The sequence below is a fragment of the Ovis canadensis genome, chromosome 14 (assembly GCF_042477335.2).
Source record: "Ovis canadensis isolate MfBH-ARS-UI-01 breed Bighorn chromosome 14, ARS-UI_OviCan_v2, whole genome shotgun sequence".
Classification (NCBI taxonomy): domain Eukaryota; kingdom Metazoa; phylum Chordata; class Mammalia; order Artiodactyla; family Bovidae; genus Ovis; species Ovis canadensis.
This window is the reverse complement of record NC_091258.1, coordinates 47,307,659-47,423,602: the sequence shown is the minus strand read 5'-3', so window position 1 is coordinate 47,423,602 and position 115,944 is coordinate 47,307,659. Positions and strand designations below refer to the sequence as shown.

General features: G+C 49.6%; 2 protein-coding genes across 2 annotated transcripts; both read right to left on the bottom strand.

The window, feature by feature from the left end:
- Positions 1–4,072: 4,072 nt before the first annotated feature.
- On the bottom strand, positions 4,073–42,717 carry BEAN1 (brain expressed associated with NEDD4 1). Its single transcript, XM_069550023.1, has 5 exons — positions 42,585–42,717; positions 33,912–34,018; positions 12,068–12,331; positions 7,340–7,490; positions 4,073–5,867 (listed from the first exon to the last, which is right to left on the bottom strand). The coding sequence occupies exons 2-5, from the start codon at positions 33,934–33,936 to the stop codon at positions 5,528–5,530; spliced, it is 780 nt and encodes a 259-aa protein (XP_069406124.1). The 5' UTR covers positions 33,937–34,018; positions 42,585–42,717; the 3' UTR covers positions 4,073–5,527.
- Positions 42,718–78,080: 35,363 nt separating this feature from the next.
- CDH5 (cadherin 5) lies at positions 78,081–115,578 on the bottom strand. Its single transcript, XM_069550016.1, has 12 exons — positions 115,405–115,578; positions 103,141–103,367; positions 95,891–96,179; positions 94,360–94,476; positions 93,332–93,496; positions 92,341–92,528; positions 90,834–91,084; positions 86,752–86,894; positions 85,103–85,227; positions 84,634–84,742; positions 82,265–82,510; positions 78,081–80,190 (listed from the first exon to the last, which is right to left on the bottom strand). The coding sequence occupies exons 2-12, from the start codon at positions 103,342–103,344 to the stop codon at positions 79,676–79,678; spliced, it is 2,352 nt and encodes a 783-aa protein (XP_069406117.1). The 5' UTR covers positions 103,345–103,367; positions 115,405–115,578; the 3' UTR covers positions 78,081–79,675.
- Between the last annotated feature and the right edge of the window lie 366 nt (positions 115,579–115,944).

The window sequence follows — 115,944 nt, the reverse complement described above, 5'->3', positions numbered from 1 at the left end:
GTGCTGTTTCCTGACTTCTCAGGCCCTGGGTTCTTTCAAGGCTCTCTCCTGGTGCTTGGGGTAGTTCCACTGGAGGCCCATGTCCTTCCACACTTCCGAGGCAGATGGGAGTCTGGCCTCAGTGGCTCGCTGTCTGGAGAGCCTGTTGGAAGGTACGGTGGCTATGCACGAGCTGGCTGTGACCTGGCAGTCACACAGCCGAGGTAGATCTGGTTCTTGACCATCATTGGCTTTCTAGGAGGCTCTGCTGGCCTCCTGCCCCTCCAGTCACCAGGAAGGGCATCTGATCTGCCAGGTGCTTGGCCTCGGAGCAGCCTCAGACCTGGGCTGGCCGCACCCAGGGTCTCATTGCTCCCAGCCCCTGACTCTCCTGCCACCTTTTCTGAGCTCAGTGGCCAGAGCGTTCCTACCCCTCCCATTGGGAACTTACTTCCCAGTGGGAGGGCTGCTTGGGAATGGGTCTCGCGGCTAGTCTGAATCCATCATCTGAGGTCCACTGGTAGGGATGCTAGTCTCTGACACACATTAGTTCACCTGATCCTGAACCTTGGCAAGATTAGGTAACTGGCCCAGGCCACATCTGATCACCCTTCTGGGTAGGAGACTTGGGTCAGCATGGATGGGAGAGTGCTGGTGGACATTTGGCATCCTGCTTTGACTTAGGGTAGGCTGGTGGGGCATGGGCCCTGAGACCGAGAGAGGGATGGGGACTGGCTCAAGGTCCCAGGAGGCAGGCTGGATGGATGCCTTGTTGTGGTCTGGCTGAGGCTGTGACCTCGGGGCCTCAGGCCTGCAGACCTGGGAGTCCTTGAAGAGACACTGAACAGGCATATGTGGGCTGCAACCCTTGTGCCCAGCCCCCCCGCCCAAAAACACCAGGCCTGCCCCAGGCAATTGGTCCCAGTTGAGAGAGCTGACCTGGGCTTGGAGAGGAGCGCTATGAGGTCAGCAGAGCCAAACCCCGGATGGGGCATTTGCTGTCTCGGGTGATGACGCTGTGGGTCCTTCCACCGCTTGTGCCCCAAGCCTGGTCAGTCTTTGGGGGACACTGACGATGATACCTGAGCATGAGTGTGGGTGGCCTTGGGGTGGGACCTCTGGGTGTGTGAGCTCTGAGTGTGAGGGGCGCAGTGTGTGTGTGTGTGTGTGTGTGTGAGCTGTGTGTGCTGCAGGTAGTGTGAACTGAGTGATGCTGCACACGAGTATGTGGCTGAGAGTCTCTAGGAAGTTGATATGAGAGACCCCTGTGTGTGCATACATGGGTGGTCTTGGCTTGTGCAAGCCAGCGGTGTCCCAAGGGGCTGCTGTGGTCAGCCGTGCTTGGTATCCACCCTGTTCCTCCCTCTCTCGAGGGATTCCTGCTGCTCCCGGAGGCCATGGAGGGCACTGTGCCCATGCTTACTGGCCCGGTGGCAGCCCACACAGACCAGGGTGATGGCCTCAGCTGAGGTCTCCGGTCTGAAGACCTGAGCCAGAGGAGCTGCTCAGCTGCACAAGGTGGAGCAGCTTGGCTGAAGGGCAGCCTCAGACAATGATCCTTGAGAATCTGAGAGCCGTGTGTGATTAATCCACCTCTCTCCCCATTGGCTGACTAACCCTGAGGCAAGCTCCACTCTGGCTCTCGGAGTTGCCAGGGGGACGGAGTGCAGTTGCCCACAGCGGCGACCAGCTCGACAACACCCTGCCTGGACTCCACCCTTCCCAGTTTCACTTCCCACTCCCTGGTGCTGTTTCTGGGGTCACCTTCCTCATCAACCCCTTGCACCCCCGTCCTGTCCCAGGGCTGGTCCTGCCCTTCTTCCTGTCCCCACCGTCCTGGGAATTTAGCTTCACTTCCATCTTCTTGGGGCCCCGATGAACCCCACTGCCCAGTGCTCATGTGGGCCCAACCCCTCAGGGCCCCCTGGCAGAGAGAGGCATCCAGTCTCCTCCTAGGAGTGTGAGGAACTTGGATGTGGTGCCATAGTGTGTCAGAGTGGACACAAGGCATGCTGTGAATGGAGGAGGTGGAGAACACTGAGCTTGATAGCCCCTGGGGGGCTGTGGGATCCTGAGTTTGTTTGCTTTTGGAACTGCGTGTGGGTGTGGGGTTGTTCCGGTTGGGATTGCCATGGGTACCAGGTGAGCTGGGCAGCACCACCATGAAAGCTGCCACATTCATTCCCAGAAGGGGCCTCAGGGTACAGAGGTGGCACCTGAGCTGTGCAGCATGGTGTTTAGGACAGGGGAGTGGTTATTTTGCACACCGTGAGAGGTGCTGAGCTATCTGGCTGTGCCTAGAGAGATGCTGACGGAGGAGCCTGGTAGGCTGCAGTCCATGGGGTCTCGAAGAGTTGGACACGACTGAGCGACTTCACTTTCACTTTTGTGCATTGGAGAAGGAAATGGCAACCTACTCCAGCATTCTTGCCTGGAGAATCCCAGGGACGGCAGAGCCCGGTGGGCTGCCCTCTATGGGGTTGCACAGAGTTGGACACGACTGAAGCGACTTAGCAGCAGCCGCAGCAGCAGCAGCAGAGAGATGCTGCAGGGTGGGGGTGGGGGAGCTGGCAGGAATGATTCCTGTAAATGGAATGCTTGAACGGTTTAAACCTATGGAATATCCCGAGGGTGGAGGAAAAGCCCAGGACCAAAACAAGTTCTGTTACAACTACCTACGAGTGTCCGAGTGTCCGCAGGCAGTGGGTTAGAAACTGGGAGAAGGGAATTTGCGTCTTTCAGGGGCTGGCTCACTGGCTTTGAACAGTGGCGGCAGGCAGCCAGCAGGTGGCAGTGTGGGCTTGCAGTGGGACCCAGGACAGGGCTGTACCGTCCTTCAGGATCGCACCCCACTTTCAGGGCACTTGAGGGTTTAGGACTATGCTAATGGACTCTACCTGAATTCGAGTAGGAGGGAAGAGTGACAGAGAAAGGGAACCTGTCAGACAAGGGATCAACAACCAAGAGCAAAGTCTTATAGAAAGCAGAGACAAAATTTCTGAGAGGGGGAGAAAATGACTTATTTCAGTCATTTCAGCCTAATTTCCTCCCCCACACCTTCCCCACCGCTTCCTGATAGTCAAAGCTGTCAGAGTGTGGAGTGAAATGCCAGTCTTCTGGTGTTCCTGGAGCCAAGTCCTGCAAGTTTATGGCTTGTCTTGGCGGCAGTTACACTGGCCAAGTCTTGGAGAATCGATGCCATGTTTTAGAGAGGTTTAAAAGAAATGACGGCTTTTTAAAGAATCCACTAAGAATCCACTTGCCAAGCAGGAAACGTGGATTCAATCCTTGGTTCAGGGAAGTTCCCCTGGAGGAAGACATGGCAACCCACTCCAGGATTCCTTTCTGGAAAATCCCACTGACAGAGGGGCTTGGCAGGCTGCTGGTCCACTGGGTCGCCAGGAGTCAGATACAACTTAACCACTAAACAACAACAAATTAACTGGTGTAAATCACCGACTACCCAAGTATCGCTGTCCTAGAAGAATAAAAAGGTTTCAGTGACTGCTGATTTTGAGAAAAGTAACATATTTTCAGTGTGCTGATTTAACCCTTTCCTTACAAGTGTCAGATGGTGCCAACCCCACCATGGGCTCCTTATTCAGGTTACTTCTTACAACATTTTTTATTGATATATTTATTTTGAACACAGAAAAGATACACTGTTGCTTATTTAGCGCTTAATCCAGGGACAAGAAAAGCTGCTGGGCTCCATCCCTTCAACACTGACGAGCATGTGGGGGTTTTTGTCTCCCCCGCAACACTGGCACTCTCTAGGGTTGCAGAAGCAAGGTGTGTTTCTTAAAAGAACCTCAGCCCTGGAGTGCATTTTAAAGGCTATACAGTACAACAGACAAGAGATTATTTTTTTGCCTAGAAAACAGTACACCACAAAGGTGGACAGAACAGTACACCACAAAGGTGGCGTGTAAACAAGGTCCCTTCCCCGGGCAGAGTTAGGGGTGCCAGGAGGCTACAGAACCTCTGGTGGGTTCCTTTCAGTTCTGCACCAGAAGCAACGCTATTTCTACAGAAAGTAAGATTCACGATTGCCTTCCTCGCCACCTCTCTTCTTAAGAAAGGGATTACTAAATTGTCTTAGCCCTTTATTGGAGGAATGGAAATGTGGGGGGGAGGCTGGTTGGGGGTGCTGCAGTGTCAGGAGCGGGTGGGGCGGGAGGTGGAGCGGGTTGGGGGGCTGCCGCTGGTGGTGCCGGCGGGGACACTCTTCACGGGCACAGGGCTGCCACCCTCGTGCAGGCTGGGTCTGCAGGCATCGGCTCTGTTACCTGCGCGGTCTCTGATGGAAATTGCTGGGATTCAGGGGCCAAGGTCTAAGTCTGTTTACAACCAGGCCCATGTACTCTTTTCTGCGGTAGCCCCAGCAGCAAGGCTGAGATGCAACCACTGGTCCTCTCGCGGTGGCACAGTGGGGCCCACATCCCCTTGATTTTATTTGCGCCAGCACTGTGAAGGGCAGACCAGAAGGTGCTGGCTCCCAACTCCCAACCCTGAGCCCCCACCCAGAGAGCCAGCACTGCTCCTGGGGTCCGTCTCCAGCCCACTTGAGCTTAGGCCATGAATGGTCGGCAGGGCATGCACCTAGCGAGGGGCTGCTCCTCTGCCTCAGCGCCTGTCCCCAGGCAGGCCCCACCCCATCTTCTTTGAAGACCCTCAGTCCCGGGCAGTGGTTGGATGGACATGGACAGAGCCGTGACCCACTACCACCACCCCCCCACCATCGCATGCCCGCTGAGGGCCCTGTCCATCACTTGTGGCTTGGAGTGGGGGCTTTGGAGATAACTCCGCTAGCACCACCAGACGGAGGGTGCTGGGCTAGGGATGGGGCAGGGTGAGGCGAGGGTCTCCAGGTTGTGCCTGGGCCCCCAGTCCCGTGTCCCTCACCCTATAAGTGGCAGGTGTTGTGGCTCTTCTGGCCTGGGGTGGGGACATAGAGACAGCGTGGAGCTGAGCCTCACTGAGGCCTGTCCTGCCAACTGGGAGGACCAGCTGCCTCCTGGGGGCGGGGGCGGGGGCGGGGGGGGGGGTGGTGAGTTTGGGCAGGCAGCTGACCTGGGATGGCTGAGCAGCTTCTGGGGGGGCAGAGTCAGTGTTGGGGCCCAGCCTGCCCAGCGAGGGCAGGGCAGACGGCCTGGGGAGAAGGCAGAGTGAACCCCAGCCTCTTCTCTGCCCCCCTTCTCTCAGCACTGGCTCCAGGGGCGTCACTGGCAGGCTGGGGAGGAGACTGGAGGTCAGGAGAGCTTCATCTGCAATGAAACCTTCACAGGTGGGATTGTGTATCTGGCGGGGGAGACCTGTGTGTGTGTGTGCACGCCTGCACACGTGAGGGACATGTCTGGATGTGTGCGTGCACATGGGTGTGTCAGTGTGCATCTGTCCAAGTCGTGTGTATATGTGTGCATGTGGGGGTGCAATGTGAGCATCCGTGTGTGTGTGTGTATGTGTGTGTGTGTATATACACGCCTCTGTGTGCCTGAAAGATGTGACTCAGCCCTGAGGGGCCGGCAGGACCTGACCACCAGGTTGCTCACATGATCCGCTCTGGGCCCAAGGCCGGGGTCTGGGTTGGGGCAGGCGAACCCTGGGAGCTCTGCAGGCCTGGTTGTGGTCCAGGCAGTGGCAGCCGGCCTGATGGGGGGCTGGCCCCACACACAGCCTCGTAAGGGGGCAGGGTGTCCATGGAGACAGTGCGGAGGCCACTCTGGCCCTGCAGCCTCTGCGCCTGCTGGTGTCGGCCAGGGCTGTGGCCACTGCCCGCATCCAGGGCGCCGTCCAGCTCGGGGCAGGAGTCGGTCAGTGAGTAGGGGGGCGGGGCATCCGTGGGGACGTACAGCTGAGTGGCGCCTGGTCCCACACACTCCTCGTAACTGCAAGAGAAGAAGCTCCCTCAGGCCCTGTGTGAGCTGGCATCAGTGGCAGGTAGTGGGTTCTCTCCCCCCAGGGCTAGAGGCCTAGCCACAGTGACAGGCTGCCCTGGAGTGAAGCAGGCCAGGCCTTGGTCCCACTGACTCCAGTGAGACCCCTCCACACCCTGGGGAGGGGCACCAAGCACATTGAGACCTGGATTCTGGCCCTGACTCAGGCCTGGTGTCCCTGTGAACACAAGTGAGTGAGTCACCAAATGCTGGGTCCCAGATCTCTTAAAACAGCAGCTGCCACTGCCGAGGCATCTCCAGGTGGGGCTCCCAGTGTGGGGAGTGCTGGTGGGGGTAGCCAGACACTCCTTGGTCTCAGGTCACCCCAAAGTGCTCCTTCAAGGGTTAGGGAGGACTTCCTGGGGGCCCTCTGAACCTGAAGCTGCAGGGCAGAAAATCACCCATCCTCCAGGAAAGTCCATCCCTCCCAGTGACCCTGGGGTGGGGGTGGGGGGGCAGTGGTGGTAAAGAGTAAAAAGGTGATGGGGAGGACGGGGCTGTGTGCAGGGCGCAAGGGGGTCCCCTGGATGGGAAGTGCTCTTTCCAGGTCCTAAGTGGTGGGTGGCAATCGCATCCCACTCCAGTACTCTTGCCTGGAAAATCCCATGGACGGAGGAGCCTGGTAGGCTGCAGTCCATGGGGTCACAAAGAGTCAGACACGACTGAGCGACTTCACTTTCGCTTTTCACTTTCATGCATTGGAGAAGGCAATGGCATCCCACTCCAGTATTCTTGCCTGGAGAATCCCAGGGATGGGGGAGCCGGGTGGGGTGCTGTCTATGGGGTCGCACAAAGTCGGACACGACTGAAGCGACTTAGCAGCAGTAAGTGGTGGGTGAGGTGCCTGAGAGTGGCTGCCAGGACAGGACCCAGAAGGGAATCCCCCCAGGACAGGGCCACCTGGTGGGCCATGAGCGCAACTGGAGACAGTGACACCTGTCCCAGTGGGTGTGATCAGGACTTCAGGGGCTCATACTGAGGGTGACAGAGGATGAGATGGCTGGATGGTGTCGCCAGTGCAGTGCACATGAATTTCAGCAAACTCTGGGAGATGGTGAAAGACAGGGAAGCTTGGTGCGCTGTAGGGTGTGCTGTAGTCCACGGGGTCGCAAAGAATCAGACAGGACTGGGCAACTGAGCAGCAACCAAGGGGCTTGGGCTGGACCCTCCACCTTAGCTCCTCACCCATCCTGGAGCAACTGAACTTTCCTTCTTCTCGCCTTTTGGAGTGGCCCTCGGTGACATCTGCTGAGTCACGCCCCACCTCACTTGCTCAGGAGGGTGAGGAGATGGCCACGCCCACTGAGCCGATGTGTTCCGCATTTGTACCATCTGGGGTGTTGCCAGTCCCCGTGGGGGCGGGGCTTCCTGTCCGGAGCCCCGCCCTCTCAGGCCCTCCTGCCGCCCCTGCGTGGCCTCCTTACCCGGGTGGAGAGTCTGGGTACAGCTCTCGGAGCACCATGGCATCCACGTCCCCATCAGAGCTAAGGTCCAAAGGCGGAGGCCAGTCCTCGGCGGGGCTGCAGGCGTAGCGCATCCTGTGGCTCGGGCGGCCGTATGTGTGCCCGTCGGACACTGCAGGGAATGGACGGACATTCGGCCTGGGTCTCAGGCCGGCGCCAGAGAGTCTGCCTGCGGCCACTGAGATTCTGTTCTCTCCAGCTCACTATCCTGCCCCTCCCTCACCATGAACAGCTGCCTTCATCCCCTCAGTGAGCCCCAGAATATGAATGCCAGTGCTCTGCTGGGTGTGTGTTGGCAGTGGTCAGAGAGGAAGCAGAGCTGGCCCGGGCCTGGTGGGGCTCCCAGGGTGCCCAGCAGCCTGTCCTCGGGACAGCCACGTCGTGAGCAAGCACATCATGAGCTTTGATAGGTGTTGTACTAGGGCTGTGGGAGCAGAGAAGGGCCCGACCCAGCCTGGAGGTCAGGGAGGGCTTCCTGGAGGAAAGGCTCTCCGAACTGAATCTTGTCTAGAAATTAGCCAGGGGGACGGGGCAAGCCTGGCAGAGGGAACAGAACAGCTCAGGTCAAGGGCAGTGGGGGTGCGGGGAGATGAGAAAGAAGACTGTAGTGTGAACAGGATGCTTTGAGCTGTGGAGAAGGGCTGGGGCATGACAAACGGGGAGGAAGTGTCGGGGAATGAGTACTGCAGAGGTCTCTGGGGTTAGGTCTCCCTCCCTTTAGGTTTCCCAGGGAGAAAACGGGGCTTCTATGATGAATCCTGGCGACTTGACAGACGACACTGTCTTCTGTTGTTGTTTTTATCGCGCAAGTACATCAAAGACTCTTGAAATGTCCTGAAGCTGAGAAACAGATTTAACTGTGCTTGTGCAGCAGCTACCAACAGAATCTTATTTTCCTAGACCTAGTAACGCTGCTTAGGAAATGCCAACGGAGTACAGTCTTCTCATTCTACAGCTGGGGTTCAGAGAGGATCAGTGACTTGACAGAGGCCACACAGCAAATTATTGGTAGGGCCAGAGGGTGACTGGATGTCCTGGCTTCTAACCCTAGAAGCTCTCCACCTCCCAGTTTCCAATAGGTCTGGCAGAGGCTGGAGGACAGTGGGAGCTGCAAAGATGGCTGAGCTGTGAGGTCTCCAGACCGCCCTGGCCTCCCAGGTAGCTCCTCCCCTCAGAGGGTGGGGCCTGAAGTAGGCGGGGCTTGTCTCCTTTGGGAGGGAGTTGCGACCTTTCTTTGAGGTCAACACCGCTGTTTGGTTCCCCTTCCCATTCTATAGCCAAGAGCTCAGGGTCCCGTGGCTGGTAGAGTGTGCAGCTGGAATTCACGCATAGTCTGTACAACCCCAAAGACTGCTCCTTGCATTCTGCAAACTCTCTTTCCACTCTTGACACAATGGTGAGTGGAAAAATCTGGATACAAAACTCCATCTGCGGGTACAATCCCAGGATTATCTACAGACACCACGAAAGCTCTCAGAAGAAAACTTTCCAAACAGTGGCTCTGTTTGGAGGACAGGAACAGAACCCTTAATTTTTTATGTTTGCTGTATTTTAAAGGTTTTCCGCAGTGATCACACATTACGCTTCTGCTAGGAGAAAGGACTCCAATAACATGCTGAGAAGATGCTGAAATGAGATTTGTTTCCTTTCAGGTCACAAGCTGAAGAATGAGAATTTGGGGAAGGAGTTGGGGAAGAAACTGAGGAGAGAGGAGAGCATGAAATAACTGGGTGAGAAGAGAAGCGGCACAGTGGCTGGCCACTGGGCTCCGGTGCTGGGTCCCAGTCCCACCAGAGTTGGCGGGCAGGGCCCTATCCACTGTGTGCTGGGGCGGGGGGCAGCCAGAGCTGTCTGGACCTCGGGAAAGCTGAGGCTGTTTCCTGGTGGGCACGCCTGAGGGCCGACGGGGTTGAACCACGCTGCTCTTAACCTCTGTCTCCCTGGGGTAACTTTCCTTGGGCCCCCCACAGGCTGAGTATCTTAGGGAAACTGAGGTCACCCTGAGGCATTCACTTAGCCCAGACCCCAGTCCTGCGATGACCCAGGTCAGCCCCAGACATCCAGGTGGGCAGAGCTCTCAAGGAACAGCTGGAAAGAAACTCCACTCCCCCAACCTGAACTCCCCAAATTTCTTTCTCCTTTACCCTCCTTTGTGTTCTCCTCATCAGCACGCACCCAGATAGTCCAGGGAGACCCAAATCTCTCTCTCCCCTTATTTACCCAAGTTAAGGTATACCTCTGTTCATTATTCAGCCCCAGTCCAAGGTTAGCAACCTTACACAGGCTCCAGAGAGCAGGGAGGAGGAACTTGCATCCATAAGCTTCATTGTGCAGTAGCCTCAGGATCTTATTCACCCTCACAGGGATTTGAGAGAGGGACACAGTGGGTGCCTCCTTGCAGATGAAGAAACAGAGACGTGAAGTCACTTGCTCTAAACCTCCAGCAAGTGAGAGAGGGCCAGATCCATCTCCTAAAGCTCAAACTCAGGATCTTTCTTACGGAAAGAGAACAAATTTCTTTCTCTCTTCCTCTCCCTCTTCTTCCTTTTTTCCTCCCGCCTTTCTTCCCCAGTCTCTCTGCCTCATTCCTTCATTCACTCACTCCTTCATTCATTCTCAGACATTCACTGGCGCCTCTCTCTGCACCTGGCCAGCCTGCAGAAGGGCCCTGTGGGCAGGCAGGGGAGGACTGACTTTGCCCCGAGGGCAACAGGGAGCCACTGCATGGCACTGAGCAGAGGTCACAGTTCAATCATGGTGCTCGTCCCATGGAGAAGGCCTTGCAGGCACCAGGCCACCTGCTGGCAGCTGTGGGGGCTGCAGCATTAGTGACCCCAAAGCAGGTTGTCTCAAGGGGGAGAGATAATGAAAATAGTTAACATGAACTGGGCACGTACTCATAAACCAGGTGCTGTGCTATTTTAGACCTGACAATAACTTTGGGGCGGGTCCCCATGTACCCATTGTATAGATGACTCACAGAGCTGAGTGACTTTCCTGAGGCTGCTTGGTAAGAAGTGGAGATGAAGGCTGCTGTGGACCCTGGGTCTGAGGTGCCTCTGAGACGTAAGAGCCTTGGGGCATCGGGTGAGGAGGATGGGTGGGGCCTGGAGCTGGAGGGTGTGTGAGATGGAGCAGGGGTGGGTCCTCTCTCAGGACCCAGGGCCCAGGGTGGGGCTCTGAGGAACCTCGAGATTCCTCTTCTCAGGAATCTACCAGCAAGTCTGAGAAGAAGCCACCAGAGCGATGGGAGGCTGAGTCACTGGAGCAAGGGAGGGCATCTGAAGGACAGAGGGTCCCCCATGGCCAGGAGGCTGCTGCTCATCAGAGCGTCATGGGTCTTGTGTCCCCTCCCCCTGGCTTCTTTCCAAGCCTCCTGGCAGTCCCTGGTGTACCCCCTGAAGGCCAGGGGATGCCATCAGGGCATCAGCATCTCCAGGCCTCCTGCTGAGGCCCCAAGGAGATGCCAAAGCCAGAGCTGAGAACAGAGGAGAGGGCAGGGAGGCGGGAACCCCGCAGCAGGGTCTCCACGGCGACAGGGCCATGGGGCTGCAGTGAGTCAGCATCAGGCAGCAAAGGCCTGAGCCCAGAGCAGCCTGGCGGTGGCCTGCAGTCACCCCACCTGCTCTGAAGTCAGGGCCGGGGACTTGCTCATGTGGCACTGGCCCCATGGCCCCACCACGCACTCAGGACGGACTAGCCTGCCCCGAGGCCTCTCTCTCTCAAGGCCAAGGTCGACCTCTCCACTCAGTCTTGGAAATTCCCCTGGCCCTCTCTCCTGAGTTCTAAGTCCCAGGCTCAGGCTCAGGCACATTCGAGCCACTCAACAAGTCCCTCTAGCTCTTGGTCTTTAAAATGGGCTACCACAAATTTTGCTGGGAAAATGCGATGGGGAGGTGACTTCCTCTGCTGCGGAGTAGGTCCCTCTGGGCTAGGCCCGTGCTGGGCTGTGAGCTCAGTGCGAGGAGAGCTACAGCTGCCCAGCGTCAGGGCACTGCTGGGGGGTGGGTGCAGTGCTCAGGAAGTCCTGGGAGTGGGGACCACCCCTGCCTGAGGGGAGGGCGTGAGGAGGGGCAGAGAGGCTCTAAAAGGAGGAGGCATTTGTGCCAGCTCTGGAAGGACAAGCAGGCTTCTGTCAGATGGGGAGGTGGCGGGGAATGGCATTCTAGGCACAGGGAAGAGCGCATGCAGAGGCAGGAGGGAGCAGGAAGGAGGCGTCTTGGGTGGGTGAGCAGGAAGAGTGGAGGGCAAGGGTCGGGCTCTGTGAGGTGGGCAGGCTGGCCACCCTGAGCCTGGCTGGCTCCGTCCGGGGGTAGGCGAGGCCGAGGGTGGTACTGGGCTCCTTGTTGGAGGTGGGCACGCTCTGGGCAGGAGCCTTGTGCTCCTCAAGGGTCAGGCTGGTGCTTCAAGGGCGGGAACAGGCAGGCCTGGTCTCACGGTGGCCAGGGCTGAGGAGAAGCCCTATACCGCCCTTTGACCTCCAGCCTCACCCTTGGCAGACAGCTGGGCTCCCCCCGCCACTGAGGCATTGTGGTGAGTGCCTCTGGGCTCTTCTTGATCACTCAGGACCTCTAGGATGCAGCCTGACCACCCTGTCCCGCCCATGGCAGAGCCGCCACCTCCCTGCTGCCACCTGGGCGACAATCGGGCAGGGGGCCTGGGGGTGCCCGGGGACGGGCAGCAGCTCACCGTAGCCCTGCTCGTACTCTCGATGGCGCCGACGGCGGCGGCGGTGGTGGCGATGGTGGTGGCGGCGGTGGCGGTGGTGGCGGCGCTGGAGCCGGGCTTGCCTGTCCCTGCGGATGCTGCCCACGATGATGGTGATGCAGGAGAGGATGATGACCACGCCTATGACTGCGCTCGCCACCAGCACGGGGGACACGAGCAGGTGGCTGTGCTCGGAGCTCTCCGAGAACGTGGGGTAGAAGTAACTGGTGCGGTTGTACCGAGCTACTGTGAACAGAGAGAGACACTGAACAAACATCCTGCCCCATACCTGCCTCCTGCCTCCCTGCTGCCCTGCGAGTTATCCCTCCCTCGGTGTGCGTGTTAAGTGACTCCAGTCGTGTCCAACGCTTTGCGACCCTATGGACCATAGCCCACCAGGCTCCTCTGTCTGTGGGATTCTCCAGGCAGGAAAGTGGAGTGGGTGGCTGTGCCCACCTCCACGAGAGCTTCCTGACCCAGGGACCAAACCTGTGTCTCTTGAGTCTCCTGCATTGGCAGGCAGGCTTTTTACCTCTAGTGCCGCCTGGGAAGCCCTCATCCCTAGGTAAATGGAGGCTACCGTGGCCCATGGACTTTATCCTGACTGCTTCTGCCAGGGAGGAAGGGAGCAGCACCTTGCCCACATCCTGCCCCTCTACATCTACAGGAGCCTCTACTAGTGAGAGCTGACCTCTTCTCCTCTCCCCTGAAGCCTCTGCCCTGGGAGCTCAGCCAACTCACAGATAGGAAAAAGGAAGCTCAGAGAGGGCAGTGGACTTGCTCAAGGTCACACAGCAAATTAGTGGCAGAGCTGAGGCTTGAACCCAAGATCCAGTGCTAGACCAGGACTCTCCTCCAACAAGGCACAAGGTTGGAAGGTCACTGTGACTTTGCCAAGGTCTTGGGAAGGGATGGAGGATACTCAGGCATTGGAGTTTGAGGACAAACCATACTGGTCGCCTGCTTTGGGGGTGAATCCTACCCATGGGACACCAGGGAAATCAGGCGGGCCTGGGCCTGTGGGCAGTAACTGACCCAGACAAGTCAGGGGGCTGGATCTGATCAGGGAGGACTTCTTGGAGAAGTTTGGAGGTATTCCAGGCAGGGGAAGAGCAAGGGCAAAGGAGCAGAGAGGTAAGAAGGGGCTTCTAGGAAGGGGTGTGACATGGCAGGAGTATAGACGATGAAAGAACCTTCTCTAGGGCCAACAGCTGGGTCCCTGAGAGCGCTACTAGAGGGGGCTTCTGGGAGCCATGATGGCGTTGTCCTCCCGCTGGATAAGATGATGGAGCCCCGAGGGTTGGAGCTCCAGGGAGGGGCTAGAGTCAGCCAAGAGCACCCACGGGCCTCTGCCCAGGGAGAAACAAGCACCTCATTAGTGAGTCTCTGAGACTGCCCGTTAATTCCCTCCCACTCAGCTGGGTTGGGGTGTGGATTTCCTGTTTTACAGATGTGTGGACTGATGCTCAGGACTGGTAAGTGACCAGCCCACAGTCATTCTGTTACTCTGTGGTCAAGTCAAGCAAGAACTCAGGCCCCAACTTCGAAGTCCAGAGCTCACTGCCCTCTGTGTCCCTGTCCCTGGCATGCTGGTCCCACCTCCCCAGGGGGAGTGAGCTGCAGACACTCGGTGAGCCACAGGGGCAGGGCAAGCATTCCTGGGCCCTGTTCTGAAAGGGGTCCTTCTGTCTGCCCTCCCAGAGCTAAGGTCCCAGGCCCTGTTCTGCATCTGTCATGTATGATCATGCATGTATGATCATGCACGGTTACCACGGCTTGTGTCTGAGTGCCCTCTGTATCCTCAAGCTCAGCCCTGGGTCCAAGTTTACCAAAGGTGCCCAAGGCATGTATTGAATGGGTGGCTCCAGCCTTGAGACCAGACAAAGAAGTGGCAGGGAGGCCCTGAGCTCCCTCGGGGGAATGAGGTCTCTGTCTTGGGTGTTTGAGGATACTGTACTGAGGATGCTGTTAGGAGGGCTTTGTTCCCAGGTGAGAGCCTGGACTTAGGCAAATCAGAAGCTGGAAGTTCAGCTGTGGCCATCTGTCCCTTCTTATCCCTTTCTAGCACCATTTCCAAAAGGCTCTCCTACATTCAGCCCATGGCAGGGACAGGTAGGTGAAACAGGAACTCGGGGTTGCTGCCTGTGCTGTGAAGATGCCCGGCCAGCAGTTCTGCCCATGCTGGTAGCTCTTGAAACCTACTGACATTCATTAGGAGGGGCTGGCTTGAAAGCCTTACTTTCAGCAGCCTTTGCCTGCTGAAGTTCATTGTAAGCTGCTCCCCTGCAGGTGCATTCACTGGGGAGAGGGAGAGACCCTTGGCTTTGGCTGGGCATGTGTGCTTCTTGACCCCGTGATATGAGAATGTCAGGGTATGTCAATTTCTGGGATTCTCTGGGGGCCAAACACACACCACTGTTTTGAGAGCCCCTGCTATGTGTAGGGTCTGTTTAAAGAGCTTACTTCATCCCTGAAGCTATGTTCTCCCCATTTTGGAGGTGAGGATCCTGAGGCTCAAAAATATTAAATGACCCACTGCAATCATATAGCCAGTATAGGGCTAATTAATAACCATTCTCTTTTTGTTTGGCCCAGGAGCCAGCCTCAGCATCCTTTCCTTTTTTAAAACATCCTTTCCAACATAGCACTTCACACAGTGATTACCCTGGTCATGAAGCGAAGCTTGTGGCCACCTCTCATCTAGTCCACAGTGCTGCCACTGCTGAGTCAATGATCAGGCTTTGGCTTGGACTCGGTCTGAACCAGTGGCCACTCTGTTACCATATTCTCTCTAATAAAGCACAAGCCAATTGGCCATCCAACCAATGTCACCATCTTCCCATCTACCATGTGGCCTCTCCCCCTTAGAAGCCAATGGCAGGACTTGGGAATGTCAGACAGGCAGTCCTCCTTGGGGAGCATAGGAGCGTATGGAGTCCACGCTCGACTGGTTCAGTATGTCCCAGCTGCTTCGATGGCTTGGGACATGCTGGCCACCCCATGATCCAAGGCAGATGGGCTACTAGAAAGCTGGCCAAGGCAAGGTTGTGGGTGCCCAGAATAAAAACCTAGGGCAGGATGTGTGTGCGTGCATGCCTGCCCTGCTCAGCATGCAGTGCCTTCTGCCAATGTGCCAGTCCCATGGGGTCACCTTGAAGACGACTTGCTGCCACCTGCTTCAGCTGCTAAGGGGAGCCTCACCCTCCTGGCAGTGCTGGGCTCATTACCAGCCAGGCGTGGAGATGGCAACCCCTGCACCTGCATGAAGCCAGTTTGGGCAGGCATCCGCCTGTATGGCTGGTGAGAAATTAATCTTCCAGTCACTGTGACCGGCAGAGGTAGGCGCTGCTTTAAATTATGAGGGAAATTCTTCCAATTTCCAAACGCAGGGTCCACTTCATCAATGAGATAAAAATGACTGCAGAAAAATGACATGATGCTAACACCCCTTCCCACCCCTCTGCCTCTCTGTCCCCCATACCAACTGCAACAGGACAGAGAATGAGGCAAGCTTTGCCTCTAGCCTAGATTTTCTTCCCAAGTAGCCTCTACAAAGGTGCTGATGACCAAGAGGAAATTGTACCCTGAGATGTGGCCCTTCCTCCACACACCAGCATGACTAGCTAACTTCTGCTGAACACTTACTGTGTGTCCTGCACCATGCTTGGTACTTTTCATGTACTAGTTCATTTAATTCTTATGATGGCCCATGATGGGAACTCCAATTAACAGGTAGAGAAATTGGACCTCAGAGAGGTTAAGTGATTTGTCCAGTGTCACACAGCCCACACAGAGGGACCCAAGTCAGTGGGCAGCCAAAGCCCTGTGCTCTTAGGCAAGATGCTAGTCTGTGGCTAACAGGCACTGTGAGACAGAACTCATGTTTTTGGGGTTTTGCTAAAGTGAAAATTTCCTCTCCCTAGAATTGAGCTTTGCTTCCTCCTGGCCACCTTATATGTAGCAACGTAGACCATAACCTAGGTCTTATTCAGGGTGAAAGTATATCAACAGCTAAACACTGAATGTCATGGTTAGCTAAACTAAGCCTTTAAATAGCTAAACATCCCTGGGTCAGGAAGATTCCCTGGAGAAGGAAATGGCAACCCACTCCAGTATTCTTGCCTGGAAAATCCATGGACAGGGAAGCCTGGCAGGCTATAGTTCATGGTGCCGCAGAGTCAGACACGACTGAGCACAAATATTGCTAAGTTTTGAGGGGCTGGCAGGGGTCCACTATTAGAGGATCTAGAAAGTCAAAAGACCATTCTTGGGTTTTCCCTGGTGTCCAGTAGTTAAGACTCCATGCTCCCAGTGCGGGGGCCCAGAATCCATCCCTGGTCAGGAACTAGATAACACAGCTGGAGAATCCATGTGCGGCAACTAAGACCAGGTGGAACTAAATTAGGGGAAAAGGCTGTCCTTTATCTCCAGGGCAAAGAGGAGACGTCCAGGGCCTAGGTCCAAGTGTTTTAGGGGCGCCCTCTGGCTGAAGAAAGGGATAGTGTATGTGTATGTTTGTCGCTCAATCGTGGCTCTTTGCCACCTCTGTCCATGGAATTCTCCAGGAAAGAGCACTGGAGTGGGTTGCCATTTCCTTCTCCAAGGAATCTTCCCAAGAAAGGGATATGTCATAAACACACGAAGGCTGCTGCCAGGCTCCAAGTGAGCGTGGAGAGAGGGTGGAGCGGTGTGTAGAGCAAAGGGCATGCGTGGAGCATGGAACGTGAGTGGGCGAGCGTGGGGCGTGCGTGGAGCGTGGGGCGTGCGTGGAGCGTGGGGCGTGCGTGGAGCGTGGGGCGTGCGTGGAGCGTGGGGCGTGCGTGGAGCGTGGGGCGTGCGTGGAGCGTGGGGCGTGCGTGGAGGAGGTTGAAGCCCAGGCTCCCGGGCTCTGAGTGGAGCCAGGCTCAACTGAAAGCTCTTGACGGTGAGCTGTTCCTGAGAGAGTTCCTCCGCCGCGCCAAGCTGAAGTACTGTGAGCACGCCGCAGAAACAGCCCTGGTGCTCTCCCGACTCTGCGCATGGGGTCCTGAGGCTCCTGTCGGGGCTGGGATGGTGCCTGGGTCCGTGGGCCACCGCCGGGCCAGGCAGAAGCCAGCGCTTGCGCCTCCGGACTTCTGCTCCAGGCTGCGACTGGGAACCACTGGTGAGTCAGGCCCTCAGTGACCCCAGCCTGGGGTTGGGGCCGAGTCTGGCGCTTGCCTCCTCTCTGTGTGAAATCATGGCCACTCCCATTTACAGGACACTGAATCTTGGTGGGCTGAAGTTTGTCCACCTGCTTTTGTGGCAGAGCTGGGAGAACTGGGCTACATTCCTGGTTCTGCCAGTTACCCTCTCTGTGACCTTGGGCATGTTCTCTGCTCTCTCTCTGGACCTGCTCACTGTTTGTCTGAAAGATGTTTATTCTTGGATCTTGAATTGTTCTTCCTGAAGGGTGGGTAAAGGGGTAGGGAGGAGGTGGGAGCCCAGTGAACGCGATGGGGGAGGCAGTGAGATCAGAAGATTGCTCTTGCAGTCTGAAGCCACCTAGGACCACTGGCAAAGGAAGGGCACCGAGGCACCGAAGGTGCTGAGCCACCGTCTTTAGTTCTCCAGTCCTGCCCATATCTTCGGAGATGCTGGCTGGAGGAAGAAGGGGGCTGCAGACAGAGTTCTGACTGATAGTCCCCGTCACAGAAAATTCTGAACACATTTGTCATGGGTCCACTTCCCTAAGTCTGGCCTCAGAAGTGCACTTCTTCTCCACTGCTGAAGCCACCAGGGTGAGGCTGTGAAGTCATTGGAGAAAATCTGGGGAAGAGGATTCAGGCGCTGTCTTTTCTTTGCTCACCAATGGCTGGTCCCAGCCTCCCAGCTAGGGTAGGGGGACACGGCAGGGCAGGCTCACTACACGTGGGCGCTTCTGAGTCCTATCCCCTTCTTTTTTTGGGCAACTTCTCAGCCCACTTGGCGATACCTATCCTCTTGTCACCAGGAGACTGTGATGGAGAGAGATTAGGGCACTGGGGGCAGGTCAGGAACATCCACACGGGGGCTGGGTCTTGCAGGATGAACCAGCAGAACGAGAGCAGGGGAGGGAGGAAGGGGCCTGGGCAGGAGTACGAAGGGTGAGGTCGCAGAAGAGCTCAGGGGAGGAGGAGGTGCTCCTGGGGTGAGGCTGTGGGCTGCCACATGAACACTGGCATTATGAGGCTGGGGAAATGGCTGCTTGGCGTTCAGGATTCTTCTTACAACGGAAATGTATCTCTGCAAGATGTCAAGGCCCTGACATGTTTCACTTGGCTGTTTGAGGCATTACAAGTGGGGCAGGTTATAGTGGAAACTGAGGATTAGAATGTGAAGTCATCCACCCCTCCATTAATTCACTCAACCATCCGTTTATCCACCCTCCCATGTATTTATGTATCTAGGCCTCTACTCAGGATCCACTTGATCATCCATGCATCCATCCATAGATTCAATCATCCATCCACCCGTCCATCCATCCACCCACCAGTACTCACTAAGTGCTTCTCTGCTTGGATACACGCTAGGCACTGGGAACATTATGTGAATCAGCTAAAATGAACCTCTCAGACTGTAAAAAGCACAAATAACCCCAGTGCTCAGGGGGAAAGTCTTGGTAGATCATGGAGTTCTCTGCTCTCATGTTATGCGGAGTAGCCCTGGCCCTGCCTCCCTCTGCTTATACATCAGAGTTCATAGGAGAGTGCTCCACTGCCAAGCAGAGGATTGTTAGCCACTGCATTAAAATATAACTGGAAAAATAAAAGTGACCACCCACAGGCCGTTCATGATTCTACAAATATAAGATGAAAATGATTTATTCCACTATTAAGATAGATTCTGCCACTTCAATAAACTCACCAAAATTAACTCACATGTACTTCTACGTATCCAAACTCCATAGCTTACCATCCTGCCATCATTCACTAAAGTTTTATCTCCAGTTTGATGAACAATTTATTTGTTGGCTGGAAAACTCACTGAAACAGTATCACAGACCACTTTTCCCTGTTTCTGCAGAGGAAGTGGTGAACTGGCTGACATTACAAATTCACACCACAGCAGAATGAGACTTTCAACTTGAACCCACACCACCAGTCTCCCATTTTCTTGCTAGAGTCATCAGTGGCCTTGAACTCATTCTCTCTACTCTTCCATCATCACCTACAGTTGGCTTTTCGGCTGTTTTCCATGGAGGACACAGGCTTTAATAACACTGGCAGTCACTGTGCTTGCTTGATGTGTAGGAAATAGGGGAACTGTGTGGAGAAGCAGCTGGATGGGAGCTGGGGGCTGGCGTGGCCCACCCATCAGCTAGGGAATTAGCTGTCACATCCCCATTTGCATCGTACTGTGCTCAGTCGTGTCCGACTCTTTGCGACCCCATGGACTGTAGCCCACCAGGCTCCTCTCTCCGTGGGAGTCTCCAGGCAAGAATACTGGAGTAGGTTGCCATTTTCCTCTCCCTCATTTGCATTATGAGCCTCAAAATTGTGGCTTCAGAAAATGACCATTTACTACAATGTGGTCTTTCCAGAAAGTTCATGAATAATTGATATATAAATGTTAAATTCATGAATGCTTCAAATTATCATCAACTGTCCCCCAGGCTGGGCCAACCTAGAGAAGTGTTCTTGGGCCAAAATGGCTGAGCCCCCACTCCAAGTACTATCATCCTTGGTTTTGTTCTGGCCTTTTGTGGGTTCTGATTCTGGAACATATCACAGGACTTTGTCCCCTGCTCCGCAGTAGTTCCCTTAACTCCTAGAATTTACAAGGGCATGTGGGAAGCCACCAGGGCAGCGGTGTACTAAAAATAATACATTATGAGGAGAAAGGACCTATTCCAGGAATGCAAGAATGGTTTAAGACCACGAAATCTATTAATGTAACATGTCACTTAAGTGGGTAGAATGAGAAAAACTACTAGACCAGGCAAAGATACATACTTCTTGGCCACAGTAGATACGAATGATCTCAAATGGCTGACAGCATCACACTGAACTGTAGAGCTTTGGAGTAGTTTCTCAGCGTGTGGCTCATGGAACGTAGATTTCTAAAAACATGGAGTGTTTGTGGAGAAGTCCTGAATCCCCCCGGTCCCCAAGGTTGCTTTGCAGCCCTGAACTGGGGCACCCCAGCCCCGGTCCTAATGCCTTTTATTCACCAGCATTCACTGTCTGAGGTGAATGGCCTTAGTGTCCTCTGGGAGAAGGGTCACTCCTCAGCCTTCTTCCTCAGGGCAGTGGTGGTGTGGGGGGAACCCCAGAGCTCCGCCACCAAAGCTGACATGCATCTGGTCCTTGGATCTTGCCAAGTCACAGAGTCCTGGGTTCAGATCTTGGCCCTCTCTCTTGCAGGTGATCTCTGGGCAGTTTACCCCTCTGAGGTTCTAGCACTTCAATTGCCAAATGGGAACAGAATTTCTTTGAGCTAATTAAAGCACACTGCTTAGCAGGATGCTTGGAACACAGTAGGTGCTCAATATATGACAATTAAACCTAAAAATCTTAAACAAAACATTCCCTAGACATAGTGCTAAATATGAAAGGCAAAACAGTAAAGCTTCAATAGGAAGACACTGTAGAACATCTTTATGACCTTGGATTTCTTAAACAGGATACAAAGGTATTAATATTGACTGTGAAACAATGGGTAAATTGTACTATATTAAAATAAAGATCTTTGGTGGGAGTTTGGGCTTCAAGGTGGGCAAGGGGCATGGGGACTGAGATGTGAACAGGATCAAGGACATAGCTAGAGCAAGGGGAAGATTTTGAGAGTTTCTAAATAATTTGTAACCTGCCCTGGGACACTGGTGAATGCTTCTCAGGGAGGAACCTGTCTGTACAGGTGCCTGGAACCAGATAATAGATCCCAAGACACTGAAAGCTCCTCCTTCACATTCTTATGGGATCCTCCATTTTTGCACAATTAGCTCTTTCACTCTAATAGTTCTTTGTGGCATACTCAAGAGAGTAGCCACACTGTCACTTACAGGAGTTCAATGTCAAACAGTAGTAACTGAGTATAATGCATCTTGTGATGATAGAGGAAAACTCATTTGGAAACCTTGGTCTCATGTTCAATGAGGGGACCTAAAACAAAACAGCCTTTCTTCAAGTCAGTGAGAAGTAAAAAGCCCCACAGGATTCCTTTTCAGTTCGAAAAATGCAAGTCTTCGCAGCAGCTGACAGGAAATGTGCGATATTTACCCGGGCTGTCTTTTGATGGTGACTCATGTCGCCAGAGCCTGTGCTACCTCTGATTACCTATGTTTCAGTATTAGTGTCACTTTAGTACTTTCAATCCTGTAAAGATTTTTGCAGCGGAAGTATAACTCTTGATTACCTACTAAACTTGGAAACAGTTTAGTTTCTTACCTACTAAACATGATCTTCATTCAGTTTTTATGATATGTTTTTGCATTCTCCTCTCCTCTAAATCAAAGCCAGTGTTGAACAAAGGGATGATGGTGGGCATGTCTTTCTCCTCTTGTGTGTGCTCCATGGGCACGCCCTCCCTGTGGCTCTTGTAATAAGACTATGGTATATAGCTGGGCCTTTCATTCTTGAGCAATTAAACATAAATACCACTGCAGGAGAAGTGCTGGCTGTGGTAGGATTGGGCAGAAATTGATTTTGAAATGGTAGGTAAACATTTGTTAAATCAGACACTGAATTTCAGCCACTGTGGTGGTTGGACTATTTAGTTCAGTGTTTTTAATGCTCAGTATAATTCCTATTTTACAAGAATTTAAGGAAGACGCCATAGGTTTCTGAATATATGGACTCAGAAGTTCCATACTGGCTGGGAATTTGATAGTCGTGTTGTCCTAGATAATTGGATTTTACGCTTGGTAGATATGGCAGTGTGCTATCATCGCTCAGGTGTAATTGATCATTGTGCTTTCTGGCAAGGAAAATGTGAGAGCCGTGCCCCAGCGTGACTGTTCTTATTGTTTAGAGAGTGTTGGTGACTTGCTGTGCAAGTATATAGCCGCGTGCACTGTAATTGTCCTTAAACTGTTGGGCTCACCATCATTATTTTAGTGTTAGAGGTACTTTTGTATCTTGGAAAAAATAAGGAAAAATTTTAAAAGTTTAAGTTATTTCACAAGCAGTCTCTTTAAATTTCATTTAACCTAACACCTAAAATTTCAATAATAGACAAAAACTCATTATTACTATCTGCCATCCAACTTAAAAGGTGCCCACCTTGGCTTTCACATTTATAAAGATGTATTCTTTGAAGTGCATCAGCAGGATCCTCTGCTCCTAAGAAGTCCAAGAGGGTATCCCCTAACTGTATGCTCTATATCATTTTATTTTCTATAAATTTTAAAGTTATATATGAATAAAGCAAACAGTTGTATTTAAGACTTGATAAATACTCTCTATATAAAAATTTGAGGATATCTTTGAATGCAAAGACATGGTTATAAGAGTCAAAAAATCTTCCAGGGACGTCCCTGGCAGTCCAGTGGACTTTGCCTTCCAATGCTGGGGGTGCGGGTTTGATCCCTGTTTGGGCAGCTAAGATCCCACGTGCTTCTCAGCCAAAAACACTAAACATAAAACAGAAGTAATATAGGAACAGATTCAAAAAAATCTTAAAATAAAAAAGCAGTCCACAAAGAGGAAGAAGATTTTTGCAATAATATATCCAACACAGGTCTGGTATTCAGAATATATAAAGACCACCTAAAAATTAATACTAAAAAGACCCAATTAAAAAAAAGTGGGCAAAAGGCTTAAATAATCAGTTCACAAAAGAGGATATCCAGGGTGCTAGTACACTGTACTTAATAACTAGAGAAATTCAAAGGAAAACCACAAGGTGATATTTCTACTATTTTCCAGAATGGCTGAAGTGAAAAAATTCAGAGCAAGCACTGGTGACGATGGAGGGCAACTAGAACTCATATATTGATGACAGGAGAGTGGACTGGTACTGCCCTTTTGGAAAAGTGTTTAGCCCTATCTATTAAAGCCAAACATATGGATGTCCCATAACGCAGAAATTCCATTCCTGGGCAGAATGAATCCTCCAACAGAAATGCATCAATATGTTCACATACTAGAACAGTGCTGTCCAATATGGTAGTCACTAACCACATGTAGCTGCTTAAATTAATGAAAATTAAATTAAAAATTCAATTCCTCAAAATTGGAGATGATTCAAAGAAACTGAAAGATGTCCCATGCTCCTAGACTGGAATAAATAATATTATTAAAATGCTGTAGTATCCAAAGCAATCTACAGATTTAGTGTATTCCACACCAAAATAGCCATGATACTGTTTTTAGAACTAGAACAAATAATCCTAATATTTATATGGAACCACAAAAGACCCTAAATTGCCAAAACAGTCCTGAGGAAAAAGAACAAAGCTGGCAGTACACACAGATAAGACAGATAACTGACAAGGACCTTCTGTATAGCACAGGGAACTCTACTGAGCATTCTGGGATAATCCAGATGAGAAAAGAATCTGAAAAAGAATGAATGTGTATGTATAATTGAATCACTTTACTGTACACCTGAAACTAACAGAACATTGTAAATCAACTATACTCCAATAAATAAAAAAAGAACAAAGCTGGAAGTATAACTCTGCCAAATTCAGACTATCCTACAAAGTTACAGTAAGCAAAGTAGTATGGTATTGGGACAAAAACAGATACATAGATCCATGAAACAGAATAGAGAACCTGGAAATAAACCCCCACACCTATGGTCAGTTAATCTACGACAAAGGAGGCAAGAGTATACAAAGGAGAAGAGACAGTCTCTTCAACAAGTGGTGCTGGGAAAACTGGACAGTTTCTTGTAAAACAATGAGATTAGAACATTCCTTCACACTATATACAAAAATAAACTTTAAAAGAGTTTAAAGATCTAAAGGTAAGACCCGAAACCATAAAACTCCTGGAAGAGAACATAGGCAGAACACTTTTTGACATAAATTGTAGCAATATTTCCTTGGCTTAGTCTCCTAAAACAAAATAAATAAAAGCAAAAATAAACAAATGGGACCTAATTAAACTTAAAAGCTTTTGTACAGCAAAAGGAACCATCAACAAAACGAAAAAACAGCCTACAGAATGGGAGAAAACATTTGCAAATGATGAGCCCCAAAAGAGATTAATGTTCAAAATATATAAACAGCTCATACTGTTCAATTAAAAAAACAATAGAAAAATGGTCAGAAGACTTGAATAGACATTTATCCAAAGAAGACATACAGATGGCTAACAGTCACATGAAGAGATGCTCCACATTGCTAATTATTAGAGAAATGTAAATCAAAACCACAATGAGGTATCACTTCATACTTGTCAGAATGGCTGTCATCAAAAGGAAACTCAAATAACTAATGTTGGAGAGGATTTGGAGAAAAGGGAACTCTAGTTCAGTGCTGGTGGGCATGTCAATTGGTGCAGGCACTGTGGAAAAGAGTATGGAGAGTCCTTAAGAAACTACGAATGAAACTACCATATGATTCCACTTCTAGGTATTTATCTGACGAAAATGAAAACACTAATTATAAGAGATACGTGCACCACAAAGACCCCATGGACTATACACTCCATGGATTTCTCTAGGCCAGAATAGCCTTTCCCTTCTCCAGGGGATCTTCCCAACCCAGGTATTGAACCCAGGTCTCCCAGATTGCAGGCAGATTCTTTACCAGCTGAGCCACAAGGGAAGCCCAAGAGTACTGGGGTGGGTAGCCTAACCTTTCTCCAGTGGATCTTCCCAACTCAGGGGTCTCGAACTGGGGTCTCCTGCATTGCAAGCAGCTTCTTTACCAAATGAGCTATCACGGAAGCTCCCCAATGTTCATAGCAGCACTATTCACTATTACCAAGATTTGGAAGCAACGCAAGTGTCCATCAACAGACAACTGGATTAAAAAGGGTATGGAATGGAATACTGTTCTGCTATAAAAAGGAATGAAATAATGCCACTTGTAGCAACATGGGTGGGACCTAGAGAATATTATTCTCAGTGAAATAAGACAAGGAAGGCAAATACTATATGAAGTCACTTATATGTAGAATCTTAAAAATGATACAAATGAATGTATATACAAAATAGCAATAGACTCACAGATATAGAGAATAAACTTGTGGTTACCAAAGGGGAGGAGGAAGGAACTAATTAGGGATGTGGGATTAATAGATACAAACTACCATACACAAGATAGATCAGCAACAAGAATATACTGTATAACACAGGCAGTTGTACCCATTATCTTGTAATAACCTACAATGGAGTATAAACCGCAAAAATGCTGAATCAGTAAGCTGTACACCTGAAACTACCTGTATTGTAAATCAGCTGTACTTCAGTTAAAAAATTTAGTCTTCAGTTGCACTAGTCACATTTCTAGGGTTCAGTGGCTGCAAGTGGCTAGTGGCTATCATACTGGGCAGTGAAGATATAGAACATTTTCATTATTGCAGAAAACTCTGTTGGGCAGCATTCTACTAGAACGTTCACTATTCATCGCCTCAACCTGAAGAGTACTCAGATGTCCACTAAAGTAGAATGGATAAGTTATTTGTGGTGTATTGACACAACAGAGTAGTATACATTCCATTGTGTCAATATACACAATGTGATGAGCATAAGTGATCGACACTTATACACAATAGTGTCATTGAATCTCATGACAGAATATTGAGCAAAAAAAGCCAGACCAAAAGAGAATATCCTGTATGATTCCAAACATATAAAGGTCAAAACCTAGAAAATTTATAGTGACAGGTGTCAAGACAGTGGTTGAGCTGGGCATGGCGCAGGGGCTGGGAGAGCACATGGCCGGAGCTGTGGGCTGCAGCTCATGATGTATTTCTCGATCTGAGTGTGCTGCATTTGTGAAGAGTCAGCTGCACACTGATGATCTGTGCATATTTCTGTATGTGTGTTTTATACAGTGGTGTGCTGGCAAACCAGCTTTTCAGGAAAAAAAAAGAAAAAAATTCCTGATTTGTAGTGTTGTTTGCCAATTCTACAGTGTAGAACTCCCATCATGATGGATTTCAGGCTGGCTACCAATGATTAAATGGGTCATTAATCTCCTGAATATTTAGCTACTCACTCTTGTGAGCTGGTATTTCTCTACTACACAAACAAACAAAACTAACCCTAGAGAATCCCCATAAAAGGGACTCCTCAGTTCAGTTCAGTTCTTACTTCAGATATTTAGAGGTCCTCCTGAAGACTTGAGGCCCAGAGAACAAGGACTGAGCAGGCCAAAGGGGAAGGTTTTGTAGGCCTGACTGTCCATTGCCTCCATTTTAGACTGAGGGGGGACCAGGTTCTAACAACCTTTGTCCTTTTAAAGACTAGCTTGGTAAGCCAGTCCTGGTATTACCATTCCCTGATGGACAGGGAGGCCTGGTGTGCTGCAATTCATGGGGTTGCAAAGAGTCGGACATGACTGAGCGACTGAACTGAACTGAACTGTGGTTGGCTTGGGGTGGACATGCAACTAAATTCTGGCCAGTAAGACATGAGGGTGGTCTCCTGGGAACTTCATGCTGGGGAACTTCTGGGAAAAGTTGTGTCACTGCCTGGGCTGGTGTTGGCCATCTTACAATGCAGCAGTCTTACAGTGGAGCCATCTTACAATGGCCGTTTTACAGTGGAGCAAGAAGATGGAAAGAACCTGGGTCCTCAGTGATGTTCATTTCTGACCACTGAAACTAAAGCCCTACAGCTGCTCCATCTCAGGATTTCCCTCCCCATGTAGAAATAAGGTCTTAATTTTTTTTTTTTTTAAAGACATGGCTTGGATCATAGTTACGCTGTTTGTCTTCCCTGGGAACAGAGGAGAGCAGGCTCCTCATGGAAAGAGCGCTTCATGTGGAGTCATGCTGGGAGCATCAGTGTTTCAGCTGCAAACACACTAGGCGACCTGGTCCAGTCCCCAGTATGCATCTCAGTTTCTGCATCTCTGGTGAGAGGCAGTTGGGGTAGAGTCCCTGGGTAAGTCCCATACGGTCAGCAGAGGATCTCTTACAGCCAGTCTAGAAGGTCGGGAGAACCCATTTTCTTGCATTGCCTTGTTATGTGCCTGTGATGGGGTCTGATGAAAGGCTGGCACCTGGCTAGCCCCTGATGAGAGCCTGTCAGATGAAGTACGGCCCAGTATGCCATGCTGCATCTGCATGCCCGGCTGGGAACGGAGAGGGAAGATGTGATCTCCCCTTGGGACAGTCTTGGGAGGACCCTGCAGGAAGATCTCCTCTCACTGTGGATAGAGGAGCCAGCGGAGAAGGATAGAACACAGCCTTCCTGACTGACTGTGTGCTCACTACGCTCTCAGTCACCCTGGAAAGCGGGTCTCATGATCCCATTTCATAGCTGAATAGCAGAGGCTTGGATGATTTAAATACATTTGCTTCAATGGTTTTTGAACCTGTGTCATTCAGCTCTTGCTGTTTTTACTGTAATTGGCTATATCTCTAGCCCTAGCCCCATTCCTAGGGGAGACAAGTATTATTCGGGGGCTGAAGGGCCTGGTGGATGGGCAGAGGAAAGCTCTGGAATGACTCTTTTTTCAAACAAGGCCTGGAGGTCACCTACAGATATGGAGTCCAGGTGGGAAGAGGGAGCCGCCCTTAGAAGTTGATGAAACCAGAGCTAATAGAGGACATGGTACTTCAAATGCAGAGAGGAGCAGATAGAAGGAACTCTAGGAGGTGAAAATGTATCAGGCTCTCAGAGGGACTAGTGTGGCCAGTGCCCTGAGTTTGGGCCTGGAAGTTTCTGCTTTTAGATGCTGCCACCTCCTCTAGTGGTCCCTGGGCCCACAGGGCATGTGACTTCGCTCCTGGGGCTTCTCTCTCCTGACTGGGAAGCATGCGGTCCTGCACACTTCTGTGGTGATGTCACAGACGACGACCAGCCTTTCCTAATCACCCTAGGCACGGTTCCAGGTACAGGAGGATAGCTAATGTAGTATAGTCCTTGGCAGAGAAATGGCAGTGTCCTTACTCATTCCTGTTTGCAGGTAATCCTCCCCAGTGTACTTGGCTTTGGGGCGCCTTGGGTGACAACTCCAGGGATCATGCTTGCTTGGCAAGATTTCTAGATACAGAAACCAACTGAAGGCTGTCTCTAGATCTTTCCCTTTCCCACACTCCCAGGGTTGTGGCAGAATAGGCTGGAGTCGGGCAAGAGGGTGGCAGAGAGGTCAGTAAGGAGGCCAGAACAGTGGTGCAGGTAATGACAATGGTGTCCTTGGTCCTGGGGCTTAGTGGTGGAGATGGCAAGATGGAGTCAGATTTCAAAGTGAAACTGTTAGGATTTTCAGATTAATTGGTTTGGGGTAGATGAGAAAGGAGAGCAGTAGAGATTCAGAAAGTTTGGGGCTTGAGTACATGGAAGAACTGAGCTGCCATTTGCTGAGATGGGGAAGATGATGGGTAGCTTGGGTGGGGGACTAGAAGTCAAGATTTAAGGTTTTGACTTGTTCCATCTGAGATGCTCTGTAGACACCGGAGTGGACATCTGAGTGAAGATACGGGGTGGACAGTTGAATGTATGAGTCTGGAGTTCAGGGAGAGTCTGGAGCTGGAGACGTAAATTTGGGGACTGACAGTGTATGGAAACGTCTCAGTACCATGAGGTGGATGAGGTCACCCTGAGAACCCACTGCCAGGGGAGGGGGAGACACAAAAACTCTGCCAGCTGGGAGTGCTCGGCAAAAGCTGGGGTACTGCTGCTGTTACCAGTACTACATTAAGCGCTCAAGCTGAGGCTGATGCCCTCTTGTCAAGTGAAGTGAAGTCGCTCAGTCGTGTCTGACTCTTTGTGACCCCATGGACGGTAGCCTACCAGGCTCCTCCCTCCATGGGATTCTCCAGGCAAGAGAATCGGCACTGGAGTGGGGTGCCGTTTCCTTCTCCAGGGGGTCTTCCCAACCCAGGGACCGAACCTGGGTCTCCCTCATTCCAGGCAGATGCTTTAACCTCTGAACCACCAGGGAAGCCCACTCTAATATTAATATAAAAGGATTATGCACTTAAAACTGAGATTAGCTGTCAGATGCTGAGCACTTGCTACAGTCAGACTCTGGGATTAACCAGAGAACTGAGAGGAGGGGTAGCCAGGATGTTCATGGGGCCACAGAGTGGACTCTCCATTCAAGGGCTGGGGGTTCAGGAGCTAGCTCTCAAGTTCTTCATTCTGTTGACAGTGAAGTCTCTTCAGAGGTAATACCGTAAGCAGAGCAGAAAACAATAGTATCTGGTCCACACCCCAGGTTCATCTCCAGAGTCCCAATCTCTCTCCATTTTCGCCAATCTGTTGCCAAAGACTTGGGTCATGTTAAACATTGTAGAGAGAGGGTGGTCAAAAGGCTATGACTGTCAAGTTCTCAAGCATCTTCTCAGTGTCTGGCACCAACCTAGATTCTCCTTGTGGCATGTCAAATCTGGGCATCAAACCAAAAGGCTATTATGACTGCTTACATTTTATAGATGAGCAGATTGAGGTTTCTAGATGTGAAGAAGCTTGCTCTAGATCTCACAGCTGACAAGTGTCAATGCTGTGTTGTCCTTGAACCCCAGCATTGTTGACCACATCACACCACTCTGAGGGAGGCCCAAGCCCAGAGGCTTTTCCAGGCTATGAGTCCTTCTGGCCTGCTGGCAGCCTGTGCACTTAGCAGAGACAAGCCCCATCCAGTTCCTTTGTGGACCAGTGGTTGCTGCCCTCTACTCTTAGCCCTGCTTCGCTGCATCCTCAGTCTCCCCTGGAGCCCCAAAGCCCTTCCTCCCCCAGGTCTGTCCCTTGAGGCCACCCCCGCTTCACAGCAGAGGAAGCTCTGTGGAGCTGCCATGTGCTCGTGGTGAAGTAGTTACGAAGCATCTGTTCTTGAAGCCTGGATCCTGGGGGAATCCTGGGCTGCCCTGCCCAGCTGGGGCCAGATGGAGGAGGCTCCCACGCGTCCAGCCTCTCTGAGGAGCCGGGCTGGTCCTTCTTGCTCAGTGCTTAAGGCTGGAAATGGCTCACAGGTCTGCACTTGCAGGGAGGAGACCAGATTTCCCTCTTGCAGCCTTGTAACCAAATCCCTCAGGGCTTCCCCTCTCCTGTTCTTGCCTCCTCTCCCTGCCTTAGTTTTTTCATCTGCCTAACTGAGAGGGAGGGACATGGAGGTTTACTGGGGCTGTCTCTGTGAGAGGCTGAGATGAGCTAAGGTCCTTGCGATGTAACAGGGGTTGGGGGAGCCCAGGAAGTGGGCAGGGCCTGGGAGAAGTCGGCCCAGCCTGGTCTGATCCATGGCTGCCCAGCTCCTGAGAGGCCAGTGGATGGTCCCACTTCACCCGGTATCCAGAGCTGTGGATGCCAGCCAGACCTGTGCCCACTGCCCTGCCCCAGGTTCACATTCCCTGTTGACTCACCCTGACTTCCCTGAACTCTTAACTCCTAGCAGCCAGGTCTTGCTAGGGAAACTTTGGTGTTTGTTTTTCCCTCTGGGGACTTTCCTCTTTGCCCCTCTCAATTGGCAGGATGTAGGGGTGTGGAAACCCAAACAGGAACAAGCTATGGTTCCTGTCCTAAGTTTTCCAGATTTTAATGCGCTTTGGTATCTTCACATGTACCAAGCAAGATAACTTTGTGAGCCAAGACAGTTCAAGTGATTCCCTGTTAGGTGCCTAAATTCACAGAGCAGGAGAGGAGGTGCTAAAAAAGGGTGTGTGTCTGTGGCTGGATGATGAAGCCTGAGACGTCCGGCTTTGCCCCTCAGAGTTCCCCGGCCAGGTGAATCAGGGCATCAGGGGCTCTTGCGGTTCTGCATCCCTCCTAGAAAACCACCTGAGGGCCTCTGGTCTGTGAGCCCAGGAGGCCAACCACGAGGAGTCCGCTTCACTCTGTTTGTTCACTTGTCTGGTTCCATGAATATCTACTGAGGCAGTGATTTCCAGGATGGGGTCTGAGGAGGGGGTTGGACTGCGGGGGAAGTCAGGAGAGAGATCTGTTGACCTACTTTTGAGACCCTAGGGTCTCCCTGGGCATCTGGTAGTGATGCAGGTGTTGGAGGGAAACTGAGGGTCACTTGTAGATTTCTGCCCTGTGGGACTGGATGGTGGTGATGGTGGTACCCTAAAGCAAGACAGCAAAATCAAGCAAGCTGGCATGGAGGAGAGGGTAAGGAGTTCAGTACCTGAGCAGTGGGCTGCACTTGAGCAGTGGAGGTGGGGCTGCCCAGGGAGTGGGCAGTGGAAGGCAGTGGAAGGCAGAAGGAATCAGCTCAGGCAGAAACGGGTGGAAGAGAGTCATGGGAACTGCTGTCCTATAGGTTGCAGTTGAAAGAAGAGTGAGGATGAAATGGTCTGGGGTGTACAGGGCAGGAAGGCCAGTGGGGTTGGAGTCCTGGGGGACCCGGCATCCCCGGGCGGGTGTGGGAAGAACGCACCCTCCTCTTGCACTAAAGGAGACCATGAATGGATGATCAGAGCCCAGAGAGCCAGAAAGGCTGGAGGAAAACCCCAGGGTTCAGAGTCCAGAACCCGGTGGAGGAGCCACCAGCAGGGTTGATGTGACCAACAGGGTCAGATGCAGCTGAGAACTGAAAACTCTGGGATGGACTTGGTGACACAGCCACTGATGTCATATCAGGGTGAGGGTGCAGGAGCCAGGTTGAAGCAGACTAGGGGTGCTGGAAGGGAGGATGGTGAGCACTTCTTAGCTCAGAAAAAAGGTAAAGAGTCTGACTGGACACTGTGAGGAGTAGAGAAGAATCCTGCAGAGAAGAGACGAGATGATAGAGGAAGAAGTGGGTCTGGATACCCTCATGGGACCTGGCCTACCATTGCCTGGGACGTCTTTCTTTAAGCGAAATCTGAACAGAGCCCCAACCCAGAGATGTAAACAGAGCTGCTCTGGCTGAAGCAGAGGGTGGTGGGGCATCTGGGTTCTGCCCAGCTGGTCTCCCCTCACCCTCCAAGGAGCCTCACAGCTGCTCTGAGCTCCTGGAATGCACTGGCCTCAGATAACCGCTTCATTTCAGAGATGAGGATATGGGCTGGCCAGAGCCACGGAGAGAGTCTGGTGGCAGAGTCAGGAGCTTCGGCTTCTCCACCTCCAGGGCCTCATCCACAGTGGGCTGCATTTATTCATTCAGCAAACATTTATTGAGTGCCTACTGCATGCCAGGCGCTGAGCCTATGTGGGGAGAGGGGGATTCAGACAAGCTCAGTAACTGCTCCTGACCAGCCCAGGATACCTGTGACCACACCCTGGAGTCCTCACACAGGAGCTGCTCGCACAGAGCCTGTCCTGGGGTGATGGCCCCTGTTAGTGCAGACGGCAGGGCTCCAAAGGGCCTGGCTCAACCCTGGAAGGTTCTGGAAAACCCTCGACACTCAGCAGCCCCAGCCGTCTGCACTGCCAGCTCCTCCTGGGGGTGACAACACAACCACCCTGACCCTCTGTGGGGCAGGTGTCCCTGGGCTGACCTGCTCCCATGGTAGCCTTCTCCCCAGGCCTGAGGCTTTGACAGCTGATCAGTCCACAACAGCAGACATGGTGGTAACAGTAGCAGTAATTTACTGAGCTTGTCCTATGTATCAGAAAGCTCATTGTTCTTGACCTGTGCCCTCCTCGGTACCCATGGCAGCCAGCAGCCAGGCTGTGCTCCCCTACCTCCTGAAAACCAATCCCTGCACAATGAATGCACTGCCACCTTACTCCCCCGGCATGCCTGGTGATGGTCGCTCCCGGACAGGATAGGCCAGCTCTCCTTACCTCCGCTACAGCAGCCCCTTGATGCTCGCAGAGTTGACAGTTGGCGATCTGACTCTCTGCAGGAGAGGTTCCCCAACCCCAGGATGTAGAGCATTAACCAGTGGTACAGATTTGAACAGACACTGGTGAGCAGGGTGAGGGGAGTTGACAGGTAGACAGGGAGCCTCAGCTGGGGGCCCCGATCTCACACAGACTCACAGTCCCAACCTCACCAGGGAGAAGGGATGGGGAGGTTATGCACCTCCTTCCAAAATGCAGCAAATGATGGTGGCTTGGAGGGGGCTCAGGGGACATCATGGGAGGAAGCAGGTGGCTGCCAGGGAGAGAGGCAACTCTGGGGTCAGGGTGACAGGGTGAAGGCAGGGTTGACGATGAGTAGGGGAATAAGCCACAGGGGCTGCAGCCTTGAGCCCCAGGGTATACCTGATTGAGTTCATTGTCTAGATGCGTGGGCAGTCAGGGAGCCATGAGAAGAATGTTACGGGCAAAATCATCTAGTGGCTTCATTAGATGAAAAAATGAATTATTAATAGCAAACAAGGGACTGCCTGGTGAGGCTGCTCTAGGAAGTGTTTCCTCAGACACTGAACCCCAAGGAGTGTGTTCTATGAAGCACCCATCTCAGGAGACATTCTTTGTTGTCAGCTAAGTTTGGGTAGAGCCCTGGGCTTTCTCTTTCCTATGGAGCCTCACTACACAGCACCACCTTAACGGCTCTGAAGAGTCCAGCAAAACTGACTTGACTTGTGTCACTCCGCATTTCCCACACTCATTTGACTATGGAATTAAAAAAAAAAAAGTAACCTCATTAATATCCCTTGGAAGAACCCTGACCTACAGTCTGGGAAGTACTGAAATGGAGGGGTTGGCAAGGTGAGACATCTCCTGCAGATGGTCAGGGGTCTTCTGTGTTGCCCTCCCCCATCCGTCATATCACATCGAACCCCAGTCAGACCCCTGGAACTCTTTGGCCAAACACCCTAAAAACATTCTCTGCATCCTGACTCTGCCATGCTGGCCCCGGTCCATGGGAGGAGGTGGGGAGGAGACTTACAGGGGCAGGGGCGTTTGAAGGACATGTAATCCTTGGAGCAGAACAGTGGAGCCAGCCTGCCCACTTGTAGAGCTCTGACTTCTCGCAGGGAAGGACCCTCCGCTCACCTGCAGAGACACAAACAGGCAGGTGATGGGGGCGCCCGCGTGGCACCTGCTGACCCTGCTGGCTGGGGGCTTGTGTACCCGGGGCTGTCAACCTCTGGGGAGAGGACTGTGACTTTGACGGCATGTGCCTAGTCCATGGGGAGGGAGTGCTGGGGGCCTCTGGCCTGTGGAATATGAGGGTTCCAGGGCAGAGGTGGCACAAATGTGTGCTGGCATCTCAGTGGTCAGTGGAAGGGGGCGAATATCTCTCCTGGGTTGACCTCTGAGAATCCTGTAACTGTTAGGGCTGAAAAGACCCTTACAGATCAGCTCAATGTCCTCATTTCACAGAAGGGGAAACTGAGACCTGGAGAAAGTGAGAAGCTAGTTCAGGGTTCCACAGCTGGCTCTGGAAGGGTATTCATAGATGCCTAGCTCAAACATTATTATTATCATCATTATCATCACAACAGTTTTAAGAGAAAGATGCTTTTTTCATTCTCATTTTATAAATAAGGCAGTTGAGGTTCAGAGAGGTTATGAAGTTTTCCAGGGTCACACAACTTCTAATTACAGGCTGGGACTGGAACCCAGGTTTGTGTGACTCCAAAGCCCACACTGTCAGCCAGTACACTTCCTTAGAAGGTACCTACTAGATTAAGTTACCAATTCAGAAATAAAGAGCTAGAGAATACAATTGTCTCTTTACCAACACCCCCCAACACACACACACCCCTATGTGAATATCAAGGTATCAAGATGTCTGTGCAGTAAAGGACTGCCACATCACTCTAGTACCTGTTTGCGATGGAGGAAACATTTTCAGAAAGTAATTCATCCTCTCATGCTGCTGGAGATCAGAGCTGATTCAGGCTCTCCTGGTAGGTCCCCAAGTGATAGGAGGACATGGGAATATTAGGGAGTTAGAGTTCTTATTTCCTAGGGAGTGTGGTCACGCGACTTGGGAGAAACCAAACCGTGCCTTTGGATGGATGTGGAGCCCAGCAGGCACTTGCAGGGGAAGCTGCCAGTCGCAAGCCAGTGGGCAGAGCGCCTGGCCTCTCTACATCCCAGGGGGAGCAGGCTTCCTTGATCCCGGGGATGATATCATTGTGGACAGAGCTTTTCCGTAAGAGGCAGTTCCAAGGTTCCCACTTTTGTCTTCTCCAGGGATCCTTTTTATTATATATATGTATATATCCTCTAAATGGGTTCTATGTTTTGATGGAGCCAATTGGCTAAACTATACTAAGGATTCATTTTTTTTACTTCGTAAATAAACACCTATCTTTGGAGAGCCCAAGCTCAGAAATCCAGTTCCTGAGTGCTAATATTGACTCTCCCACTTCCTGGCAGTGTAGCTTTGGGCAAAGCACTTCACCTCTCTGAACTTCAGTGTCTTCCTGGGGAAAGCAGAGTAAGAACACTTTACCTGCCATGAGGACTGGGGTTATGTACAGACAGTCCCTGGCATGAGGTATGTGGCTGCAAAATGTTCATTCTGCTGCCTGAGGTAGGTGGGAGGGAGGGGCCATCACTGCTGCTGACCTCGGAATCCCTCTCCAGGTGACTTCTTCCAGCTCAGCCTGTCCTGGTGTGAACCCCATGCTGGCCTGACACCCACTCCCAGTCCCCATAGAAACCAAGTCAAGAGTTCTGATGGGGGAAGTGAAGGTAGATGTGATCTCCCCAGGCCTCTAGAACTGGCATGGCAGGCTGCTTGGGGAACTGTGATTTCACACCAGAAAATTCACAGAGCATCTCAGGGCCTGGGATCTGTGCTTTCTAAAAATACATGTGTGTACGTGTGTCTGTGTTCGTTTCTGCGGGTGTGCAGTGTGGCTGCGTGTGAGTTGGGAGGAGGATACAGTGCTCTGACAGGCCATCTCTTGTGCCACTTCCAGAGAGGCAGAATGGATCAGGGCATCTGCTGAAATGTCTTTGGTAGCTCCCAGTACCCTCAGGAAAATGCCCAAGCTTCTGCCCCAACCTCCACAGGTCCAGCCTCCATTTCCTTTTCTAGTGAGCTGGCATAGAGTAGGCAGTTAGTAAATGCACAATGAATGTATACATCCTATATGGGTACCCTATATGATGCCACAAAGGGTGCTGGCCACCCCCAATGCTTCAAGGAATCGTCCCCAAGGTCACACTATGAGAGGTCCCCTGTACCCCCTCTTTCCTCTCACTGGGCATTGTGACTCTGAGATTAAGATGGGTTTTCGCAGGGCACGGGGAGGTGGGAGGTGAACTCCCGGGCAGGGGCCACAGAGAATCCCTGCATTACATATGGTTTTCCACGGTCAGTTTGGGTGGGTAGTGGAGATTGTGTAAGTTCCCAGGTGGCTAGGAGCTTGGCAAGGGGCTGGCAGGTTTGGCCACCGGTCAAGTAGACATTTCTGTAAATGGAGATAATTTGGGCACTCCAGCTTTCAGGGTGGCTCATGTTCACCAGGCACCTCCATGTGCCAGTTAATATCACCGAAATTAAAGCAACAGGTCTCCTGAAGTAGGTAACATTTTCATATTGCAAATAAGAAAAACTCATAGGCTCATGACATAACCCACCCAAAGTCCCAGAGAAGAGATGGAGAGAGAGAAATGCAGAGAGGGACCTTGTTACCTCGCGGTTACTGCCAGGGATACCCCACACCACAGATCTGACACCCAGGTCACGTCTTCCCTCACGCCCGTCTCACTCAGCGCCCAGCATCTGAGGCGAGGCGCATCCCTCCCTGTGACTCATCTCCGACTGGATCGCGGGCAGACGGGCGGCCGGCAGACTGCAGTTTTCCAGGTTCTGAAGTGGCTGAATGGTGGGCGGTAAGTCCACGTCACTCCCACTTCGCTTCGCGTCCCTGCTCCCAGAATCCCTCCGCTCCGTGGCTCACCGTGACACTCCGATCTCGATCAGTGAGCTTGTGGTTAAGGGGACCGGCTCCGTATCCCGGGCAGAAGCAGCCGGGTAACTGCGCGAGACGGGATGGTTCGCGCATGCGCAGCAGAGGCAGCCATACTGGAGGGTTGCGCTTCACCAGGGTCCGTGGCGAACTGGGCAGGGCCGCACAGTGGCTGGCCTGGGGGATGGGCCACGTATTTGCGATGCGTGCTCAAACCACGGCATCTCAAAACAAATCCCCATTTTACACAGAAGGGAGCCTCAGAAATGAGGGAGGCTGGTCTTGAAATGTGAGAACCAGCTGATGGTCCTTCTAATGGAGAAAAAAATCCCATGGCAAGTGCAGATAGATGTCATTACAGGTAATACCTCAGAGATAACTGTGGTTTGGTGGTCCGTGATATTCCAGACCACCACGGTAAAGCGAGTCATTCAATTTTTTTGGTGTTCTAGTGCATATCAAAATTAGGTTTACATTATCCTGCACTCTATGAAGTCTGCAGTAGCCGTTTGTGTAAAATGCAGTGTACATACCTTACTTTAAAAATACCTTATTGCTAAGCGGCGGTAGCCATCCATTGAGCCTTCAGTGAGTAGTAATCTCACTGTGATGTGTGCTCACTTACTCAGTGATGTCTGTCTGTTTGCAACAGGGATTGTAGCTCGCCAGGCTCCTTTGTCTATGGAATCTTCCAGGCAAGAATACTGGAGTGGGTTGCCATTTCCTCCTCCAGGGCATCTTCCCCACCCAGAGATCGAATCCATGTCCCTTGTGTTTCCTGCGTTGGTCGACAGATTCTTTACCACTGCGCCACCTGGGAAGCCCCTTATTGCAATAGCAACATCAAAAATCACTGATCACAGGTCACTATAGCAAATATAACAATAAGAAAAAAAATTTGAAATGTGAGAATTACCATAATGTGACACAAGAAACATGAAGTGAGCAAATGCAGTTGGAAAAATGGCGCTGATAGACTTGCTTGGTTCAAGACTGTCCCAAACCTTCAGTTGATAAAAATAAGCAATATCTGTGAAGAGCCATAAAACAAGGTGTGCCTGTAAACATTTGTCGTGTGATCAAATGAAGACACAGATGAACTCATGAGCGGAGGACAGAAAGAGTGAGAGGATGATAGCAGAGAGGCTGGTAGAGGACACATAGATTTGCAAGCAAGTAACTTGGTACTGATTTTAGAAAAGGAATCCAGGTTGTTTGGCAGCCCCGGCAGCAAAGAGGCCTTCTGCCCCCATGCAGCATCTGGCCACATGTGTGCTATCCTGGGTTGGTCAGGAAATGCCTGAAGCTTACTGGGTCTCCAAGTTGCCTTAGTTTACTTGGAAGCAGCGCTCTGTTAGATCAGCTGCTGTCCCCACTGCCACCAGCACCCAACCTCTAAGAATGGATTTACTAACTACATAAACCAGTCCATTTGCAAACCAGCAAGTAGGTCATGACTGAGGATGTAGAGAAGACTCATTCAAGGCCTAGACAACACCAGTAAGGATATAGATAACATTACATCAGAGATCCCAGTGTCCAATAAGAGAGGACAGGCTGAGAAAATGTTGGCATATGCTTATAATGGAATATTATATAGCCATGGAGTCATGTTTTAAAGAAATTTTAATAATATAAAGACTTTCACTTTAGTGTCAATGGTGGGGGGATGTCACCAAGTAAGCTGGTTATATAAGTCTGCTGACAACATGATCCCTTATTTTCTAAGGAAAAAAATGAGAGAAAATATTCACACACAGAAAAAGATGAAAAGGCAATAGACTGAAGTATCCAGGCATGTGGGTATCCACACTCTGGGCAGTGGTGGGATTGAGGAGGCTTGTTATGTTCTTTTGTTTTTTGACAAATTTTCTGTAACAAAATAAAGAGTAAGTGAATAAATCAATGATAGTTAACTCATTGGAAATTTTAAATGCTAATTTAATTGCTTTTGAGCATGCCATTTGTTGTTGCAAAAATTAAAAAAAATTAACTTGTCTTTCAACTTAACTGATAAGGAGCTTTATTAACATGTTAGGAAAGTAATCTCCAACTGGTTTTAACCTTCATCACATTTTCCCTGGCACTTGAGCAGGTCCTATTTGCCAGAATTTTGAGGGAAGTTTCTGCCATGAACCTTAAGGTTTTATTTTCAGGCAAGCTATACACTTGGCAAAAATAATAACAATAACAGACCTTATGTTTGTAAAACACTTTACAATTTGCAAAGCATATGAAGTGCTGGTTGTTTTTGTCTCTGGGGATACAAGAGTAAGCAAAATGGTTAAAAGTCCCTGCCTTTGGGGAGTTTACATTATATGGATGAGGGCAGACAATAAACAGATGAATAAGATATATAAATGTTGGGGGTGATAGGGCTATGGAGAAAAATGGAGAGGAAGGATAGGGAATAAATGGGGAAAGCTGCTCTCTTAAATCAGTTTGATACTGTTTGAATAGAAAAACATGAAGGTGTCTCAAAAAATTGCCCATGAGCAATTAACACAGATGTCCAATGATTGGAGATACCCATGGAGGAAACATTCCAGTAACTAATTACATATCATCTAAAATACAGTGTGCTAATTACCAATTTTACAAACTCATAAAATTATGATGAGTCACAGTGATGTTTGAAGTTTCCTTAAGCTAGCAAAGTTAGTCTTTAACCTTTCTAAGCCTCAGTGTTCTCATCTATAAAATAGGGACAATTATAGTACCTAGATCAGAGGGCTATTGTCAGAATCCAGAGAGAAAATACTTATGCTTGGGAAACAGCATGTGTTCAATGCATGTTCTTAATGCAGACATAGCAAGGCCATTGCAAGGGGTCTATTCGACACTGCTGTGTGATTCCTATATATTTTTCTTCAGTCCTCACAACTATACTAGGAGGTGTGGAGTATTTGTTCCCATTTTCAAGAGGAAATGGAGGCTCTAAAGGGTGAATCTCCTGCCTAGAATCACATGCCATAAACCCAGGTAGTCCAGCTGCAAGAAGCTGTGCTCTCAGACACAGCTCTGAAGCCCCTTGACACAGCTCCTTTGGTTTCCAGGAAGCTTCAGGAGGGTGAAAGCCCTCTCCCTTTAGGAGGCTGAGAGCCAACTGCCACCTTCCCACACCTTGTGCTCTGAGCACTTCCAGGGCACAGGCTTCAGGTAACAGGCATCTGAATGTGTCTAACTAACGATTCCCCAAGACTGAAGGAGGTGCCTGTATCCCCATCACATTGATGCCTGGCTGTGCTCCAAATACTGTGTGAACTAGGAGACACAAACCTCCTAATGAGTTTCTGATTAACTCCTTTGGGAAGAAGAGGTGAGAGTTATGGAAGATGCAAGGGTGTGACACCCTGGTGGGTGAATGGGGGAGGGAAGTAGGCTGCAGAGGAAGAAGAGGACAGAGGGGGTTTCTGTGTAGAAAGAGCTTCGAGGAGGCAGCCCATTCTGTGTGTCCCACCAGGCAACATGTGGACAGACTGCCCCCCAACCCCCAACATTCCCTTCTGTTGTGGCAGCTGGGGCACAGGTGAGTAGGACTAATACAGGTGTCCACAAGTGGTGGAATTTGTTTTCTTCCCAACACCTGGGACACCTTCAAGCTGCCATGCCACCCCAGGGATTCCAACATCCTCCCCTAGCTCCTGGCCCTCCTGGGTTCTGCTCTGGGTCTGAAGCCTCCACTGCACAGACTGGGCAGATCTCTTCCTGGGGAACCTTCCAGCTCTGAACTTCTAGCCGCTCAAAGTCATTCACAGGCCCCACTTCCTCCCCAAGACTCATCATTTCTGGTGCCTCGTGGCTCAGTCGCCTGGATGAACATACAGTCCACATAGCTTCAGGGTTGGGACCCCCTCCAACTTTCCGCTATCTCCTTGCCCTAGTAGCTGCTCCCTCTGCTGCTCTTCGATGCCTGTCTGAACTGTCACCACTGGAACATCCAAGCCACCTGACTGTCTGATTGCTCCTTAGGGAAAGCAATCTTCCCTAGGGCCAAACCCAGGAGTGGAGGGAGGTGTGAATTCCCTTGCACAGAGTGTGAGAAGGATGTGGGGAGCCCTCTGCCTGGGGAACAGACATCAATCTAGGGCCAAAGAAAGAGTGGGTTAGATAGTCTTTCTCAACGGGGATGGAGATGATAGGTAGGGGGAGGCCAGCGCTGCTGGGAAGCAGAATGCCCAGGGAGGAGGGAACAGAGAGAAAGGGCTGGCCCTAAGGAGAGGGTTCAGCCATTGCAGTATGTGTCAAGACCTTAGGGGATTCAAGACTTCCTCAGAGTGGGGTTTAGAAGGGGTGGCGTCCCTCCCACCTCAGAGGACCTTGCTTTGCCTTAGCTTCCACTGGTGCTGGACACTTCACAGAATGTCACCTGTAGTCAGCCTGAACTGAGTGCTACCTGTGTGCCAAGCACCAGGCTAGCCCTGCCCCCGTCCCCAGGCATCACCTCATTTATTCCCTCCAACCCATCCACCTTTCCCATGTTTCAGATAGGGAAACAGGCTCAGAGTTGTTAAGTATCTTGCCTAACGCCGCACAGCTAGAAAGTCAGCCAAGCCCACCCTCTGGTTGGAAGCCCTTTAACACGTTGCTCACAACAGAATCCTACCTACGTGTCAGTAGAGCAACTGAGGCACAAAGAAGTGAAGCCACTTGTTCCAGTGAGCAGTCAGGATGTTTGAGGAGAGTCAGGAGGGGCTTCCTCAAATGCAGGCGCCTGTGGGACTGTGTGAAATCAAGACCAAGGACCAAGCTCCTGGAGCGCCCGCGGCTGACACCTGTCACTCGTGCCCTCCCCCTCCCCTTCCCAGCCTGGGCCTGGCTATCCCCACCCCCACCCACCTCGGCACGGCGCGTGGAATCAGGAGGGCAGCCCTGGATCCTCTTCGAGCCAGCCTCAGGACCCCCTGGCCGATGGGGAAAGGGGAAGGGCTGTGCGAGTCAGCCGTGGAGCAGGTGGGCACTAACCAACTTCCGATGGCGCGTGGGGAGGGGCGGCTATACCGCTCGGCGCTGCGCAGTCGGCCAGAGCAGCCGCCTCGGACTCAGCCTCACTTACCGCGCCAGGGAAAGTCTGACCCAGAGCTGGAGAAGGTGCAGTGTGGACACCTCCTCTCCCACCGACGGTACTGAGATAGACCAGCGCGGCAGGCGGGCACTGAAGCGGGGGCATGGCCCAGGTGACCCGCCCGTTGGAGGGTCAAACTTCCCTGCTCGAGGGTCGAGGGTGGCTTCTAGCTTCAAACTCTTCAAGTCCGGGGCCCCTTTCCTCTTCCACCCCAGCGATAAGTGCGTCCTGGTTCCCCCTTCTTGCGTGGGTTGTTTAGGGGTCCGGGAAACCAAGAGCGCGGGGTCGTGGACATGCCCCCCTACATAGGGTGGATATTCGTGTGGGACTCCTGTCAGGCAAGAATCGGGGAGTGCTCTCCATCCCGGGGCCCGATGGCATGTTTAGGGGCAGCCACGGTCCGCGCGGGTCCCGGTGGCCCGCCCGGGGGCGCGGGGGTCGGGGCAGGGATCCGCGGGAGAGCGGGGATCCCGTTCGAAGCGCGCTGCGGTTCCGCCCCGGGACAGCGTTGAGCGCCCCCGGGGTGTGTGCGTGCGCTGGGGCCGCCGCAGAGCGCGGGGGAAGGGGCCGGGACCCCCTCCCCGCCCCTCCCCAGCGCCGCCCCCAGCCCCACGCCCCTTACTCGGCTTGGCTGCCTCGCTCCACTCCGTGCGCCGCACTGCCGGCTCCAGTTTCGGCTCCAGCTCGGGTTCCCGCTCTGGCTCCGCTCCCGCTCGCGTTCCGGTTCCCGCTCGGATGCCGCTGCGCTCTGGCTCGGGCGTCGCGGGGGGCGCTCCTTTCCGCCACGGCCTGCTCGGCGTGCAGGGGCGGGGCGGGGCGGGGCCCGGCCGAGCCGACCCGGGGCCCGCGATCCCCGGCCGAGGCGGCGGCGGCGGCAGCGGCTTCCCGGTGCCGGCCCTGCCCTGCCGCAGCCCCGCCCGGCCCTCCGCCGGCCCCGCGCAGCCGCCCACGCCACGGCCGCCCGCTCCCGCCGCCCTGCGCCGCGACTCCGGGGCCTCAACAGCGCCTGGCCGCCGCCCGGGTCATTCCTGAGCTGGCGGGAAGCGGCGGAGGGGGAGGGCCGAGCCGCGCCCCTCTGCGCACTGCCAGCCCGACACCCACACAGCGGCAGGCGGGGCGCACGGCCGGGAGGCCGAGAGAAGCTGGGAGGCCACGCGCCAGCCAGACGTGTGAGGACAGACGGACAGGCGTGTGTAGAGTGTGACATACAGACAGGCGGGAGCAGAGGCGCAGACATACAAACCTGCAGAAGAGAGCAGACAACCAATATGAGCAGAGAACATCAGACAGGCTTCTCAGAGGCCGGCCTGGGCACCGGGCAAGGGGACCCCTGTCGTGGCCGCTGGGCGAAGCAGGCAAGCCTGGCAGAGCCTCCTGCTCCCAACTGCCCGCCGGTGATTCTTGGGTGTTCTGGAATGTCGGCTAGGCCTGGCTGAAGCGTTTCTCTCATTAGCGACCAGCTTGCCTATTTCCTATTCCCCTCGCCCAGCCCTGTGCCCTCTCACTCCGCCACACCTTGGCATAGAACTTGACCCCGGCCCTGGTGCTTGACTCAGGGAGGGGCTCCTGGCTTTCCTGCTCTGTCCCAACTCTACTTAGGGGCCGTGGACCAGCCGTGGTCTGGCCGTGGTCCGCCAGACCTCCCTTTCTTTATTGCAATAGATCTCCTGATTATTGCACCCCTGCTAGCCTTGGTGCTTCCCAGTTATTTGTGGAATCATTTAATCTCCTCTGCTTAGCTGGGAGGGGGTGGTTCAGTGGGTAAAGAACCTGCTTGTAGTGCAGGAGATGCAAGAGATACGGGTTCGATCCTTGGGTCAGGAAGATCCCCTGGAGGAGGGCATGGCAACCCAGTATTCTTGCCTGTAGAATCCCATGGACAGAAAAGTCTGGTGGGCTACAGTCCATGGGGTCGCAAAGTCCTGGACATGACTGCAGTGACAGCACTCATACAGTTAACTGGGAGCCTCAGGAGGGAGACCCTTGGGGCCTGCCCAGAGCATGTACTCTAGATTTGATGAATTAATTGAGGAAATACTTTATTGACAGTTCTCCTAACCCCCATTTCCTTGATGGTCATGTTACCAAAAATAAAACGTGACGATAAGGAGCTGCACATGTTGATGATAAAATGTGGGGAAGGAGAGGAGCCAGAGGGATGGAGTGGAGGAGAGGCCAGGCAGCCACTGGCACTGAGTGGAGGGTAGGGGCAGAGCAGGCTCTGGTTGAGAAAACAAACCTCCGTCCACCCAGCTCTGCCAGTCACCATATCTTGGGCTTCCCTGGGTGGAGGCAGAGGGACCTGCGTGGTCTACAGCCTTGGTGAGTGAGGCTCTTCCCAGCTCTCTTTGCTAGCTGTTTATTCTGGGCTCTGCCTCCTGCACTGTCTACCTTTTCGCCCAAGACTGAAGGAGATGAAGGGACCCCAGCTGGAGGATTCCACCTCCATCCAGAACTGTTGGGGAGGTGGGGCACATGAACTATGTCGGGGATGGGGCCAGAATATAGGGAAACATCTCCCAGTCCTAAGAAATGGAACCTGAGAGGTCTTTTGTCCAACCTCACACATTTATTTTATGGATGAACAATTAAAGGACTAGAGAAAGGAGGGGACAGAGCAGCTAGGGTTGGTTTTTCTAGGGTTCCCAGGCCAGGGCTCTGCCCCCTGTACCACCCTGCTAAAGGTGACCTTGACCTTCTTCAGCAGACACCTGCTGATCCGTGCAGGATGGATATTTTGGTTGTTGAGTGGTTTTACCTTTAATCTGTCGCCTTTGGCGAGACTGTGCTGCTGCTGCTGCTAAGTCGCTTCAGTCGTGTCCGATTCTGTGCGACCTCATAGACGGCAGCCCACCAGGCTCCTCTGTCCCTGGGATTCTCCAGGCAAGAATACTGGAGTGGGTTGCCATTTCCTTCTCCAATGCATGCATGCATGCATGCATGCTAAGTCACTTCAGTTGTTTCTGACTTTGTGCGACCCTATGGACAGCAGCCCACCAGGCTCCTCTGTCCACGGATTCTCTAGGCAAGAATACTGGGGTGGGTTGTCATTTCTTTCTCCCGTTGGCAAGACTGTGTCTATGTGTATTTTGTGGGGTCCTTGTGGAAGGCCCTAGCTGAAAAAGAGTTCACCCCCTTCCACCCAATTTGAACGTTGCTGAGCTGACAGATCTGACTTGTTCTTTGCACTGGAACGCAGAATGGTTTCCACTGGGCATGTGGTGTTGGGGTTTAGATTCAGGCTTATGTTTATCTGCCTGTGTATCTATCCACACGCATATTAGTCGAAAAAGTAAAAAAAGAACACAAATACTGATCACTATTAATGTTGAGGTTTCTTTTTCTTCCTTTTTAATCTCACAACTCTACAGGTGTCCTTAATGGAGTGAGCTTGCTCACCCTCTTCTCCGACATCACGGTTTTCATGGCTGCCTAGCACTGTGTCAGATGGCTTTACTGTATTTTATTGGGTTGTCCAAAAGGTTCACTTGGGTTTTCCTATAAGATGTTACGGAAGTACCAATCCAGTATTTAATCAGTTCTCTCCTGCTGGTGTTCAGTTTTGAGATTTTCACACTTCCACGCAACACCGCAGTGAAGATCCTCGTGGGTAAGTTTGTGCGGGTCTGTGATTATTCTTGACTTCAGTGGGTATGTCCATATATTCTTGAGGCTTTCTTCTGTATGGGGTCAGAGTCATAGGAGGGACATCTTCTGGACACCAGGGAAGCACACTGATGTTCAGTGTCTGTTACACCAAAGGCGGAGTAGCGAGGCTGGAGGAAGGAGCTGGGAGGGGTCATGCAGTTCCATCTCAGGACAGTGAGGTGCCCCGAGAGTCCAGTGCCAGGCTGTGGGGACCTGCCTTAGGGTGTGCTCTCTTATCCCTGTCACTCCTAGGTTTGGTCAACTTATCAATTCTAATGTTGGGAGGAGTCTTCTGATATTTAATACTAAGGGTCAGTTCAGTTCAGCCCCTCAGTCACGTCGAACTCTTTGCAACCCCATGGACTGCAGCACACTAGGCCTCCCTGTCCATCACCAACTCCCGAAGTCACAGGCTCAGTAGTTGTGGCACACAGGCTTAGTTGCTTCGAGGCATGTGGGATCTTGCTGGATCATGGATGGAACCCGTGTCTCTTGCATTGGCAGGCAGATTCTTTACTACTGAGCCACTAGGGAAGCAGCCTCCTCCCCTGCCGCCCCTGCCACCAGCTTTAAAAAGACCTTTTTCTCTCTCTCTGATTTTGCTAATAGTCTCCTTGAACATGTTAAGGGAGATGAAGGAAAAGGAGAGGGCTTGGTTCTTGCTTGGGGGGGTATGGGACCCAGGAGTGCAGCGCCCCCAAGGATGACTAGCTCAGAAGTGCTAAAGCAGAGGGTGGAAGCTGGGGCGGGGCAGACGGGCACAGAAACACCTGTGGAGCCCTAGGCAGTGCTCCCTGGAGCTGCTCTCTGCTGAGAATGTGGAGGATTTTGTGCTCACACCGCACTTCACCGGTGAGGAGACTGAGAACCACCAAATGTAAGTGATTTTCCAGAGGTGCACACTTGGTTAAGCCGTGCCAGGTAAGATGATGAGACACTTTGAAACAGCAGAAAAGATCACCAGGTGTCCTTCTAATTGACTCTTAGGTGTTACCTGGCGCATGATTGTTTCTCTAGGGCTTCCCTGGCGGCTCAGCGGTGAAGAATCCGCCAGCTGAGGGGGAAACGTGGGTTTGACCCTGGCTTGGGAAGGTCCCCTGGAGAAGGAAATGGCAACCTGCTCCTGTATTCTTGCCTGGAAAATCCCATGGACAGAGGAGCCTGGTGGGCTAGTCCATGGGATCACAAAGACTTAGCGACTAAACAACAACAAACAGCAATAGGAATTTGTAGCTTTCATGGTCTCTGAGCTGTTTAATTACTTGGAAGTTGTAGGAACCTGACTCTGATGGGAAACTGTTCCTGTCTCTTGAGATGCAAATACATTTTATCAGGTGAGGTCAATGGAGATCTTGTGAGAGGAGGCTAAGAGAGATGCTTGTGGCTGTGCTTCAGATTTTCCTTTAAATTGTGTAAAATGTCTTATTTTTCCCTCATTAATTAATGAGTTAAAAATGAAATCTTTGACATGTGCAGTTCATTTTATATTTGTATAACAGTCGTGATTTTATTTTTTAAGAAATGCAAACAGTAGTAAGCTTGCAACTGTATCCAGATGGGTCTGTTTTACATCAGAGCTTAGCCTTTCTATGGAGATTTCAGACCCAAGGCCCTCAGAAGAGAAGGAGGTTAGTGTAGGCTGGGTGAATCCTAGAGGGCTTTCTGGAAGACGGAGGAGGGGAGTATAGGGGTAGGCAAGGATTTAGAGAGGAACACCCAAAGACTGAAGGCTTTCCAGAATGGGGGGCAGCAGGGCCTGCAGTTGGGAAGGGGTACGGAGTCTTGGTGAGGAGGCCTTTCTGGATGAAGGGTGGGCTCTGGGGAGCCAGGTGCCTGATGGAGAATGGAGATGCGATTCCGGGTAAAGGAGGCTGCCTCTGATGCTCTAGGCAGCAGGGAGCCACTGTAACTCTTGAGGGAGGAGGGGACTTGATGAAATGGACCTATTAAGAGGGCCGGCCTCAGGGGTCCTAAACCCTTCCGGCCCCCACACCCTTTCTCCCAGGTGGAGGGCTGGGGCCAGCTGCCCCTCACTGGCCCCTGTTAGCAGGGAGCCCACCCTTTCAGGACCCTGGGAGAGGTCCCTAGAGGCCTATCTCGGGGAGCCTACTTCTGGGCCTGCTTGAAGATCTGTATTTGGGACAGGGCTTATTTCAGGGTCAGCTGGTTGAGAGGTGAGCAGGGTCTGTATGCAAACCTTTCTGCCGCTGTTTCCAACCAGTCATGGCATGTCCTCCCAGCGACCAGAGCCTCTGTCAACCACTTACGTGCATTGTTTATTTCCATCCTCATGGCATCCTGTAGAGGGGGTGATACTTTCTCCATTTTCCTTTGTGCAGCAAGGAGTTTATGGAGGCTGAAAAACTTGCTCATTGTCACATGGCTAATTAGAGGCAGAACCCAGATTTACACATGGTCCTGCTTGATGCCAAGACAAAGCCAGAATAGTCATGGTCTCTCCTTTGTGGGGCTCACTGTGTAGAGGAGGTGTCAGACATTAACCAAGGAGTGGCAGATAAATGTAAACTTGCCATGATGAGACATGCCGCAAGTTTGGGAAGCATGTGAGTGAGTGTTATAGGAGGTCTGACCTTGTCAGGAGACAGGAGAAGTGGGCTGGGGCCAGGACTGCTTTTGATCTTGAGAACTGTGGAGGGCATAAGAGTGTTTTAAACAACATTGGACTTGTTGTGGTTGTTCAGTCGCTAAATCGTGTCTGACTCTTCGCGACCCTGTGGACTGTAGCATGCCAGGCTTCCCTTCTCTGTCCTTCCCTGCATTCTGGAGTTTGCTAAAACTCATGTCCATTGAGTTGGTGATGCCATCTAACCATCTCATTCTATGTTGGGCCTTTCTGCTCCTGCCCTCAGTCTTTTCTAGCATTAAGATCTTTTCCAGTGAGTTGGCTCTTTGCATCAGGTGGGCAAAGTATTGAAGCTTCAGCTTCAGCGTCAGTCCTTTAATGAATACTTAATGATTTCCTTTAAGACTGACTGTTTTGATCTCCTTGCAGTCTGAGGGGCTCTCAAGATTCTTCTCTAGTGCCACAATTCAAAAAGGTCAATCTTTGGCACTCAGGGTTTTTTATGGTCCAGCTTTCTCACATCTGTACATGACTACCGGAAAAAGCATAGCCTTTATTAGGCAGACCTTTGTCAGCAAAGTGATGTCTCTGCTTGGATGAGTGGTGGTAGCATAATCAGACCTGCGTTTTGAAAAGAGTTTTGCTGGTAGTGCTGAGATGGTTGAGGGCAAGCCAGAATGGAGGCAAGGAGGCTGAGAAGTGGTGGTCGCACTATCCCAGGAGAGGAGTGATGGTGCCCCGGGAGGTGGAGAGAGATAGATGTGGAAGGTAAAATCAGTAAGGCTTGGTGCTGTCTTGGGTGTGGGGGTTGAGGGAGCAGGTGGAGTCAGGATGATGCCTAGATTTCTGTTTGGTGCAGCAGGGTAGATAGATTCACTAGGAGTGGAACACTGGAAGGGAATCAAGTCTGGGGAAGAATAACATGAGTTTGATTTTATACATGTTGAATTTCAGGAGTTGCTGGCATGCAGCAGAACTCTGAGGGGAGTCCAGATGGAAAGATACCCTAAGGACTTAGATGTGCAGGCATTAGAATTGATTGATTCATCCATCTATCCATCCACTCATCTATCCTCCCGTGAGTTCATGTGTTCTTTCTCCCATCCTGCGGTCATCTGTTGATGCACTCATTTGCCCATCTGCCCTCTCACTGTTCCACCTCTCCTGACTCCTGTCTTCCAGTCCATCTACCCATCCATCCCCTGAACATGTCTTGGTAATGTTAAGGAGAGATGAAGAAAGCGGCCTTGGTTCATGCTTGTTGAGGTGTGGGGACAGTGGCAGGGCCCTCCTAAGGCCAACAGGCTCAGAGGCGGTGCTGAAGTAGAGGGAGGAAGCTCAGAAGGTGGAGAAATATCTATTAAACCTACAGCAAGACCTTCTGAAGCTTTTCTCTGCTAAAAGCATGGAGGGGTTTGTGCTTTCATCCCACTTTGCTGATGAGGAGACTGAGGCCCTCTGAAATGAAGTGGTTTTCCAGAGATGCACACCTGGTTAAGCCATGCCAGGTAAGATGATGAGACACTTTGAAATAGGCAGAAAAGATTACCAGATGTCCTTCTCGTTGACTGTTGGGTGTTAACCCATCACATGTTTATCTGTTTCTGTAGGAGTTTGTAGCTTTCGTGGTCTCTGAGCTGTTTTGTTATTTTGGAAATAGTAGAAAACTGATTGTGATGAAAACTATTGTGGTCCCTGTGATGCAAGTGAATTTCTTTAGGTGAGGCCAGTTGGTATCTTGTTGGGAGTGGGTGGGCTAAAAGCTGTAGTTGTGGCTGCACTTTGGATTGGACTTTAAATTGTGTATAATGTCTTACTGGTTCCCTCATTAGTTAATGAGTTAAATCATTGACATGTATTCATGAGTTAAATGAAATCTTTGACATCTGTCCGTCCACCTAACCTTCCTGTCATTGATCCACCTCCCACACACGCACTTATTTTTCCTCATGTCCATTTACCCATCCTTTTGTTCTTACAGACTCCATTTATTTACCCATCTATTCATCTGTTTACCCCATTTGCACCCATCCATCCATACTTACTGTTGCCTCCTCCAGGCCCAACATGTTGAAACAAAATAATATAGGAAACCAGTTCCCTGCTCTTAAGGAGCCTACAGTCCATCAGGAAAGGCAGGACAGTGGTCGCAGAACAATATATTTTCTGTGCCAGATGTGCCCAGAGAAAGGGCATTTAACCCAATGTGAGGAACTTAGAAATGCCTGCACTGTGCTCTTTGAATTGAGCTTAAAGTTTAATTAAGATTTTGCAAGATGGACAGGATTGGTTGATGTTCCAGGAGAGAGAGTAGCTTGCGTGTACAATGGTGGTATAGCTGTCAAGAGACCAAGGTAATTTCAGAAACACAGGTAATTTGGAATATTGGGAGCGCAGTTGAGTGTGAATGACTCATGTACTATTTGAGAAGATTGGAATGCAGGTCTGGAGTGTTTCCCACACTAAAAATTGATTCTCCAACTCTCCACACATCAAGTGGTTATCCAACAACTTGGTTCAATTCTTCAACTCCCCAGAGTTAGCACAGATCCCACAGCTTAAAGGCACAGCACAGCAAGACTGCTCCCCACATTAGTTATCAGTTGCAAAACTACCCTTTGATTATAAAGAGAAAGTTCCCATGGTCCTTTCCTTGGGTTCAGTAGTTTGCTAGAATAGCTTGAAGAACTCAGGGAAACACTTTACTTAAGTTTATCAGTTTCTTACAGAATATACAACTCAGGAACAGCCAGAGGGGAGAGATGTATAGGGAAAGGTGTGAAGGTGTGGAGTGGTGTGTGAAACCTCTGTAACCTCTCTGGGGGCACCACCTCCCTGCACCTCTATTTGTTTGCCCACCAGGAAGTTCATCAAGTCTCATTGTTATTCAGCTGAATCTCCAACCCCCATCCACTCCATCCCCTTCCTATAGGACAGTGAGTATGGCTGGAAGTTCCATCCCTGTAATCACTTGGTATTTCTGGTGACCCTAACCATCCTGAGCTGTGTTAGGGCCCTACTCGAAGTCACCCTACTAGCAAAAACTCAGGTGTGATCGAAGGGCTTGGTATGATTAATAAAAGACACTCCTATCACTTAGGAAATTTCAAGAGTCTTAGGGGTTCTATATAAAAACCAAGTATTATAACAAAAGATGCTCATATCACCCTTCACATTCAAGAAATTTTGTGGTTTTCACTTGCTCTGTGCCAGGAAGCCAGGATAGAGACCAAATATATTTCTCATTATACTGCAGCAGGTCGTAAAGGCCTTGGATGACAGACTAATGCCTTGAATAACAGGCTGAGGTCCTTGGGGGGCATCTAAGAGCTTTATGGAGGGAGTGACATTGTCAGGTATGCATTTTAAAAAGATCTTTTTGGCTGCCTTGTAGAAGATGGGGTTGGGTGTGTGTGTGTGCTTAGGAGATCAGATGGTCCAGTCTGATCTGTAGAATGAGGACTTTGCCCATGATGGCTCTTGATCCAGCCCTCGAGGTTGGCCTAACCACCATGTTTGGCCTGGCCCCAAACCTGATTCTCATTCCATTTACTCTGCCAAGGCTGAAGTCAAGGTAGCCAGGCTGAGGCTTGCGGCATGAGGAAGATTTAGATGTTCTGCATTTTTGAGGGTGGCATACAGAACCCCCCACCAGGGTCTTCAGGCTTATTGTGGTCCATCTCCAGCTTCAGAGCTGCCATGGACTTTTGTGAATTGCTCACTGGCTGATCTGTCAAGGTTACTAGGATCTCAGTTCCATGCCTCACTTTTTTGCCTCTACAATTTACATCCACAAAACCTATTAACTTCCCATCAGTCACACCATGATGTTTCCTCTGGTCCCATGAAATCTCCATCCCACCAGGCTTGCTAGTGACACCTGACTGTGTTTAGCCCAAGCAGAGCTGCTACTGGGAGTCAGACATGGCCCTAGCCCTCAAAAACTTGCCAGTGGGATGAAAGACTGATCTGGGAGTCCCGCTGATTTGGGCCGAGAAACACCAGCATATGGAATGGGAAACAGCTCAGGCTGCAGAATTGGGTGGACTTGCGTTTGTATCTTTACCATTCACTGGATTGTGCCCTTAGGGAAGTCGCTTCATTTCCTCTGAGCTTCAATTTCTTCATATGTAGTAAGGGAAAAATAATATTTACTTTATCTTAGTCTGGATTTTTTTAGGTAGCAACTAATACAACTGATGAGAACCAACTTGAGTCTTTTTAAGCCAGAAAGGAAATTTACTAGAACCCAAGTCTGGGCTTTTTGAGTGGAGTGGAGTGGAGACCAGAGAAGCCGATGGGAACCTTGGTGAGACTTTGCCTCTTTGTGTCTGCATCTGTCTGCTCACTGTCCTAATTTTTCTCCCCTTTCTCCATTATTCCATATAAAAAATCCACACTGCAGCTTAGGAGTGAGTTCACAGCAGCTCATTTTAACTGCAAGCAGATCTGACTGACCGTCTTTCAGACATAAGTCCAAATACCCAAGAGATAATCTGATTGGCTGAGTTGTATTAGGTGTGCACATCTGATCCAGTCAGCTGTGATGGGTCTGGGGAGGGAGCATGTGGCACAGATGCGGCAGCTGGTGGCCATATGCATAAGCAGGGGGGAGTTCTTTGTTTATTGAGGTACAGTTGGTTTACAGTGTTCTTAATGTATTAGTTCCAGGTGTACAGCATAGTGATTCAAAATTCTTATAGTTTGTACTCCTTTTGAAGTTATTACAAAAATCGACTGTATTGCCCTTGCTATATAAGATATCCTCATAGTTTACTTATTTTATACATAGTAGTTTGTTCCTGTTAATCTTCTACCTGAATATTGTTCCTTCTCCCTTCGCCTGTCCTCACTAGTCACCATTAGTTTGTCCTCAATTACCTGTGAGTCTGTTTAAGTTTTATTGCATGCTTCCATTTGTTTTTATTTTTAAGATTCCACAAATGAATGATAACATGCAGTATTTTTCTTTCTCTGACTTACTTTACTAAACACAATATCATCCAGGTTGAGCCATGCTGTTACAAATGGCAGAATTTTCTTCTTTTTATGGTCGAGTAATATTCCATTGTGTATATGAAGCCACATCTTCTCCATTCATTCACCTGTTGATGGGCACTTAGGTTGCTTCTGTATCTTGACTATAGTAAGCAGTGCTTCTGTTTACTATACATTAGGATGCATGTACCTTTTGGAATTAATGTTTTTGTTTTCTTCAGATGTATATCCAGGAGTGGAATTGCTGGATCATATAGGAGTTTTATTTTTAGTTCTTAAAGAACCCTCCATACTGTTTTCAGTAGTGGCTTCATCAGTTTACAGTCCCACCAAGAGTGAACTAAGATTCCCTTTTCTCCACATCCTCACCAACATTTGTTATCTGTGGTCTTTTTGGTGATGGCCATTCTGACAGGTGTGAGGGAATATCTCCTTGTGGTTTTGATTTGCGTTTCTCTGATAACTAGCAATGTTGAGCATCCAAAAATGGTGACTGTTAGCACATCTGTCCCACTCCAGTATTCTTGCCTGGAGAATCCCAGGGACAGAGGAGCCTGGTGGGCTGCCGTCTATGGGATTGCACAGAGTCGCACACGACTGATGTGGCGTAGCAGCAGCAGCAGCAGCACATCTGGATGTCTTCTTTGGAAAAGTGTCTACTCAAGTCTTCTGTGCGTTTTTAATTGTTTTTTATATTGAATTGTATGAGTTGCATATATATTGTGAATATTAAGCCTGTACTGGTCATATCATTTGACCAGTGTTTTCTCCCATCAGATATTTCCTTCCTTTCCATTGGTTGTCTTTTTATTTTGTTGAGGTTTCCTGTGTTACGCAAAAGCTTTTAAGTTTAATTAGATCCCATTTGTTTATTTTTTTCTTTTATTTCTTTTGCCTTAGGACTCAGGTCCAAAGATTTTTGCTATAATTTACATCAAAGAGTGTTCTGCCTATGATTTCTTCTATGAGTCTTATGGTTCCCGGCCTTACATTTAGGCCTTTAATATATTTTGGATTTATTTTTGTATACAGCATGAGACAATATTTTCGTTCTTTCACATGTAGCTTTCCAGTGTCCCCAGCACCGGTACTGAGGATGCTGTGTTTTCCCCATTGTGCATTTTTGCCTCCTTTGTTGTAGATTAATTGACCATAAGTGTGGGGGTTTATTTCTGGGGTCTCTATTTTGATCCATTACTCTATGTGTCTGTTTCTTAGGTCCATACCATACTGTTTTGATTATCATATAGTCTGAAGTCAGGAAATGTGATACCTCCAGCTCTATTCTTCTTTCTCAAGATGATTTTGGCTATTCTGTATCTTTTGTGTTTCTATATAAATTTTAAGATTATTTGTTCTACTTCTGTGAAAAATGCCTTTGATATTTTGGTAGAGATTGCACCGATTCTGTAAATTGCCTTGGGTAATATGGTCATTTTAACAATGTTCTTCCAGTCCATGAAGATGGATTCCCATTCTTCCGTCTGTGTAGTCTTCAGTTTCTATCCTCAGTGTCTTTTGGTTTCTGAGTATATATCCTTTGGGACTTCCCAGGTGGCTCAGTGGTAGAGAATCCACCTACCAAGTAGGAGACACAGGTTCAATCCCTGGGTAGGGAAGATCCCCTGGAGGAGAAAATGGCAGTCCACTCCAGCATTATTGCCTGGGGAATCCCATGGATAGAGGAGTCCGTCAGGCTACAGTCTGTGGGGTCTCGGGAGTTGGATGTGACGGAGCACACGTGAGACATGAGTCGTTTACCTTTTTAGCTGTATTTATTCCTAGGAATTTTATTTTTTCTCATGAGCTCCTGTGTTGGATGCGTATGTATTTATAATTGTTATATCTTTTTCTCAGATTGATCCTCGGATCACTATGTAATGTCCTTCTTTATCTCTTGTTACAGTCTTTGTTTTAAAGTCTATTTTGTCTGATAAAGTATTGCTACCCTGGCTTTCTTTTGACTTCCATGTGCATAGAATACCTTTTCCATTCCCTCACTTTTAGTCTGTCTGTGTCTTAAGATCTGAAGTGATTCTCTTATAGGCACCATATATGTGGGTCTTGTTTTTGTATTCATTCAGCCAATCTGTGTCTTTTGATTACAGCATTTAGCCCATTTACATTTAAAGAAGTCGTTAATAGGTAATGTTCTTGTTGCCATTTTGTTCACTGTTTTGGGCTTGTTTCTGTAGGTTCTTTTTTGTTCCTTTTTTCTTCTTTTGTTCTCTTCCTTGTGAATTGATGACTATCTTTAGTGTTATGTTTGGATTCCTCTGGCTTCCTTAGTGGCTCAGTTGATAAAGAATCTACCTGCAGTGCAGGAGACCCAGGGTAGGGAAGATCCCCTGGAGAAGGAAATGACAACCCCCTCCAGTGCTCTTGCCTGGAGAATTCCATGGACAGAGTAGTGGGGCAGGCTACAATCTATGGGATCCCAATGAGTTGGTTACAACTGAGCGAGACTTTCTTTTCTTTCTTTGGATTCCTTTCTATCTCTCTCTTTTTTTGGTGTGTGTATTTCTTACAGATTTTTGGTTTGTGGTTACCATGAGTTCTATCTATCTATCTACGTATGATTGTTTTAAGATGCTGATCTCTTAATTTCAAATGCATTTTAACATGCCTGAATTTTTTAAACTCTCCTCCCCTCATGATGACTGTTTTTGACATCGTATTTTGCATCTTTTTGTGTTGTGTATCCCTTAACTGGTTATTGTAGAAGTAGATGACTTTGCTGTTTTTGCCTTTTAACCTTCTCACTTGCTTTGTCCATGATTGATTTACTACCTTTACTGTATGTTTGCCTTTACTGATGAGCTTTTTCCTTTTATGATTTTCATGTTTCTGGTTGTGGCCTTTTCTTTTTCAGTTACAAATCCCTTTAACATTTCTTGTAAAGCTGGTTTGGTGGTGGTAAACTCCTTCAGCTTTTGCCTATATGTAAAACTTTATATCTCTCCATCAAATCTGAATGAAAGCCATGCTGGGTCCAGTATTCTAGGTAGTGTGTTTCTCCCTTTTATCACTCTAAATATATCATGCTGCTCCCTTGTGACCTTTTAATATTTTCTCTTTTTAAAAAATTGTTACCACTTTAATTACAGTGTGTCTTGGTGTGGTCTTCTTTGGGCTGATTCTGTTTGGGACACTGTGCTTCCTAAATCTGGATGTCTGTTGCCTTTCCTTGGTTAGGGAAGTTTTCAGGTATTATGTCTTCAGATATGTTCTCTTCCCCGTTCTTCCTCTCTTCTTTTTCAGGCTCTTATAATATGAGTGTTAGTGTGCTTGATGTTGTCCCAGAGGTCTCTTAAACTGTCCTCATCTTTTTTTTTTTTTTCCTGTTCAGCTTCAGTGATTTCCTTTTTGTCCAGCTCACTGATTCATTCCTCTGTATAATTTAATCTACTGTTGATACCATCTAGTGTATTTTTCATTTCAATTATTATATTCTTCATCTCTCTTTAGTTCTTCTTTATATGTTTTCTAACTCTTTGTTAAAAACTTCTAGCTTCTCACTCTGTTTATTGTTCATTCTTTTCCTGAGTTCTCTGATCATCTTAATGATCATTACCTTGAACTCTTTATTGGATAGATTGCCTGTCTCTACCTCACTTGATTCTTCTCCTGAGGTTTCATTGTTCCTTCATTTGGAACTTGTTCCTCTGTCACCTCACATTGCCTAAGTTGATGTTTTTATTTCTTTGTGTCTGGTAGTTGGCTGTGCTTCCTGACGTTGGTGAAGTGGCCTTTTGTACAAGACATCCTGTGTGTCCCAGTAGCACACTGCCCTCTGGTCACAGAGCTGATGCTCTAGGTGTGGGGCCTTCTGTTGTGGCAGGTTGATAGCCGTGGGTGGTCTGGTCGGCGCGGTTGGTCCCCAGTCTAGTTGTCAACCAAGACCCTGCCTGAAGCAGGGGGTGATTTTCAGAGAGAGTGGGGACTTGTGAGGTGGGCAACACCCCCAAAGTTGTCTCCTAGATTATCTTAGATATGTTGAGGAGACTAAATATGATAATGAATGTAAGCGGTTGGCACAGTTCCTGGCATACACTTTGGGCTCTATGAATGGTATCTGCTATTATTCATTCATTGCCTTATTTAATAAGGACTCTTTAAGGGTGTGGTTTCTTAGATCCTACGCTAGGTGCTTAGGACAAAGCTGTAAGGTCCTGTTGAAGTTTTTGTCAGGATTGAAAGAAATGATACATGCAAAATATTTAGTGTAGTTCCTAACTCACAATAATGTTTCAGTAAATGTTGTCTATAAGTATTGAGTCTAATTGAAAAGGAGTGAGAAAAATTCTTACATTTTTTTCTATATGTCTTTTGATCAGTTGGCTACAGGACTGAGCCATGTTTGGTTACAAAAAATAGATTTTATTGATCAAAGTAATGTCAGCTGCCAGACTGATAGTTTTCAGATGTTGTTTTTAAGTCAGAATTAAAAGTTTAGGAATAACTGGCAAATGAAATAACACTGGCATCTTCTGAACGCAGGCACTTAAACCATTAAGAGCTAGCTAAGTTAAAAATACCCATGTGCAACGTGTGATTGTCTTTATTTTCCTGACCAAGAATGGACAGATCTGCCCATCTGCAGGAGACTTAAGTTGTGGTATAGCCACACGACAGAATTCTGCAATGAAGATGAACATACTTCAACCGCAAGCTATGTATGGGCAACTCACAAACACGGGGTTGAGTGAAGGAAGCCAGACACTGAATGATTCTATTTATATGAGTTCCAAAACAGGAAAAGCACATCTATGGTATTATAAGTCTGGGCAGTGTTTGCTTTCGAAAAGGCATTGGCTGGGAGGGGGCTCCAGGCATGTTGGTAATGTTTCTCGAGCTGAGTGCTGGGAACACAGGTATAGTTTGTAAAATTTTACCGGACAGCACACTTGTGTGCATTTTAATGTATGCTTGATATAGTTTGATAAAAAAGTTTTGAAAACTGATAGAGTGCCCCTTTGTTCTGTACCTGCACAGCCCAGGCAGGAGAGGCAGGCTCCCTACCTGGTGACTGAGAAGGAACTAGATTTCCAGGCAGGGGGATAAAGGGAAAGGAAGTCATATTTATTCTGTCTGTGGAGAACTTTGTTTTGAGGCTCAGTAACAAAAATAGTTTCACATCTTCTGAACAATAATTTTCTCTTTTTGTTTATTTTAAAATATCTCTTGAATATTATAAATGTTTCAACAGGGGGCGCTTTCCTCTGCAGTGGCTGCTACTGAAAGTTTTGGGGTCAGCCTCTGGCAAGTGCAGGAATTGTATCTTTAGATGTCATCCTGAGTTTTTTATTTCCTGTCTTTATTTTTCCCTTCCTAGTTCACTCATTTGTTTAAAAAAATTGCAATGCGTGTGTTTCCTTTGTCCAGATTCACTCACTTATTTTTTAGAAGTTGAGGTGTGTGTTTCCTTTACCCCTAGTCACTCATGTGTTAGAGAAAACATAATAGTGTGTGTGTGTCTTTTTTTTTTTTTTAATTCAGTTGTGCTGTGTATCATGTGGGTTCTTAGTTCCACAACCAGGGATTGAACCTGAGGTCCTTGCATTTAAAAGTGTAGAGTCTTAACCACTGGATCACCAGGGAAGTCCCAGTATATGTGTGCCTTTTAATAGCTTTGATGCTTTTTGGAGAAAAATGGTGTACAAATAAACAAACCAGTGCAGAAAACATGGATAGCAACCTTATGTGTGTTGAGCATCTCCACCACTTATTTCAGAGGATGTTACAGGGGAAAAGTGTGGTTTGGAGGGGCTGACTTGGCACATAGGAGGTGCCCAGTACACTGGTGAGGCATTGGCCAGCAGGGCAAGGATGAAACACAGAGGACCACATGGGGCCTCTGCTTTCTCCAACTGCCAGAAAGCAGAGAGAAGTTCACTCTGGTCTGGTTCAGGAGCTCTGGACTTGGAGCCAGAAAACCTGGGTTCCATTCACCCTCTTTTTCATGGGCTGTGAGTCCTGTGACAAATCCCCTGTCCTTTAAGAAACTTTGTCCAGCAGAAGGTCTCCATCAGGCACTGCCTGGGCCCTGGGTCTCTTGTGCAGACTTTGGTCCCTCCCCTGGGGCAGCAACCAAATATGAAGGGGACTCTTCTTTTTTAAAAGTTAAAATATAGTTGACTTTATGGGCTTCCCTAGTTGGTATGTGGTAAAGAATCCATTGCCAATCAGAGAGACCTGGGTTCAGTCCCTGGGTCAGGAAGATCCCCTGGAGAAGGAAATGGCAACCCACTCCAGTATTCTTACCTGGGAAATCCTATGGACAGGGGGCATGGCGGGCTACAGTCTATGGGGTTGTAAAGAGTTGAACACAACTTAGTGACTGAAAAAACAACATTGTTGATTTACAGTGTTGTGTTAATTACTGCTGTGCAGAAGAGTGATTCAGTTGTACCTATATATATACATTCTTTTTCAATATTCTTTTCCGTTATGGTTTATCATAGGCTATTGAGTATAGTTCTCAGTGCCATACAGTAGGGCCGTGTTGTTTATCCATTCTGTATATAAAAGCTTACATCTGCTAACCCCAACCCCCCTCCCCACCCCTCCCCCCAGCCCACTCCCCCTTGGCAACCAGCAGTCTGTTCTCTGTGTCTCATAAATAGCTTCATTTGTGTCATATTTGGGATTTCACATGCAAGTGATCATATGGTATTTGTCTTTCTTGACTTACTTCACTTAGTATGATAATCTCTGCATCCATGTTGCTGCAAAGGGCATTGTTTCATTCTTTTATATCAGTCAGTTCAGTCATTCAGTTGTGTCTGACTCTTTGTGACCCCATGGACTGCAGCACACCAGGCTTCCCTGTCCATCACCAACCCCTGGAGCTTTCTCAAATTCATGTCCGTCGAGTCAGTGATGCCATCCAACCATCTCATCTTCTGTCATCCCCTTTACCTCTCACCTTCAATCCTTCCCAGCATCAGAGCCTTTTCCAATGAGTCAGCTCTTCACATCAGGGTGGCCAGAGTATTGGAGTTTCAGCTTCAGCGTCAGTCCTTCCAATGAATATTCAGGACTGATTTCCTTTAGGATGCACTGGTTGGATCTCCTTGGAGTCCAAGGGACTGAGTAGTATTCCACTGGATGTATATGCACCACATCTTCTTTATTCACCTATTGATGGACATTTCTGTTGTTCCCATGTCTTGGCTGTTGTGAATAGTGCTGCTGTGAACGTAGGGGTGCATGTATTTTTTGAATTAGAGTTTTGTCCGGATATATGCCCAGGAGTGGGATTGCTGGCTCATATGGTAATTCTATATTTAGTTTTCCGAGGAGCCTCCATACTGTTTTCCACAGTGGTTGCACCAGCTTACATTCCCACCAACAGTGTATGAGGGTTCCGAAGGGGGCTCTTAACCCTGCCTCCTCTTTCTGTCTTGGCTCTCTCCACCAGAGCTCCTGGGGACGCTTGGTAACTTGGGGACGTTCAGTGCCACCTATTCACATTCATAGGACTCAGAAGAACAGGCAGTCGTGGAACCCAGCAAGACGGCTGGGCGTGCTTCAGTGCACCTGTGCCTGCACCTGCGCCTGCTCCCCTTAAGCAGGCCCAGCAGCTCAGGAGCCAAGGGAGCTGGCAACCCAGGCAGGCAGACAGACTGGCCCCCTCTCTTGCCCTCTCATTTGAGGAGTCTGTCTGCTCTTTGTTTTGAACCAACCAGGGTGGACTTGAAATGCTGCTAGGGGAACTCATCTCCCAGGAGTATGCTAAGCATGTCCCCCAGATGCAGTACAGAAAGATTTACACCCCCAGCCTGGAGTAGCTGAGCCTTTGCCCTTGGGGGAGGCAGGGCAGAGGTCCTGCAGAGTCTTGTGAGTTTGACCCTCTGGGGAATAAGCTGTTTCTTAGCTTCTCTGTTTGGGCTATATTGCCTTGTTCCTTTTAACAACATCATGAGAAATGCTGGGCTGGATGAAGCACAAACTGGAATCAAGATTGCCGGGAGAAATATCAGTAACCTCAGATATGCAGATATTACCACCCTTATGGCTGAAAGTTACCACCCTTATGGCTAAAGAGCCTCTTGATGAGAGTGAAAGAGGAGAGTGAAAAAGTTGGCTTAAAGCTCAACATTCAGAAAACTAAGATCATGGCATCTGGTCCCATCACTTCATGGCAAATAGATATGGAAACAGTGGCAGACTTTATTTTTCTGGGCTCCAAAATCACTGCAGATGGTGACTGCAGCCATGAAATTAAAAGATGCTTGCTCCTTGGCAGGAAAGTTATGACCAACCTAAACAGCATATTAAAAAGCAGAGACATTACTTTGCCAACAAATGTCCATCTAGTCAAGGCTATGGTTTTTCCAGTGGTCATGTATGGATGTGAGAGGTGGACTATAAAGAAAGCTGAGTGCTGAAGAATTGATGTTTTTGAACTGTGGTGTTGGAGAAGACTCTTGAGAGTCCCTTGGACTACAAGGATATCCAACCAGTCCATTCTAAAGGAGATCAGCCCTGGGTGTTCATTGGAAGGACTGATGCTGAAGCTGAAACTCCAATACTTTGGCCACCTGATGTGAAGAGCTGACTCATTTGAAAAGACCCTGATGCTGGGAAAGATTGAAGGTGGGAGAAGAAGGGAACGACAAAGGATGAGATGGTTGGATGGCATCACTACCTCAGTGGACATGAGTTTGGGTGAACTCTGGGAGTTGGTCATGGACAGGGAGGCCTGGTTTGCTACAGTCTATGGGGTCGGAAAGAGTTGGACACAAGTGAGCGACTGAACTGAACTGAACAATGTGCTACAAGGATCGCATAAGCAGGGCACATGCTGCCCTCAATATAAGCTTTTTTCAACTCAGTCTGGAAGAAAGGACACCCCTCACTGCAGCGTTGGCACTTCCTTAGATCAAGCCACACCCTACCTTAAGCCCTTCAGTGGTTTCCCATTGCTGTAGGGCCAGGTCTACATTAGAAAGGACAGTCAAGATCCTTTCTGATCTGGTCCCTGCCTGCCTCTCTAGGTTCTACTTCAGTCACTTTCCCCTTCCCCCCATGGGCTCCACCCATCTCCAACATCTGAAAGCCCCCTTTGCAGCGGCTTCTCTGGCTTTATTTTCCCTCAGGTTGAATTAATATCTCCTTCATCTGGGGTCCCACAACACACTTCACATTTCAAAGTGATAAAAATTGCGTAAGATTTTCTTTTGTGTTTGTACATACACGCCACCCTGTTTATGAGCCTTTGGAGGGGAAGAGCAAGAGTTACTCAGTACTGTGTCCCCAGCTCAGGAGCCGGCCCGGGGCTCCATAAGCCTTTGCTGTACCAGTGGAGTTGGAGCATAAAGATGCCTGCCACTGTGCTGGAACAGGGGACTGCCTCTGGAGCATCCCGTCTGCTCGCGTGTTGTTCTAATCCTTTTCCCTCCCTGTCGCTTCTCAGGGTATCTCTTCTAGCTTTCCTCCTCCTTCCATTTGATAGTTATAAGCTTCACAGAAGAGCTGCAGCTTTCTTGAGAGAACAGTACCCTTGATTGCTAAATTAATATGCTATATTCACAAACCAGGTTTGGTGAGAATGACTGCTTTCTTACTAGGACATTGCTAACTGCATAGCAGTCCTTTAGAAGTCAAACAAAGTGTACTCTTTTTTATTTAAAAAATAATTTTAGACTTACAGAAGAATTGCAAACATAAGAGTTCATGTACATCCTTCACCCAGATTCCCCTAGTGATAACGAGTTATACAGCCATAGTACAATGATCAAAACCAGGAAAGTAACGTGGGTACAATATTTTATTGTATCCTATGTGACATTCTCTAGTTCTTACCTAATGTTCCTTTTCTGTTTCAATATCTGCTTCAGGATCCCAACTTGCTTGTAGTTGTGTCTCCTCAGACTCTTCCGGTCTATAACAATTCCTGATTTCTTTCCTTGCTTTTATGAACTTGACATCTCTGAGGAGTACCGATCAGTTACACAGAAGCATTTTCTTTGCTTCTGGTTGGTTTCCAGGTGATTGAAGTTCCTGGAGGTGTGTGGTCAGGATGAGTTCTGGATAAGTGCTTCTTTTTCCTTTCCCTATCACTCTGCTTGATTCCCTTGGGTTCTCTGGAGCAGGAGTCAGGGGAAGAAGCCATTCTGTGGAGGTGACCAGTGCTTCTTGACCTTGGGTGGTTACCACCATAGTCAGTTCCCAGTCACATCTGCAGTCAGTTATACAGGTAACCATGCACAGTGACCTCGGGGTGGCACAGACTCCTCCTTGCTCCTCCTCCTTCTCTGCACGTCTCCCCTCGCCCAGTCGTCCTTGTTGATAAGAGGTGAGAGGAGGAGGCTTCAGGACTGGCACACCTGTGCACACACTTTCCTGGAGTCACTCTCTCTGGGACACCTTTGCCAAGTCTGCTCAGGGACTGGCTGGTGTATAGGGTAAGGGGGACCATGTGCTGAGCCTTATAGCCCCCCCCTGCTACTCACCAGTGATGGGCTATGTGGACCATGAAGTTAGGGACAAGGGCAGAGGCCTGGGAGAGATGGCAGCGGTGGTACCAAAGTGTCAGTCGGCTCAGCCCCAGCACAATCACAGCACTTTCAGTCAATCCTGGGCTTTTTGAGGAATGATGGAAGAACATCTTAGAATCCAGTCACTTAGTTTATTCACTCAAATTTTCATCTACCCATTTATTTGAACAGAGTAAGGCCTGGTTCGTTTTTATTGTTATTTTGGTTATTGCTGTCATTAAGTATGAGGACCTAGGGATGAATACAACTCAAGCCCTGCCCTCAGAGTGCTGGAGGGGGTGAGGAAGAAGGGAGGCAAGCCCACAGAAGACCTCAGCACCATGTGACAAGGGCTCCGTTGAAGGGATATATTAAGTTTGTGGGAACAAGGGAGAGGGAGTGACTTAATTGTGACAAGGATGTGAGGTGGATGGGGCAGGTGATGCTAAAGGATTTAGAAGAGTTAGGCTGACAAACAGGGAAGGAACTCATGTCCCGTCTAGGGGAACAGCCCGTGCAAGGGCCTGGAGTGCAGAAAGCCTGTGGCTAGTGAAGAAATGGAAAACTCCCCACACCTTCACTCCTTCATTCATTCATCTACCCACTTGTTCTGGGCCGGCTTTTCTGGGAATGGGGCCACCGAGGGGAGGCAGATCTGGCCTTGCCTAAGGGTCTCACAGCCAGGGTGGGGAGCTGTACAGTTATTTTGAGAGCACAAATACACATAGTGCTTTGGGGAGGAGAGAGGGATGGTAGGGAAGCCTTCTTGGAGGAGGATATCTTTGAGGTTTGATTGGAGAAGGGGTTGAGCAATAAAGAAGCAGAGATGGTCACTCTTTGTAGAAAGAGTATCATGTGCCAAGGCTCAGGGGTCATCTGTTTATTCATTCATTTATTATATTTATTCATTCAACAAATATGTATTGAATACCAGCTATGTGTCTGTACTACGCATAGAGATTTCAAAGTGAACAATTATGGACCTTACATGGAGAGTTTTAGTTACTTTAGGCTAAATCACGCTTTGATGACAACCCCCTAATCTCAGTGGTTTACGACAGCTAAGGTTTACTTATTAATTTTTGTTTGCTTGTTTATTTTTGGCAGCACTGAGTTTTCTTTCCTGCTCTTGGGCTTTCTCTAGTTGTGGTGAGTGAGGGCTGCTCTTGGTTGCGGTGAGCAGGCTTCTCATTGAAGTGGCTTCTATTATTGTGTAGCACTGGCTCTAGGCATGGGCTTCAATAGTTGTGCACAGGCTGAGTTGCTCCATGGCATGTGGGATTTTCCCAGACTAGGGATTGAACCCCTGTCCCCCGCATTGGCAGGGGGAATCTTAACCATTGGACCACCAGGGAAGTCTGTTAAGGTGTATTTTTCACTCAAGTTATGTGTTCATTGCTGGTGGCAAAGAGGAGAGATGGTAGAACCATGAACTGCTCCAAAGAGGCAAATGTCTCTTCCACTCTCATTTGGGAAAGTGCATCACCTGGCCAAGTTTGACATCAGTGGGTTAGGGATGGGTAAACCTCCCACAGAGAAGGGCAGTGCATATTTTGACCAATAAGGCAACCTACCGTATGGTCTGAGGAAAGGTAGCTTAATATGACTGGAATGTCCAATATGAGCCCAACTAAGAAAATAAATTTTAAGGAGAAGCCAGATCATGCACGGCCTTGAGTACCAGGCTAAAGGGTTTGGACTTTTATGTCTGGCAGTGGAGAGCCATGGCAGGTTTGAAAAATTCTGAGGCCTGTTCAGCAAAGAAGTATAAGATCTCATCTGCACTTTAGAAAAATCATTTCAGTATTAGCAGGAGAGTGGCTGGCAGGGGTTTAGGCTAGAGATAGGAAGAACAATTCGGAAATGTGGGGGGTACCATAGTACAGAGAATGAAGTGGGTTCCAACTAAGGTTGGAACAGTAGAGAAGAGGAGGAGAGGGCTTCAAGAGATGCCCGGACTAGAATCGAGGGAGGTATTGTTCTACAGATAGTTCAGAGAGAAGCAAGGAGCGAGTATGTATTCCAGTGGCGCCTTGTGCACCAGTGAAGTAACCAAGAAATTAATTGCTCATAGAGTGAGACCCTGATCAAATATTTCTCCATTAACATTTTTCTATAATTAAAAAAATTTAATGCTTACTTTTTTGGAGTATATGTTCGATGATTTTGACAAATGCATAGACTTGTATAACCACTGCCACAGTTAAGATAATGAAAAGTCTTTCTTGTGGAGCTTCTCTTTGTTAAGCCATTCTTCCCCTATAGCTCCTGGAAACCCTGATCTGTTTTCTGCTGGTATAGTTTTGCCTTTTTCAGAATGTTGTATAAATGGAATCATGTGGTATGTAGCTGGAGAAGGGCATGGCAAGAATACTGGAGTGGGTTGCCATGGACAGAGGAGCCTGGTGGGCTACAGCCCATGGAGTTGCAAGGAATCCCACAGGACTGAGTGACACACACACACACACACGCACACGCACACGCACACACACACGCACACGCACACACAGACACACAGACACAGACACACAGACACACAGACACACACAGACACACACACAGACACACACACACACACACACACCCACCCACCCACCCCTGTCACCGTAGCCTTTTAAGTCTACCTCCTTTTGCTTAGCATAGTGCACTTGAGATTCATTCAAGTTTTTGCATGTATCAGTGTTTCCTTTTTATTGCTAAGTAGTATTTAATTGTATGGCTGTACCACATGTGTGTTTTTTTTAAAAATGCCCCATATCACTTTTCAGTATTCTCCACACTCTGCGAAATGTCGGCTTTTTATGTGATACCCCAGGCAGGGCATTTCTGTTTCTTGCTGAACACCTTGTGTCTGTAGGTCTCCCTGTGCTCAGTCAGGAAAAGCCTTTTCTGGTTGGTTTCCTAGGCTCAAAGGTAGAGTTTTGCTTGCTTTCTTTGATGTGAGGACTCATTTCCTGCTTAGAGTCCCATGTGAAAACAACCCCCCACCTTGCACAGCTTCCTGTGTAACATCATCAAACATCCCACCAGCAACTGTTACTGAGGAGCATCAGAGGTTAACTGCACTTCCTACACCTTATGCTACAAAAGCATATTGCAAAGTCCTGTGAAGTCTCTGAGAGTTGGTGGACACTCAGCTTTCCCAGACATATCCAGATTGCCTTTGGATGGGCTGTGGAAATTGGTCTCAGCCTATTCTCTTATGTCTTTGAGTAATGTAGTATAAGAGTGATGTAAGATTTTCTACGCATTTCAGAATCCTGTGGGGTCACTTGGCTAGAAAACCATGTTTTCTTCATCCCACAGATTATAATAGTTCAGATCCAGAAAGTTGCTGGAAATTTGGGGTTAAACAGCTGCAAAGGCTCCAAAGATGCAGCTCCAAAGATGCAGGTCCCACAGGACAAAGTTCAAAGGAATGATTGTGAATTCACTCAGTCGTGTCTGACTCTTTGCGACCCCATGCACTGTAGCCTACCAGGATCCTCTGTCCATGGGATTTTCCAGGCAAGAATACTGGAGTGGGTTGTCGAAAGGAATGGTTAAAAACAGCAACAACCATTTTGCTGAGTTCAGAAGCAATTACTTTAAAAAGCTATCCGTTGCATTAGTAGATAGTAAACTAAAAAACTTTTTTTAAGATTAAACTGTAAATGATATGTGGGGACAAACTTTGCTTATCAAATTTACTATTTTTCAATGAGAAGGAAGTGTTTACAAGTTACCATTAAAATAAGATTCTTTTCTACTTATAATGCATGTTAATTAAAGAAAGTTAGAAAACACAGAATTAAGAAAAATTATTCATAACTTCCAAACGTGGATATGGATATCTGCAAGTAAAAATGTTGAGATCTGACTGTTAATAATGCACTGGGTTCAGCCTTTTGGTTTGACCTTGAATTTAGCTCAAGATGACCAGGTCACATGATTTAATGGCTGCCCAGTATTGTTTTATGGATCTGCCATAATTTACCTTATTAGTCTTTTATTGTTGGGCATTTCTGTTGTTTCCTATTTTTTACTTTATATATACATGAAATTAACACTGTGGCAGATATACCCTGTGCTTGTCTCTTAAGTCTGTGTCCTTAGAAGGGGAATTGTTGGGTGGTCTGGGGTTTTGGTTGTAAAGATCAGAGATTCAGCCTGTCATTTTGAGTACAGTAGAATTTATGATAAGGATTCTTAACCTGGGAGATGCCTGGAACCAGGGTGCTCAAGGATGGCTGCTCTTTCTGGCCTAAGAATCAATGCTCCAGGATTGACTTGGCGAAAGTGGGGTGCAGCAGAGCTGCAGGGCTGAGTGTGGAGGGAGAGGCTCCTGGTGCATGAGGGGTGGGGTGCACATCCAAGGCCAGCTGCTTCCGCTAGTTGAGATTCTCCATGTCTTCAGAGCTACTGGAGGTCACAGGTAACCCATCTACTCGAGAAGGTGGGGAACCAAGTACTTGCCTTTCTTTTCCCATTAGAGACTGGCATGAGGGGAGATGCAGAGCAAGTTGTGGGGCTGGACCCTGTAGCCCCCTGTCTGATCTAGGTTCTGTCGAGGTCCAGGCCCCTCAGAACCAGAGGAGTATGTTAGGATGCCCAGGTGTTCCGTCTCAGGGATGCTGGAGAGTCCTGGGCGTGTGTTGCGGCCCTGCGCCCCCTAGTGGTCCCGTTCTCCATTACTAGCACAGTGGGCACGGATGACGTTTCCTGCAGCTTCTGAGCCCCCAGATCTAGGGAAATCTCTTGCAGAGCCATACTTTTCTGGGAGTCAAAGGCATGTGCTACTCCCAACTCTCTCTTAACTTGCTCTGTGACTCTGGCTACTTTTTATTTCACAGAGCCTTCAGGTCGGCCAGAGGGGAGAGCTTAGGGCCTTCCCAGAAAGAGTTCCGGAAAGATCCTTTACTGGGTCTCATTTGCATGCATGCATGCTCAGTCATGTCCGACTCTTTGCGACCTCATGGACTGTAGCCCGCCAGGCTCCACTGTCCATGGAATTCTCCAAGCAAGAATACGGGAGTGGGTTGCCATTCCCTCCTCCAGGGTCTCACTCTAGCCATCTGTGAAATGAGGAAAGTGATGCTGGCCTCATTTGACTTGAGGAAGGGCTCAGAACCTCTTTAGCTTCTGCCCACTTTGGCCCTGTGGGGCCCCCAGAGTTGGCTGGAGTGGGTGCATGCCGTGTGGTAGGCAGATTCCGGGGAGCGCTGGGTGTGTGCCCTTTCATGGCATCCACTAAAGGCTGCTAATTGAGAGATGAGCTCTCTGGTTTCATGAGCATCACTCCTGCCACCTCAGGGTAAACAGGAGTCAGAGAGAATGTGGCCAGGTGGCATCGTGCTCAGAGCCAGGCCCCTCTGGAAGGCTGGAGGGATAGGGACTCCCTGATTTGAGAGTGCCTGGGAGACTTGTCAAACTTTATTATTTTGGGCTCCCAAATCACTGCAGATGGTGACTGCAGCCATGAAATTAAAAGATGCTTACTCCTTAGAAGGAAAGTTATGACCAACCTAGATGGCATATTGAAAAGCAGAGACATTACTTTGCCAACAAAGGTCTGTCTAGTCAAGGCTATGGTTTTTTCAGTGGTCATGTATGGATGTGAGAGTTGGACTGTGAAGAAAGCTGAGCGCCAAAGAATTGATGCGTTTGAACTGTGGTGTTGGAGAAGACTCTTGAGAGTCCCTTGGACTGCAAGGAGATCCAACCAGTCCATTCTAAAGGAGATCAGCCCTGGGTGTTCTTTGGAAGGAATGATGCTAAAGCTGAAACTCCAGTACTTTGGCCACCTGATGCGAAGAGTTGACTCATTGGAAAAGACTCTGATGCTGGGAGGGATTGGGGGCAGGAGGAAAAGGGGACAATAGAGGATGAGATGGCTGGATGGCATCACTGATTTGATGGATGTGAGTTTGAGTGAACTCCAGGAGTTGGTGATGGACAGGGAGGCCTGGCATGCTGTGATTCATGGGGTCGCAAAGAGTCAGACACGACTGAGCGACTGAACTGAAGTGAGCTGAACTGAACTGGGAGACTTTTTAGAGCAGAAAGTAGTACACAGATCTCATGGGCTTCAGGGGTTGGACAACTGTGAGCTCAGAGGGCAGACACTTCAATCAGGAAAATAGAGCTCAAAAACCAATCTGAGGGGGTGACATCAGCAGGAATGGCAGAATAAGGAAATCCTCTTTTCCATAAAAGCAATGAGAACACTGGAAAAAATGATCAAAATCAACCTTTTCAGAACTTTGGAAATTACCCAAAGGCTTGAAACAATCCAAGGAGTATTCATCGAAAACAAATAGCTAAGGGAATTCCCTGGCAGTCCAGTGGTTAGGAGCGGTTAGGACTCAGCACTTTCACTGCCAAGGGCCAAGAACTGGTCAGTGAGCCAAGATCCCACAAGCTGCTTGGCATGGCAAGCAAGAACAAACATTAACAAGGAAACAAAAAAGAAACGACAAAAACGACAAAATGGCTAAATTGTGGTAAGAAGAGTTAACTTCGCAGTGTTTTAACTTGCCTTAGTCCCATCCACTTCTCTCTAGCCCAGTAGTCACCTTGAAACCCAATAGCTCCACAGTTGTAGTGAAAATCAGCTGCCTGGCAACTACTGGAAGGAGCAGAACAGAATATAAACTCCTCCAAAGCTCAGTTCCTAGATACCTGGTGTCTTTTGATCTATCTGGTGCTTCCTTAGGTGAGCTCCCTTGAAAGGTTGTGTTTATTTGACCCAACTTGAAGCTTGCTTAATGCAAACAAGCATTTCTTTTTTTTTTTCTGCTGAGAACATTTGTTGAAAATGTTCAGCAAGAGTCTCTTAACATCACAGTTACCTTAGGCAGTGATAACAGGCAGGGCAAACAAGAAGCCAACCAAAAATTTTAAAGGAAAGCTTAAGGAATAAGCTGTCCACAGAGGGCTTTGAAAAACTGGCATATTCCTAGGAATCTAAAAGGCCACTCATATGTGTAGGGCTGTGCACATTCTCAGGGAAGACCTGGAAAGGCCCTAAGCTCTCACCTCTGGCTCTTCTTGAAACTCTGTGCAACAGAAAGTAAAGGCTAAGACAGACTTGTAAACTGTCTTCCTGAGCATTGAAGGAGTTCCCCAACACACACAAAGAACCCTTTGGCAAATGCTGAGAGACTTCTTCCTTCCAGGCGTTTAAGGGACTCAGTCACTAACTGACTAGTACCAAAGAGAGTAGCACGTGGACTGTGATTGCAGCCATGAAATTAAAAGACACTTGCCCCTTGGAAGGAAAGCGATGACAAACCTAGATAACATGTTAAAAAGCAGAGACATCACTTTGCTGACAAGGTCTGTATTGTCAAAGCTGTGGTTTTTCCAGTAGTCATATACGGATGTGAGAGTTGGACCATAAAGAAGGCTGAGTGCCAAAGAATTGATGCTTTTGAATTTTGGTGCTGGAGAAGACTCTTGAGAGTCCCTTACTTCAAGGAGATCAAACCAGTCATACCTAAAGGAGATCAATCCTGAATATTCAAGGGCTATTGCTGAAGCTGAAGCTCCAATACTTTGGCCACTTTATGTGAAAAGCCAACTCACTGGAAAAGACTCTGATGACTGGAGAGATTGAAGGCATAAGAAGTGGGCAGTAGAAGATGAGATAGTTAGATGGCATCTCCAACTTAATGGACATGAATTTCAGCAGACTGGGTAGTAGTGGACGACAGGGAAGCCTGGTGTGCTGCAGTCCATGGGGTCACAAAGAGTCAGACATGACTTACCAACTGAACAACAACAGTCAGAGACTTCAGTAGCTACACACAGCAAACGAAAGTCAATAAACAAACTGTAGCACCAAGAAAACCTAGCAACAACAAACTCTGGTTTCCACAGTTGCCATATTGTATTAAATATCTAATTTTCTACAAAAATTATGACACATGCCAAGAAATAAGAAAAATTGGCCCAGTGACAGAAAAACAAGCAATCAACAAGACACTATCCCTAAAGAAACCCAAATGTTGGTCTTATTAGACAAATACTTTAAGCCAGTTATTTAAAATATGTCCAAAGAACTAAATGAAACCATGTCTAAAGAATGAAAGAGAAGTATGAGACCGATGTGTCATCAAATAGGGGATGTCAATAAAGAGGCTTTAAAAAGAACCAAGTAGAAAGTCTGGAGTTGAAAGTACAGTAAGTGAAATAAAAATTCACTTGATGAGCTCAAGAGCAAATGTGAGCTGGCTGAAGAAACAGTCAGCCAACTTGAAGATAGGTAAAATGAGACACACTGAAACCATACTCACAGAAAACTAGTCAATCTAATCACACTAGGACCACAGCCTTGTCTAACTCAATGAAACCAAGCCATGCCTGCAGGGCAACCCAAGACGGGCGGGTCATGGTGGAGAGGTCTGACAGAGCATGGTCCACTGGAGAAGGGAATGGCAAGCCACTTCAGTATTCTTGCCTTGAGAACCCCATGAACAGTATGAAAAGGCAAAATGATAGGATACTGAAAGAGGAACTCCCCAGGTCATTAGGTGCCCAATATGCTACTGGAGATCAGTGGAGAAATAACTCCAGAAAGAATGAAGGGATGGAGCCAAAGCAAGAACAATACCCAGTTGTGGATGTGACTGGTGATAGAAGCAAGATCCGATGCTGTAAAGAGCAATATTGCATAGGAACCTGGAATGTCAGGTCCATGAATCAAGGCAAATTGGAAGTGGTCAAACAAGAGATGGCAAGGGTGAACGTCGACATTCTAGGAATCAGCGAACTAAAATGGACTGGAATGGGTGAATTTAACTCAGATGACCATTATATCTACTACTGTGGGCAGGAATCCCTCAGAAGAAATGGAGTAGCCATCATGGTCAACAAGAGAGTCCGAAATGCAGTACTTGGATGCAATCTCAAAAACGACAGAATGATCTCTGTTTGTCTCCAAGACAAAACATTCAATATCACAGTTATCCAAGTCTATGCCCCAACCAGTAACGCTGAAGAAGCTGAAGTTGAACGGTTTTATGAAGACCTACAAGACCTTTTAGAACTAACACCCAAAAAAGATGTCCTTTTCATTATAGGGGACTGGAATGCAAAAGTAGGAAATTAAGAAACACCTGGGGTAACAGGCAAATTTGGCCTTGGAATGCAGAATGAAGCAGGGCAAAGACTAATAGGGTTTTGCCAAGAAAATGCACTGGTCATAGCAAACACCCTCTTCCAACAACACAAGACAAGACTCTACACATGGACATCACCAGATGGTCAACACCAAAATCAGATTGATTATATTCTATGCAGCCAAAGATGGAGAAGCTTTATACAGTCAACAAAAACAAGACCAGGAGCTGACTGTGGCTCAGATCATGAACTCCTTATTGCCAAATTAAGACTTAAATTGAAGAAAGTAGGGAAAACCGCTAGACCATTCAGGTATGACCTAAATCAAATCCCTTATGATTCTACAGTGGAAGTGAGAAATAGATTTAAGGGCCTAGATCTGATAGATAGAGTGCCTGATGAACTATGGACTGAGGTTCATGACATTGTACAGGAGACAGGGATCAAGACCATCCCCATGGAGAAGAAATGCAAAAAAGCAAAATGGCTGTTGGGGGAGGCCTTACAAACAGCTGTGAAAAGAAGAGAGGCAAAAAGCAAAGGAGAAAAGGAAAGATATAAGCATCTGAATGCAGAGTTCCAAAGAATAGCAAGAAGAGATAAGAAAGCCTTCTTCAGCGATCAGTGCAAAGAAATAGAGGAAAACAACAGAATGGGAAAGACTAGAGATCTCTTCAAGAAAATTAGAGATACCAAGGGAACATTTCATGCAAAGATGGGCTCGATAAAGGACAGAAATGGTCTGGACCTAACAGAAGCAGAAGATATTAAGAAGAGGTGGCAAGAATACACAGAAGAACTGTACAAAAAGGATCTTCATGACCCAGATAATCATGATGATGTGATCACTAATCTAGAGCCAGACATCTTGGAAAGTGAAGTCAAGTCGGCCTTAGAAAGCATCACTACGAACAAAGCTAGTGGAGGTGATGGAATTCCAGTTGAGCTGTTTCAAATCCTGAAAGATGATGCTGTGAAAGTGCTTCACTCAATATGCCAGCAAATTTGGAAAACTCAGCAGTGGCCACAGAACTGGAAAAGGTCAGTTTTCATTCCAATTCCAAAGAAAGGCAATGCCAAAGAATGCTCAAACTACCGCACAATTGCGCTCATCTCACACGCTAGTAAAGTAATGCTAAAAATTCTCCAAGCCAGGCTTCAGCGATATGTGAACCATGAAGTCCCTGATGTTCAAGCTGGTTTTAGAAAAGGCAGAGGAACCAGAGATCAAATTGCCAACATCCGCTGGATCATGGAAAAAGCAAGAGAGTTCCAGAAAAACATCTATTTCTGATTTATTGACTATGCCAAAGCCTTTGACTGTGTGGATCACAATAAACTGTGGAAAATTCTGAAAGAGATGGGAATACCAGACCACCTAACCTGCCTCTTGAGAAATCTGTATGCAGGTCAGGAATCAACAGTTAGAACTGGACATGGAACAACAGACTGGTTCCAAATAGGAAAAGGAGTACGTCAAGGCTATATATTGTCACCCTGCTTATTTAACTTCTATGCAGAGTACATCATGAGAAACGCTGGGCTGGAAGAAACACAGGCTGGAATCAAGATTGCCAGGAGAAATATCAATAACCTCAGATATGCAGATGACACCACCCTTATGGCAGAAAGTGAAGAGGAGCTAAAAAGCCTCTTGATGAAAGTGGAAGAGGAGAGTGAAAAAGTTGGCTTAAAGCTCAATATTCAGAAAACGAAGATCATGGCATCTGGTCCCATCACTTCATGGGAAATAGATGGGGAAACAGTGGAAACAGTGTCAGACTTTATTTTTTTGGGCTCCAAAATCACTGCAGATGGCGATTGCAGCCATGAAATTAAAAGATGCTTACTCCTTGGAAGAAAAGTTATGACCAATCTAGATAGTATATTCAAAAGCAGAGACATTACTTTGCCGACTAAGGTCCGTCTAGTCAAGGCTATGGTTTTTCATGTGGTCATGTATAGATGTGAGAGTTGGACTGTGAAGAAGGCTAAGCACCAAAGAATTGATGCTTTTGAACTGTGGTGTTGGAGAAGACTTTTGAGAGTCCCTTGGACTGCAAGGAGATCCAACTAGTCAATTCTGAAGGAGATCAGCCCTGGGATTTCTTTGGAAGGAATGATGCTAAAGCTGAAACTCCAATACTTTGGCCACCTGATGCGAAGAGTTGACTCATTGGAAAAGACTCTGATGCTGGGAGGGATTGAGGGCAGGAGGAGAAGGGGACGGCAGAGGATGAGATGGCTGGGTGGCATCATGGACTTGATGGACGTGAGTCTGAGTGAACTCCGGGAGTTGGTGATGGACAGGGAGGCCTGGCGTGCTGCGATTCATGGGGTTACAAAGAGCTGGACATGACTGAGTGACTGAACTGAACTGAAAATGAGATAATCTAGTCTGAGAAACAGAAAGAAAAAAGAAGTGAATAGAAATCTAGATGTCCATAGGAAATTAGCAGGTATATTAACAAATGCATAATGGGAGTCCCAGAGGAGAGGAGGGCTTCCCTAATAGCTCAGATGGTAAAGCATCCACCTGCAGTGCAGGAGACCTGGGTTCGATACCTGGGTCGGGAAATCCGCTAGAGAAGGAAATGGCAACCCACTCCAGTATTCTTGCCTGGAGAATTCCATGGACAGAGGAGTCTGGCGGGCTGCAATCCATGGCGTCTCAAAGAGTTGGATACAACTGAGCGACTAACACACACAGAGGAGAGGAGAGAGTGAGATAGAATATCTGAAAAAATCATGGCCCCAAACTTATCAAATTTGATAAAAATATTAATATATACATTCAAGAAGTTCAGTGGATTCCAAGTAAGATCAACTCTAGAACCTATCCTAGGCACATCGTAATAAGACTATTGAAAATCACAGACTGAGGGACTATTGATTGCAGCAAGAGAGAAATAATTTATCACATAAAATTTTCCTCAATAAGATTAACAGTCAACTTCTCACCAGAAGCCAGCGAGGTCAGAAGGCCATGGGATGAAATTCAAAGGGCTGAAAGAAAAGGTATATCAACTATTAATTCTGTATCTAGCAAATCTACCCTACAAAAAAAAATAGACATGAAATCAAGTCTTCCCAGATAAAATGGAGAGATTCCTCACTAGAAGACTCTCCCTACAGAAAATACTAAAGGGATCATTCAGGCTGAAGTGATAGACAGTAGACAGTAACTTGAATTCACATGAAGAGATAAAGATCAGTGATAAAAGTAACTATATAGGTAGATACAAAAGACAGTATATATGTAGCTTGTAATTCTTTTTTCCCCTCCTATATGATTTAAGAGACAACTACAGAAAGCAATAAATACACAGCTGTGTTGGCATACGGTGCATAACTGTAATCCGCGCAACAGTGACGCCACAGAGGAGGCGGGGAGGAAGTGGAGATAGTAGGGGCAAGGCTTTGTACACAACTTAAATCGAATTGGTACAAATTTTACCTGGATTATTCTAAGTTAAGAGTTAAGATTTTAAGTATAATCATTAGGAGAACCACTAAGAAAATGACCAAAAATACAGCAAAGGAAATCGCAGGCGAATTAAAATAGGACACTAAGAGATGTCTGATTAACATAAAAGAGGCAATAACGGGGTAACAGAGGAACAAAAAAGACAAGACATAGAAAACAAATAGGAAAATGGCAGACCTAAATCCTGCCTTGCTAGTCATCACATTAAATGTAAAGGGATTAAATACTTCAATAGCACAGACTGGTAGGGATGGATAAACTGCCATGATCTGACTATGTTTTGTTCACAGAAGACACACTTTATATTAAAAGACAACATTTCAGAGACTGGTAGGATGGATAAACTGCCACGATCCAACTATGTTTTGTTCACAGAAGACACACTTTATATTAAAAGACAACATTTCAGAGACTGGTAGGATGGATAAACTGCCGCGATCCAACTATGTTTTATTCACAGAAGATACTTTATATTAAAAGACACAAATAGGTTGAAAAGGAAAGGATAGGAAAGATATACCATGTAAACAGTAACCAAAAGACAGCTGCAGTGACTGTACTAATATCAGACAAATCAGACTTTAAAATAAAAATTGTGACTACAAAGAGGTACATTTTATAATGCTAAAAGGGTCAGCCCATCAAGGAGAAGATATAACAGTTATAAGCCTATGTGCCTCTAACAACAGAGACCCAAAGTACATGAAGCAAAAACTGACAGAATTGAAGGGAGACATATACAATTCGACAGTACTAGTTGGAGATTTTAGCACTAAACTTTCAATAAAATCTAAATACTAGCGAGAAAGAAGATCAGTGCGGAAACAAAAGACTTGAACAGCCCTAACATACCACTATAGAACACTCCATCACAACAGTAGCATACACACCCCTCTCCAGAGCACGCGGAACATTCTCCAGGATAAACTATATGTTAGGGTATAAAACTAGTATAAATTTACTAGTTTTAAATCATAAACTTTACAAGGATTTAAATCATAAAAATTCTCTGACCACAGTGGAATGAAATTAGAAATCAATAATGGAAGGACATTGGAAAATTCCCTAATATTTGGAAATTAAACCATACATTTCAAATAACCGATGGATCAAGAAATCACAAGGGCAATTAGAGCAAAATTGGAATTAAACATATTGACCCCCTGAGAGCTCCAAGAAGTAGTGTTTATCCAGAGCACAGATTGCAAAATGCCATCCCTGAGAGATACACTGCTCAGAAAACGCTGCTGGCAGGGGTAAAGGAGCCAGGGGCCTTGCTGAAGTGAGTTTCATCTCTCACCTCCACAATTCAAGTCCTGAGTCTGTCAGGGAGGCCTCCTATTCTCGTTTTTGATTGCTTCCTATTCTCATTTTTGATTTCCAGGCAGGACGTCAATGTTGGGGTTCACACACCCAGGTGAAGTGCCAGCTGCTCAGTCAGTGTTGTTAGCCAGCTAATTAGAGATTGATTTCCTCCCTCACTGCTGATTTATCTCACCCACCTGGTCCATTTGCCACTTGGAAAAGGTGCGGCAGCTCAGCTGCCAGAGGCCCTGCCTGTTGTGTAGAGTCAGGGTGGGACTGGGGGGCATGTGCAGGCTGAGGGAAGGCACAGGCCTCTGGGAGGAGACCAGGATGGACGAGGTGTCTCTTGTTATTCTCTGCTGCAGTCACTTTCCTACAGTGTGTGTCTGAAGTCCTGACCGCAAGTGTCACCTTGCACTCTGGGTTCCTCTGATGGTGGTGGTGGTGCTGGTGGTAGCATGTATGTGCTTCTATTTCTCATGAGCTCACTTAGCTCTAGAAAGAGACGTATTTCAAGGTTTTTCTTTATTTAGTTATTTTAAAAAATACAGCATGGTTCCATGCACCAGTGTAGCCTGTATATATGTATATATATAGTCATTATTAGTCGAGCAGTTACTACAATGATAGGAAAACAGACGGTTACAGGAATTTCTTGATCCAACTAAAATACCCGAAATAAAATTGTTAACCTAAATAGTAACCTGCTAATTATGCAAATACCCTTATTCTATATGTCTGTGAGAGCTAGAAGTGTGTTAAGTATTATTAGTATAAAAACTATAAAAAACCTAGTTATTAGTTAAAGATTAAAAGTCAGTGTTATCTACAATCCCCTGAATTGAGGGGCCTTGCCCACAGCAGGAGCCTTGGTCCATGACAGAGGGTGAATTGGAGAATTTGCCTCCTTTCTCCTCTCCCCTCTCCTGTTGAGTGATGCCCTTTCCCCAAGACGTGTCTGCAGTGGAAAGTTCCATATGTGGCTGAAAGTGGAAGAGACACAGGCGACCACAGGACTTGAGCAGGGGCCTTGCCTTCTGCAGGGAGGGGGCCCTGCTGGGGTTCCCTGAGATGTGGCAGCAGAGAGGCGTGAAGACAAACGACACGGCTCTGTTGTGCAGTCATGGGTCACACCTGAAGTGCCACCATGCCAAGAGGTCAAGAATAGATGGACAGAAAGAAAAAAAGAGCATGACCGAGTGACCAGGAGAGGTGGGGAGGAGTCTTTTGCTCTGGGAACACCTGCCCAGCTTCCCAGGCAAAACTGGAGGGGTGTCATGTCTCAAATTGGGGTCACAGTGACCCCCAGCCCCTTCCGGAGGGAGTGGGTGTGAAGGTGGCCCTCACCCTATGATATGGTGTCACACTTGCTCTCCACTGCTCCTCCAGGGAGAATTCACAGTTGCTTCAGAGTTCAACAAGCCGCTTCCATGACCTTGGCTGGACTTTCAATACACAGTACAGCATAGTTGCAGGCACAGCGGGCCAGCGAGGTCACCTCGGGACCCAAGGCTGGGAGATGTCCAGGGGCCTTTCCTCTCTTGACAGGCCTGGGGAGAGGCTGAGGAATGCGGGGGCACTTGGGAGCGTGTGAGGAGGGTGAGGTGGGACAAGCGTGATGGGTGGTCCCAGTTTCTGGTAGGACAGGGCTACAGAGTGTCTTGCCCCACGGTAATGCTGCCCAGCCTTTTGCCTCCAGGCTGACAGGCACCAGGGCCTCCCCAGCCTCCCCAAGGGGTTCAGGGACCTCAAGGGAAGACCCCCACCCCAACCCCTGCAGCAACTGAGCATAAACGGCTTTGAAGAGCCAGAGAGAATCTTTGAGTTGGACCGGTGATTCCAGGTGACAGGGTTATATGGATGTCTCAACCCAGACAGCATACCAGCCTTGATTTCCCAGCATTTGGGGAGTAGCCATGGCTGAAATATGTTCCTGGACGTTTCAGGAACTTGGCTTTTGCCAACCAAGGTGGTGAAGTCTCTGTGACCTGCGAGGATGGGCTGTTAGGCTGGGACAGTGCTACAGTTGGAGGCCTCAGTGCCTTGTGTCCGACTAGCCTGAGCTGCAAGTGGTCTGGCTCCCAGGCCCAGAGGCCTGTGCCCCCCTAATACACCAGCCCCTCCTGGGGGTCTGAGCCATACAGCTCGGCCAGCATCTTGAACCTGGGTCCCCAGTCATTGAGAAAGTCATAATCAATGTCCGAGTCCGATGAATCCGTGCCCAGGGAGCTGAGGGACTCGGCAATGGACTCGGCGCCCTCGTAGCCGTAGATGTGCAGCGTGTCATAGGGCGGGCCGCCGCCGTCGTGGTCCGCCTCCTCCTTCTTCACCCCGATCATTGCGGCCATCTCCCCGGGCGCATGCGCCCCGGGCGCTTGCCGGGGTGGCTTCTGCACCTGAGCATAGAGGGACGGCCGCGCGTCCAGCGCCGGGCGCGGGGGCTTGGCCCCGCCGTGGCGCACTGAGTTGAGCACTGACACGTCGTAGCTGGTGGTGTCCATCTCGCCGCCGCCCTCCTCATCGTAGGTGACCAGCTGCTCGTGGATCTCTGGCACGCTCTTGCCGTGGGCGCGGGCCTGCTTCCGGAGCCGCCTCCGCAGAATGATGAGGAGGGTGATCACTGTGGTCAGTGAGCCAGAGCTGGTCAGGCGGGGCGGAGGCTTATGCCCTCCCTTCCACCTCCCCCAGGCCCACCTGCTCCCTCCCCTCCTCCCTGGGCATTCCTGGGCGAGCCCAGCTCCCGGTGGCACGTGGGCCAACACAGAAGCTTTGGTTCCATCTGGTCGCATGGTGGGTCCACCCTCAGCACCCTCACTCCCAGCCCAGAGTCATGTCCATCCCAACCCCACCCCAGGGCATGATCCTTGTTGGTGTCACTGGCCACAGTAGGGTTGGGAGGAGAGGAACACAGTGGACCTTCTCTCAAGTTCATTTTCTCCTGCCACTCTCCTTCCCATCTAACTGCATCCTCAGTTCCTCCCACCTCGTAGCTCTGTGATGACTTCTCTGTCATCTGCAAAGGCCAGGAGGCCATAGGTTGGGGCAGAAGAGGGGAAAAGATGGAGTTGGAATTTGGGGTGCAAAGATTCTGCCATGATGACGATGGTGGGTCGTGACGGTGCTGGTGGACGTGGCTCCCGTTGCAGTAGCAGCAGCCACTCTTGAGCACACCTGCTGTGTACATTCTGGCATAGTGGTGGCACGTTTTCACTTTCTTTTACTCAGTTCAGTTCAGTCGCTCAGTCGTGTCCGACTCTGCGACCCCATGAACCGCAGCACACCAGGCCTCCCTGTCCATCACCAACTCCCGGAGTCCACCCAAACCCATGTCCATCGAGTCGATGGTGCCATCCAACCATCTCATCCGGTATTATTATCCCATTTTACGTAAGTAGACTGATCTCAGAGAAGCTGAGTCCCTTGCCCAGAGTCCCATGATCAGGCAGTGGTGTGATGTTGGCCCTGCCCAGAGCTCTGAGGGGTGTGACTGCATAAGGGTTGCCAGCCCTAGGAGGGGTAGCCCACGTGGGGCAGAGAGCTCCTGGAAGCAGGCCCAGAACTTCCTTAGACTCTGTCCTTCTAACCTGGAGTTACTTAACCGACTGTTAATAGGCAAGCCAGGGTGGCCCTCTGAGTCTGCTTCCTTGTCTGTAAAATGGAAGTGATGACTCCTCTGCCGTTTACATCTGATAAGGTGTGAGGTTAAGTGCAATTCTATGAGTGGTGGGGATGCCATTAGCATCACTGTTACAGATTTGTATTGAGAGGGGAATCTCAGTCTGGACTCTTGGCCACAGCAGGGGGGCTCTGCCAGGGGGCCTCTCAGGGGAGCCACTGGCAGGAAAGGCCTGGAGCCTCACTGTGTCCCCAGTCCTGTCACTGTAGTGCGCAGGGTGACCTCTGACCACTCATGGGCTTCCTTTGGACGGCTGGCTCCTGCCCCACGTAAAGAGCAGGAGGAGCCCCGGCCATCTGCCGGTGGGCGTTGGTGGATGAACATGACTGAGCGCTGCCGCCCAGTCCCCGGGGAGGAGAAGCTCCAGTGGCCCATGGTGGCAACTTGTGTGACAACTTGCCCTTCACCAGCTGCCTCCTTTCCCTGTCAAAACTCCCACTCTTCCTTCTGGGCCTTCCTGGGACCACTTCTCAAATAAATCATGTGTACCCCAATCCTTTTCCCAGGGTCTACTTCCTGGAGACCGTACACTGAGGCTAGGTCTAAAATGCCTGTAAAATTTCTGAGGCCCAAACAAGGGGAAAAAAAAAGAAAGAGAGAGATCAAGGCTGGAGGAATCCTAAAAAAAGAAAGAAAGCGCCCCCTGGTGATAATTTAAACAAGAAAATTTACACTTTCCATTTCTCTCCAAAAGAGAGACTGGATCCTCTTTTTTTCAAAAGAGATTTTATATAAATAAGTGCCTGGAACAGTGCCTGGCACACAGTTAGTGCTCAAAATATGTCGGTTGAATGAATGAATGTTATATAAAGTATTTTAAACTGGGGAAGGGGTCTTGAGCTGCGCCTCCTCCTCCCCTGTCATCCACTTCCACCCTTCGGCACCCAGGGAGGTGGACCTTACCCCAGCACGGGCCGCACTTTGGGCTGAAAGCAGCGGGGCTGGGCCTGGATCCCCGGCCGCCTCCTCCTCCCCTGCAGTCCCCTCGCCATCCCCTCCCATCCTTCTGGGCACTGACCTGTGATGGTGAGGATGCAGAGGAAGATGGCCACCAGCGCCTGGATGCTGATGCCCACCTGGGCGGCCACCTCCTCGCACAGGGTGAACTCGCCGTGCTCGTTGCACTTGCACACGGTCACGTGCAGCATGCTGGTGCCCGTGAGGCTTGGCCTCCCGTTGTCCGAGATGAGCACGGGCAGGTGGTGGACCTTGGCGCGCTCCCGGTCAAAATACCCGTACTTGACTATGATGTTGGCCGTGTTATCTGGAAACACCAAGGCCTCGGAGTCAGGCGCTGCTGTCTGGAGTGCCCATTCTCTCGTCACCACCGACAGTGGGGCCCGCCTCCTCCAGGAAGCCCTCGTAACTGTACCCGCTAATATGCTGCCTGGGCCATGTGTCTGCCCTTTATACCCCTGCCTCGTGTTTTAGCTGTAGTGGGCAGGTCTGTTCCTCCAGAGAGGGGATGTTTTGGGCAGCTGCTTCGATTTGGCCTCTAAGAAGGATTTGGCCAGTACTTAAAATCATTGCTTTTTTGTTTCTATGGGTAACTGAAATACCTGACCCCTAACCCTACTTCAGTAAGAGGGAACTCTCAGTTAATTAATGCATTGTTTCATGCTTTTATGAACAATCGGGGGAAAACAAAATTTAAAAAGTCTCTTAGCATCAGGCTAACTTCTAAGGCTGTTTCTGCTGTCCCTGAAAATGCATTAGAAGGTAAGAACAACACACAGGTCCCCTGGGGCACTGAGGGAATGATTCCAGTGTAATTGAGGATTCCCTGGGCAGGTTGGAATTGGGACTGTGCTTTGGTCCAAATATTGGCTCTCCCTCTCAACTCCAATCAGTCCATGTACAGAATTCCCCGGGGAGATTTTTGAACATGTTGCTTTTCAGACCCCACCCCTACCCACCTCCCCTCTACTCCTCCTTCCTTCTTTTCCCCTCTCTCCTTTCCTGAATTTCTGTTTCAGTGGCTCTGGGCAGAGACCAGAAAAATGTGTCTTTTACTGGCTTCTGGGAGGTTGTGATGGTCAAAGTTGCAGGGACTCCCTACTCCAGGTTTTATGTAGCTACATGGGCGGGGTTGGCACACTCAGGAAGCCAAAAGCAAAGGAGGCTGTCTTATAGATTTTAAATGGAAGCCAATTATGTTTCATTATTAAGTAGCCATATCTATTGTAATAGAAAATAATAACAGTATGGCCACTGAGACTGTATGAGAGAAATGAGAGATTTCTCACTATACTCATTTAATATTGTAGCGGGACATTCATGTTATAAGTGAGTCTGAGGCCAACGAGCTTATCTCCTGATCACATACTGGGGGGGTCTTTGGGGGTGACACTTAAGCTTTTTACTCCATTGCTGACCTCTTGTGAGGTAGGTTTGAAGCGGGCACTGGGGATGGTTGTGACAGGTATTTTTCCCACATTATTTACTACCGAAGACAGCGGAGTGTTGAATGGTGTGGCACTGACTGTCAGCATGTCCTGGCCACCATCCCCATCCCTCAAGAAGGAGTGTGTGGCTGGCCCCCTGGGTGTCCCCCTCACTCTCAGGAATCCCAGTCCCTGACCTTCCTCAGAGGTGGCAGTGGCTGTGTCTATGGTGGAAGCCTCACCAACCACCACGTTGCCGGTTAGGGATGGGCAGGGATTCCTCCCCATTCTGGAGAAAGGATTGCTCTCTTTAGACCCAAGGGGGATTTTCTAGGTTTTTTTTTTTTTTTTTTTTCTGAGGAAGGTGCAGAGAGCATGGAAGCCTGTCTGTTTTTGGCTGGAATCCAGCCAACTCAGCCTTATCACTCCAGGGAGCACATACTCATCAGAAGCTCTGATTGGCCACTGCTGACATCGCAGGACTCTGGGATGTGACTGGTGGACCAGATCCCGTCCTGAGGATACCTGGTGTTAAGTGATCATTGCGGCCAAATCAAAACACTGTATTCTTGGCATTTTGGTTTCAAATGTCCCATTTTGGCTTTTTGGGAGCAACCTCAAAGTTCCGTGTCATAGAGTAATTTGCAGTTGTATTGACCACAGAGGTCCCATGGGAAGGAGTCCCTTAGTTTGTGAACCAGGCTCTCTACACCCCATGTCTATTCTGTGCCTATTCAGTGACCTGGGCATCTTAAGGGAAAAGGCAAGGCCATGTGGAGTTGGCAGTGTGGCCAGGGTGGCTCTGACGATTGCATGGACCAACAAGGTATGTGGTGGGAATTGTATACAATATCTTGGAACTTGATAGCCCCAGGGAGGGCACCTGATTCATTGGCTTGTCTGTAACCCTGGCATCTCAAGACTCAAATAACTCCATCCCTGACCGCCACCTCCCCCCAACCCCGCCCACTCCAAGAGCCAGGCTGACTGCTTCAAGGCGCACCGTGATTATCAATGAGGGTGAAGTTGCTGTCCTCAGTGCTCAGGGAGAACTTGAACTTCACATCTCGTGGTGTTATATCCTTATCTGTTGCTGAGATTTGCACGACCAGCTGGAGGGTGGAAGATGGGGGATGGTCAGTGGTGGTGTTGAGCTGGCTGGGGTTTCAGTGATGGTGAGGGACTTTGGATTTAGATCTGACTGTGGCTGCCTCTCACCTGTAACACTAATCTCAATGGTCTCCAAAAAGTCACTCTTTCTACCACCCGCCTCCCCACCAATCTGCTCACTACACATTGTTCCTCTGAGCCTCAGTTTCACCATCTGTAGGGGGAATGTCATCTTTCCTCAAGGCTGTTCTACAGGTTACATTAAGCTCATGAAGCGCCAGCTGACTGTGAGCAGGAGGTGCTGCCCCTTTGGTCTGACCCAGGCAGGCGCTGCCTCGCCCTCCCGCCTGAGCCAGACTCACCTTGCCCTGGGGGGCGTTCTCACACACTTTGGGCTCATAGGGCTTGGCGAACTCTGGGGCGTTGTCATTCTCATCCATAACTTCAACGTAGACCTGCACAATGGATTCTTTGCCCGTGGGAGTCCCTGCAGGAGAAAGGCCTTGTCACTACAGTGGACTTAGCAGATGTCAGCCCTGAGATTAGAAGGTGTATTGGTGGGAATCCTGGAGGGGTGCTCTTTTTTCTGGAAGAGGGGGCTGTGGACATTTAGAAGGAAGGCCAGGGATGGTGTTCTGGATGAAAGGAGCAGAAGAGGAAGCGGGGTAAAGCCTCATGCATAAGGATATTTGCTAGAGAATTACTTGTAAGAATCAAAAAGAGAAACAACATAAATGTATTTTTAAAGGTTTTAATTAAATCAATTAAGTAATTATTAAGTCAATGCAGTAATTTAAGTAATCAAACCGATTTAAATAAATTAACTATGGAATAATTGAAAAGGTAAACAGGCTGTGTGAAATTGCTGCAATAAACCGGGCCAGTTTAAAAGAATGGACCATGTGGCTGTTTGCAATGCCCATGTAAATTACATTTTAAAAGTTATAATCTCTTTAATAAAGACATTTTAGTACCACGAGAAAACAATTCTGGAATAAGGTTAAGTAAAAATTCAGGGTATTATGATTTCACTTGTATAAAATGACAGATAGAAAAAGGACCAGAGGAAACACACTAGAGTGCTAATGGTAATTATTGCTGTATGGTGGGGTTATGGCGGGGGGATACTTTGCTTCTTCTTTGTTGCATGTTAAAATGCACAGTAAGCTATTACTAAAAGATTTAAAAATTGTACGAGTGATGGGGAAGAAAGGGGCAAAGATTGATCTGGAAAACACTCAGAAGTCTATTGAAGTTGGCCTGGCTGCCATGTGGGGGACATGCTGCCTGCAGGAGGCAGGGACCCTCCTGGGTAGCTACCAGTGGGACTTTGGCCAAATCACCCATTTTCTGGGCCCCATTGGTCTCTGGGAAGGGTGGGGAGTGTTGATCCTTCTCCTGGAGAGCAGTTGTTTTTCTCATATAGTATAAGAATGCAAAGCTCCAACACCTGCCTTTCCCTCTGGCAACAGTTACCCTACTTTCTGGAGACTCTAACAATCTTAGAGTTGGCAAGTGCTTCAGATTTTGAATTCAGCCCACTAACTGGCACATAAACAGTCTCCAAAGCAGCCTTTCCCAAATGTCCATGAAGATAAAAATCACACGTCACTTGGTCAGTGCGCATTCCCTGCTGTTTCTGACTCTCTGGACTAAGACCTCCAGAGAGGCATCTGAGAAGCTCTGTGTTTAAGAGGTGACTCATGTGATGCCCATCACAGGGACATACGGCAGCCTGTTTTGGAACAGTGCTTCTTAAACTGTAGTGTGCATGAGATTCTGACTCAGTGTGGGGTTGGGGCCTGCTGTTTTGCCTTCTAACACAGTCTCTGGTGACGTGGATACAGCTGGCCCATCTACACTTGGGGATGGAGGCACTGTAGCATCCCAGCCAAGTGGTGCATCATCAGTGCTTCTAGTACCTCTGGGGGCCTCAGATGACAGCCTATGCCAATTTTAAAAGAATGAGGAAAAGAAGAGCCCAGGTCCTCTGGCAAAAGGGGCCACTCACCACTAGGATCCACCTCTTTTGCCTCCACTGTCAGGTTGTACCAAGGGTACACTTCTCTGTCCAGTTCTTTGTCGTTGTAAATATCCCCTTTCTTGGTTATTCCGAAGAACTGGCCCTTGTCACTGGTCCTGCGGATGGAGTACCTGTCCAGGGGAAAGAGTTTCCAGGGATTTCATGGCTTTCCATTGTTCTTTGTGGAGTCCAGACTGCCCAGAAGGACAGACAGATCCTTTAAGATCTGTCCCTTGCATCATCCCCAACCCTTCTGTCACTGCTCATTGCACCTGACCATGCAGAGAGAGTCAGAGTGGTAAGATCATCTCTTTGATCTTGGCACTGTTGCGATCACTGGGATGAGGGTGGACCCTGAGACTCCATCAGCAGTATCTTCAGAGTCGAGGCAGGTGGCACTGTGGCCAGCTTTACTTCAGCTTGAATTGGATTTTGTGATTAATGAAAAAATAGTTGAGTAAGAGCCAGGAAGAAATAAAAAAAGGAACCAGAAGAGATAAGAAGTGATGGAAAGGAAATTAAATTTGTGAAGTAAAAATTGAAAAGTTCTTAAGAAAAAAGGCATGAAAAGAAGAGATGAAAAAAATCCATAATGTTCCAGATACATTTTTTCTAATAGCAAGGAGAATTGATGCTTTTGAACTGTGGTGTTGGAGAAGACTCTTGAGAGTCCCTTGGACTGCAAGGAGATCCAACCAGTCCATTCTAAAGGAGATCAGCCCTGGGATTTCTTTGGAGGGAATGATGCTGAAGTTGAAACTCCAGTACTTTGGCCACCTGATGCGAAGAGTTGACTCATTGGAAAAGACTCTGATGCTGGGAGGGATTGTGGGCAGGAGGAGAAGGGGACGACAGAGGATGAGATGGCTGGATGGCATCGCTGACTCGATGGATGTGAGTCTGAGTGAACTCCGGGAGTTGGTGATGGATAGGGAGGCCTGGCGTGCTGCGATTCATGGGGTTGCAAAGAGTCAGACACGACTGAGCGACTGAACTGAACTGAACTGAATACCAAAGAAAACTCCAGAAGAAAGAGAACAGAAGAAATAACAAACGATGTAATAAAAGAAACCGTCTTGATCTGAAGAAAGACCCAAGTTTATATATTGAAAGAGGTCATTGATATCAGGCATAGTGGAAAAAAGATCAATATTTAGCTATATTCTGATGATACATTGGAATTTCAGGGATATGTAAAGAAATGAAGAGAGTCCACACAGGAAAAATACATCCTTATAAAGAAAGAGAAATCAGACTTAATCATAGACATTCACACAATGTTAAGTGCTAGAACACGTTGATAATATTTTTGATCTGTAAATATGAAAGAACTCAGGAAGTATATCACCCACAAGATGGGTCCTGAAAAACTTTTTGTGAAAACTCACTTCATCTAAGAAATGTCTCAAAACAAAGTAAAAAATCTGGCTTGGGAGGAATTAAATGGAAATTGTTGATTTCTTTATCATATATAGGAAAGCAGTGGAGGTGGTGGTGGTGTGTGTGTATGAGAGAGAGAGATTTATAAGTAGAAAATATTGGTCCAGGAAACCAGGTTAAGTTTTACAGACAGAAATAAATGTCACTGGCAGAAGTAAAAATGCATATATTCCATCCAAATACCTAGGAGAATAAATATGAAAAAAATAGACTACAACAAAGATGGGGAAGAGAAAAAGTCATTAGTTTTGAGAAATAGCCAGTGTAAAACAGGCTAAAAGAAATAAGATCAAACTCATCTGGAAATGGCAACCCACTCCAGTATTCTTGCCTGGAGAATCCCAGGGACGGGGGAGCCTGGTGGGCTGCAGTCTATGGAGTCGCACAGAGTCGGACACGACTGAAGCGACTTAGCAGCAGCAGCAGCATCATTTATGATGAAAAATGTAAATAGGTTAAACATGACACCTCTCAGTTTTGATTGAAAAGCAAAGCCATCTGCATTCCAGTTTCAGGAGACAGCTTAAATGCCGAATGACCTAGAAATATTAAAAGTAAAGATTGGGCTTGATGGCTCAGTGGTAGAGAATCTGCCTGCTAATGTAAGAGATGTGGGTTTGATCTCTGGTCTGGAAAGACCCTACATGCTGCAAAACAGCTAAGCCCATGTGCCACAGCTCTGAGCCTGTGCTCTAGGGCTTGGGAACTGTGACTGCTGACCCCGCAAGCTCTAGAGCTGGTGCTCTGCATGCAGCCAGGGAAACCACTGCACTGAGAGGCCCACACACAGCAGCCAGAGAGAAGCCCCTGCTTGCCACAACTAGAGAAACCGCGTGCGGCAGCGAGCACGCAGCACAGCCAGATAAATAATAAAATTACCTGTGAAAAGAGCAAAGGTCGGAACATTTCAGGCGAACATCAGTGACATGAAAGCGGGACTGACCAGCCTTACATCAGGCAACATGGAGTGGAGGGCAGAATATTTAAGCAGGATAAACCGGGTAATGCCATAAGGATGAAAGAGACAAGTCATAATGAAGGTAAAAGAATTATAAACCATTGTTAACAGAATAGAAAAATTTAAAATACATAAAGCAAAAGCTTAGATATCACAGAGGAAGGTGGACAAAAGGACAGTCGTGTTACACCACAGAACACATTAAAACCAAAACACGCCCTACCGCTTGTAAATGAAAAAAAAGTCTCTTAAATAAACCATTGGATCAGTGAAGAAATAAAAATGATGATTACAGACTATTTAAAATAGAATGGCTATGAAAACAGTCATCCCCAAACTTATGAGATGTGGTCAAAAAGGAGGGATGCATTTGTCCTTAATAGAGCGTTAACTCTCCCCAAACTGATATGCAAACACAGTTCTTATTAGAATGTTAATGCTTTTTATAAAACTCAAGAGTTTTATGGTTCACAAGAAAGAACGGATGTTTGAGAATGCATTAAAGTTATATAAAGTGAAAAAATACCTGGGGGAGGGACTTGCCTTATACATACCAAGTTTTAGTATAAAGCTGCTACAATGAAACAGAATGGCTTTGCTACAGAACAAAGGATTCAAAAATAGATTCAGGGATATACAGGAACTCAGTCTGTAACAAAGGTAGAAAATGATGACTTATTTGATTAATGCTGCTGGCACAGTTGGGTACCAGCTCTGGAATAAAACGAGACTGTGTGAACTTCATACTCTCAAATGTTGTGTGGCCCTAGAAAGCATGGGCTGGAACTATATCTTTTGTCACAGAGGGTAGAGGTGCCTAGTTGAGATGGAGGAACAAGTAGTGATGAAATGGTCATGATTGTTTTTTAGTTGCTAATTCACATCCAACTCTTGGCGCTATGGAGTATAGCCCACCAAACTCCTCTGTCCATGGGATTCCCCAGGCAAGAATACTGGAGTGGGCTGCTGTTTCCTTCTCCAGGGGATCTTCCCAACCCAGGGATTGAACTTCCGTCTCCTGCATTAGAAGGCGGATTCTTTACCCCTGAGAAACTAGGGAAGCTAAAATGGGCATACTGTGATCCAGAAAAAATTTAAAACCATCAGATCCCTGAAACAAATGACAAATCCACCATAAATGTCTGTAGGTGTTTGTGTGGTCATGAAGAAAGGCATGGTAGGATCACAGCACACCATGAACGCGAGTTGTCTGGAAGTCAGGGTTACTGACGCTTTCTTTGTAGGTCTTTGTGTTGTTTCAGTGTGTGAAATAAACTTTTCCCTTTTGTGGTTTTGGGAAGACACATGAATTAAACATATTTAGTGAAGGGATTTCACATATGTCAAGTTGGTTGTGCTGTTGACCATCGGATCTCCCTAGATGGGACCTGTGGGAACCTGTACCTCCCCTTCAAGCTAGAGCAGACAGTGGGCAGCTGTAATGGCCAGGACCATGCTAGGTGGGTACCTGGGCAGGACAAGATTATACCTGGCCACGTGGGTTAGTGGAAGAGCTCGGGCTTCTTGTCCTGCCACTGCCCAAGCCCAGCGTCCATGCTGGGAGCAGCCAGTTTCCCCCTTGGCATCCTGGGCTCAGCCCAGCTGATGTAGGAGCCTCAGTGCCAGGGTGTGGCCATGATCATCCCCGTCCTCACGACCTCCACCCCCTTACCTGATGTCCCGCTGAGCAGCATCAGGGTCCTTGGCCAGCACCGAGCCAATCAGAGGCTTCTTCTGGTTCTCCTGCAGCTGGAAGTGGTAGAAAGGCTGCTGGAAGATGGGGGGCTCGTCCACATCTGTGATGTTGATAATGACACGGGCGATGTTCTTGGGGGAGGTGCTGCCCAGGTAGCGGAGGTCAATGGTGGGGTCCGTGGCCTCGATGGTGAAGCTGTATTGCGGGATGCGTTCATAGTCCAGAGGCTGTGGGAGGAAAGTGTGGTGAGCTCCTGCTCTGAACCAGGCCCTGCACGGTAGTGCTGGGACGACACCTGTTGCACAGATGAGGGGCCTGTGGCCTGGCTATCTTCAGCTTCGTCCTGACCTTGGCTCTATTCTGAGAACTGGAGACACCAAGCACATCAGCCATACTCTTGCTATAAGGGGAGCACAGACTAGTGGTTCTTCCCACAGCTCCTCAAAGCCGTGCCTTTTCTGTGTGCCTTTGCTCAAGTCTCTTGCCTGCCTGCCACACTCCTCCTCACCCCATCAAGGAGCCTGTCCAAACGTAACCAGATGTGCTCACTGAGCCTGTTCCTGCCCCTCCTGACAATAGTTTCGTTCCTGCCTGGGTCCCCTTTGGTGCGTGTGTGTGTCCTCCCTACTGGCCGAGAGCCTTGGTACCATGGGGGCTGTTCGACTCCCCTGGGTATATCCAGTTCCCAGCACAGGGCTGGATCAGAGAAGGACTCCAGAGAGGTCTGCTGGAGGAGTGGTCTGGCTCAGGTACATGGGTTTGAGTGTCCTCTCTGAGGAGGAGATCCCTGGCCTGGGCCCCCTAGTCCTCGGCGTGGCCATTCTGGAGGCAGTTTGTGCCCCTGGAAGACCTTCTCTCCTCTTCTAGATTCAGCTGGTTTGACTGCCCTCTCTGCAGCAGCCACTGCCAGTGGGTACCCCATCCCCATGGTATTCACTGTGTCCTTACACACTGACAGCTTTTGGCTGCAAGCACCTGTACTCTACCAGGGCTGTCCTCACCAGCGCCCAGGGCAGATCAGAAAGTGCCAGGAAGTGGGCCCCCAGGAGCCCTCAGGCAGCCCACAACTGCTGCGACTCAGAAGCATGTTCCGCATAGTTGCCTAGATGTCCCCAGTGGGACCGTTTCCCACTCACCCACAGTGATCACCTGCTCACTAAGGAGCCTATCTTAACTGTCCTCTGTTTTACATCTCACTGCTCCTGGGGGCTTCCTGAGATCACCCCCCAAATGAGCTGTATACACCTAAGTCCTTGCCTCAAGGTCTGGTTTTGGGGTAGCCCAGCCCAAGGGACTGACCCTTCTCTCGTGGCTCCACGTCCCAGCTCCAGGGTCACAGGATCCACGAGCACATGGCCTGCTCCACGCTGGCCCAAACGTGGACCTTTGGTGGCCTCTGACCCAGGAGCAGCCCCTGGCTGAGTCCTGAGCATGCCAGGGCCCCCAGCCCCCCATCTGATGCCACAGCTGCAGGCCTGCGAACCTTTATGGGCTTGATGATGCCCTCGTTGTGGGTGGGGTCCGTCTCGATGGTGAAGGTGTCCCTGTACTCGCCCTGCACGAAGCTGTACTTGGTCTTCCGGTTTTGGGGCTCATCTGGGTCCTCAACAAACAGAGAGCCCAGGGGGCTGCCCACGCGGATGTCTTCTGGCACAGAAAATGTGTACCTGGCTGATGCAGAAGGGGCGCCCCAAAGGGCATGGGGTTAATGAGGTAGACAAGGTAACTGTCGCATATACTATCCCAGTATGTTCTGATACAAGCAACAGGCACAATAAAGTAGCAGCAGCAGTAGTAGTAATTCCTCTGGAATTTTGGGTCTCAAGGCACAGAGGTTCTACTCATCTGTCCTTTCATCCCTTCATCCATCTGACAAGTAGTTATCAAGCACCCCCTGTATGTCAGGCACTTTGCTGGGGGATCTGTCAACTGCCAAGAGGAGAAGCCCTGCCTTTGAGGAGCTTTCACCATTCACAGTGAGGTCATTTCAGGGTACACTGGCCTGTCCTTGCAGTGGCTGAGCCTCTGAGTGACATCAGCCTTGGAGGTGCAGGTGATGAGCCTATCTGACCTCCTCCCCACCCACCGCGTGTGAAGAGCTCCTGTTGGACATTTTCCTGTGGGGAGAGTCAGTCTGTGGGTGGGTCAGGGCCCAGCCCTGGCTCTGGCGCTCTGCTGAACCCTGGCTCCCCAGCTCGTGGGTTTTCCCGAGCTCATGGAAACTGGGTGAAACTGGTCCTGTCTGTTAGTGGGACTCTGGGCATGTGGGACACAACAGAGAGTATGATCTGCTGCTGGCCCAAGAGGGCGCCCTGGCAGGCCAGGTGTGCAGCCCTGGGAGTATGTGCAGAGACGGGGAGCGCCGGGAAGCCATCTCCGATGTAGGCTCGCTGTGGGGTGCAGGGAGAGGCGGATGGATGCCAGGCTCCTCCCTGAGAGCACCGCCCCCACCCGGGCCCAGGGAGGGGGCTCACACTGGGTGAAGATGGGGAAGTTGTCGTTGACGTCCTGCAGAGTGACGAGCACAGTGGCTGTGCCTGACTCCCCCCGGCGGCCCTGGGCGTCTTCTGCTTCCACCACGACCTCGTACTTATCCTGCGTCTCTCGGTCCAGGTGTTTGTTCATGGTGACAATGAGTCCTGCAAAACGTGTCCTGTCAGGAACCATGCTACCTGAGGAACTTTTAAAGAATATGGATGCCCAGACGCTACCCAGAGAGCCGTGACTTCAGAGCTCCTGGGTGACGTCCCTGTGCAGCCAGGGCCAAGAGCCAGGGGAGATCCACCACCCATCTCCACGCCCTGCACTGTCAGGCCAAAGCCACACAAACACTTTTGTCCACTGTGGACCGAGAAAGAGCCTGAGGCCACATCTAGGCTCAGAGTGAGCAAAGTGCTGTGATGGGTTATGCCTCAGTGCAGCATAGGTTGTGTATTCGCCATTGTTCTGAATGGTGGCATGCCCCAGGCCTGACCACTTGGACTTTTGTCTTTCTCTAAAGACTCAGTCCTTACAGTTTTTTTAGGTCACATGTGATGGCTAATGACAACGAGCCACATGCTCTTTATACGTCATCTAATTCAGACTTCACAGCTCCTGTATGGGGTGCGTGCATATAACCTTCCCCATTTTCACCATGAGGACTCGCCAGTGCTCAGAGGTTGGTTGATTTGCCCAAGGTCTTTAGAAGTGGTGAGCAGCAGAGATGGGGTTGGAAACCAGATCTGTGTGGTTCCATAGCCAGAGCTGCTAACCAGCCTTCTCGTCTGCCTCTCGTGTCACTGCTTGGGTGGATTTTTGTCCCTGGACTTGAGTTCACATCCTGGGCACCTGTCTGCCTCCTGCCCTCACCAGCCCCCTTGTCTTGACGCGTGGTACCGACCGCCTCCACGGGACAGTGCGAGTCAGTGTTTGGTGACGCCTGTCAGACTGGGCTTCCCTCTGTGCCTACACCTCCACCCGCTCCAAGCCAGTGCTGCCCAGGGGGGTTAGTCACACGGACCAGGGCCACGGATGTCGAAACTGTCTTTTCCCCTTGTGAGCTGGTACACGACAGAAGCGTGATCTGCCACTGTGGGGTCATCTGCATCCACTGCTGTGACCTGGATGACCGAGGTCCCTGCCGGGAGAGAGTCCAGGGTTACTGCCTTGTGACCACCAGCCCCTCACCCCATTCCCAGATGAGGGCAGATGGGGCTCAGGCTGTCCCCTGAACCCCCTCTCCCGGGTCCTGTTTTCTGAGGAGCCTGCCTGGCGCTGAAGTGCTGACAGTGGCGGAGGCCCAGCCAGTCAAACATGTAGGGTGAAGAGAGCAGTGGTTTTCTTTTATGGGGGAAATGAGGGGAGGGGTGAGTGTCTGCAGTCATGGAGAGAAACAGAGGAAGAGCTGCTCTGTTTTTGCTCCTGGAAGCATGAGAACAAGAGAATAGGAAGGGTCCCAAAAGACTGGGTGTCGCATGTCTTTCCCCTTGAACTCCAGGCTCCCCAGGCTTAACAAGAAGGTCTGGTCTTGAGCCCTAACCAGAGAGCCTGGACGAAGGGGTGGGGATGGGAGCTCTTTTCTTGCATCCCCTGGAGGCTGGGAGTAGAATTGAGGAAGAAATAGTCTCCTCTGGGGGCCTAGGGTCCAGGCTGGTGAGATACCTGGGGATGAGGTGTGTCCCTCTCCACCGCTTCCCCCGCAACTCCTGAATGGACCCTAAAGGTAACCCCTTATCTTGATGGCAGAGTTGGCCTCCTTCATGTGTGAAGTCTATGTTCTCGGCATGCCAGCCCTGAGAGTCAGAGCAGTGGGTGGGGTTGGCTTCAAAGAGTAACAAGGTGTGTGTGTGTGTGTGTGTGTGTGTGTGGTGTGTGTGTGGGGGTATGGTGTGTGTGTGTGGTGTCTGTGTGTGTATGGTGTGTGTGTGGTGTGTGTGTGTGGGGTATGGGGTGTGTGTGTGTGGTGTGGTGTGTGTGTGGTGTGTGTATGGGGGTATGGGGTGTGTGTGTGTGGTGTCTGTGTGTGTATGGTGTGTGTGTGTGTGTGGTGTGTGGTGTGTGTGTGTGTGTGGTGTGTGTGGTGTGTGTGTGTGGTGTGTGTGTGTGGTGTGGTATGTGTGTGTGATGTGTGTGTATGTGTGGTGTGTGTGGGGGGTATGGGGTGTGTGTTTGTGTGGTGTCTGTGTATGTATGTATGGTGTGTGTGTGTATGGTGTGTGGTGTGTGTGATGTGTGTGTGTGGTATGTGTGTGGTGTGTGTGTGTGTATGGTGTGTGGTGTGTGATGTGTGTGTGTGTGTGTGTATGTGTGTGGTATGTGTGATGTGTGTGTGTGTGAGAGAGACCATCAGGGCTCTGTCTGGGACCAGGTCAGAGTTTAGTCTTCAGGGACCAGAGTTCCTTCCAAGTCCCGGCAAGTGGCACTGCACGCCTCCCCGTCGCTGCTTGGACCTCACTGAATCCTGCTCCAGGCAGTGCAGCTGCTGATGGGAGAGGTGCCTCTGGATCAGGGATGTGTGAGGGGAGAGGGAGAGGGACAGACCAAGCACATACCTATCCCTGACATCTCGGGCACGGAGGCGTTGAACACCCGGTGGGTGAACACAGGCCAGTTATCGTTGACATCGTGAACTTTGATGGTGAAGCTGGAAGGAGACTCCAGGTTCCTCTTGGTGTCCTTGTCCACCACGAGGGCAGTGAGGTGGTACTCGGAGATCTTCTCCCTGTCCAGCCTCTCTAAGGCGTACACATCGCCTGTGTTCTTGTCGACCCGGAAGACCTTGCCGGCAGACTCTCCTCTGAGCTGGTACTCGGTGTTCTTGCGGTCCACACTCGATTTAATCTGTAGGAGGCGAGGCACCGTGAGCTGGAGATGGCAAGTGCTGGCTGTGTGCCTGTGTGAGTCTATGGGACTGTTGAAAATCACTTCTATAAGCGTACAGTTAAATGAATTGTATTAAAAATGAAGGTGATGACCTCAAAACTTATTGCTCCCTAATAATTTTACCACATTTCACTGTGTTCTTGAGTTTTTATGTTGGTCCTGTCTAATCATGGAAATCCTGGCTAACGGTGTGTTGGTGCACATCTCTCTCCCGCTCTGCCTTTAAGCTGGTAGCTTGAAACAGATACGGGGAAAGTATTTACCCCAAGGAAATTGGCAAAGGCTATGAACAGGGCTTTTCCCTTCAAAAGCTAGTTGTCAACTGTTTATCAGCACATCACTGGGCCCCAGCCATTTAGATTTGGAGTGATACATAAGATGTTCTCTTCTTGAAAAAAAAAAGTTCTCCTCTTGGATATTTTCAATATTTAGTCCTGCAGAAAAGAACTCCAGCAAGCTTTGTTTAACTCAGGATTTCCCATACTCATTAGACCACTGAATCCTTTTCCTTTGTAACACGTGGTGTTAGTGTCCTTAGGAATAAGGTTTGGTAAATAACATGTGTAAAGGAATTTGCTCAGGCTGTCAATAAATGCTAGTTGTTACTCATGCTAGAGCCATATGTTAAAGGATATTAGAAGGTTAGAATTGCTGAACATTTCATTTATAGAATCTTAGAAACAGAAATTCTTAGGAGCATAAACAAATGATACATGTTGAGTGCTTCTCTAATGGATGGTTAGGATGTTCAAAAAACAAAGTTCAGTTTAATAAAAGAAAACAAAATCATCAACTCCCTACGAAGTGCCAGCCTGGGAGCATAGAGATAGCGCAGACTGTGCTCTTGCTCTCAGAGCCTGATTTGAAGCTGCAGAGGAGATTTTGAGGATGGGCAGCATTTAAGGGTTAGTTGGAACGAGAGCCTTGAGTGAAGGTGTTACATCAGAAAGGCTGGTGGAGGACTGGAGAGAGAGAGGGGTCTCAGAACAGAAGAGGTGGCATGAAGATGGGCCTGGTCAAGTCCCATGACGTCTGGAAAGCATCCTTAGGCTTAGCAACGATGCAGTCATCAGAGCCCTTGGGGAGAGCAGCATTAGGGTGGTGGACTGAGAAGCTGGATGACAAGGCTTTTAGAGAAGAGTCTCAGAGTGAGGAAGGGGGAACTGGGAGTGAGGCTCCTCCCCTTTGGGGGCTGGAGAGACGGAGAAGTGAGGCTGTAGCTAGAGGTGGTGAAACATCTTAGAGCACAGTGTGCAGGGGGCAAGTGGTTCATGGGGAGGCCCCAAACCCAGCAGCCAGGACATGTGATGAGTGGATGAACTGGAGGCAGGAAGTGGTACGCCTGCTCTGGAGCCTGTGGCCTGGGCAAGGGACAGTGGGGATCAAGGAGGAGGGACAGTGTGGGCCCTGTGAGTTACTCCAGGTTAGGATAGGATGGTCGTTCCACACCTGGCTGCGTGGGTGCATTAGGACCCAGGTAGGGAAAGGTAGCCAGGGGAGCAGGAATCTGCTTGGATAGTCATTGAAATTCTAAGATTGTGGCAATGGAAAAAATGTTGGCTGCCATATTAGTAAACAAGGGATGTTACAGCCATCAAGCCATCATATTACAGCACCCCCGCCCCACCTCCTAGCAGATGGTGCACCCGAGGAGACTCAGGATGAGAAAGCACAGGATACTGACCCCAGAGAGCTGAGCTGTGCATCAAAGGAATGATTTCAGTGAACCCTGACCTTGGCATCTTCTCATACACAGAAAAAGGGCTAAGTTCTGTGAGATGTCTGTTTTTCTTTAATTAACAGTAATCTTTTGAAGTTCCAACTACCTGATCTTTGTTGCAAAACCTCCTGTATATCCTGGCTCCCCACCTTGCCTCTTTGCAGAAGTCCCTTAGAGGGACGTGAGAGTCCTGTCTCCCAGGCTTGAATTCCTCAGAATGTCTACCAAATAAAACAGGACTCTCAACTTTTAGATTGTGCTTTTTTTTTTTTTTCAGTTGACCATTGTATCTGACTCATACTTAAACAACTTTGGTAAAAATTTCTCAATATTATCAAATCAATAGCGTTAAAAAAGATATCCTGTGAAGGTAAGTTTCTGTTTTCCTTCCCTCCAACTTCTCTTAGGTAGACTTTATATATTAGAACAGTTCTAGATTTATAGAAAAACTGAGATGATAGTACAGAGGGTTCCCATCCGTCCTGCTCCCAGTTTCCCTGTTGTTAACAAATTACATTAGTATGGTATGTTTGTTGTAATTAATGGACCAGTGTTTATATATTATTATTAAATAAGCCTGTAGTTTGTGCAGATTTCCTTAGCTTTTACCTAGTGTGCTTTTCTGTTTTACGATCCCACCTAGGATACCACATTACATCTATTAATGGTTGTTATGTTTCTTTAAATTCCTCTAGGCTGGGATAGTTTCTCAGACTGTCCTTTTTTTTTTAATTGAAGCATAGTTAATTTACAATATTGTGTTAGTTTCAAGTGTACAGCAAAGTGATTCAGTTGTACATACATACATGTTCTTTTTCAGATTATTTCAGATTATTTTCAAACCATTGTACGTTTTTTACAAGAGGTTGAGTATGGTTCCCTGTTGCTATCCAGTAGGTCTCTGTTGTTTACCTGTTTTATATATATTGGTGTGTAGATATTAATTCCAAACTCCTAAGTAATCTCCCCCACACCTACCCCACTTTCTTCTTTGGTAACAAAAGCTTGCTTTCTCTATGATACTCTCCTTGTTTTTGATGACCTTGAGAGTTCTGAGGACTGCTGCTCGGGTGTTTTGTCAGATGCCCCCCTACTAGAGTCTGTTTTGCTCATGATTAAACAGACTGAGGTTATAGGTTTTAGGGGGGTCCTCCCCTTTTTAAAATTATCCCTATGTTTGGATGTAACATCTCAATGCCAAAAGCTATGCTGACCCATATTTGTGGATTCAGAAGGCTGCTCAGGTCTCATTCCCATTGTCCAGCAAACAGCTCTGTAAACAAAGGCTCTGTGGCTCTGATCTTGATAAACAGGGACTTCCTTCCTTCAGATGACGTCTTTGGAGTGAGGAGGTGAGCCTTGGAGCCCTGTCCTTGCCTTTTCCAGGCAGCCTCGCTGCTTCTCAGAGTGGGGATTGCACGGGGCTCCCTCCCCACCCCCTGCCCCATGCCAGGTGCCAAGTGCGTGCTGGTGGCAAGTGACTAGCAGGCCTGACGCTCTTCCTGCTGGGCAAAGAATCTCAGGCGAGCTGTTCAGAGTCTGTCAGGGCTGCTCGTAGCCCCGCTTTCTGCTGACTGTTCCTGACTCAGCTCAGTGGTATTCCTTGGGGGCAGCCATTCTCTTTGGAAGTTGATTCATGGCCAGTCATCCCACTGCAGAGGAGTAGGTGGTCTGATGACATTTTCCTCTAGTGTGGGGAGTCAGGAGCCCTACGCTTTCCTGGGGCTCTTCTGGTTTCCCTGTGTGACCCTGCGGCAAGCTTCTTCCCCTCTGAAGGCAGACTGAAAGATCTAAAATTCCCAGCCATTCTTTGTGGCCAGAGGAGGCCTGGGCCCAGGGAGCTGGCCTTGGGCAGGGCTGCAAGTGGAGATTCCCCAGCTGGCCCCCACTGCCCTCTTCAGTGGCGTTTCTGGTACTAGGGCCAGACTGAACCCTCCCCCATTTAAGGGTCCTTTCTGGCCTGTTTCTCTATAATCACGGGGAGCCCCCATCTGCCATGTGTGGGGCTCTTTGTCTAATACATGCTGGGTGGGCAAACTGGTCCTGTGAAGGGCCAGATAGTAAAAACTTTTGACTTTGTGGGTCATATGGTCTTTGGACAGTTACTCAAATCTGCCATTGTAGCATGAAGGCAACCACACCTTCACTTTCAAAACCGCGTGGTGGGGCAGTTCTCTCGGCCCCTATTTATGCATGTATTTGTTTAATTGAAATATAGCTGATTTACAGTGTTGTGTCAGTTTCTAGTGTACAGCAGTGACACACACACACGTATATATGTATACACACACACACACTTTTTGAAATTCTTTTCCATTATAGGTTATTACAAACTACTGAATATAGCTCCTTGTGCTGTACAGTAGGACGTTTTTGTTTGTCTGTTTCATATATGATAGCTTATCTGCTCACCCCAAACTCCTAATTTATTCCTCCCCTTTCCCCTTTGGTAATCATAAGTTTGTTTTCTATGTAATCATAAGTTTGTTTCTGTTTTGTAATTAAGTTCATTTATATCATGTTTTTAGATTTCACATATGAGATATCATATGATATTTGTCTTACTCTGTCTGACTTCACTTAGTATGCTGACCTCTGGGTCTGTCCATGTTGCTGCAGATGGCAGTGTTTCATTCTTTGTATGGCATACACACACACACACATCACACACACCTATATATATATGCATATCTCCACATCTTTATCCATCCGTTGATGGACAGTTAGGTTGCTTCCATGTCTTGGCTATTGTAAACAGTGCTGCTGTGAACTTTGGGTTGGATGTATCTTTTTGAAATAGAGTTGTCATATTTTATGGATATATGCCCAAAAGTGGGATTGTTGGCTCATACAGTAACTCTGTTTTGAGCTTTTCAGGGAACCTCCATGCTGTTCTCCATACTGGTTGCACCATTTTACGTTCCCAGCAACAGTATAGGAAGGTTCATTTTTCACCACACCATCTCCAGCATTTATTGTTTGTAGACTTTTTGCTGATGACCATTCTGACTGGTGTGAGGTGGTACCTCATTGTAGTATTGATTTGTATTTCTCTAATAATTAGCGATGTTGAGTATCTTTTCATGTGCCTGTTGGCTATCTGTATGTCTTCTTTGGAGAAGTGTCTACTTAGGTCATCTGCCTATTTTTTGATTGGCTTTTTTTGTTTTATATTGCGTTATATGAGCTGTTTATGTATTTGGGAAATTAAGCCCCTGTCTGTCACATCTTTTGCAGATATTTTCTCCCAGTCTATATGTTGTCTTTTTGTTTATTTATGGTTTCCTTTGCTATGCAAAAGCTTGTAAGTTTGATTAGGTCCCTTTTGTTTATTTTTGCTTTTATTTATTTTGCCTTGGGAGACTGATCTAAGAAAACATTTGTGTGATTTGTGTCAGAGAATGTTTTGCCTATGTTCTCTTCTCTGAGTTTTATGGTGTCATGTCTTATATTTAAGTCTGTAATAAGTCATTTTGAGTGTGGTGTGAAGGAGTGTCCTAACTTCATTGGTTGACATGTGGTCAACCCCTGTTTTAGATCACAAGCTCCGTGATAGTGGGGACCACGTCTGTCTTTGCCCCTAGTTATCTTCTAGAGCCCAGTCTGTGCTTGGGACCACCCCTCCTCTCACCAGGGCATTGATCTTTCTTTAGCTGACCTGTTTAGCTTCCAGGAAATTGACATGGTGAGATTTTAAAGCACTTGAATGGAGTTTTTCTCCTCAATGAAAACTCTTGGAAAGCCTAACCCATCTCCCTGTTGTCATGTGTGAAATTCCACCACTAGAGCCTCTCCTTTCAATAGAGTGGTTTTGACATCAGCAGCTCTTTGACACAGGAAGATCGTTCATTAGTCACTCAGTGTAGCTCCAAACCCTAGGAAGGTGACTGATGGGCGTGTTTGCAAAGGGATGAAGTGAGGGTTAGAGTCATAGACACTGCCCTGGAGGGCAGGCTTGGGTCAGACACCTTGTTATGGCTGTCTTAGAATCTGGTTGAGTGGGTGGTCTGAGAGAAAGGGGTTTTTGAGGAAGTCCAAAGGCCTTGACTAGAGATGGCAAACTGTGGCCTGGATGATGAACTTTGTTACCAGCACAATTCTGTAGACATCTGCTCAGGACCTGAAGACCTCTCAGATGGGCAGATTTAAAGCAGCCTTCACTTCATGGGAAATAGATGGGGAAACAGTGTCAGACTCTATTTTGGGGGGCTCCAAAATCACTGCAGATGGTGCTTGCAGCCATGAAATTAAAAGATGCTTACTCCTTGGAAGGAAAGTTATGACCAAGCTAGACAGCATATTCAAAAGCAGAGACATTACTTTGCCAACAAAGGTCCATCTAGTCAAGGCTATGGTTTTTCCAGTGCTCATGTATGGATGTGAGAGTTGGACTGTGAAGAAAGCTGAGCGCCAAAGAATTGATGCGTTTGCACTGGGGTTTTGGAGAAGACTCTTGAGAGTCCCTTGGACTGCAAGGAGATCCAACCAGTCCATTCTAAAGGAGATCAGCCCTGGGTGTTCTTTGGAAGGAATGATGCTAAAGCTGAAACTCCAGTACTTTGGCCACCTCATGCGAAGAGCTGACTCATTGGAAAAGACCCTGATGCTGGGAGGGATTGGGGTCAGGAGGAGAAGGGGACGACAGAGGATGAGATGGCTGGATGGCATCACTGCCTCAATGGACATGAGTTTGAGTGAACTCCAGGAGTTGGTGATGGACAGGGAGGCCTGGTGTGCTGCAGTTCATGGGGTTGCAAAGAGTTGGACACGACTGAGTGACTGAACCGAACTGAACTGACTGGTCCCACCCTAAGTCCTGGACCCTCAGACTATACTGGCCTCCTTAACTGTGCATGGGGTGGTCCTTCTGCCAGTGATATTCAGGCCACAGACCAAAGTCTGGGAGAAAAATGCACCCTGTGCGCAGCATTACTTCCACCACCACCATCACCTCCACGATCGTCATCATCGCTCCCACCACCTTCCCCTTCCCAGTCACCACCACCACCACTCTCTCCTTGTCTGCTTTCTCCTAGTCACCGCCACCGCCACCTCCACTGTCTCTCCCACTATGACCATCACCCTCGCAGCCATCATCTCTAACCCTACAGCCACCCCCATCAGAGTCTTGCCCATCACCACCAACGCTGCGGGCCGCCTGCCGCTGAGCCCTCTCTTGCTCCGGGTCCTAAGGCTTACCTTGCCCACGTAATGGGGCAGCGAGTCATTTCTCTCTTCGTCAATGTGCATCTGATTCCAGATCCAATCTCTCTTCTGGCGCCGGTGAGCCGGCAGCGAGCCTAGGGCGTTGGGTCGGCCAGGGTTGGCGGCCGCTGCAGCTGCAGCCAGCAGGCCCAGGTAGCAGGTGCCCCCTGCGGCCAGTAGCATCACAAGTGCCTGCATCTTCCCAGGGGGGAGGCCCAGCTCTGAGGGAAGAGGGGACACACCATCAGGCCACTTGCGGTGCGAGCATCTCCCAGGGAGCACTGACCCATTTAACCCTTCGTCCTCCACTCTCTGCTCAGCCCAGCAGAACCAGGACCTGTTCCTGCCCCCACAAAGCTCCAAGTCCAAGAGGGGATGAAGGACGTGGAAACAACTCCTTCTTAAGATTCGCATGTGCTGGAGGGGAAGCAAGCAAGTGTGACGGGGAGCCCAAAGGAGAGCTGTAGGAGAGATTTGCTGGAGGAGAGGGTGATGCTGATGTGAGCGAGAGCTCCCGGAGCCTTGTGCAGGGGACGCCCAGCTTATCCTCGCTTTACACGTGGGAAACCTGAGGCACAGACGTGAGACGTTCATGCTGGAGCAAATGGTGGGCCTGAGGCTAGAGCACTGTTGTCTGACCTCAACAACCGACACTTATCAATAACTGTCGTAAAAAAGTAAAAATGTCACCAGAATAATAAATATCAACTTTATATGTATTATCTCACTTAATCCTCCCAATAACCCTGGAGGTGGGTGTGTGTAGCCCTCACTTTATAGATGAGCTGAGGAAAAGAGAGGTTTAGTAACATTTCCCAGCTCACCCAGACTCTAAGCTGCAGAGTCAAACTCAAACTGAATTGGCCTGGCCCCAAAGTTTCTGCTTTTTCTTTCTGTCCTCTCTTGTCCTAGCACCTGCTGTGGGATGGGATTTAAAGGCTTGTCTGAGCAAATATGCCCCCTGGCTGGCCCAAGAACCCCTGTAGCAGCGCTACTTTGATGCTGTCTTCAGAAGGCTCAGAAGGCTCTTAAGAAAGCTGGATGTCTTAACCCAGAGGGTCAGGCCCTCACCAGACCCCGAGCTCACAGTTGGTGATCAGCTTAGGAGCTGTCACGAGAGCAGGGGTGGGGTGGGGTGGGAGTGTTGAGAGGCTGGGCTCACAGGACCAGCTTCATAGTGTGTGGGGTCCAGTACATAGTGGAAACATGGGGTCCTTTTTACAAAAGTTATTAAGAATCGAGGGACGGAGACAGAAGAACATGAAACCCAGCACAAGGTCCTTTTAAGCACAAGATCCCATTGAAGGCAACCCTTGGGGTGTGGGATTACCCTGGTGGGGAATCTGGGGTCACGCAGAGAGAGAGGGCCTGGCTTCACCCTGAGTTCCAGAAGGAAGGGGGGTTTTCTCACTGCCCCACAGGGGGTGTCACTGTGCCCTCTCAGCCCTGACCCCTCAGCCTATACCCATGCTGGGCCCTGTGTCACTGACCTGTGGCTCCTGGGAGGGTTCAGAGGAAGAGGGGTGCTGTGTGGGAGAACCAGGGCTCCCATCTGGAGAGAAGGAGGGGCCCACTGGGTGCTGGGTGGGAGGCTGCCACCCTGGCCGTCCCCCGCCTTGGCTGGAGGGAGGGGCACAGCACAGGAAGTTTCTAAACTCTAGTAACATTTTCTCTGAGACGGTGGCGCCAGGCTGTCCTCAGTGAGGGCTGAGGGTGTCTGTAGACTGGCTCCTGGGCCTGCTGATCTTAGCACCCAGCATCCCTGTGGCCCCTGCTGCCGGCCCGGGAGGAAGAGGGCTTGCAGGGTTGGGGTAGGGCAGTGCCTGGAGGGCAAGTGCCGTGTGCCTGGGAAGGCTTTTGGGTCCATTTCCTCAGTCCTAAATGAGGCGGTTGAACCGAAAGAGACCCGATGCCCTTCGAGGTGGGCTGTGAAAAGGGCAGCTGCTTCGGGCCCGGAGGAAGGCAGTGAACAAAGGCACGAGGAGCTGAGAGTCCTGCCAGGAAGCCGTCCTAACTCAGAGGCAGCGCAGCTGTGACCCCTGGCCAGCCTCACGGGGTTCAGGCCCGGGAGGTCATTTCCTTCTTTGCCTGGAAATGACCTGCATGTCTTGCTGCTTTCTGTATCCCTCAAGTGAGAAGTGACTCATGAATGAAAAAGTAGGAAAGGGTGGGGGGAAGGGATAGTTAGGGAGTTTGGGATTGACATATACACATTGCTATGTTTAAAATGCATTACTGGGCTCTCCTGGTGGCTCAGTGGTAAAGAATCAGCCTGCCAAGGCAGGAGACACGGGTTCAATCCCTGATCTGGGAGGATCCCACATGTGGCGGAGCAACTAAGCCCAAGTGCCACAACTGCTGAGCCTGCGCTCCAGAGCCCAGGAAGCAGAACCGCTGAAGCCCGCACCCCAGAGCCCGTGTTCAGCAACAGGAGAAGCCGCCGCAGTGAGAAGCCTGTGCACTGCAGTGGAGAAAAACCTGGGCAGTGACAAAGACCCAGCACAGCCTAATAAATACATAACATCAAAAATAAATAAGATGGGTTACCAACAAGGCCCTACTGCACAGCACAGGGAACTCTGTTCAATGCTGTGTGGCAGCCTGGATGGGAGGGGAGTTTGGGGGAAAATGAATACATGTGTACGTGTGGCTGAGTGGCTCTGCTGTCCACTTGAGACTATCACAACATTGTTAACCAGCCATACTCCAATATAAACTAAAAAGTTTTTTTAAAAAATAAAAAAGTGAAGCAAACAGAAGTGAAACTGAGAAAGGGGAAGAGAGAATTCTCAGGCCCCTGGGCAGGACTAACTCCTGAGGCCAGGCCCTGAGCGAACGTGAACGGAGCCTCTACTGTGTGTTTGGCATTAGTTGCAGCAGTGAGCAGGACAGACAGGACGTGTCCTTGGGGAATGTGCGCTGTTGGGGGAACCCCAGGAAAATAAGGACATGAGGAAAAGCATCGGCTGCTGGTCAGAGGCCCTCAGGGAATTATGCTGAGGGGCACAGCAGAGGGCGAGAGGGCAGCTGGCTGAGACTCCCAAGGCCAGGGAAGGCCTCTCAAAAGAGATGACTACTGGAGTGTCAGCCCTTGGAATACCAGGGGAAGGGAGGGAATCCCTGGCAGAAGGACCAGCAAGTGCAAAGGCCCCGAGGTAGAAGAAAACGGTTCATTTGTCTGAAGAAACAAAAGAGAAGGCCTTTGGGTCAGAGAGAAATGAGCAGTCTGTGGGGCTTCAGAGAGGGGACCAGGTCAGGGTGGTAGGCTGAATGGTGGCTCCTCAAAGATGTCCATGTCCCCCTCCCTAGCCGCCTTCCATGGCCGAGGACTTGTAGCAGATAGGGTCAAGTTAAGGGTCTTGAGATAGGGAGGTTATCCTGGATTATGTGGATAGACCCAGTACAATCACAGCGTCCTTAAGAAGATGGAGGCAGGAAGATCAGAACGAGAAAAAAGGAGATGTGATGATGGAAACAGAGCTTGAAGAGATACGGGGCCCCAGGCCAAGCTGTGCGGAATCGAGGCTGGTCCCCCAGTCTTTGGCCTGAGCAGTCTCAGGTCAGGGCTTTTGCTGAGATTTGGAGGATGGGTGGGTGGTGGAGCCACCAGGTCTGTGTGGGCTGTGTCAGGTTGGAGTTGCTATGAGACGTCTCTGTGGCCGTGGCCGTGGCCGGGAGCCGCAAGAGACCTGATCTGAAGTGGGAGAGAAGTCGGGGCTGGAGCAGCTGCAGACGGTCGTGTCGTGTGGCTGGTGCTCAGACTGGGAGGCTGGAACGTGAAGGAGACCAAGGGAGGAGAAGTGGCCCAGGACAGCCCCACAGGTCTTCCCTCTTTTCCCTGTCTGGTGCGCTTCTCATCCGGAATTTTGAGCTCAGACTCCTCTGGGGAGCCATCTCTGGTCTCCACCTTGCACCTCCCGCATCTGTGGGCATCTTCCATTACATCATCGCCTGGGGTTGGTCCCAGGGCTGGGGACCAGTTCCCACTGCTGGGCTCAAATCACAGCTTCCTTCTCTTCCTGGAGAAGAGCTTTCCGCCTGTCCTGTGCCCATCCTTCCTGCTCCCCAAGGCCCAGTCACACATGGCACATGGCTCTCTCCTCTGTGGGGTGACGTGGAGCAGGGTGATGGTTGTGACTGCAGGCTCTGGGTTCAGAGAACGTCAGTTGCGCTGCTTTGTCATTGCGTGACACCTCTCTGAGCCTCAGTCTCATTATCTGTGCAATGGGAACACTAGTGTCTGCCTCTCAGGGTTATTTTCAGGCCTGAATTTTTTAAAAACAGTAGGTAAGAATGAAACTAAATGTGTATGAATCCTTGCTGATGCTCTGTTCTGCTCCACTGAGTAGTCAGCTTACCACTTTTGTTCCTTATTACTCAGCCATTTGGCTGGGGGCATGTTCCCACCCTGCTGGATCCACTTCCCCTGCCCCTCCCCTGACCTCTGCTCTGTGTCAAGGGGACTGACCCTGGGCTTTCTGGCTTGAGCTTCAGATATTTGGCCAGTAGGGTCTGCAGCGGGCGTCTTGAGGATAGGAGGAGAGAAGTCAGGAACTTCTTCCCCACTGCTCTCTGCTCTGGTTCCTAATTCCTCCTGTGGCTGCATCTCTCCATCCTGCTGGCCTCTGTTAACTCCCATCAGTCCCTCACTGGGTTCTGGAAACACCCTCCCTTCTTCTTAGTCCCCTTGGTCCTGGGATGGCCTGCTTCCTGCTTCTACAGGCCTCAACATCCCATTTGTTCCCATGATTAAGCTCACAGCTCTATCTTTCCTTCATAAAATCTCTTCTTTGGAATGCCAGGGGTAACTGATGTTTTCAGCTGGGACTCTATCTGATACAGTGAAGAGGATGTGGCTTTCTCTTTGTTGCAGCCTCTTGGATAGGGCAGTGGTCCTGGGGCTGCCAGCAGGCAACAGCCAAACAAACAAACAACCACATTGGCCTTCAGTACAGCAGAGGCCGCTAGTCACAGGCTACGGCCACGTGGCTCACGGGAGACATCATCCTCTCGGTGGCTTTGGCTGATCCCCAGCCCCGGAATGTCCTCTGAATGTGCAGAAAAGCCCCTTGGATCCTATTGTGTGTCTAGAAGAGGAATCGCTCTCTGCTGTGAGCCCTGGAGAGAAATCCCTTGGCACCCAGGACTGGTGCTTGCTCCTGTAGAGTCACCTCATGTCACTGGAGTGTCCCTTGCTGGGCTCTGCATGCTCAGCTCTCTGAGCAGTGAGGGGCCAGGACTCTGGAGGTGGGGCCTTTGGGAGAGGAGGACCACGTGCCCCATCTCACTCCCCTGCTGGACCCTGGTGTGCTTGCCCAGATCTGCCCTTTTTGCTGGGGGCATCATTCCTGAATGCCTCCTCAGTGGCATGCTGAAACTTCGTCTCACTTAAACCCTGCAAACTGTGAGATAGTTGTCAGTAATCCCGTTTTGCAGGTAAGCTCAGAGAGGTAGACGGAGTCCTCCTGGGTGACATAGCAGCAAGCGGTGGAGCCAAGATATGAACTTAGGCTACCTTTCATCCCAAGTAGTGTTTTTCCTTCATGGCACTCTGTCTCTATCATGTAATAATCATCATCATCATAATAGTAATAATAACAATAGTGATAATAAGAAGAAGCTGTTCTCCATGCTGGCTTTCATAGATTCTGTCTCATGTAGTCTTCACACTATCCCCAGCATGCAGGAATTATCACCCCCACTTCACAGAGGAAGAAAGTGAAGCTCAGATAACAACTTGTAAGTCATACATCTGGAACCCTCATGCAGATCTGTCTTTTTTTCTAAATCCTGGGCTTCTCTTACACCCAGTCTCAGAGGGCCCTGAGGGACTTTTCCTTCTAAAAAGCCCCTGTATTTCTGTCTTTTGTCTTTTCGGTTAGAAATTTACCTAAATGGGCTCCTGAGGGGAAGGGTTTGTCAAGAAACTGTTCCTCCTCGTCCTACAGTTGGAGAGGAAGTCAGCCGGCAGGATTTGTTGGACCCACAGCCGGAAACAAAATTGCCCTTGGCTGTACCTCTGGAGGTGCGGTCAGCGCACAGCTGGGGTCAGGCTTATTTTAGCCCTTTCCTTTCCTGTAAGCAGAAGCCATGTCTCTTGGTGTTTCTCACAAGTGTTTGGAGAGATCAGGCTGCTGCTGGCTGGGTTTGGGTACCACAGATACGCAGAGGGACTGAGGAGTTTGGAAGTGATGTCTGTACTGAGAAATGCCCACCAAGCAGCCAGGGAGCTTGCCTGACAACAGCCTTGGGGATGGGGGATTTGCTCGGCTACTCAGAGGTGCCTGCTGGGCACCCAGGGGCCAGGGTCTGGCCTCTCCCTGTTAATCCAGGATCTGTGACGATGCTTCATCCCTGAAGCTCTGCCAGTGGCTTTAGGGGCAGCTTCCAATGGACTGATGGGTGAAGACAGGTCCTCTGTGTCCTCGGTCAGTCTGGGAAGGTCCAGGGGGCCCTCTGGTAGTGGGTATATGGAGCCCAGGAGAAGGGGTAGGGGAACCCTGGAGCATGTGGGGGCCAGCGGGGAGGTCACGGCCTTGGAGAATTCCCAGGTCTGGGTGTATGTCCACAGTGTGTGGGGCCACGGAGCTCAGAACCTGGATGCCTCGGCCTGAGGACAGAGGTGTGGCTCTGAGGGCTGAGCCGCGCTGGTGGAGGTTGGGCTTGGGGGTGGTGGGGAGGCGGGGTGCCTCTGCCCCTCTCCAGTTCCCTGTCTGGGTCTTGAGGGTGCTTGGTGAGCCTCCAAGAGTAGCCCCAGCCTGGAGGACAGTGACGCCTCTCAGGCTTAGTCAGTCTCCAGCCCTTGCCCTTGATGCTCTCTTGCCTCTGCCTGGATTTGGGTCACATGTCACCACCTCTCTGAAGCCCTCTGTAGAGCCCAGGGGTTGTACAGTCATTCAGCAAACGTTTCTCAAGCATCTGCTACATGCCAGGCACTGACTTACACGTGGACAGCAAACACAGGCTGCGCCCTCGTGTAGAGACACTGACCATGTGATGAGAAACCCAGTTTCAGGTTGTGGCGTGTGGTGTGACGCAGGAGGAGAGGGGGCTGCGAGAGGGCGGAGGTGGGCGCTCCTGACTCTTCGGAGGGTCTCAGCCCAGGAGTGACCCCGCCTCTCTCTGACCCGCTGTGGGACAGCAGGCAGAACTCCTTTTGGTCCCTTTCTCTTTGTGGCCTCCATCTGTCACTAGGGTTTGGCTTTGGAGGGGCTGTGAGGTCTGCTCAGCTCTGTGCTCTTTATAAGGGGGGATATAGGAGGAGATGGGGCGGGCAGAGGCTGTGCTTTATGTAGCTGAATGGACCCTAGGAAGCCTGGACCAGCTGGGAGCTGCTCAGCAGATAGCCTGGCCAAGGCCTGGGCTAGTTCTGCCCTGACCTGTTCAAGCCTTAGGTTTCAGGGGTTGGGTCTGGGTTTAGGGGGTTATTGCGCAGACCACAGGGCCCTTGGGTGTGGGCTAGAGAAAGACTCCAGGTCAAGGATAACACACACGACATCCTCAGGCCACACGGACACAGATATGTGCTGCCTACGCAAGCACACACTTGTGTCCCCCAAAGAGTCTTCTCTCTGCGGGGCTGGCCCTTCTCCTGTCCTCACACCTGCTGTGAGCTGGGACAAGACCTGACAGCAGAGCCCAGCCGCAGGCAAAGCCTCAGAGGGTGCACTGGACACTCCCCCCTAGCCCAGCCTCCTGCAGGCTCTGGGCTCCTGCCCAGGGACCCTGGGTCAAGGGTGAGGGGCTGGGAGGTGGGAGGAGAGGCCCAGAGCCTGCAGGGTGGGGTGCTGGAGCCCCTGCTCCCTGTGTGGCCCTGGACCACCCTCCCCACTGCCCTCTCACCACCTCAAGCCTCAGTCTAGGGCAGAGTTTGGAGCCAGTGATCCCCAAACTCATTCAGGGATTCCCAAATTGTCTCCTTGAGCCCCAGCATTTACAGCTGGGCCTTGGCAGTCACCCATACTGGGAGGATGAAGGGTGAGGCCCCGGGAGCCACAGGGATGGGAAGTGTTGGGGGTGGGGCTGGGCAGCTGTGAGCTGGCCCCTTGGGGCTTCATCCTGAACTGGGGCTCTGTTCAGCCCCATGACCTGCTCCTGAGGGTACCAGACCTGATCCCCTCCCATCGGGATTCTGCCAACAGCCGCCTGTCTCAGCTCCCCTCAGAGCTGCCCATGCTGCTGCCCTGCTGACTGCTCCTCCCTGGCACCCCACCGCCTACAGGACGAGGCCCTGTTCCTGAGCATCCCTGCCCACCCTCTGGCTCTCCTCTCCTTCCCCTCCCGCCCCTCCCAGCCAAGAGGAGGACTGGATGTTTCTGCAGTACACAGTGCTCTTCCTCTCTTTAACAGGCTTTTTGCCTAGGCTGTTCCCTCTGCCCGGAATGCCTTTCCTTGCTGTGGCCCCAGGGTGAACGCTCTGCTTCTTTTCAAACCCCAGTCCGTGTCCTCCATGACATCTTCTGATGGACTCCCGAGTGTCTCTGATCAGGCAGGGCCTGGGCCAGTGTCCCCTTCATCCCAGCATCCAGCTGTGTGAACTCGAGGCCCAGAGGACCTTGAGGAGCCAGTGCCCCCATCACTGACTGTAAGCCCGCCTTGGTCTCCTTCCCTCCTCCCTCACAGAGTTTCAAACAAATCTGCGCATCTGCAGACAACACCTTGGGTGCTCAGAGCAGGTACAATAGTTGAAACAACTCAGAGAAGCTCCTCCTTGTCCCCAAATAGCATCTCTGATAGCCCACCACTTTGTCAGACACACAGCCCTTTGAGGACAATCAGATTATCCTTCTGATGGGTCCTGATGACCATATACCCGTGTGCAGGGCACCTCTGAAGGCAGGACTGACAAAACAGAAGTCCTGGGTTGCCACTCAGCCTTTTTCATACTCATGGCAGACATCGGTGATAAATCACAGTGTTCTTTCCTGCTGAACTCGAACTCAGCTCCTGAATCCTCAGTACAATCTTTGAGCTGCTGCTGCTAAGTCGCTTCAGTCATGTCCGACTCTGTGCGACCCCATAGACGGCAGCCCACCAGGCTCCCCCGTCCCTGGGTTTCTCCAGGCAAGAACACTGGAGTGGGTTGCCATTTCCTTCTCCAATGCATGAAAGTGAAAAGTGAAAGTGAAGTCGCTCAGTCGTGTCCGACTCTTTGCGACCCCATGGACTGCAGCCTACCTGGTTCCTCCGCCCATGGGATTTTCCAGGCAAGAGTACTGGATTGGGTTGCCATGGACTGCCAATTCATCAGGACTAGTTTGTGATTTGAAACAAATGCATGCTAGGGTCTCTGGGTCACCCCGATATATCCTAAAGGGGCAGCTCCAAGCTTCAAGGAGAGAAAACCCACCCTTGGGAGAGCCTTTTCCAGCCTCCTCTGGGATTTCTGACTTTGCCTGGGGCTCTGAGGCAGTCAGTGGGGGCAACAAGCATTACACACTTGCCTCTTTGCTCCTGGGTTCTGTAGCCTTAGGCCCACTCCTTGCCTTCTCTGAACTCTAGCCTCCTCATCTCTGATGGAGAGTTGATGAGATCATGGGTGCCGAGCTCAGCACACAGTAGGTGCTTAGTGTGTGGGTGTCCCAACTCTCACCTTACCCACTCAGCCTGGCCTGGCAGCTGTGGGTGTGACCTCATATCCTGGTTCTGCCCTGGGCATTCACACCTGACCTCATTTCCTGGTTCTGCCCTGGGCTCATCTGCTGCTCCTTTCTGTTTGCCTGTGCAAGGGAATCTCATTCGCTGCCTTCCTGGCCCAGTGCCCTGCGCCCTTCTGTCCCCTCCTCCCAGTGTCGGCACCTGCCAGAATCCGACCTTTATGCTGTGGCGCTTGGCCTAGTGGTCCTCATGTGAGCTTAGGGACCATGCAGCTCTAGAGAAACGAGAAGACCGAAGCTCAGAGAGCACACCCAAGACCTTCCAGCACCTTCTGGGGCTCCTGCTCTTCCTCCAGGAACTCTTCTGTGATTTCTCCACCCAACATCAGCTTGGAGCTGGATTAGGATGGGCTTGCCAGTATCTCTCCAGCAAGAAGCTGGTTACTCAGGGCAGTACTTGTCTCCTAGAACATTCCCCTTCCAGGATCGCTGGGCTCCTGGCTCAGTCTGGTGCCTGATTCTGTGGTTTGAACTGTCCGGTTCAATCCCCACCGCGGCTTCTCCCCCTCCAGGCTTCCCTATGGAGTGTGGCAGGGCAGTGGGGTCAGAAGGGGCTGGCCTCATTCATATCCTGCTTTCATTTCACAGTAATCGTGTGACCTTGGACTGGCTGCTCAGTTTCTCTCAGCCTCTGTGGTTCTGTCTCTCAACTGGCAATTCTTTTAGTAGCTTCGCAGACACCACGGAGGTACAGAGAGGGGATGGAAGTAGCAGGGATGGATTCCGTCGGCAAGGGGGCTCAAAGATTTTTTTTCCCTGAGCTAGTGGCCATTGTGTCCATTGTGTGTCCTCGGGGTAGCAGCAGAGCTGTGAGTCATCTAGCTTTGGGAGAAGAAAAGCATGGCCCCTCTGGCTTCCTGCCCCCGTGTCCGGCCCTTGTTCAGCAGCACAATCGCTCAGGTCCAGACTGTGGGGCGGGCAGCTTAACCCCTGCCAGGCCAGTGGGCGCCTCGCCTACCCCCTCACCACAATTAGTGGGGTAATTAGCGGGGTAAGCCAGAATTGGCGGGGCTGCCTGGGGGCACAGCAGCTCCTGGTCCCCTTGATCTCCTGCTGCCCTCCAGGCTGGGACCCACACGTGGCTGGACTCAGGTCAGTCGGGAGGGTCCTACTGCTCCCCAGTGCCTGAAGATGAACCAGGGCTCTCAGTCCTGGTACTTACCCCTGGTCCTCAGCATCATTTGCCCTCCCACCACTCCCTGCTCTAAAACCTTCTGGCCACATTGGCTTGTCCAGGTCCATCAAGCTGCCCAGGCTCCCTGCCTCCCCTGGAATGCCCTTCATCTCCTGTTAGGATCCTATCTGCCCCTGACCCATGACAGAAACATCCATGGGGTGGGGGGTGGGGAAAAGACATAGTGCTTGGTGCGGAGTCGCTGCTCAGAGTGTCTGCTGGAAGATGAGCTGACGCATCCCTCACCTGCTGGGGACTGACCAACCCCAGCGGTCATAACCTTAATGACATTCTAGCCATGGTCAGTTCCAGGTGGCAGGTAAATTCAGCTGTGATTTCTCAAAGCTCTTCTCCTACAATTCATTCCCAGTGCCAGTGGATATATCACCTCCCTTGACTCATGAAAAGACCCTTTCTTCCAGTTTATAGATGAGGAGGCTGGCATGTGAGCAGCTGTGTGGTTTTGGGAAGAACCTGGGCTTCGGGGTATGAGATCTCACTTCATATCTCAGTTGCCTTGACTGAGAAATGGAGAAAGGCTGTGTCTAACTCATCAGCTTGCTGGTGTGGTATACAGTAATGGGCTCCAGTGCCTCAGAGCCTTCTGTGGCCCTCATCTCCAGCCCTTACAATGAATTCTCCTGAAAGAACCACCATCTCCATTGTTCCGACACGCAAACTGAGTTTGGGAGATGCTGAGTAACTTAACCAAAATCACAGAAGCCTATGGTCGAGCTGGGACTTGTACCCAGGAAGACGGTCTCCAAGCCAGGCTCTCTCCCTAGACCACCTGCCTTCAAGTCTTTTGGGAGAACTTCTCTAAAATATGAGGGCTTCCAGGTCTCTTGGCAACTGATCTACGAGTACCTGGGTGTTCCTGGGTGTTGGGGGCAGAATCCACAGCTCCCGCGGTCTGGGGAGGGAGGAGACAGGATTCCACAGGCAGGGCCTCAAGTACCCAGAGCCAGCATCAGCGTGCCTGTACTAAAAATGGGGGCAGGGGCTGGCCGGGAGGGAGCCGAGGCTCTGAGCTCCCCTTTCGGGGCTCCTCACCCACTCCTAGCGCAGAGCCTTCGGGAGAGGGGATGTCAGCCTGGATAAGCCCTCTCTCACGGGAGTAGGGGCGCCGCCTGGGTGCCAGCCTGTTGCCCCTGGTGTGCCGGGAGACTCAGGTGGAATCCTGTCCTCTGAGCATCGGAGCTCGGCACCCACGGATGCCTCTGGGCCCTCAAGTCTGGGAGTCTACCCGTGGGAGAGCTGAGCTTCCCCCTCCCCGAGAACATCCGTCTGTGCCCACCGCACCACCACTAGGCACCCCTTCCCCGCCCCGCTCTAACCAGGAGACGCAGGCCACCTCAGGAGCGGCTCTTCCTGGGGGAGTCGCTGATGACCATTCTACAGAGGGGGAGGCCGAGGCCCCTCACTCACCGTGTCCGTGGGCTCACAGTGTATCTGTTCCGTCTGGTTGTCTGGCTGGGGCTGGGCGCACCGTGGAGTGCTGTGAAGCTCAGCCGACAGCCTCTGGAGGGGAGCCCCACCCAGCGGCGAGGGAGGCCTGGACGCCGCCCCTGCAGGTTTTCCAACTGGCCCCAGCCCATGTCCCCCCTCCGCCACTCCCCGCCCCCATCAGCATGGTTTCCTGTTATTGTCCATTTGTGAGGGCCGAGCTGGCTGCAGGGGGGCAAGCCCCGCAATGGGCCTGCCCAGGCGGGCTGCCCCCATGGAGGCCTGGTTTCAGATTTGGCCTCGGGTATGTCACTTGGACCCCAACCCTAGGCCTCATCTCTGGGGCTTTGAGCCCAGCACCTGCCAAGGGCCTTCGTTCATGCTCCTTGTAACCCCAAGCGCTGGTGCCATCCCCTGCCTTTTATAGCTCAGGACACAGACCAGATTTTCCCAGGTGACCCCATGACATGTTGGGGGAGGGCCGACTGCAAAGGTGCTGGGGAGGCCTGGGGGGAGCCTCAG

Coding starts and splice junctions, on each gene's coding strand:
- BEAN1 (XM_069550023.1), bottom strand. CDS start 33,936: ATGTCCTTCAAACGCCCCTGCCCCT. Junction 7,491..12,067: donor AGAGTACGAGCAGGGCTACG/GTGAGCTGCTGC, acceptor CATTCCCTGCAG/TGTCCGACGGGCACACATAC. Junction 5,868..7,339: donor TACCCAGACTCTCCACCCGG/GTAAGGAGGCCA, acceptor CTTCTCTTGCAG/TTACGAGGAGTGTGTGGGAC.
- CDH5 (XM_069550016.1), bottom strand. CDS start 103,344: ATGCAGGCACTTGTGATGCTACTGGCCGCAGGGGGCACCTGCTACCTG. Junction 85,228..86,751: donor AAAAGAGGTGGATCCTAGTG/GTGAGTGGCCCC, acceptor TTTCTCCTGCAG/GGACTCCCACGGGCAAAGAA. Junction 80,191..82,264: donor CTGCATCCTCACCATCACAG/GTCAGTGCCCAG, acceptor CACTGACCACAG/TGATCACCCTCCTCATCATT.